The following is a 144,179-nucleotide window of genomic DNA, read 5'->3' as shown; positions in this document are numbered from 1 at the left end:
AGTGAGACTGGAACAGGCACGTGGGGGAGAATGGAATAAACTGCAACTGATCACCACACAGCCTGGTGGCCCTGTTCCCTCCTTCATGCGTCTGGTGGTGGTGGCGGCGACAGGCCAGGATGGGGAAGTAGCTCATGGCCACCGAACACAGGTGGGGAGGGAGCAGGGGATGAGGGGGAGGGGGGGGGGAGACCATGCCGCTGCTCATTTATTTATTTTGTGATTACACACTTTCTTTTTTCTCTCTCTTTCTTTCTCTTTCTTTTTTCTCTTTCTCATTCTTTTCTCTCTTTCATTCTTTCTCATTCTTTTCTCTCACATTTTCTCTCTTTCTCAGATGCTTCTTCCCAGTTCTATCCATATTTTTATATGATTCTTGAGCTTTTATCTCATTTATATATTCTAGATATATTACTGTGTACATTTTAAGACACACAGTATGACAATATTCTGAAATATTATAACTGAACCTCACCTGTAACACCTGTCCTCCCGTTTTTCATCGATTTGCTCGAGTGGGCCCAGTAACGTCTCCATTGTGAGACTTCTTGTTACTGTGTTTGGCATACTGAATACTCTTGGTAGCTTGCCAGGCTCTCTGGCAACTGAACCTCATGTTCCGTTAATATGACTTCTTTATATACATACAATTAAAAAAGAAAAGGAAGAAGAAAACAGTAAAAGATACTTTCATCTTGTGATGAGAAAGAAACATAAGAGCATGTTTCCTCTCTTAGCAACTTTCCTCTTTCTCACAAGGCAGCACAGTTATTGTCATTGAGTTGTTTGTTCTCCTCAGTCCTCATTTACTCATTATGTTCTAACTGGATCTTTGTCCCACCTTCCTTCAACCCCACCCACCCCACACACCTTTAGCATCTACAATCCACAGATCTGATCTTTTTCTATGTGTTCTGTTGTACTTAGATTGTATATTTGAGATATTTTTTAATATTTGTTTTTTTTCTTTAGTTAAGAAAAAGTTGGTTATAATCCTATATAGGTGTGTGTGTATATATATATATACATATATATATAATAACAATGTCCTCAGGGTCCATTTATATGATTGGAAATGGCAGGGAATTCCTTCTTTATTTTCAGGGCAAATACTATTCCATTACATATACATATATGTATATATATAATACACACACACATATACACACAGAATTCTCAATCATTACCCCATTCATTTGAGGGACACTTAAATTATTTCTATGTCTTCATTATAAATAATGCTGCTGTAAACAAAGGGGCACTTAGTGTTTTTGTTCCCTCCAAATATCCTGTCCTGGAAGTAAATTTTTTTTTTTTGCTTTTTGGGTCACACCCGGCGATGCTCAGGGGTTACTCCTGGCTCATGCACTCAGGAATTGCTCCTGGCGGTGTTTGGGGGACCATATGGGATGCTGGGAATCGAACCTGTGTTGGCCAAGTTGGCTACATGCAAGGCAAACGCCCTACCCGCTGTGCTATCGCTCCAGCCCCTGGAAGTACAGTTTTATGCTAATATATATATTTTTTTTTGGAGGACCCTCCATATTGTTTTCCCTAGTGGTGGTGCTGGCTTACACTCCCACCATAGTGCTCCAGGGCTGTCTTTGTTCCTCAGCCTGCTTCCTCCTCAATACTGTAACTGCCTTTTTGAGGCTGGCCATAAACACACATAAATTGTGTTTTTTGTTTGTATTTAATGAGTAGTAATGTTAAGCATCTTTTGAATTACCTATTGGTATTTTGTATGTTTCTTCTGGCTTTCTTCCTTTCTAAGAGGTATGGAACCATATGCTGAATCATTTACCTAAAAGAAATAACTGATGGGGACAAGATTCAGTCAGCCCCCTATCCCTGCTGAGCACTGCAGAGTGTGACCCTGGTGGCCTCTGCACACTTCCAGAGTGGCCTCCATAACACTGGTAGCAATGAACAACAACCCCAACTGTTCAGACTTCAATGGGGATAATTTTAAAGCTTGTAACAAATTTCCTCAAGATAAATTACATTCAATAAAACACACTAGTTCAAGTGTTAAGTTTTATGAATTTGGATAAATGTATACGTATAAACAGATGTAAGAAATAACTTAAAGTCACTATTATAAATATAAGTACAAAAAATAACTATATTATTTTTCAGGGGGCAGTCAACAGGATTTACTGTGAAGTTATATTGTCCAAACATCACAGCTATAACACCTCAGATATGACATCACATTAAAATTGTTTTACTATAAGACAGATATTATTCAGCATAGTTTTACTCAGAGTTTTATGGAAGAAACATTGCTTTAAAGAAAACAGAAACAATGGGGATGGAGAGATAGCACAGTGGGTAGGGCGTTTGCCTTGCACGCGGCCAACCCGGGTTCGATTCCCAGCATCCCATATGGTCCCCTGAGCACCGCGAGGAGTAACTCCTGAGTGCAGAGCCAGGAGTAACCCCTGTGCATTGTGGGGTGTGACCCAAAAAAAAGCAAAAAAAAGAAAGAAAGAAAGAAAGAAAGAAAGAAAGAAAGAAAGAAAACAGAAACAAAATTGAAGAGAAATGGAAAGAATTGCTAAATTTGCCATAAATTCTGCTTTATAAGACACTTTATAATTCTGTCGAAGAAGTCTGGAGGGACCCAATGTGGCACAGTGGTGACTCTCCTGCCTGGCTTGTGTGAGGTCCTGCAATAGCCCTCGGTGCCAGAGTGGTTCTGGGCAGTCAGTGACGCCAACTCTGTCAGGAACCCCAGGAGCTATTGGGGATCTCAGGGTTTGTTAGGGTAATTCCAGGCTCTACAACCGTGTGTCCACCTCCCCACCCCCAACACACATACATACACCACAGCAGCAGCAACAGTGATAAGAAAGGGAAGGACAGGGAAAAGATTTTGAAAGTCCTTAAGGGATTTTTGTTTGTTTTGTGGTGCCAGGGTCTCATGCATGGTGGGCATGTGCTGACTCCCATTCTGTACCCCAATCTGCTTTTTGTTTTTTGGATTTTTGAGGGGAGATGGCACATCTGGCAATGCTCAGGGATTTCCCCTGGCTCTGCACTTAGGAATTATTCCTGGCAGTGCTTAGGGGAACATATGGGGAACCTGGGATTGAAACAAGGTTGGTGGCATGCAAAGCAAGCACCCTACCTGCTGTGCCATCTCTCCTGCCCTTCATTCTGCATTTTGAATCTTGTTTCTATATTATGCGTTATTCTATTAAAAAACTGGAATAATAAAATTTAACATAGTATTCCCTTTGACCTAATGTTTATGCTATTTTATCATTTATTTATTTATTCATTCATTCATTCATTCATTGGTCTGGGGGCCATATCTTCAGGTGCTTAGGACTTACTCCTTGCTCTCTTCTCAGGTCACTCCTGGTAGTGCTGGGGATTGAATCTGGATTCTTGATTGTCCACATGCAAGACCATTGCATTAACCTTATTATATCTGATGAATCCCTATACTATTATTTTTGTATTGTTGGGCTTTCTACATAAACATTCTTTCCATGGACAGACAGTGCAACAATATGTACTTAAATGAATTTGGAAGTCACCAAAATCTTTTTCTTATGGCTTCATTGATCCTTTCCTTTTTCTAATTCCGTTAAGAGCCAGGATATTGTTATTAAGCAGTTTTTCTTGAAACTACTGTGATGTATTTTCTGGGTTTTTCATACTGTTTTTTCCTTGTGTTGCCTATTTTCTGAATGATGGCTTTCTTGAACTCTTTAGTCACTATTCTTTCTACTGCCATTGAATTCTGAGGTTGATCTGTCCTCTGCAGATCATTTGACTGCCTTTAGAAGTCATCCTATAGTTTTTTTTTCATCCTATAGTTTTGAATTTCAATAGGTGGGCTGACGTCATCTCAGTATTAAATATTCCATGTTGAGGTTTGCTGAAAAACAGTGTATATTTTTATTCTGTAAATTCACTTTTGTTTCAGGGGTAGTCTTAAATACTTTGTTTAATTTGATGGGTTTACTTTGTGAACACTTAATGTCATTCCATTAGAAAATTATAATTTTGTCTCCACTACCTGCTTCCTTTATTCTACTTACAGTAATTTCATTTTAGTTTCAAAAAATAGAACTTGTACTTACTGGAATTACTTCAAACTTTTGCTCTAACTGCTCTTGCATTTAAAATTTTCTTAGTTTTGTAATTATATTATTTTTTGCCCTCATTTTCTTTAGACAAGTCTGTTCTTTTTTCTTTTTAATCACAGGATATTGAGCACTTGTTCTATTTAATTTACATTCTTAAAATGTTGTTTTGTGGTGGAAAGCATTTGCATGTGATTTTCTTGTTCCTAGAGTTATTCTAAATAGACTCTCTTATTGTGTTTATTCCTTTCCCTTTCCTTTGAATTGTTTTAAAAGCAAGGATGTTTATAAAATTGCTGTGAATTTTTAACATTCTATCCACATTCTGTCTTTATTACCTACTTTAAATTTGCTTTGAATTAGGATTCTTTATCTTTAAAAAAAAATGTCCACATTTGAATCCAGCTCGTTCCAGTTGATTTTTTTTCTTCTCTATACCGTGATGTATTCGATATGCCAAAAACAGTAACAAGTCTCACAATTTGTTGTGAGACGTTACTGGTGCCCGCTTGAGCAAATTGATGAACAATGGGAGGACTGTGCAGTGCAGTGCTATACCACAGTGTGAGATCTGGAAATAAAATGACTTCATACTTTACTGCATGACCTGAAGTGCTGGCAGGGCATGGAGGGACAGACATCAGTTAAGGAATACAGTCCTGGAGAATCCAAGCTTTGCTTTTCTAAATTTTGCTAAATGTCCTGTACCAACTTTATTTCACTTAATTGGAGATTGTAGTCTATTCTTGGGGAAAGGAAACAAGTTTAGGATTATTTAACAATTAGTAGTAGTAATCTTAGCTGTATTTAAGAGTTAATAATGGATGTGGGTAGTTCTTACTACGTTAGTTCGCAATTAGTTACTGCAGTTCACAGCATTTTGTGAAGTTTCTTCTCCTAGTTTGATTACTGCAGGTAAATATTTGTTTACTATTAAAAATTATATGTTCATTTTACTTGACTTTGGGGAACCCTTCTAGACTGCATGTCTCAATAGTTTCTCCCATTTTTAAAATGTCAAAGCAAAGTTTTAGATTAATAATTTCAAACAAGGAGAAGAACTTCAAGAATAGCTCTATACCCCAAGGAAATCTTCAAATACATCTCTGATGTTGAGAATTGGAGTGTATCATCTAGGTTTTCTTCAGCGTATTTTATGGTTTTCTGTAAAAAAATAAATCCAGTCTGAGCTGATTTTTGTGTATGGCACTAATGATACAGTTTCATTTTTTTGCACATTCAGTTTTCCCCACAACATTTATTTAAGAGGTTTTTTTTCCTCATTGCATAGGTTGAACATCTTTGTCAACCTGTAGATTAGAAGCTCATAGTTGTGTGACTATACTATAAATATGTCATAGATGTGTGACTATACTTCTGGGCTCTCTATTCTACCCCTTCCATTGGCATGTGTACTTGTTTTTATTTTGATACCATGAGATTTCATTAACTACTGCTTCGTAATATCTTTGAAGTCAGGGAGTATGATGGTTCCATTTTTCTTCTTTTATATCAAAATTGCTTTAGCTATTGGGATCTTTTGTGGTTCCGCACAAATTTTGTTTCATGTTTACCCTGAGAACTCTATTATTACTCTGATCTAAGATAGTGTGTGTCATCTACACAATGGAGTACTATGTAGCTGTTAGAAAAGATGAAGTCATGAAATTTACATACAAGTGGTACAATATGGAAAGTATCATGCTAAGCGAAATGAGTCAGAAAGAGAGGGATAGACATAGAAAGATTGCATTCATCTGGGGGATATAAAGTAACAAAGTATGAGATTAATACCCAAGAATAGCTGAGATCAGCACCAGGAGGATTACTCCATAACTTAGAGGCCAGCCGGGTATCCTAGAGGAAAGGGCAGTTCAGATAGAGAAGGGAGCACCAAATAAAGGATGTTTGGAGGATCCTCCCAGGAGGGGAGATGCATGTCGAAAGTAGACTATGGACTGAACATGTTTGCCACTCAATGCCTCTTTTGCAGACCACAACACCCAAACGGAGAGAGAGAACACAGGGGATTGCCCTGCCACAGAGACGGGGGGGGGGGGGGGGATGGGGGAATGGGGGTGGGAGGGATATTATCCATGGTGGTGAAAAACGGGCACTGGTGGAGGGATGGGTATCTGATCATTGTATAATTGAAACCCAAGCACAAAAAATTGTAAATCTACACTGTAAAAAAATAAATAAATAAAATAAAAAAAAATTTGGTACAAAAAAAAAAGATAGTGTGTGTGTGTGTGTGTGTGTGTGTGTGTGTGTGTGTGTTGGTATTGATTTACTGTCTTTAGACTAAATAAACAGATTCTATCCTGTTTTCCTTCCCTTTGATGTTTTGTTGTTTCATTTTATTCCTGTTTATATTTCTGATTCCGCATTCTATTTATCCCCAGGCTCAAGGTTTAATATTCCTTTTCCCTTTTCTAGTAAAAGGAATCCTTCCAGCATTTCTGGTAGTCCTAAATTTCAACAGCTTCTTCTGTTTTTATTTCCCTGTCATATTTAAATGATAATTCTTGACTGGACGTTTTTATATTTTTGAATTGGGAACATGTCATTCCACTCTCCTAAACCAACAGGGTTTCTGCTGAGAAATCTGAAATTGGGGTGACTGTATGCTCCTTATATTTTTAGAGAACAGCCTTTAGTATTTCTGTTGCTATTTCTGTCTTTTTTTTGATACTTTAGTAAGGATTTGTCTTGTTCTGTCTTTCTGCTTTTAGAAATGTGGGTATTCTCTCTGTTTTCTAGTCTTCCATGGTTAGTTTTTTCCCCTAGGCCTTAGAAGTTCTGTTTTTATGCATTTAAACCTGCACTCAGTTCCCTTATATCCCCTTTTACCTTAGAAGATTCTCGCTATCCTAATAATGCCTCTTCTAGTAGAGTCTGATAATTTTGTAGGGTGATTTTCCCCTAAATCTTATTTTCATCTTCTCCCTCATTTAAGTCATTACTAGAATTTTATCTGCAATTTCACTTATTCATTCCTTTGCCAGCTTGAGTCTAAGAAGTTTTCCATGGAGGTTTTGATTTCATTCATTATTTTTCATATCCATTATGCTTGAAACGTTTTTCTAGCTTCAATTTCAATTTCTCTCTGCTCTTGAATTTCCTTTACTATTTAATTAATGTTTCATTTTATGTTGGTGGGAATTTGATGTCTTATTGATTTTTTCCATAAGCTCATCCTTTGTTAAACTCCCCATTTCTGCAACATTCAGGTTGATAACTGAAAAAATTTATTGACACCGAATTTAATCTTTATTTGGTATTTGCTCTATCTTTCCACTAGGAGGCGCTGTCTTTCAGGACCCCAGGTATGTGGGGTGGGGTCCATCTGCCCAGGTTTCGTGCATTGCTGCCCTGGCTGGGGAGAATTAGCCTTGGTAGAATTCTCTTAATGTTCCCTCTCTCTGGTGACCAGAGGCACACCAAGCTTAGTGGGCTCTTCCTCTAGGCCCGGTCAGGGGCTCTTGCTCTGGAGATAGACTTTACTGCATTTAGTGAAGAATGCTTCCTGCTTGATTGTCTCTGCAGGATCTGAACTATGGGATGGAGTCTTGCACCCTGTAAAAAGTAATAAGCTGCAGATGCTTATCACTGAAGCAAAGCTTAAGAAGTTTCTCCTGCCATACTGAAACAACTGGAACTTCTGTGTAGCCTCAGATCCCCAATCTTAGAGCTGTATAGATTTGTGAAGGAATCTGTTGGTGTCCCAGAGATCTGCACCGTTCCAATATCCATATACCTTCTCTTCTTGGATCACAGACCAACTCAGCCAAGAGGACCCCTTTTGCAGAGCAGGAAAATGCAGCCCTAGGTTCTCTCGGACTTGGAGGCTCAGCACTGGGGGTTTGGGGGGAGGCATCTCATGCAACAGGTGCCAGGTGTTGCTTTTAATTTAGAGTCCAGAAAGCACTGACATTTGAAGGGTCACCTGAGGTCCTGAATCCCCCACAGAACTGTCCCTTGCACTGCAAATTCTACCCTCCATAATTTCAACCTCCATTGTCTAGGGAGTAACAGGAGATTCACAACCTGTTCCATCAACACTGCAGATTACTAGTCACCCACATTCAAAAACGCTGATGTAAAGTGATAGCAAAGAATTGCCAGGTGGGACTTAGCTGAGGAATGCACATTGTCTGGACACTTCTAAAGCTAACAGTCTAAAGGGATCATTCCTGGGCTCAACAAGACTAGTAAATACTTTTCTCTTCAGGCCAGTTTTATTGCTGTATTTTGTTTTTTCAGCCACACCTGGCAGTGCTTGCTGTCTACTTTTGACTTGGTGCTGGGTGCTCCTGGGTGAGTGCTCAGAGCTTTTTCCGAGTGATGCTTAACCCAAGCATTGCATGTGTTAGGCCTTTTGGGCCTCCTCTCCAGCCCCTCTCTTGGGAGCTTTAAATCATAATAATTCTTCTTCATAGTATTCATAAGCTGACTAGTTCAGACACTCGAGATGATGTACCTTTTTCATTGTAGAAGCCCCAGATAAGATGCAAATTTACTAAATAAACAGAGATACAGTGCCACATTGACTTGCTTTCTAGTTTCTGATCTGTCAAATCTGCAAAAAGCTCTAAGCCCAGTTCTTTTCCTTGCAAGTTCATAACAAATCTAAGGCCATTTTCTTTATCTGAATATCCCTGAAGGTGGAATTTTTTTTGAATGCACAATTTCAATAATAATATCTGCATATTTCCTCTAACTTCTATGTGACATGTAATTTAGAGAATTGAAATAATTGAAGAGAATTTGCTTTTGTGGTAAAACCAAAAAAATCTCTTAAAGTGATTAAACTTCTTTCCTAGTTGTGTGTAAGTTTAGTTCTCTTATGCCCAGGCCCCACTTGACAGCCAGTGAGAACTGTGGGGGAATGGAGGCTGCCCACCTTTCTCTCTCCCTGCAGAGCACTTAGAACCAAGGCTTCTCACAGGGAAAACACAATCCAGGGACTTAATATTGGTGGGCGTCGAGAGTCAAACAAGAGCTTCATTCAGGATCCTAAGGGTTGCTCCCAGTTACACTGCTGTGAGGATCTCTCTGACTATGGAGCATGCATACTAACCAGTTTAACTTTTGTTCCTTGTCTCCACACTTATGGCAAATGATCTGGGCTAACCATCCCTCTTCTCCCAATTCTGTCTTGTGACACAGATTTCTGCCAAGTATGACTGAGGCTAGAAGCATATTCTGAATAATAAAACAGGCAGTAAGCTCCTTGGGGAGGAGGTGGGGTAGCTTGGCTTGCCAAATTTTCAGCTCTTAGCACCTAAGACAGTCCCATGGCACACAGTAAATGATTGTCCGGTTGAACTGAACTAAAAGGAAGGGACTAACTGATTCATAATATCAAAACCATACACAAACAGGAAAAACATAATAGGTATTTACACAACTAAATTAATAAAGCGATATCAAAAGATAAAGCAACTTTTGGGCATGGAGAGAAGCTGGTATATATTTTTCCTTGTTTCACAATATAGTAGATTGAAGATTTATTTATAAATATTTATTAAGAATCAGGGGAACAGGGGCTGGAGTGATAGCACAGCGGGTAGGGCGTTTGCCTTGCACGCAGCCCAGCCCGGGTTAGATTCCAGCATCCCATGTGGTCCCCCGAGCACCGCCAGGAATGAGTCCTGAGTGCGTGAACCAGAAGTAACCCCTGTGCATCGCTGGGTGTGACCAAAAAAAAAAAAAGAATTAGGGAAATAGGGGCTGGAGTGATAGCACAGCGGGTAGGGCATTTGCCTTGCATGTGGCTGACCACCAGGGTTCGATTCCCAGCATCCCAAATGATCCCCTGAGCATCTCCACGAGTAACGCCAGAGCATCTGGGTGTGACCCAAAAAGCAAAACAAAACAAAAAAAAAGAATTAGGGGAACAGAGGCCAAAGCACTAGTACAGCAGGTAGGGCATTTGATTTGCATGTGGCTGATTCCCAGCACCCCACAGGGTTCCCCCAAATCTGCCAGGAGAAATCCTTGAGCACAGAGCCAGGAGTAAACCCTGAGCACCATTGGGTGTGTGCTGAAGACAAAAAAAAAAGATTTAAAAGAAGAGAGGGAGGTCAGTTTATTTTTTTAAATTATTTTATTTTTTTAAATTGAATCACAGTGAGATATAGTTGCAAAGCTCTCATGATAGAGTCTCAGTTATAGAATGTTCTAACACCCATCTTTCCGCCAGTGTAAATTTTCCAACACCAATATTCCTTGAATCCCTCCTGCTACAACAGCCCCCCACCCCCACCTGCATCTATGGCAGGCACTTTTCTCCTCTCTCTCTCTCTCTCTCTCTCTCTCTCATCATTTTTAGCATTATGGTTTGCAATGCAGATACTGAGAAGCCATCATGTTTGGTCTTTTTCCCACTTTCAGCACATATCTCCCATACAAAGAGATAGAAGACTCAGTTTAAAGAAAGTTGAATAGTATGAGGAAAAACAATAGAAATGAGGGCCATGAGGACTGGTCCATATAAGGAAGCTTGCCACAAAGGAAGTGGAGTGCAGTTAGGAGAGAGACCACTACGACAATGACTTTGGTCAAGGACTAGGTGCCTGAAGGAGGTAAAGTGATATGCATATATGCATAATATCCATTCAGTAACAGTATTGCAAACCACAGTGCCTGAAAGGGAGGGAGGGGGAGGGAGAGAGAGGGAGGGAAGGAGGGAAGGAGGAGGGAGGGAGGGAGGGAGGGAGACAGAGAGAGAGAGAGAGAGAGAGAGAGAGAGAGAGAGGTCTGCCATAGAGGCAGGCTTTGGAAGGAGGGAGGCAGGAGGGAAACAGGGAACACTGGTGGCAGGAAATGTACACTGGTGAAAAAATGTATGACAGAAACTCAATCATGAACAACTTTGTAACTGTGTATCTCATGGGGATTCAACTGAAAAATAAAATATGTAAAAATTAAAAAAAGTTCATGAGCATTTACGCACCCTTCGCTGTTGCTGTGTTGATAATGGGGGTCGCCTTCACTCCGTGTGACTCACCATGGCTACCATTCTTTTAGCTGTGGTGCTTGCACACAAGCTCGCTGGGATCACAACCTTCTGGCCACGGTGCTCAGGCACATTCTGGTTGCAGTGCTCACTGGGGGGGGGGGTTGCCATAGTTCTCAAGCATGTTCTAATCACTTCCTGGCTGTGGTGCTCAACCATCTTTTGAACTGAGGTGTTTGCCAGGAGTTGTGCCGCTTTGGAGTGCTTGCACACACCTGGCTGTGGTGCTTGTAGCCAGGGAGCATCCAGGATCGCACTAGAACATAGGCCAACCCTGAGGACTGACCTTGGACCTCACATATACAAGGCGGGAGGTCTAAGCTGCAGGGCTCTTCTTCCAGGATCTGAAGTGGCACTGCTTAACAGTCAACAATACAATTTTATTCTATTTTTATGTCAACTTATTTTTTCAGCTTTATTGAGATATCATTAACATTGTATAAGGGGTTGGAGCGCTAGCACAGCGGTAGGGCATTTGCCTTGCAGTAAGCCGGCCCTGCGGAGCCGGGTTCAATTCCTCCGCCCCTCTCGAAGAGCCCGGCAAGCTACGATTCCTCCGTCCTTCTCGGGGAGCCTGGGAAGCCCAGCAAGAGTATCTTGCCCACAGGGCAAAGCCTGGCAAGCTACCCGTGACGTATTCAATATGCCAAACACAGTAACAACAAGTCTCACGACGGAGACATCAGGCCTGCTCAAGCAAATCGACGAACAATGGGAACACCGTGACCAAAGGTATACAACATAGTGATTTTATATAGGTACAGTGTAGAATGATTACAGGTTTAAGTTTAATTAACAAATCTATCACCTCACATCCTGGTGCTTTTGTTTGATTTTAATTTGGGCTTTGGGGCCCGACCTGCTAAGGGCTTACTCATGGCTCTGAGTTCAGGGATCACTCCTGGTGGGGCTGCGGGACCATATGTAGTACTGGGGTTTGAACTGGGTTTGGCTGTATGCAAGACCAGCTCCTTACTTGCTGTACTATCTCTTCAACCTAATTTCATTTTGCTCTATAGCAAAAGCCTAACAAAATAAAACGCAAGCACAGTCGTGCAGTGTATTTCTTGTGTGATGACCTGAGGCTGAGCAATGACGAATGCATTCTAACCGTGGAGTAACAATCTCAAAAGAATTTTGAAACCAGAGTTGGCCTGAATGTTGTACAATGAAACCCTGGCTCTTGGCCTCCTTCCCAGATCTTTCCTTTTTGGTTTTTGAGCAAGTTTGGTCATGCCTAGGAATTTGCTGAATATAGTACTTGGATCAGTGGCTTTCCAAATGTGACCTAGGAATCAATGACATTTGACTGGGTAGAGTTTTTTTTTTTTTGGGGTAGAGTTTTTAAGCTAAACACTTAAGGCATAAAATAGTTGTAAATATGTTCTTTATTAAATTGGTGCTGAAGAAGTTCTGGCAATGAGGATGTAAACAAGAAGGGCAACTTGTGAATTATGGATGGCAAGGATCTAGGGAGAGAAAGTAATTTTGTAAACACCTGAGCACACTAGAGGTCTGGTCAGAAGATCTTCATGTCTTTAAATAAATTACTAATGGAGTAAGAAGGTTATTTTTAATGCCCCACAAATGGCCCCTCACTAAAGGTCAGACAAGACTCTAAATACAGTTGATAATTTGTAGCAACCTGGGCATTTCCCACCATCCCCTAGTCCAGTTGTCACCAGGCAGCTAGGAGAGAGTTACATTAATTTCTTAATTTCTTAGGAAACAAATATGTGCTGACACACTTCAGAGTAAGTACATTTTTGGATCGTAATACAAATATTTTCATTATTCTGTTTCAGTCAACAATTTTTCCCTCATCAACTCTATAAGTAATTAAGAACTGACTTACATAAAATATTTTTAAAATGTAATATGATATGCATACCGAGGTAATGTCTGAGGCTTTTGGCCACATGCTAAATGAGAACATTCTTTAGCTCTTCACTCTGTAACAAAGACTACTGTGTTCTAAACAAGAATGTTATGTAAGAATCTGAATAGCATATAGTTTACTGAATACTGAGTCTATTTAGTTACACGCCAAAAAAGTAGGACAAAGGCTAAAAGCAAAAATGTGGGGCAAGTCTTAAGCAATGAAGTTAAAGGCTGATGAAATCTTTAATATTAAGGATGCGACCAGGCTTTAAAATCTAGTTAGTGAAAGGATAAAGATGAGTTGAGAATGAGGCTGCTGTTTAATTCCATTATCTTACCGATTTGTTGAAGACTTATCAAAATCTTCATCAGACCTTTCTGAATAGAGAATCGAATTGTATAATGGTTATTACCACTTGCTTTTTATTTCCAATATAATGACACTACCTTATGTGACAAAATCATGAAATAAAAAAATTATTTGAGGGTAATATGAATATGGCAACAAAAGTATTACTGAGCTGTGGAGTACACGCCTTGCATATGTGAGGCTCTGTATTTGATTCCCAGCATCAAAATAGTTAATACAGTAAATTTAGTATATGACATTACATTAGGAAAGCATTTTGAAGGCAAGAGATATAAGACTAATTTTGTAAATTTCTTATTGGAATTTGCCTCAGTTCTTATGAGAATGTTCTATAAAGCAACTTTGCTTTTGAACCTTGACACCTTTTTGAGTTACAATGGAATTCTGTGGTTAATAGATCTAACAAATTTCAGATAAATGGAAATCCATCTGACAAGCCTCTCAGAGAAATGTAAAACATACTTTATGCTCTAGGGCATCCTAGTTCCTTCTGATGTCAACATTTTCGATTTATAAACACCTTAGGGACTTCCAAAGAGCCAAGAACCTGAATTAAATATGAATATAAATATCTATATTTACATAAGCATATGTGAAATATATACACATAACTATACACATGTAGTTTTATGTATATATAACATATATAACTATGACTTCACTTTTATACAACCATATATATGCACATACATAAACCATAATTGCCTTACCTTTTATTAATTTATTTAGCTAAATTTTATATATAAATATGTATATAATACATATATATATATACACACACACACATAGAATACACACATTTACACCAGAGAACTATGTAATACAACTATTGAAAGCTTGCAGGGTTGGTCGAAATTCTGGAGAACACTTCACACCATTAAACATGTGTTTCAAGTCCCATGTTTTCAGTCCAAAATTGTAATTTCAAATACAATTTGAAATGATGTATGCACAACTACTTCAACTGCAGCACTTAGTATAATAGCCAAGTTATGGTAACAACAGAAATGTCCAATGACAGATGGATAAAGAAATGTGATATATATATACAACAGATTACTATGCAATACTATGCAAGAAGATGAGAATATGAGTGGTGCAATATGGATAGGACTGAAGGAGATCACTTAAGTGAAGTACGAGTGGGAAGACAAATACTGGATGTTCTCACTCACATGTGGAATACAGAGATATAAAAACAAAGGAATAGGGCCAGAGCAATAGCACAGTAGGTAGGGTGATTGCCTTGCAGGACTGACCTGGGTTAAAGCCCCCGGCATCCCTGAGCAATGCCATGAGTAATTCCTGAGTGCAGAACCAGGAGTAACCACTGAGCATCGCCACATCACTGGGGTGACCCAGAAAGACAAAAAAAATCCCCCAAAATGACAATATCAAATGATGATAAACCTTGAATCACAAAGTTGATTACCAAGTAGTGGGGAGACAGGTGGTAGGGAAATGTTCAAGTGGTCTAGAGGTGACATCGGGACAGTAGTGGAGGTTCTTGGGCACTTTGATGATGGAAGGTTTCAGGAACTTGTGCATCAGTACCATAAATGTTAACACTATTATATTTATTTTATCTAAATTATAATTTCAAAATGTGTCTATGATGATCATGCAGGATCACAAGCATATTTTCACTTTATTTTTTCTGGAATGGGGAGCATCCCAAGTGGTGCTCAGGGGCTTGAGGACCACTCTTTGTAATTCTTGGGCAAGATGGTTGAATGCATTGAGAATGTGGTGCTGCTTGGTCCCTGCACTGCTGGGGACAGGGACACCCCAGAAATGCTCAGGGACCACGTGGTGCTATGGATTGAACAGGGATTTGTCACATGCCAGGTATGTAAGATCTTCCCAGGCCCAATTTACAGCTTTACATGCAGTGGTACATGCACTGACAGAAAATTCCCAAGACTATTTTATTCAGGGAAAAGAAATACAGATTAAGGTAATACTCACTGAGCAAATAATTTGACAAGACATCAGACTTCTACTCAGAGCTGTGAAGACAAAACAGGATGTGCTCACCTAGATTTATTCTTCCTGGTGACACAAGCTAATTTATATCCATCTGCAAGCATTGTGGCTAATATTTTAATTAACCAATAATAAAGACAACAAGTAGCTGGAGTAGTAAGCCAGAATTCTGATTTCTGATCCAAAGATCTCTAAATACAGGTAGAATTTGGTCTGGAGGCTCAGCCTGAATGTTTTCTATATATTACCCCGAAAGAGGCAGTAGAGAATAGGGTTAAGCATATGCACTCTGGGGTTCCACCATCCTCCTGAAATGTGGATCCGGTTACCTAATTCTTTTTTTGGCTTCCTCATCGAAAAAGTATTTGAAGATCTGAAGAGCATTTCCCTTATAGGATTGTACTGAATATTAAATGAAGATGCACCTAAAGCACATTTTATTTAATTTGATTTTTTGAACACCCTAAGGGGTATTCCAAGCTGTGTGATCAGACCCCTTGAGGTGCTCAGGGAACCAGGTGTGGTGCAGGGGATTTGAACGAGGGTCATGATGAGTTCACAAGTACAGAAGTTAAGCATCATCCCTATTGTATTATTGTTCTGATCCTAACTAACTGTAAACAATGATTTAAATAAAAGTCACAGGATTCAGCAATTAATAAATTTGGCAAGAAAGTACTCAGTCCCATGTGTGCAATTAAATATTCTTAGTTGAGAAGGGGAAATGAGCATAGATTCCTTTCAAACAGGTGTTAGAAGCAGGTGCTCACAATCACAGAGAAAAATCCACAGACTTTGATGTGTCAGAAATGGGTATTCTTGGGGCTGGAGCTGGTACAGCTGGTAGGATGTTTGCCTTGCATGCGGCCAACCTGGGTTCGATTCCCAGCATCCCATATAGTCCCCCAAGCACCACCAGGAATAATTCCTGAGTGCAGAGTCAGGAGTAACCTCTGAGCAACATCAGCTGTGACCCAAAACAAACAAACAAAATGTTCTTCAGAATCTGAGGCTCAGTCTTAGTCCCATCAAAAACACAATTGTTCTCATCACCTAAGCAACTTTTCACTGTCAGTACCTGTGAGAATGGTTTCCCATTTGCTAGGGAATAGTATTTTTCACCCCACTGAAGCCATCTTTATTTATTCATTTTTAAATTAAATTAAATTTATTTTTAAAATAAATTTTATTATTTAATAGCTACCTGTGACAGATTTGATAGGCCAAGCACAGTAACAAGTCTCACAATGTTACTGGGCCCCCTCAGCAAATCGATGAACACCATGAACACCAGGAGAACAGTTACAGTTACAGTTACACTGTGAGATACAGTTACAAACTTGCATGACTACCTTTCAGTCATACAATGCTCGAGCACCCTCCACCAGTGCACATTTTCCATCACCATTGTTCTAGTGTCCCTCCTGCCACCCCCCACCCCATCCCACTTCCTGCCTCTGTGGCAGGTACAATCCTTCTTACTCTCTAATTTTTGGGTGTTATGATTTGCAATACAGATACTAAGAGGCCATTATGCTTGGTCCTTGGTCTACTTTAAGCACATATCTCCCATCCTGGGCGATCCTTCCAATCATCATTTACTTAGTGCTTCCTTCTCCATCCCAACTGCCTTGCCCCTCCCAGCACGTGGGGCCAGTTTCTGAACATTGGCATAATCCTCCTGACCCTTGTCTCTACTGTCCTTAAGTGTTAGTCTCATATTATACTTTATATTCCACAAATGAGTGCAGTCATTCTATGTCTGCCCCTCTCTTTCTGATTTCATTTAGCATGATACTCTTCTTGTCCATCCACTTATATGCAAATTTCATGATTTCATCTTGAAGCCATCTTTAGCACAACATGGGGTTAGCTGGCCATCATTGCAAACTTTTTATGTAGGAACTTACTTCAAAGTGCACTATATAGGTACAAACTATAATCCTCAGTTTCCAAACTATTTTTTGCAATACAAGAATATCTTAGTTTGGGATATAGCCATTATTTTAGAAACAAAACGCGACAAAATACTGTCACAAGAAAGCGAATTAACCAATATTTCCCACAAAAAACCTTTTCTCTATCTCTTTCCATTATGTTTCAGCAGTGGAGAGGGTAGATCATAAAATGACTGGTATTGGGAGAAAATAGTCTTCAGATAAAAGGCACTGGGAATTTCTTCTTTTTAATTATTGAATCACCATGAATCACTGTCACTGTCACTATCCTCCCGTTGTTCATCGATTTGCTTGAGCGGGCCCAGTAACGTCTTCATTGTGACTTTGTTGTTACTGTGTTTGGCATATCAAATACGTGACAGGTAACTTGCCAGGGTTTGCCCTGCAGGCGAGATACTCTTGGTAGCTTGCCGGGCTCTCCGAGAGGGGCGGAGGAATTGAACTCGGTCGCCCATGTTGGCCGCTTGCAAGGCAAACACCCTACCCGCTGTGCTATCGCTTCACCATGAATCCCCCCTCCCGTTGATCATCGATTTGCTCGAGTGGGCCCAGTAACGTCTCCATTGGAGACTTGGTTGTTACTGTGTCTGGCATATCGAATACTCTCGGTAGCTTGCCGGGCTCTCCGAGAGGGGCGGAGGAATCGAACTCGGGTTGGCCATGTTGGCCGCTTGTAAGGCGAACGCCCTACCCGCTGTGCTCACCATGAATCACAGTTACAAAAATATTTGACTGAGTTTCAGGCATATGTTGAAACAATACACTTCCCTTTACTAGTATCCCCAGTTTCCCCCCAACCCTACTCCAGCCTATCTCTCTGGCAGACATTTTTCCCCTCCCCCACTGCCCTTGTGTTCTTTCCCCAAACTTATCCCCCTTACCCCTGCCCCAGCACTGGGAATTTCTTTCCCCATTCAACGGTGATATTTTAAAATTTTATTTTTATAAAGTTGTTCACAATAATTTAATACATTCAATAATTCAACGCCAATCCCATCACCACTATGCCTTCCCACCACCATTATTTCAATTTTTCCACCACCACTCAAGTCTGCCCCAAAGGCAGATGCTAAATGATTTATTTTGTATTGATTGTTATCCACTAAAAATGATCCAGAAAGTTTTCCTTAGAGGAAAGTGTGTGAAAATTGTTATATCTTACCTTGGAGCCATTAAGCCTCTGTATAAGAGATCACTAACCTGTTGTTACATGTTGAGCTTTGTGTGCATATACATATATATATAATCAAATATATTATACATATAATCAAAATAGGTTATCTTCTACCTTACACCCCATCAAATGTGGTGTGCTACTACTGATCGGTACATCAGTGGCATAAAGTGTGAGATATCGCTCCAGGAATTCCAAAATTTTAAATAGGGTGCTAGAGATGGAGTTAAATTTTTAACTGGATGGTGGTTTTGGGGTCAGGAGTCATCTCTGCAGCGTGTTGCTTTTTTCTGAGATTTGTTTGTGAATCTCTGGATCATGGCCATTAATGTGCTTATAGGCCACCCAGAGGCAGTTGGAGGGCGTGACTGGCACCTGGAAGCACAGGGAGATGGAGAGAGGGCGCCCATTCCCAACTCTGTGCAAGCCTGGAGGTTTTGGTCACAAAGCCTGCATACCTGGGTTTTTCAGTGGATTCATTCTCATGCATAAGGAACTTGTCCCAAACCTGTGAAGATCAGCCATGAGAATGGCAGCTATTGGGTTTTGGACTTTGCAGCTACCAGGGTTCTGTTGGCGCAGGTAGAAGGACTCACCCCCCACCCCCGTACCTGCACACTCCAAGGTACCCTGGATGAAAACAGCCTGGTGCAAGGTGAGGAGGTATCTCTGAAACGTGTTGCTCTCTTCCAAGATTTATCTGTGAGTCCTCACTGGTGATTACTGACTTCAAAAGAAGTACCATTTTAATGAAGGAGAGGAGGTGGAACACATTCCAGGATAAAGGAATTGCAAGTGCATAGGTACAGAGAAATTACATGCTTAGGAGCAACATCAGACAAGAAGAAAACAATACATGTTCTTCATAGGAAACTGCCACTGAGTTAGTATTGGGCCCGGTTGGGGAAGGTCTGTAATTATAAACATCTAATTAGTTTGGAATATATAACAATTCATCTTTGAAAATAACACTCAGTTCTTTACTCAAGTTCACCCGAATATCTACTCTTTGATGGCACCGTAAGAACTTTGCTTTCTCTGGGTGTAGAAAAAGGCCCTTTTTCACTGAGTCTCTTGGCTCTAGGTAGTTTGTCTTCTCTCAACGTGTCTTCAAATTCTGCAATTCCTATGAATTCTGGTTACATAGTTTCCTTTTGGAATGCAAACTCCATGAAAGAATTTAATATTTCAAATTTAGGTTTATTTCTACCACACAAAGCTGCATTATTGCATTAGCCAGATGTAATTCAACAAGTTACAGCTACAATGTAGTGCCAGTGGAGAATCAACTGACAATTTATATTTATTGTCATTAAAAATTGCGAACAAACCACAGCACCCAAAAGGAGAGAGAGAACAAAAGGGAATGCCCTGCCACAGAGGCAGGGTTGGATGGGGGATTGGGGGGTAGGAGGGACACTGGGATCAGTGGTGGTGGAGAATGGGCACTGGTGGAGGGATGGGTACTCGATCATTGTATAACTGAAACTCAAGCAAAAAAATTTGTAAGTCTACAACTGTACCTCATGGTGTTTCACTAATAAACATTTTTTAAAAAATTGCAAACAAGGAGAAGAGATAGGTAATCAAATCCACTATTGAGGCCCACGTTGTTAAAAGGTGGTGTTAGGCACAATCTATGTCGCACCCAGATGATATTTTGTGAACAAATCTCCAACGTGCTAGTGTGTGAAGAAGCAGGTGATATAGTGATTACATTAATCACTTCATGTGCTTAAGTGTCCTTCATTACCACGTCCATAATTATGCACTTCCCAGTCTTCAGAACCCAGAAATGTTTACAAACTACCCAGTCTGTGGTACTTTTATTTTTTTTGCCAGAGCACCCTAATTGTCTAGAGACTAGGGGCTCATAAGTCATTAATATTAATCATAGTATTAGGGAAAGACTTCTGATGTTATCAAGAACAGAATTTTTTTGGAGATAGTGAGGTTATTTTTGATCACATTAATTTGAATTCTTCTGAATTTGAGACACAAACTTCTATCGAAATAGCTTAAGCAGGACTGGAGCAATAGCACAGCAGAGAGGGTGCTGGCCTTGCACCTGGCTGACTGGGGTTAGATCCAAGACAACACTTAATTGTCTCCAGAGCCCCCCCAGAGTGATCCCTCAGCAGAGAGCAAGGAGGAAGCCCTGAGCACTGATGGGTGTACTACCCCTCCTGCCAAAAAATAAGCTTAAGCGATAAAAAAGAATGTATAACTGGGAAATCTGGTGATAGCATTAGCTTTCTCCTGGAACTCTTGGCCCTGCCTAGGCAAATGTGTTTCCTCGGTTCCTACAGCGGGTGGACACACTTCATGCCACTGGAGGAAGGATGGGATTTGGCCATAGATGACTTATGCTCAATTTGTAACACATGTCGTGCTTATGTTAACAGCTGTCTTCACTTTGGGGTCAGCAAATAGAATTCTGTATAAGACCTCTGCTTGGTGTAATTTATGTCATGTGCCGATCTCAAGGTTAATCAGAAGCCCATGAGGAATGAGAGGGGAAAGCGTCTGACCTAACTCATGTATTCATCAGTCACAGGGCAGTGTTATAACTGACACATGTATTAACAGGGATTCACACAAAACAGACCATAATTTTAAGGGTGCAAGTAACAAGACTTTTATAGGACGGGTGCGTTTAGAAACGTATGAAGGGCAGGGTTAGGGAAGTATGTGGTAAGGATAAAGGACTGAAAAAAAGGGTAGTAGGATGTAGGGTATACAAAATGAGAGGTGATCTCTACATTAACTAAAATGTGTGCATTCCTAGATGTCTGTTGCAGTTTGTGCAACATAAATAGGTTTTTTTGTTTGGGGGCCATGCCCAGCAATGCTTAGGACTTACTTCTGGTGGTACTCAGGGGACCATTGGAGGTGCTGGGAATGAATCTGGGTGGACTGTATGTAAGGCAAGTGCTAATTCACAGTACTATCTCTCTGACCCCTGGAAATAGCTTAAGATAAGCAGTGGGACAACAGGCAGGAGTCAGGTTGACTAGATTTAAAGAATGTTGTAATTGGACCTATATGACCCCAGTCATCCTTTCTCAGAAACAGCCATGGGATACTTCCTGAAATGTTTAAGCATTCGACTACCATTACCATGTACCAATTGGCTGAGTACATGAGGAATTTCTTCCCTATTGGCTGCCTTTTCTACTCATTGTTCTCCCCCAGATATATTTCCTAAATACTGGCATGTACTACCCAGTTTATTGTCAATTCATCTTCAAGGAATTATTTTTGTCTAGCAGTAAAATTTCAAATTCTTACACACATGCCTAAACTTGGGCTGGAGCGATAGCACAGCGGGTAGGACATTTGCCTTGCACTCAGCCAACAAGGCCGACCCGAGCTCGATTCCTCCGCCCCTCTCGGAGAGCCTGGCAAGCTACTAGGAGTATCTCACCCGCACGACAAAGCCTGGCAAGCTACCCGTGACGTATTCAATATGCCAAACACAGTAACAAGTCTCACAATGTTATTGGGCCCGCTCAAGCAAATCGGTGGACAATGGAAGCACAGTGAGTGACAGTGATGCCTAAACTTCTTTCTCAGGTAAGAGAAGCAAGCCCTAAAGGGTGGAGAAGTGAGATATGTAGTAGTAATTGGCCTATTTGTATGTATTCTTGGGGTTATTTTCTGCTATCTCATATCTAAAATAGGCTGAAATCCTGTGAACTGCAATCATCTTTTGAACCCTGACTACTGTATCCTAATCTTCATGCACACTCATACATTCATACATATATATTATTCCTGGCAGTGCTTGGAGTACCATATGGGATACCAAGGATTGAGCTCAGGTTGATGGATTGCAAGACAAGTGCCCTACCTGCTTTACTACTGCTCAGGGCCCAGATAGAATCATTCTTATACTTTCTCTCATTGCTTTAATTCAGTGAGCAATCTTGTCACTTTGAAATTTTCATCCAAATGAGAGAAGTCTTCTGAGTTTGAGGTTTTTCTTGGGATCTTGTTGTTCATTAATGTAGCTGGATTCCTGTTTCCTTGTTTATTGTACCTTATTGTAGCTGCCTTCCTCAATGGGTGGAATTGTGCTCCCTCTGGGTAGTGTGAGGCTAGAAGCTGTGCAGGGTTTCACCTGGTTCACCTGGGATGGGTGGAGGTCCCTAGTATATTCTGAATGTTCTACTCTCTTGAGGTTGTTCAATATAGGACATAATGATTTATACCTGGTGAATGAGGCAATAAATGGGCCAACTCAGAAACACACACTGTACTCTAGTGCTTAAAAACACTTGCTCAAAATTATTACATGAACTTGGATTAGTTCCAGTTGAGAAAAACAGGATAATGTTAAAATTTCAGCCTTCTTTCCCTTCCTGGTCAAGCTGATCAATTCAGAGATAAAACAGGAATAGTTTTACAGTAAAACAAGGTTGAGTAAGTGAATTTGTTGTACTAAAAATCAGGTAACAAGCTGGAGATGTGGTTCAGGTGTGAGGCTACTGGGTTTGAACCTAACCCCACTCCCACCCATCTGAGCACTGTCTGGTGCCATCCTGGGAACAGCAAAGTGGGAGGAAATATAAAAAGGCCCTCCCGTTGATCGTTGATTTGCTCGAGCGGACCCAGTAACGTCTCCATTGGAGACTTTGTTGTTACTGTGTCTGGCATATCGAATACGTCACGGGAAGCTTGCCAGGCTCTGCCGTGCGGGAAAACAGGCACCTTTGAAAGCTGTTACTAGAGTCATTGCTATCAGTTTGCACCATGAGAACATGAGGTCATAGATGATAAAAAAGGAAACATTAAAGTCCGTCACAGCACAAGCAGTGACAAAGAGCAAAAAGCAACCTTCCCACCCCCATCTCATATTGGCAGGGTTTGAATTAATCATGACAGGTAGTAAGAAAACGCTTATACTTCTCTTCAAAAAAAAAATTGAATCACTGCGAAATAGGGAACAAAGCTATTCATGACTGGGTTTCAGTCACACAATGTTCCAACACCCAGCCCTCCACCAGTGTACATTTCCTACCATCAATGCCCCATTTCCCTCCCTCCACCCGTCTACCTCTGTGGCTGGCACACTTCTTTCATTTTGTGCATTATAGGTTGTAATACAGGTATCAAGAGATCATTGTTTAGGGTGTTCAGTACTTTTATCAGGAAGGTACAGCTGGAGTAGCTTTTTTTCGCCGGGTGGTAGCTTTGGGGTGTGGATGTGACTGCTGGGGATTATGAAGTACAGGGAGGTAGAGAGGAGCCCATCCTGACCCAGAGAAAGCCTGGAGGTTTCAATCAAAAGCCCCTTACATGAATTTTCAGCACATTAATATCTTGGTGAGGTCTGTCCCCAGACGATGGAGTTGGACAGGGGCATTGGTGGCAATTTGGGATTGTGGGAGCAAGTAGCTGCTGCGGGCTCTGTTTGGGTGGGCACTGGGCTAACCTGCCCACCTCCAATGTACCCTGGTCTGTTCAGCTTTGTGCAGATCTGAAACTTTTGGTGGTTTAATTTCTCAGGGTACTTGGTCCTGAGTTGTTAGAGTCCAGTCAAAGACACAGTGATTTGGGGGTATTAGGAGTGATACCTATGAGTCAAGGTTGACCTGCTGGCAGCACTGCACCCGAGACTGCTGCTGTTTGTGGCTTAGGCATTCTGAATGTCTGTAGCCACCAGTCCAGTAGATCCTGACCAGGGGCCACATGCCCCCATCCTGGATCTCCAGACAACTGGTACTCAGGTTTTCTTTCATAATATGCTATGGGCAGTGCGGGCTGGTCTGGGGAGGACATGACAGTGGAGCTGCCCCACTAGCAGTGAATCGCTGGGGCCTCATGGTTGGAACCCGCACTCTGCAGTGGCACCTGAGTTGGACCAAAGTCCTATTCAGATATCTTAAATCTCTGCTGCCACCCACAGCACTGAGAGCTGCAGTAGCTCCAACCAGTTGGCAGCCATGCCACCACCATCCTCATGAGTCCTACTCCAAGGTGGGCAACCAGTCAGTGTCGTTAAATGGCACTCTCCCTGAGACAGGATATCCAAGGGTCCACCCACATTCATTCATGCAGAAATCTTATGATCCCATCAGAGTCAGCTCTGGCACTTGCTGCTGTGCTGCCATCTTGAGTGGAACTCAGAAAACGCTGAAGCTTTTCTATCACAAAGTTTATAGGGAACTGATTGTTTTCAGAGACCAAGCAGGATGGTAATGGGTAATGGAGTCCAGGTGGTGTGAATGAAGCTCATATTCAGTTTATTCTAGGAGAAAGTATTAAAGGTGAAGAATTTATATACTGTTTTTGACCTTACTCCAACAGAAGACCAGATAATATTCTTAAAGAATACTTTCCCAACACATCTTTCAACCTGAGGGTCTGCAGTAAGCAAATTACAGTCACATACAGTCAAAAACTGTGAGGCAACAGACAATGCCAGGCATATTCCCACCCCTATTCGGACACAAAGGCAGAGGAAAAGCTTATGATAATTGTCAAGAAACCTGATTTTTGGAAACACACACACACACACACACACACACACACACTTTCTCTTAAAAACTTTTGTTCCCCAAAAGTATAACATTTTAAACTTTTTATCAGTTAATTTATGTTGGAACAATTTTTTAAGTTACTTGTTATAAATTGGTAAGGTCAAGGCTTTGGGTTAACCCTGATATGCCACTCCTCACTTTATTTTTACTTTTACTGCTGTTTAAAATTTTTACATAAAACCAAGTGTTGGATTTTATCTGGTAAAACCTCTACATACTTTGAAATTTTAGAACTCTTTGAAAACAACTACAAAAAGATTGAAAAGGATGCATGACCCAGACTGCTAACCAAGACAGCAATGGCAGTTTACTAAATGAGAACTTGGAGCTGTAATTCTATAACCTGCCATTCTCTAAACTGACAAATTCAACCCTATATTTTCTTGGCATCTTCCTTTCTCCTTGACTAATGCAAAGAGAGGATGTAGGGAGATAGTGTGGGTTGAATTGGCTCCCATCCACCCTAAAAGTAACACTGTTAAGAATTCAGTGGGGGTGCTGCTTGCCAAATCTGTTCTTCATAGGTATGGCATAGGTTTTTGTTTTTGTAGCACTGTGGCACAGCCCTCCCGTTGTTCATTGATTTGCTGGAGCAGGCAACAGTAACGTCTCCCATAGAAAGATTGCATTCTTCTGGGGAACATAAAGTAATAAAATCGGAGACTAACACCCAAGAATAGCCGAGATAAGTACCAGGAGGTTCATTTCATGGCTTGGAGGCCAGCCGCACAAGCTAGGGGAAAAGGCAGCTCAGATAGAGAAGGGAGCACCAAATAAAGGGTGTTGGGAGGATCCTCCCAGGATGGGAGATGCATGCTGAAAGTAGACTATAGACTGAACATGATTGCCACTCAATGCCTCTTTTGCAAACCACAGCACCCAAAAGGAGAGAGAGAACAAAAGGGAATGCCCTTCCACAGAGGCAGGGTGGGATGGGGGGAAGGAGGGTGGGAGGGATACTGGGATCAGTGGTGGTGGAAAATGGGCACTGGTGGAGGGATGGGTAATAACTGAAACCCAAGCACAAAAATTTGTAAGTCTACAACTGTACTTCGTGGTGTTTCACTAATAAAAATTAAAAAAAAAAAGTCACGTCTCCATTGTGAGACTTGTTGTTACTGTTTTTGAATATAGAATACGCCACAGGGAGCTTGCCAGGCTCTGTTTTTTTTTTTTTTGGTAATGTAGGTAAATTATAAAATTTTAGGATATTATAATCTTTACTCAAGACCTCAACAGAAAAATACTTAATGCCTTTGTTTCAAATTCAGTCAGTGTACTATCTGATGCTGGGTAAAAGAGGTCAGGTCCAAGTTGAAAATAGGAAAGTATTTTTTGGGGGGTGGGTTATACCCGGTGATGCTCAGGGGTTACTCCTAGCTCTGCACTCAATTACTCCTGGCAGTGCTTGGGGGACCATGTGGGAAGTCGGGGATTGAACACTGGCTGGCTGTGTGGAAGGAAAATAACCTACTTTCTGTACTACTGCTCTGGCACCAGATAAGTAACAACTTAAGAAAAACTATAGAAATGATTAGTTATTTCTCCAGTACAATACTGTATCCTCTTTTTAGCTATCTTGGCCCTTCTTTAATACCATATACTTTATTCACATTTCTACACTTCTATGCCAAAAAATTATCAAATAGTTTATTAGTTTTCTCAGTGAAGTCTTGTTATCTATCAGCTGAGAAGACAGAAATGTCAAGCAGTAAAATTAATCTGAAAAAATTAAATTATATGGCCAGAGTGAGGGTAAGGTGCTTGCCTTGCATGTGGCTGACCTGGGTTTGATCCCTGGCATTCCATATGGTCCCCAGAACACCACTAGGAGTGATCCCTGAGTCCAAAGCCAGAGCCAAGAGTAAGTTCTAAGCACTGGTGGGTATGACCCCCAAACCAACACACACACACACACACACACACACACACACACACACACACACAATCATTCTATAGTAGGCCTTATGGAGAAACTTCTAGGATCTAGGTTTGGCTTCTTTTTGAAAGGTGAAGGCTTTTCTTACCTTTCAGTTTTGGGAATGATGCATAGAGGACCACCCTGGGTCTCTATACAAATCATATGTGTCCACCCTTCTAGCTGTCTCCCCACTCCCTGGTCTGTCTCCATTTCAATTGGCTCAAGTGTCATCAGTGGAATAGTTTGTGTAACTGGGTGTGGCACACTGACCATTTCTTTTCCTCCTGCTTTTTGGGGAATGTGAAGCTGGGGGCATAGCGCATTCCAGGACACTCTTCCCCCGCCCCCCTCCACCCCCCGAGTGAGAACACAAGAGAAAAAGAGGATGAAGATGAATGTTTACAGGTACTGTCTGAGGGGTCAAAATATGTTCCATGTGACAATTTCAAAAAGCTGACAGATGTTGTTTAATATAAGTAAAACATAAGCTTTCTAAAACTTGCTTCACATATAAAGGAGTGGCTACTGGAAATTATGTTGTAAAATGGAACAGCACTGTATTATAACATAAGCACAGTTACTGGTAAAAGTAAACTTAAGAACTAACAAAAGGCCTTGAAAAGATTCATCTTAAATAATAAAGCAAGATTTAACTCCTAAAGTGTTTCACTAACCATTTGAGAATCTAATAAATTGGATTAAAATTAAATGATCTGATCAACACTCAGAAGAACCATCATAGCATGTACACAAAATAGAGAATAAAATTTTAATGGTATCAAAAACAACTTTTTGGCTAATTTAGTACTTGCTGGAATAAAGTTGCAAAATGTTACTCAGTAACTGACTTAGCTTCTAAATCAAGCCAGAATTACACATACTCTGTATATCACTTGAGTATATACAAGTACATTCCGTGATAACATGCAGAGACATGGAAATAAGAGTACTGTAAAATCAAAATCACCATCTCTACTGATGAAATAACAACTGAAAACAAAAAACACATGTTCAATAATCTAACATATCTAATTTAGAAAAGGGCATTCTGAATGTTATTCTTTTCAAGAATTCAAGTTTCAAATGGTTAAATTTGTTTTCTCAATGTGAAAAATGGGAAGCAGATATATATCAACAGCTATGATAATATATTTTAAACTCAAAATCAAATTAAAGGGTCTGATCAATTTTCGCTCTGCATGGGTACAAAAGGCTCTTTGCATTCTGGTAACTAAGGATTGTATTCCCTAAAGCTTAAGTCAATTTGAACGTCATACCACATACAGCAACATTTGCTCAAGTACCTTTAATGACACAGTCATATGAGACATGAATTTAGCTTGCCTGAGAACTAAATTAAACCAACGAAATAAACAGGGTGTGCAAATGACCTGAGTTCACAGGAGTCTAAATTTGAAAGTGATTACTTCAGCTTTGCTAAAAATCTCATCAAAAGCCTCTTATAGCAAGGGTTTCTTAGTGAGTTACTTATTTTGGTCATGAAGTCTTGAGATCTTTTTCTAAACACTAAAAAGAAGTGCTTTTTGATGTGCAAATTTAATAAAAGGCCAAAGGCCAAGAGGACATTGATGGTGCTGAGTAAAATCTGTAAGTCACAGATTCTACCTTCTTACAAAGAAAGGAGGAGGTGAGAAGTGCCACTGACCAACTCCTCTCCCAGTTTGACAACGGTGACTGGGAAGCTAAGAGAATCCTTGCAAGATAAGCAAAGACAGCACCTTAAGTGGAACCCAGTGGAAGCCACTCAGAAGTGAGGATTTGATGTGGCAGAGATGGCTACTGATGTCTGCTAAATCTCCTCCTCTGTATGTGAGAAACCAAGAATGTAGAGAGTGAAATACTGGTTTCACAGTTAATTCTCCAAATTATCGATTATAACTTGTGATTACTGCTTGCAAACTACCAAGAGGTTACAGGTAAATTATTAGTCATCGAACAAGAGCATATAAAACAACACAGTTTGCCTTCAATCTAAGTTCTTTTGATTTTCTCTGTCATCTAATTCAAGGCACTTCAAATGTTTTGGTGCCTTAGTTTATTAGCTAGCTTGTAACATGAGAGTAATATTTACTTACCTTAAGGAGCTACTACATAATTATTCAATCTGAAAGCACTTTGAGCTCCTCAGATGAAAAACACTGTGGAAACAATGATAGCTCAGGAAAATTCTTCCTATGCCTCAGAATCATGATCTATTGTGCCTTATGTCTCAACCATGTCTTCTTAAACACTTATTTAAAAGTAAAATTTGTTAGTGGCACGCCATATTTTTTATATACATTTGGCACACAGATGTTTATGTATTTAAAATAGTTATCATACTCCCCATCCCAAATAAGTCTACCAATTTTCCATTAAAGTTAATGAACCGTACTCATTACGGAGTACTGTCAAATTTAGAAAAGCTTAACTTTCTCTGAGGTACATGTGACAAAAACACCCCCCTCCCTCAAAGTAACTGACTAGTGTTATTTGAGTGAAACTGTAAGCCCCCACCCCCCGCCCCAGAGCACTTCTAACAGTGCTCAGGGCTTATTCCTGGCTCTATACTCAGGGATCACTCGTGGTGGGTTTGGGGGACCACTGAGGGTGGTGGGGATCAAACCCAGGTCAGCTGTGTGCAAGGTAAGTGCCCTTCCCCTTGTACTATCTCTCTGGCTCCCGAAACTGCAGGTTTTTAGTGGAAAAAAAAATTATAGGAGTATACCACAGTGTCTATATATTCATCTGAAGAGTACAAAGATTAATTTCTGAGAAAAGATCTGAGTATCATAGAAAATAAAGATGCTTCTAAATTGTTTAAAGGAAATATATAAAAATGTACTGTTTCATACAATGACATAAAGCAATTAGAGGTAATAAATTATACAGTAGCTCAAATATCTCTTTTTAGCATTAATCTTTCTAAACAAGTTAGAGTCAAAACACTTTAAATCCATTACTCTCTTCTTTCAAAGAAATTGTGGAAATGAAAGCTTTCATAGCAACCTAAAACAATAATACCACCTTGTAATCACAATACAGAGAATACACTGGATTGTGACCACTTGGGCTTTACAACATATTTGTGGCTAATAGATTCGAACTTGAAGATACCTTGATATTAGGGAGAAATTATATTTATAACCCTTAAGTTTTCCCAAAGCTTCCTCACTTCCAGGTCCTTGTGTGGCTCTCTGCAGGGGATTTACTGGACTCGCAACCAAAATGGTGGAAACGGTAAATAACTCCTTTTGACTGGAAAATTGTTTTGTTTTTAAATAAAGTGCTTTCAAATTCAAATATTTTCTTGCCCTAAGCAAAACTGAAACATACATAAACCTGAAATTTCTGTATCTCAAACACATACTTTAACAGAAAAAAAAATCAGTTTTGGGAAACTAATGTCCTTCAAGAGTTCAGATTGGATCTAAGTTGGGTTTTGCATCATTATCGTGCTCATGTTTATACATGAAAGTTAAAAGAAAGAGTGCAACATCCAAGGACGACCAGTAGGCAGTATGCGATGTGACAGCTGACCAATAGCGGCTCTCCACAAGGCCTTCTCTGAGTTCAAAATCAATTCTGTGATCCAGTTCCACTAGAAAGAAAAGAAGTCAGCAAATAATTAAAGATTATAAAACAGAATGTTGTACATAGGCTTACTAGAATTGAATAGAAAAATTTCGGTAATAGCAGTGATTCTTCTAACTACCATTTCTTCTTTCTTCCTATTGTTTAGAGGGACTTTCCATTCTAATCTTATGGGGAAAATGTTCAGTAGCTCAGGATTCTAATTTGGTAGATTCCTTTGTATGTACGATTAGGCCAATACTAAGAAAGAAAGAAAACAAAATGTTCAGTTTGTATCGCATGACTTGAGTTGATCCCCTTATCCATCCATGGGAAAAGATTGTTCAAATGGAATTCCCACTAGACACCAGAATTGATGTATAGTACCCATTTATGCTGTTTTTCCTACATACATTGCCAGAATAACCTATAACTTATAGATTAAGGATATTATGTTTAAAACAGTAATAAAATGTGACAATTGTAACAATATTTTGTAATGAAAGATATATAAAATGTGTTTTTCTCAAAATATCTTGAGATCACAGAAAGCAAAAGGGTGGATAAGGGTGGATAAGGGTACTCATCAAAAGTACTGGATTAAAGAAACAATATTGTACTGAATTAAAGAAACTAGGCTCAAATTCTGGCCTTCCCATTTAATCTTTCTGTCCAATCAAAAAAAGTAAGGAATAAAACCCTCTCGCAAAATCATGGGCCAGGACAACATGTCACAATGCTTGTGGGAGTACAAGAGGCCACTAAAAGTCTCCTTGGGTGGCCTTCTACATCAGTGGACACTGCGGCACATGTTAGAAGATAACCATTTATAGCTGTCTTCCCACTTGGCTGAACTCTTCAAGGGCAGCCCTACCACACTCTGGTCTCCATCCAGTCAGTACTAATGTGTGTCTGAGACATAAAAGTACTCATCAAATGTTTATTGAGTAAAACAATCTACTGCGTACTGGATAGGTTAAACTGGGAGGAACAGGGCAATGTTAACAACAATGCTATCCTCAAACAACTCAATGAACTCAACAGTCTTTTTAAAAATCAAACCCACAGACAGTCCTGGTAATTAATATCTGTCAGAAAAAAAAATTTCAATGAATCCTAACTATCAGAGAGGTGCAGTGGATTCATTTAACAAATCCTAAGAGATACATTACTTAGAAAATCAACCTTCTCATCTTTAAGAAATTCCATTGAAGCCTGGGAAGACAACTTAAGGGGCTGGAGTGCATGCCTGGGACTGTCCCTGGCATGAGTAGGCCTGAGCAGCGCCACATCTGAGTCCTCAGGCCTATACAGTCAGGCCAAATATTGCTGGGAGAGACATGTCTAATATCCCCAATATTAGGTTAATATATTAGAGTCACGGTCACGGTCCTCCTGTTGTTCATTGATTTGCTCGAGCGGGGCCAGTAATGTCTCCATCATGAGACTTGTTACGTGTTTGGCATATCGAATACGTCACGGGTAGCTTGCCAGGCTCTGCCGTGTGGGCGAGATACTCTCGGTAGCTGGCTGGGTTCTCCGAGAGGGGAGGAGGAACCGAACTCAGGTCGGCCATGTTGGCTACTTGTAAGGCAAACGCCCTACCGCTGTGCTATCGCTCCAGCCCAATATATTAGAGTAACATGCCTAATATCAGATCATACATGCTATTAATCTAATCATATTGATTTAACATTAAATCAAGGTTATAGTAATCTCATGCATATTAATTTGATTAATATATTACATTAACCTAATATTAAATTGATAATATGAAATATATTAGAGCAATGTATCTAATATCTCTAGGTGCTGGGACAGTGCTGAGAAGGTTCTCCTCTGCTCCTCCCTCTGCCATAAAATCAAACCAACAACAAAGAACAAAAATGTGAAAAACTTCAATAGAACCACAGAGTATTTGTAAGGATCTATTTTAAAGACAAAACAAAAATGACTAAATATTACCTCTTTGAAATTGGTCTAAACTGAGGAACTTGCATAAAAGGTTGGGTTGTTTTTTTTCCACAGGAATTCTGATGATCACTCATACATAGGAAATCACCTAGTTCTAAAGAATGATTTCATTTATATGCTTAGCAGACACCTAATTTGTATCAATGCGACTTGGGAACTTAGTTTTTATGATAAAAGATGTCCATGGAACTTACCAAACATTGTCATCTACAGTTTATGTATAGCCTAAGCAGTCAGCATGAATACCAATGAGGCAGGGGAAAAAAAAAGCCATACAAAATATTGACATAAGGTAAATATTTTTTTTCTCAGATTATAAACTAATCCATATGGACAGGAAGTAGCTGAAATCTGTAGTATAAGGATGGCAATGCTTTTTTTATCCTTTATCTTTTCTATTCCATGGGGCATTTGTGTTAGACCTCTTTAGGAGCATTCAGATGTAACAGGAAGATACAGATGAAAACTGCAATTTTCAAGTATGATGAAGAGGAAAGAGTCTGGGCAAAGTTAGTTATTTAAAAAAAAAAGAGAAGAAAAGGAGATTAAAAAACAGGCATTAATATTGGTGTAGATCAAGTTATAATTTCTAAGAATTTATTCTCAAATGCCACTATAGGGTGCTCTGTTTGATCAAGAGTCTTAGTTGTCATAATGTCAAAGAAAGGACTTTTTCTGTTTTAACATGTTATTTGGATTTAAAAAAGAAACTGTCTGGAATTTAATAATATGCTTTAACAGTTGTATAATACTGTCTTTTATCGCATACATAGACACTCAGGTGCTAAATTTGGTATTTTCCAGTTACAAACCATCGTTCTTATTGCCTAAAATGGCTTTAGTAAGAATCAGCAACTAGAGACTGGCCCTCCTTTTTCTATTTATTGGTAGATTTCCCTACCGAAGTGCACTTGTTGGTCACACAGTATGCTCAGAGTTTATTCATGGGCTCTGAGCTCAGATATCATTCCTGGCAGGACTCTGGGGACCACATGGGGTGCCAGGGATTGAACCTGGGAAGAATAGTACGAAGCAAGTGCCCTACCCTCTGTACTATCTTAGGACCCAATATGCACCTCTTTTATTTCTTATTGTCTTTAAAAGGTTACCCCAGGTAGTCTGACTGCCAGTTCAGTTGACCTCACTGTGTGTTGGTTTTGCAGGCAAATGGATGAAACTAGGAAGGCTAGTGGATATCTCTCTCTTTTTTTATGTAGAGCATGGAATTCCCAGGTAGTAATTTTATAAACAGCAGCATTTTATATATGCTTTTGGTTTGACCTTAACCAAATTAAGCACAAAACTAGATGGAGTAGCTTTCGACCTACTTTCTCATTATTACTGCATCAAGAATGGGTGGTACTATACAGGATGTCAATTTTCCCCCTAGTTCATCTCACAGTTAGATCGAAGAGAAAGGAAAACATAAAATTATCACTTTATCCTGCTTTCTTTCCTCAGGGTTAAAACTCCTTTGCTTACAAAGAAAGTAATGAGATTCCTGAACAACTGAAGCAAAACAGAGAAAAATTCTATTAGGTTTTTAAAAAAATCAGCAGTAATTTTCTATATTATTTTAAAAACATGTTCTCTTTTTTCCTGCAGAGTCATGCACACTGGCTTATTTTTTTTTCACTCTGCAAAGTGATTTTCTGCAATCTACAGCAACATGAAGGTAAAAATGTCCATCAGTATTGTGCTTTCATCAAAGAACTGTCTTGTACACAGGTCTAAAACTGAAGAAAAAAATTACACACATAAAAAAATTATGTACATCTTAGTAGTATAACATGTACTACTGGGACAAATTTCTCCTATTAAAAATATGGAGGGGCTGGAGCAATAGCACAGTGGGTAGGGCGTTTGCCTTGCACGCAGCTGAGCCTGGTTCGATTCCCAGCATCCCATATGGTACCCTGAGCACCACCAGGGGTAATTCCTGAGTGCAGAGCCAGGAGTAACCCCTATGCATTGCCGGGTGTGACCCAAAAAAGGGAAAAAAAAAAATCTTAACTTACCTGGAGAGAAATTTGCAAAAAGTCTTAAGAAATATGAAAAGTTATCTACTTTTATAGCAATAATTCAAGTCATAATTGTAAGTAAAATTGTTTTTGTTTTTAAGCAGCAGCTTTTTTTTTTCTATTGACCTAACTTACAGAGATATTCTCAAGAAGTGATCTTACATAACTGCTCTGTCTGGTCCCTGATCATATTATAGTCACTTTTTACAGAGATGAGCCTCTTTCTGCCTTTTTTAATATTTAAAGGAAAACTAGTTTACTCATAACATTTGTCCTATAACCAAGAAAACCATATGTAACTCTTAAGTAAAATGCATAGCAGAACATCAAGCAAATAAAAGTATTAGTAGAAAAAACTGTTTACAAATATTTGTGAAAGATTCATTTTTAATAAAGATTAAGCTCAGATTTCTGGTTGGTTGATGTCTTAATTTTGTGTTGCACAAAGCAACTACTTCATGTGGTTAGGTAGTCAGCATTCAAGAGTTATTTATATTTTGTGAATTAACACAGTTTCAAATACTAAATTTAATAAAGCTCCCCAAGTATGTGATTGAGTACACAGGGGGAACACAAGGTTGGATACTTGGCATCACTTGGTTCCCTTGGGAGGGGATGTGCCCCCTAGCACCATTGGCCCAGAAACAAAAACAAAAGAGACAAAATTCCCCATTTAATATTCGGAAAGAAAGAAAACTGCAACAAAATTAGTTTTATAATTAGCTGTCTTATTGGCTAAAAAAAAATTGTGTTCTCCAAAAATAACCAAATATAATGAAATAACAAACATTTAACAATAGGGGCTCTCTCTATATAGAAGTACACGTTAATCCTGAATAAAAAAATAAACCTCTAGATAAGGGTCAGATTCTCTGAACTCTCTCCCTGTGACATAAGGTTTTCCAGTGATATTCAGAACTACTCCCTTCTACTCATTTTCAGTATGTCTTAAGAAAATGAACTTGTGGATCTCTACGTCCTGTGAGTGCCGCTTCTGTCTGTTGCTTATTCTCTTCTCCCTGCAACGTCTTTTTATCTCTGCATGTCCAAACACTTCAACAAAATCTTATGCTTTTCCCAGGTAAAAAAATTTTATTACTTAAAATTGAAAGATTTCTTTATATGTATCTCTATGATGTGGTTCATCACAAAATTTAGACAATTATTTATGTGCTATCTACCATATTGGTATATGTTCTCTAGAAAACAATTACCACAGCACACATACACAAATATGTATTTTGGCAGTTCCCAGAATCAAATTCATGGGTCTCATACATGCATGTGTATGTGCATGGTAAGAGATCTACACCACTAAGCCACATCCCTGATCCTAGTATTTAAGATTGTTATGGGAAGTACTGATGTTTGTTTCATATAGTATCTTTTATAGTGATTACCAGTGCCATGGTAAACTTTCAGTAACTGTTGAAATAGTGAAAATAGGGGAAAAGTTTTCTATACCACTGGAGAGAGTCTGACATACTTTGGATTAGTAGTCCAATTGCTTAGGGAGTTGGGATGGTTTTAAGACACCATTATATACGGGTTTCTTGGTTATAGGACATATGTTATGAGTGGACTAGTTTTCCTTTAAATATGAAAAAGTACAAAGAGATTTATTTCTGTAGGAAGTGACTATGACAAGAGCAGGAACCAGACAGAGCAATTATGTAAGATCACTTCTTGAGAATATCTAAGTGAGATCAACAAAAAACTGCTGCTTAAAAAAAAAAAAAGATAAAATGGTCTGTTATACCAAGACACTATTTTGTTCCACAAGGTTTTAAAAAGGAAGGATGCCTACTTAAGTATTTTGATGATCTGTTTGGCATTATAGGTAGTTAGCTGATGCTTAGAATTTTTAAATGGTTATGTAAGCAAAGCTGACCTCTTCATTTCCACTAAAGAATATGTGAAGATTATGTAATGGGTGTTAAGGCTAATATTAGGTATGGCTAGATAGATCTTTTATGTTCTTAAGAGCTATCTGTTCCTTGTGAGCTTTTGGAGAAAAACATGCAAAGATCATTTTGTTGTATTTCCTCCATTCTAGATTCCCCCCTCCCTCCCCAGGAATATGGTGGTGGGGGTGGTAAGTGTGTGTGGGGGGGGAGGGGGGAGGGAGACTCACACCCAGTACTCAGGGCTTACTCCTGACTCTGAGCTTATAGATCACTCCTGGTGAACTTGAGTGATCATATATAGTGCTGGGCATTAAACCTGGGTCAGCCACATGCAAGGCAAGCACCTTACCTGCTGCACTATCTTCTCCAAACTTCAAGAAAATCTTTTTGGGGGGGAGTTTTGGCCTCACCTGTTGATGTTACTCCTGGCTCTGCCCTCAGGAATTATTCCTGGTGGTGCTCGGGGGACAATATGGGATGCTAGGGATTGAACCTGGTCAACCATGAGCAAGGCAAGTTTCTACCCACTACTTTCACTCTGGCCACCCATCCTAGTTTTTTAAGAGAAGAAGCTCCAAGTGCAACCAATGGTTTGTACTGAAATTTCACGTTTGAACTGAATATTGTCAAACATAAACACACATCCCCCCCTTCGCCACCCTCCCCTCCCCACATACACTATTTTGTGATTAGTATCAGGATTTTTTTTTTGAAAAAAATTTTAATTAAATAAATTGAAAACTTGGGTATGGTTAAAATGATCCAAAGAGGGAGAACCTCGACATTTTGTTAGACAAAAATCCAGTACTGAAGGACACAAAAGGAACAGCAGCAGAAAAAGGAATGACTGTAGTGAGAAAAATGATTTTTTTTTCTTTTTGGGTCACACTCGGCGAAGCTCAGGGATTACTCCTGGCTTTGCACTCAGGAATTACTCCTGGTGGTGCTCAGGGGACCATATGGGATGCTGGAAATCGAACCCGGGTCGGCCATGTGCAAGGAAAATGCCCTAACCGCTGTGCTATCGCTCCAGACCCCCCCCTTTTTTTTTTAGAAAAATGATTTTATACTCTGAGGATTAATGTTTTGTGATACTTATTTTTAGAATATGTTGAAAATTTAGACAGAAAAAAAATCTCTTGCATTTAATATTATTATTTTTAAAAAGTGAACTTATCCCTCTAACATGAATGTCCCTCCAAATGACATGAATAATTGTGTTGAAACCAGTTATAGTGATTGCATGCATATAGCTCTAAATAAGAATATTACTATAACTGAAATAACTAGGAATGATAAAATTCTTTGTACTCTGAAGCCCTTTAAATACTTATGCATATTGTATGAAAAGAATAATCAACCTCTTTGAAGCTTTGAGGATAACAGGAAAGAAAGAGAATGACTGAATGATTTTCTTCTTTCCCTAATAGAGTTTCTTCCTTGCAAGAGAGTAAGACATATATATTTTAGTCCTTTAAGGTAGATAATCAATATTTAAGCTTCAGGAATGCCACCATTTAAGATGAGAAAATATAGGAAGAAAATGTATATAATCTATAGTGATAACATTCAAGCTGATCTCTTAGAAGAATTGTTGTAGTTTTCAACAAGCAAAAGAACTCTGAGTAGATCATTTTTACAGTATTCTGAATGCTATTCCTGACATATACCATACCGAGGGCATTATCTTTATTCTGCATTACACTTTCCGGAAAAAGAAGTTGTGGGAGATTAAATAACGATTCCTGAAGTCTGAAATCTGTGAAAAGAAAACACAAGATGCTGTAAAGTGTTGGCTGATGGATACAAATGGCCTTCAATGATGCAGTGGCCAAAAGTTAGAACAATGCTCCCAAATAAGTTGATTAAACCTAGCATTCGTAAAGAAGTATACACTTTGGATTTTTATGAAGAGCTCTTCAATGGAAAATATAAGCACAATTAACTAAAATATATCACACAATCTCGTAACACCTAGATATCCCAAAATTTACAGCTCATTTCAGTTCTAACTTAAAGGCAAATAATGCTGAAAGAAACTGATCTCTTTTCATAATGTTACGAACACAGGGGAACAGAAGAAATGAAATAGCAAAAGCAGTAAAAAAAAAAAAACAAAAAAAACACTGAAAATGAGCCTAGACTGTTCAAAGGAAATGAATAGCAGCTACATAAGATGCTTCGACTTGATGACAAAGTGTTTCCATAGACAGCACTCTTCAAAGCAACCCTGTATGAATCATGAATTTGAAGTTCACATTCTTCTTATTCTCAAACAGCAAGGGAATCAAAGTTGGCGGTTTCAGAATAAAAGGTCACTGAGAAACACTGAGGCAATCAGTGTGAGCCGAAAGAGTGAGAGAAAGCCAGAATTCTCCTAATCACAGTAACTATATTTGAAAAAGACTTAAGATTTTATGATTTGCAAAATATAGCCAAGATAGGAATTATAATAGAGAAACAGTCTAAATCAGGAATACACAGAAGAGAATATTACTGAAGCAAGTTCAATAATTAGTAAGGCAAATCTTGGGGATTTGATCCTATTGCAGCAGCAGTCTAATTTTAATATTTTCATCTAAGTCTAGAGATGAATATATGTAATAATGAAGACTAAGTATTAGTTGAGTCTTTAGTCAACAATGAATTTACACTTGGGACCAAGAGAAACTTTATGTAAGGATGACAGAAAAAGTATTTGTTAAATTAGCAAGAACTAAGTTACAGTACAACTATATCAATACAAGTATCTCTATTGTCTAAAAGAATAGATTATCACTTTGAAATCACTGTTAAATAGTAAATGAACAAAAAAATTTTCCTTGAATAACCTATTTTCTCTGTCTTCTTTATCCTTATTTGGGTTATCCAGCTCTATTCTTGATCCCTGATTTTCCCTAATGTTTACTAGCATCACTTAATAAACTCATAAAAAATATATGTAAATCTTGTACAAGCAATAAAGTGAAAAATAATTTTCTAGGTAAGAATTTCCAAAAGAATCACAACTATAAAATTTTTACTACTGATGACTCTGATACCAGGGTATCAGAATAAAAGCTACTGGCTCAAATGGGAATATATAACTCAAGAATGTCTAGTATAGTCTACGTAGGCTGGAGATACTTCAACAAGGCTGGTGGGTCAACAAGGATGTGGAGCTGCTCGGATCCTATAGTGCTAGGAATACCTGGATCATCCCAGGATATTTGAGGTCTTCAAGGCCACATCCTGTGGTACTTGGGGATGCCTAGGCTTATACCAAGCAATATTTGGAGACCACATGTTGCCAGGAATTGAACCAGGATGGTTCGATTTCCTCTGGCCCCTGAAATCCCTTTTTCAGTAGGTTTTAAGGATGTCAGTAGATGCAGGTCATTTTAAAATTTAGAGCAGCAGACAGTAGAAAACAGAACAAAAATTAAACAAAAAACTTCAAGGTCTAAATATCTGAAATAAAACATTCAAAAGTTTTTAGAGAAATAAAGTAAAATTGTCCTCTTGCTAGAATTACAGAAGTCAAGCTATTTTGAGAATCTGTATTTCCTTAAGAAGTCAATGAAAAAGAGTATTTATAACTTAGTCTTATTTTCTCATTTATAAAACTAGATTCTTAGGTTCCAATTTAGGCCTTTGGAAGGGAATATATACCAGTTATAATAGTGTCTCACAACTATTTATGATCTTAAACATGATAAATCCATGGGAAAAATTAGTTGGATGTCCATTTTAATGCTAAGTCTAGCATAATGATACATTTATTCACTAACTTCTTGAGTATCTAACTAGGCATCTTGGATAGTAGTAAGAGAAAGCATACAGTGGATCCCATACTATATAACTCTAAGGTTTTAGAATTAGGTCAGATGAATGGGATTGTGAGATTAGGTGCAGTATGACTTTGTTATAGAAGCTTTGTTGTTGCTAGGTCTTATACATGCGAGATGAGACCTCTACCACTAAGTTACATTGTCTGACATAGCAGTTTTGAAAAAGCATCAATATGGGGGTGTAGGATATTATTTGGGGTCAGCCCCCCCAAATTTGAAATACTAGATAAGCATAGGTTTAAAGCAATTACATGTTTATATATATGTGTGTGTGTGTATATATATGTGTGTGTGTGTATATATATGTATGTGTGTGTGTGTATATATATATTAAGGCTGAGAAGCCTGTTATTAAAAGGTAAAGGTAAAGGCCCTCCCGTTGATCGTCGATTTGCTCGAGCGGGCCCAGTAACGTCTCCATTGGAGACTTTGTTGTTACTGTGTCTGGCATATCGAATACTCTCGGTAGCTTGCCGGGCTCTCCGAGAGGGGCAGAGGAATTGAACTCGGGTCGGCCATGTTGGCCGCTTGTAAGGCGAATGCCCTACCGCTGTGCTATCGCCTGTTATTAAAAAAAAACTATAAAAATGAGGGGGTGTTTACTCCATAGAAATTTGTTGTATGCCTGTTTGTTATTTAAGAACCCAAAACCAGGGCTGGAGAGACACTGCAGCAAGGAAGGTGTTTGTCTCACACACAGTCTGTCCAGAGTTGATCTTTGGCGTCCCATGGGGACCCTGAGAATGCCAGGGGTGATTCCAGAGTACAGACCCAGGAGCAAACCCTGAGCATTCAGGATGTGGCCGAAAAATATCCCAAAACAAAACAAGACTGATGATTAATCTTTTATGGTTTTGTTTTGGGGCTACACCCGGCCATGCTCAGGGCTTATTCCTGGCTCTGCACTCAGGAATTACTCCTGGTGGTGTTCGAGGGACTATATAGGATGCTGGGAATTGCACTTGGATCAATGGCATGCAAGGCAAGCGCCCTACCCACTATACTATCATTGTGGCCCCCTGATGACTAATCTTACTGATAAATTTACCAGGGAAGACAGTAAAGCTCCATTTACCTGGGTAGTATTCTAAAAATGCAAGCAAAGTAATAAAAGTTTTTTTTTTTGAAAATTATGACTTAGATTTCGAAGTTAATTAACCACTACTGTTAATATCTTAATCCTCTGTGTCCTTCTCAATTTTAAAGTTTCTATAAATTTAAGAAACAAACTAAGAACTAACATGCAGAATCAAGAAAGCCAGAACTGCTGTGTGGAAGAGTCTGTGTTGCCACAGTTGTAGTGGGAGGTGAACAAACTGGCTTCTTCTCCTCGTCTGTTGAGTCTTTTGCCGTCTCAGATGGCTGGGCTATACTTGTGCGTCCAAATCTTGAAAACAGCATTCCTCCAAGTCCTTTCCCAATGCTAGCAGCCCCTGTGTTTTCACAAAACAAGGCAGTTATTTTGTTGAATGACACCACATGCAACCCATAATTGCAGGCAACTGGCAGAGAGACCAAGTCAAGTCATGTTTTTCCAGGGTGGGAACATAAGCAAATTATAGTTTATACTGTAGGTTTCTAAATAAAAATGTTATTCAGCAGAATGAAAGCCATACAAAATTCTATTAATCTTACCAAGGAGTAAAGTTTCGGTAATATTCAAGTGATCACTCAAGGTTAAAAACTTCAATAACTATGCATGTGCCGACATGGGTGTGTGGTTACTTCTGATATGCTTATTAGTGAAGTTAAGTGAATATGGTGTAAAAGGTTATCAAACAATCCATGAGTAAGACTAACTGAAATATGAAACAGTTCAGTAGATAAGGTCCATTTATAGTGCCACCTTGTGGCATTTTTGTGTTAAGTCAACTTGTAACCAAAAACAGACAAATTCAAGAACTACAAAATGATAAGCTTCAGTGGGACACCAAACATTGTGGCTGCTAGTGGAAATCAGAGGTAAATATCCTTCTTTCTCAAAGGAAGGACAGGAAGGATTTAATTGATACTTCGAGAATAGAGATCAGAGAAGTGCCTGGTGAGGGCACTTTCAGAATGTTTCATTTCACAGATGAAGGAGATTATTAAAAACTATGACTGGGGCCCGAGTGATAGTACAGTGGGTAGGGTGCTTGCCTTGCTGGGGCTGACCCAGTTGGATCCCCAGTACTCCATATGGTCCCCTGAGCCTGCCAGGAGTGATCTCCAAATGCAGTTGGAGTCTGCACTCAATCCTGAGTAATGCTGGATGTGACCCCCAAACAAAAACATGATTTGCCAGCCCTTTCACAGAAAATTAGTAGGGCTATGACTGAAATGAGGGACTTATGGCTGTAGAGAGAGTACAGTGGGTATGGGACTTCTCTTGCACCTGGCCAACATGGGCTTGATCCCCAGCATTGCATAAAGTCCCCTGGGCAATGCCAGAAGTGATTCCTGAGTGCAGAGGCAGGAGTAACCACTGAGCATCACCAGGTGCGGTGCAAGAAACAAAATAAAAATAAGAGACTTGATCCTCAGACCTTTCTTGTCTATCTTATTTTCTGAAACTATAGAATCTGATCTAAACAGAGAATCTGATAGCTTTTGACCCTCTAAACATGAACAGGATAGTTAATTCTAATCTGGAGAGTAATTTGGTATTTCATAACAGATTATTTCCAGGTAAAATAAATATAATGCCTTTATTAAAAGTGCTTATATTGGGGCTGGAGAGATAATAAAGGGGTTAAGAAGCCTTGCCTGCATGTGGCTGACCCCAGTTCTGTCCTGGTACCACACATGGTCTCCTGAGCAATGCCAAGAGTGATCCCCAAACACAAGAGCCAGAAAAGACTCCTCAACACTGCCAGGTATGGGCACTCCCCACCCTCCAAGAAGTTTATATTTATTGATAAGTAGCACATAAGAGACAAATTACCTAGTATGCTTGCTTTGCCTATATTTGTTATAGATTCCCCATAGTGTCGGCGGGATAAGACTGGTGAGGTCACGGGGCTTGGTACTGTTGAAACGCCTTCATTCTCTGAAATTGAGGTAGTTTCTTTAGCTGGATGGAGAAAGCTTGGCTTCATATTTTCATAAGGTAGAGGATTTGAAGTATTATACCAGTGGATTTGGACAGGTGAGATGTTGCTGTAGTGTTTCAGTATTAACGGTTCTAATCTATAAGCCTTGATTAAAAAAAAAGTTCAAAGAAATATAACATTATTATACAGTACTTGGAATTTAGTAAACTTCATTTATTTGTATTCTTCTGCATTCTCATTAGATATAAAAGAGGTGATTTAAAAAAAAAATCCTGAGGCTGGAGCATAATACTGCAGGTTGCTGTCTAGCACGCAACCGACCCAGGTTCAATCCTAAGCACCCAAATGGCCAGTGGAGTCCTGCCAGGAGTGATCCCTGAGCACAGAAGTAGGAGTTAGTCTGAGCACCACAAGGTCAGGCCCAAAACCAATTTCTAAACATGCATTCCCTATTTGGTGATTATTAATATTATGTAGTTGGTTTAATTACATATGCTTAAAAGTGATAAAAATTATGGCTTTAAATCTAGGTTTATAGTTATCATTAATTGGTTTTCTGGAAAAATAAGACTGAATTTTTTTCCTGTTCTGTTGTTCTAATAACAACGAACATTATGCCACCTTCACAATACATTTGAAAACAGTAAACAGCAAAGAATATTTGCTGGAACACTGCAAATAAGATTAATTTTGGTATTTTAGGCGTCTTTGCCAAACTCTATTTTGTATAGTAATGCAGTAACATCACAGATTCCAACATGACCACTAATCATGTGAAATAGGAATGGACCTGGTGGCAGCTTCCCAAGTTCAGATTCTGGCCTCTATCACATATTAACTGTGTGGTTCTACTAATCAAGTTACAAGGTCTCAAAGTCACATGTTTCTGAGTTGTAGAAAGGAGATTAAGATTTCTTATCTCACAAGCATGCTGGGAAAAGATAACACTTAAAAAAAATATCCTAGGCAGTGTCTCACACAAACTGTGGGGAAAAAAATGGGGCCGGAGCGATGGTACAGTGGGTAGGGCGTTTGTCTTGCACATGGCTGACCTGGGTTCAATCCCCAACATCCCATATGGTCCACCAAGGAGTAATTCCTGAGTGCAGAGGAGGAACCCCTGAGCAGTAACTCAGAAAGCCAAAAAAAAAAAAAAGTGCCAGGGAGACAGCTCAAGTGACAGGCACATGTACAGCCATGAGTCCAACCTCTCCAACACGTGCTCCTGGGAGCACTGCTAGGGCCTAAGCAGCACAGATCAGATCATCAGGCCTGTTCCCACAAAACTGCCTCAACAGGAGCAGTCCTCACCTTGCTACATCCCCACTACATTGTGGCCCCCTCCCCCCAAAAAACAAAAAACAGGGAAATATAAACGAATAATAGCAATCACTTATAATTATCTTATGAATTTGGAACTCTCCTAAACCTCCTTTATAACAAAGTGTCAAATTACACAAAGTATAGGACACACTCAGAGAGCTTAGAGTGCAGCTGTACACTTAAATAGTTTCAAGTTACCAGAGAATGAGTAACATTGCATACTAATGAAATATTTAAAATCTAGTTGGGTTTCACAGATCTTTTAGCGATTCCTGACATCTCTAATGAGGTAATGAAATATCAGTATCTGCCTTAGATAATCCTAAATTGGTCAAGACTATCTAGCATGTATTCAACTTGTAACCCAATTCAACAAAATTCCAGTTCAGTGAGATTTCTTAAACTTAATTGTTCATTCTTTAACAGACTTTCTAAGATTCCAGTGTGCAGTCAATGATTTATTGCCTTGGCTAATGCCAAGGATTTCTGAAAAAGATTTTTCACACTTAAATAAAGCTGCTTTTCAGAGAAAAAAATGCTATTATTTAAAATGATTTAAGTTTGGTTATACATAGCCTTATCTCCAAAAGAATTAAGAAAGCATTTCTACCTCACCTAAAATTTTACTTGGATTAAAGTATTTTCTTTGATGCTTACATAAGTGAAATTGTTTATGATACAAGCATCATAGAAAATGCAAATTGAAGGGGTATGGTTCCGCCAGCAGGTCAATCTGTACCTCTGAGGCAAGTGCATTAGCAACCTGATGGTGCCTTCAGACTTCCAGATACCCCAAAATTGCTGCTGTGCCTTTGGCAAGATCCCAAAGACTTGGGGAAAAGTTTATCAAGAACGTAAATGGCCAAAAGTTAGGTATGTGGGAGACACACCCACAAACCACCTCTGGCTCAGCTATATAATTGGAGGCATGGCCTCTCTGGTCTCTGATCGAACTGCTTAATGGCCATGATCCCAGAGACTCAGAAACAAATCTCGAAACCCAATGGCTTTTGGCAGAAGTGCGTTCGGTCCCTGCAATAGGTTACCAGCGTTGGGCAACCCAGGTAGGAATAGGTTTCATGCCATGGCCTGTTCCCCCTGGCGGCCCAGTGGCCGTCATCCTCCAGAGGCCACTGGACAGTCAGGTTTGGGCCTGCAGTGACAAGACATGCGGGGCCTCACAGGATGGGGGTGGAGCCGGCCCTTTCCTCCCCACCCCAACAAAACCCCAAGTAGGCACTCACAAATAGCCTCTTTGGCTCCTGATCAAGCTACTTAACGACCATGATCCCAGAGACTCAGAAACAAATCTTGAAACCCAGCGGCTTTTATCAGAAATGCGTCTGGACTGCACAGTAGGTTACTGTAGCTGGGCCACACCCCAGGGGGGAAATGATGCTGCCCTCCACCTGTTCCCCCTTGGCGGCTCAGTGGCTGTCATCCGCCAGAGGCCACTGGACAGTCAAGTTTGGGCCCGCAGTTACGACACACGCGGGGTCTCACGGGATGGGGTTGGAGCCGGCCCTTTCCTCCCCACCCCCACGAGACCCCGAGTCGCTGCCCACGTATGGCCTCTCTGGCTCCGGATCAAGCTGCTTAAGGGCCATGACCCCAGAGGCTCAGAAACAAATCTCAGAACCCAGCGGCTTTTGGCAGAAATGCATCCGGTCCCTGTGAAAGGTTACTGTCGCTGGGCCACCCCAGAGGGGAAAGGGTACTGGCCCTCTGCCTGCTCTCCATTGGCGGCTTGGTGGCTGCCATCTTCCAGAGGCCATTGGACAGTCAGGTTTGGGCCCGCAGTAACGAGACACGTGGGGCCTCACGGGATGGGGGTGGAGCCAGCCCTTTCCTCCCTGTCCCAACAAGACCCCGAGTCACTGCCCACGAACGGCCTCTCTAGCTCCTGATCAAGCCACTTAATGGCCATCATCCCATAGACTCAGAAACAAATCTTGGAACCCAGCAGCTTTTGGCAAAAATGCGTCCGGTCCCTGCAGTAGATTACTGGTGATGGGCCACCCCAGGTTTCGTGCCTTGGCTTGTTTCCCCTGGTGGCCCGGTGGCCATCATCTTTCAGAGGCCATTGGACAGTCAGGTTTGGGTCCACAGTGATGAGACACGTGGGCCTCACAGGATGGGGGTGGAGCCGGCCCTTTCCTCCCTGTCCCAACGAGACCCCGAGTCACCATCCATGAATGACCTCTCTGGCTCCTGATCAAGCTGCTTAATGGCATGATCCCAGAGACTCAGAAACAAATTTCAGAACCCAACAGATTTTAGCAAGAACTCCCTCCAGTTTTGTTAAAATTTTGGAATTTCAAAATCATGTGGCCACTACTGCAGCCATGAGACATGAGACCAGCAACAGAAAACAAATTGTCTATTGTTGCCTTTTCAGCAGATCTGAGTGTTGGGGTAAAATTCCAAATATTCCAAAATTCCAAATGGTGGGTGTGTGTCAAAATAGTGAATGTAATCAAAGTAGAGAGAGAGAGTAATCTGGAAATCATCTGCCCCACAGGTAGGGGGAGGGTGTGGGATGGGGGGTATAGTGGGGTTTTTGGTGGTGGAGAACGGGCACTGGTGAAGGTATGGGTGTTTCATTGTATTACTGAGACTTAAACCCAAAAGCTTTTTAACTGCTCTCATGGTGATTCAATAAATAAAATTATAAAAAATGAAAAAAAAAAGGTGGAGTTCATGCCCAATTCAATCAGCCTAATCAGTGGCTGAATAGCAGTACTCCAACATAAAAAAATTTTTTAAAAAATTGAAAAAAATTAAAATTTTGTATTTAAAAAAAGAAAGAAAATGCAAATTAAAAAAATCTACTAGGCTATGGCCTTCACTTTTTCATGTTTCATATAAAATATTTAAATATTTTCATCTAAGAGGATCTACCAAACTTATGTCAACAGTTTGCTTTAGAGAAAAAAAATGTACAAAAGTGGGATTTAAAAATTCAGTTACTAAGTTACTGATTTTAAAACTCCAGACTCTTGTTGTCCCTTGTACTAACTGTCCAGGCATAATATTTTTGCAGTAGGCTCTTAGACTATAAGCACAACAAAACATATCATCTTTCAAGTGTTTTATTTCCTGATCCCTCAATAAACATTTAAATTAAGTTAAATTAACAGTTAAAACAAAAATATTATTAAAAATTATAATCCTATGTAAATATAATAATAAAAATGAACTCTTTTTCCATTAATTTAGATTATCTGAATCAGGACCAGAGGGACAGTACTTATGTTGCATGCAAACAACATGGGTTCAATCCTGGGAACCCCCCATTGTCCACTGAGCCTATGAGGAGTGATCTTTAAACACTAGCAGGTGTGTCCCCAAGCAAACAAACAAAAACCCAAAACAGATTATCTGAATTATCCTTCAAGACTTCTCACAAACTCCTAGGAACAGCTTTTTGTTAAGGAAAAATGTTCATATTTGTAACTCACCACTGGATCTGTAGGATGAAAAATATTTAGTAACCGGTTACAAATCTCTCTGGGCAAAATATGATCTTGACTTCCAGAGTGTCCTGGGCGGATGCCTCGCAATGCCAAAAACACTGCTAGAGGGGATCCCATGCAGAAGAAATTCTCAACCTAAAACGACCAATTCATCCTAAATCAAAAATGATAAAATGTTTTTCTTTTTTGTTTTACTTGAATTTTAGTTATAGGATTATCCAACACACTGATACATTTCATGGTTTTCTTGTACAAGGTCACCATATCTTCACCATCACCTAAGGGTCCGAGACCTTCCTCCTCTACCACAATCCTAATGTCACCTTTAGCCCACCTCTTTCTCTTTCTTTACCCCTTCACTGCTTGGAAATTTGTTTTGGGTTCAATGCCTCAGCCTTGTTCATCATTCAATAATTTCCACTCCCAGGTTTTTTGTTTCTCTATATACCATACACAATCATCTGGTATTTGTCGTTTTTACTCTTATTTACTTCACTTAACATAATGCTCTTCAGTTCTATCCAAGCTGCAGAAAATTGCAAGAATTCATCTTTTCTTACAGCTGTGTAATACTCCACTGTGAATAAGACAGCAACTTTATTCACTCATCTTTCACTGGGCATTGGGTTGTTTCCACATTCTGCTTCCCGTATAAAAATGCTGCCTTGGAAACAAAGGTGTGCATATGTGTTTTTGAGTTAATGTTTTTTATGTTCTTGGGATAGCTGCCAAGAAGTGGAATTATTGGGTAATATGAATGCTCTATTCTTGCTTTTGTTTAAAAACTCACCACATTGTTTTCTATAGTATTGAATGAACAAATGTTCCTTTCCACCATATCTCCTCGTCCTTGTCATCAATTTGTTTCTTTTTGACAAGTCATCCTCACATGTGTGAGATGGTATCTCATTATCATTTTTATTTGTACTTTCCTGACAGGAAGTGACAGTGAACACTTTCTTATATGCCTATTAGTCCTAACTATATCTTCAATAAAGTGTTTTTCAACAGAATTTGGGTACAACATAGTAATATAACAAAATAAAAATAAGGCAATTATTTCCACGCACATTTTCCTTTTTATGAACTTTATCTAGATGGTATCTGCATCATTTGTTAACTATATACTGATCATTATTCTAAAGTCTTTTCAGGGGAAATTTGGTTATCTTTACATCTAATAGAAAATGGAAAAGGATATGGGAATAGTTAGAGTAAGGAAGGTCTCTTCAATGCGTAAGCATTTCTATACTCTAATCAAAGAATTTTTAAGCTACTATTCTGTGTGAAGTACTGTATCAGGTGCTGTTAAGGATTATAAGGACCAGTAACTCAGAGTCTGTGAGAAGGCAGAATAAAATAAGATCTAAGAAAATAATACAAAGAGAGTACCATAAGAGGGGAGAGAAATGAATAATTATAAATCTAAGGGCTTACAAAGAAGGAAATGCTTCATGGTCATGCAAGATGCAACATGACAGTTAAGTGGGGGCATGAGGCTGGAAAGAAGGACGTTCAGGACTTGTTTCCAGAAAAGTGTTCTAGAGTCAAGTGGATCAGAGCAGAGGCAGGTAAGAAGTTGGATAGGGTTGAAAAACCGGGGAAATTCAGCTTCAAGTAAGAATGTAGAGAATCTTAACTTTTTAACACATCTGGACATCATTACTTGTGTATTTATTGTGGGGGTCACACTAGTCATGCTTGGGGCTGAGGCAGTACAAGAAGTGCACAGGACAGGGTGACTGCAATGCTGGGGATCAAATCCAGGACCTCAAACATGAAAAGGATGTAGTCTACCACTTGAGACACATCGCTGAGTCTTTTTTTTTTTTAAATAGGTAGTAAAGGAGAATAGAAAAAGCAGGTGAAAGAAAAGGGAGCCTGAAAGGAAAGAGAAATAAGATGATGCAGTGTCATGAAAGTCAAGGGAGGACATGACTCAAAAAAGCCATGGTGGTCATCATTTGATTAGATATAAAACATAGTACCCTTCCTCCTAAATTTGTATTGATGAGTGAGACACCCCAAACTCATCCTCTAACCCTCACATCACCAACATCTAACAGTCATTCCAAAAGACTCCAATTCTAATACTTCATCTAATCACCTTTTATTTACTTTTTAAAAGTTGGTAATAGTCTGCCAAACACCAATATTTCCTTTTTTGGGAGTCACATCCGGCAGTCCTCAGGAGTGAGTCCTGGCTCTGCACTCAGGAATTGCTCCTGATAGCGGTTGGGAGACCACATGGGATGTCAGGGATCAAACCTGGGCCAGTCATGTGCAAGGCAAGCACCCTACCCACTGTACTATTGCTCTGACCCTAATTTTAAACTCCTTAAATCCTTTCTCACAGCACATTTGGAGTAAAATTTTTTTCTCAAAATAAAAGTACATGAGTACCTTTTTATTAAAGAAGGTTTGAGCAAATTTTCATTGTTTGTTTTTAAAGGACTAGCTATATATTTGAAGGCTGAAGAAAATCTTAAAAAATTAAAAAAAAATTTTAAAATATTTAAAATTAACAGGACTACATGAAAACACCAATTTTTTCAAAGAGGAAGGCTTTTTTTATAAAATGGGAAAAGAACGTAAAGTTTTTCTCCAGTTAAAACCATGACATGAAAGAAGACTTTTCCCTACTGATCAACCATACACATGAAATACTGATAAAATATAATAGTGGTAGTAGAGATGGATTTAAAATTAATGGGGATACCCTTACCTGCTTCAAACTAACAATGGGCATCCCATACCTTTTGCTTTTGCTATATTTTTCTCATAAATGGAACTACAAGCTTTCCATTCTTGATACTTGCACATTTCTTTCTCTTACCATCCACAACTAGATGGTCACAGTCACTCGGTTTGTTAATTTCAAGTACCAAATATTTCCCAGATTTTTCTTTTCCCACTATTTGAGAATATTTGGTATTTTGTGCAAGTACTATGAATTTATAGCAATCCATACCTTTGTATACACAAAGGTAAAATTGTTTTCGTTAAATAGAAACATTATTCCTCTTTCTTCTCCTGGCAATATTTTGTTAGCAGAGATCAAGTACAAATGCCATTCTTTTGTAAGTTTTTCCAAGCAAGAAAAAAATCTCTCTCTTATCACTGTATCACTGTCTTCTGTTGTTCACTGATTGCCTCAAGCTGGCCCCAGTAACATCTCCTTTGTCCTATACTGAGATTTTAAAAAGTGCCACATTCAAGGTTCTTTCAGGGTCAGGAGAATGAGACCCATCATTGTTACTGGTTTTTGGCATATTGAATACACCACGGGGAGTTTGCCAGACTATGCCATGTGGGCAGGATACTCTTGGTAGCCTGCCAGGTTCTCCATAATAAGAACTAGATAGTAAGATGTCCAGGAGCTGGGTTTTATAGTCTCTGGGTCTTTGCCCTTGATGGGATTACACAGTGTCAGGGGCAGTTGGCAGGTGTAACGCCTACATTCTGGAAGATTGGGGATCTGGGTGGAGGAAGCCCCAGTCCAAATCCGAGCAGGCTTGGAGATCTATGCCCTGGGTCCTGCACACCTGGGTTCCTCTGCTGGTTCCTTCATGCATGAGGCTCATCTAAACATGTGGAGAGTGGTCTTAAGCATGGCTGTGGCTGGAACCAGTGGTCTTCAGCTGCCAGGGCTCTGCTTGGGGTGGGGAGGGAAACTCAACCCACCCTCCTCCAATGGGCCCCAGTGAGAACAGCAAGGCGCAGAAGCAGGAGACTCTGCACTGTTCTCTTATAATAAACCATATTTTATATGTTGCTGATGTAACACCATAACACTATATTAAATTATCTTGAAGATTGGGAGAACCATCTTATTTATATTTTGCAGAATGAGCATAATTTTAAATAAGTATTTTACTATTTATCGATGTTAGATTTAAATTGAATTTTTATTAGCATGCTTAAAATGATACTTGAAAAATGTATATACAGAGACAAATATCAGTAGTTAACAGAAAACCTATTTTTCTTACCTTAAATTTTAAGGCAGGGGTTTGCATTATAGATGATGAGGCCTTCAATCCATGTAGTCGTTCCTCTATTTCCCTTAGCCTAGGAAGCAGTATAAAATTATGTTTGAGTTCACACTTGTAATTATACTAAGGTATAAAGAAAATGATAACCCCTTTATCCAATCCCTCACACTAACCACTATATTATTTCATAAGTATACCTGTGGTACTGTAGAATGTCTATCAAAGTTTATTACATGATGAGTGAAATTAGAGTACCAACTGGTAACTGGGGATCCTTCAGTAAAATGTGAGGCATACCACGTAGAAATAATAATGACTTTATACCAATGTCAATACCACATATACTTCTGTATTTATATACATCAATCACAGTCAATCACAATCATCCTGTTATTCGTCGATTGCCTCGAGCAGGCCCCAGTAACGTCTCCTTTGTCTTAGCCCTGAGATTTTTTTAAAAAAATGCCATATTCAAGGCTCTTTCAGAGTTAGGAGAATGAGACCCTTCATTGTTACTGGTATTTGGCATATTGGGTACGCCACGGGGAGTTTGCCAGACTCTGCCGTGTGGGCAGGTTACATTCGGTAGCCTGCCAGTTTGTCCAAAGTAGGAATGAGATGATAAGATGTCACGCGGCCGCAAATGCGGCAGCACGCTTCCGGGAGCTGAGTGTGATAATCTCTGGATCCTGGCCATTGTTGGGGTTACACGGCAGTTGGTTGGTGTAACTGTCTAGCTACTGGCAGGTCCAGTCCCAAACCGTGCTATGTATTTATATACATAGCAATGAATAATAGCTACCTTTTTTATTTCACTTTTTCCTCACCAACCATTAAGATGTAATTGCCCATATAACGATGAACCATAGTTTAACCAACCAGTTTCTGATGAAAATTTGAATTATTTCTGTATTTTGATGTGAAAGGATTTCGTACTGACTTACATTTAAATTTAACTAAGAGTGATTAAATACTTTGAAAACTGGATTTTATATGTATACATTGCCCTGCAGCTTGCTAAACATGGCATTTCTTTTTGACACACATAAAACTTATATATCTGTGTATGACATTATATTAAATCCTTAAGACAACTTTTGTTTAACTAAAACAAATCCAAAGCCTCCCAAAGATTTTAGTCAATTCCATTTGTTCTTTTTTATATAATGCTATCAAATTAAACTGATAAGAACAGATACTACACTCAGCCAACCCAGGTTTGATTCCTCTGTCCCTCTTGAAGAGCCTGGCAAGCTACTGAGAGTATCTCGCATGCACGGCAGAGCCAGTGACGTATTGGACATGCTAAACACAGTAACAAGTCTCACAATGGAGACATTACTGGGCCCGCTAGAGCAAATCGATGAACAATGGGAGGACAGTGCTACAGTGCTATCAAATAAGAAAGATGCTTTACTGTTCTATTAAAACCAATCAGTTAACCATTAAAAGGATAAAAAGGTATTATAAACTATAACTACAAATTTGGATCGGAATGTAATAAAGTATTAAAATACAGTATTTAGGAAGGTCAGCGTGATCACACAGTTAGAAAACCTGTGAAAAATTTAATTTCCATAAAAAAAACTGAAATTATTTGAAAAATAAGAAAGGAAAGAACCAATTCTAAAGCTTAGAAGAAGTTTTCAGCAAGAATTCTACATGGTGATTCAGCTTATAATAAGTCTGAGATTTCACTTCCAGTAAATTACAAAGGTGGAGAGTGCGATGGGGGAGGGAAAGAGCAGAGAGGGAGGAAGAAAGGGAGGGGTAGGGTGATGGGGATAGGGAGGAGGAGGGAGCAGTGGGGAGGGCACTTGCTTTGGCATACACATGACCTGGGGTTGATCCCTCACACCCTGACTTCCACCCAGGACCAAGCTTTGAGAACTGCTAGGTGTGGCCCAACAAACAGACAACAAAACCCAGCAAAATCCACTGAATTGTGAAGACAAAAGGAAAAAGAGGAAGACTATAAAACTATTTGATGCAAAAGGAAAATGTATTCATTAACATGAGAATAAACAAGCAGTCTTATTTTTCTTGGGGTGGGGGGCATGCTTGTTAGGATGGAACTCAGGCAAGGCACTCACCCCACCTGCTGTACTATGGCTCTGACCCCTAAACTAGTAGCCTTTTTAATAGGCTTGTTATCCAGCAATCTTTATACTCTGAGTAATACTTTTTTTCTTTATCATAAAAATCTTAAAACCATAAAATTTCAGAGATAAGGCTTGGTAGTGTAGAGTGAATGCCTCATATGTGGGATTCTATGTTCAATTCCTAGTACCACAGGAACATGAAAAGAAACAAGAAAAAGTTTCGTTTTTGTTTTTTCGGTCACACCTGGAGATGCTTAGGGCTTAGTCCTGGCTCTGTGCTCAGGGAACAATATGGGATGCTGAGGACCTAGCCTAGTTCAGCTGCATGCAAAGCAAGTGCCGTAACCTCCAAAGGAAAGAAAGGGTTTTTTTTTCCATGAAGACATTTTAAATTCTTGTAAGAACTTGGGAATTTTACCGTCTTTTAGTTATATACAGTTCATCAAGAAGATGACGTTCTTCATAGCTCATCCATCTTTCATCAGGCAACTCTTCCTCCTTCTGCAGCAACTGTTCATAGAGTCGAACTGGATTCCAGCCAGTCATTATGTCATAAGTAATTACACATCCCAAGGAATGTGACACTATTGACACTTTACCCCCTTTTTCTTCAAAGTCTGGATTCCGAGAACAGAAAAGGGAATATAATCGATTCAGCTCTTGCTGAAGGCCTTTAACTAGCTGTTTGAAATTAAAAACAAAAAAACAAAAAATATTAATCACTGCTATAAACTTTTTTCTGAACTCAAATACATTGAGAAAGATATTCATTACTGAATAAATATATCCAATTTATTAAAATTAATGTTTCAAAATTATGAAGATATAACAGGATTAAAATTCATATTTTTAAAGAATAAAGGGGATTTTTTGTGCCCTGTAGTTTCTAAGTCATAATAAACCTTAGAAAAATAATTTCTGAGCTTATGAACTCATTATAAATAAAATATTATGCATTTAGAAAAGAATAATGTAACAAAGGAGCACATGATGTCCAAAAAAAAAAAATTCATCTGATATCCCAAAATCCCTACTGCACTGATGATACAAGCATACAATAAAATATCAATATACAAGATATTTTATATATCTAGAAATCAGGGCTTTAAATTTATTTTTATTATTTGAGTATTATTTTTGCAGTGACAGGGACTGACCCAGGGCGTCACACATGCAAGGCACATTTTTTTATCACCTAAGCCACATTCCTAGTCCCTAAAACTAATTTCTTGGAATTCCAAAAAGACAGAAGAATAACATTCTTTTCTTACTAAAGCCCATGTTGAGCCCTGCTCTGAATTTTAAAGTAGTCCTCTTCTTATCTTTGCTACTCCTATTTGATTATAGTTTATACTCAATTTCTCATTTCAGTACTTAATATATCAGTTGCTGCTTTAACGTACAAATATTAGTTATGTATTGTTTCTACGTAAAATTTTGTTATTTTTTTCTTAAGTGCCTGTATCTGATTTTACTGAATAATCTCTACCTGTTGTAATAAGTACATAATTAATGTAATGTAATAATCTCTACCTGTTGTAATGAGTACCACTCAAGCTTGACTGGATTAGTGTGACATAAATAAAGACAGGGTTTTTTCTATGTTGGTATCTGAGAGCTATACAATGCTGTTACATAATATAGCTGGTTAAAACTAACAAAACCATGTGTTGAGTCTGATGAATATTTCAGTCAATGACGAAAGAGAACAAGAGGAGATGGTAATTTAAGAAGTATGCTGTATGATTTGAAATGACATGGCTCCTTGCAATGAGAGCTATAATGAAATATTGGAATTTAGTTTTGCTAAGAATATCAAAAAAATCTTAGCCTCTATAGATATAAAAAACAGTATTGAGGTTTCTCGAGTGAAAACATCTTCCATATGACACCTGGGATTCCACTTCTTGGCATCTACTCTCACCCCCATGCCAGTCACAAAGTATTTATTTAAAGAGATATATGCTGATTGCAATCCTAATTACTGTAGCTTGGATATGGAGACAACGCAAGTATCGAATAACAGATGAATGGATCAAGAAGCTGTGGTAGGAGTACTCTACAGCTATAAAAAAAAAAGGTGGTATCTTGGACTTCACTGTAGTTTGGATGGAACTGGAAGATATCAGAGGGGGAAGTACAAATAACGGATGCTCTTATTTATGTACGGTACACAGAGAAACAGAACATGGGAATATACAGTAGTGAATGACAGCAAACCCTTGGCCTTGGATGGCAAAAGCAAGATTACCAGACAGCTGGGGAAAGGGGAGGAAGGAGAGGGAGGCGAGAATATAAGGACAGTAGTGGAGGGTCTTGGAACACTTTTATGGTGGTGAAGGTGGAGAATCTTTGTACATTAAAAGCACAACAGGGGGCTGGAGTGATAGTACAGCGGGTAGGGCATTTGCCTTGCAAGCGGGCCAACCTGGGTTCAATTCCTGGTATCCCATATAGCCCCCCGAGAACTGCTAGGAATAATTCCTGAGTGCAGAGCCAGGAGTAACCCCTGAGCACTGCTGTATGACCCCCCCCCAAATAAGCCAAAAAAAAAAAACACACCACTTTCGTAATCATGCTACCTAAACTAATAAAAATTAAAAACTGAGGGAAAAATTAAGTTTTCTGGCTTATAATGTATATATAAAGGGAGATATAGAAAAAATAATATGGTTAAATAAATTTCTTTAAAGGTAATCACTTAATAGCTTTTACCTTTGAAGCCTTTAAGACTAATACCATGCAAGTGCAGAAATACTAAAAGATATATACTGAAGTACTCTGGCAAAAGTACTTTTAAATACCAATTCCTCTCTCCAGTTAAAAATCTAAAAAGGGAAGGGAGGAATTAAAATAAAAAATTCAAGAGTCTGGAGTGATATATCATGGGTAGGGCACCTGCCTTGAACATAACCAACTCTTCTTTGATCCCCAGCATCCCATATGGTCCCCTGAGCACTGCTAGGAGTAAACTCTGAGCACTGTCAGGTGTGGTCCCTCAGGGGGAAAGTCTATCAGTAACTCTACAGTGACTTAATCTATTTCATACTAAAAAAATTTAAAGCATTACTCACATATCTAATTATATATGGATAACAAAATTATGGTAAATATACAAGTCTGAGAAAATTCATATGACTTAATCATTTTTTGGGTGGGCACAGGGTGGTGGTCTTTAGGCCACACCTGGTGTTGCTCAGGGCTTACTCCTGGCTCTGTGCTCAGGAATCACTCCTTGTTTGTCTCAGGTGACCCAAATGGGGTGCTGAGGATCAAACCCAGGTCAGCTGATGCAAGGCAAGCGCCCTATGAGCTATACTATCCCTCCAGTCCAACCCACGACTGAAAAACTACCAAGAGCAGCAAGATAATTATGGTACTTACCTCATCCCTATAAAGTGGGCTGGTATAATACATAATGTCCATCGCACTACTGTTCAACATATCCCTTAAACCTCGCACCTTGTCAGGAGTAATGGAATCAACAGTGTCTACAAACAAAACAAAAAACAAACTTGGAGAAAACTACTATTTTAGCAAAAACCAATGTTGGAAAATCACATTCCCTGAAATAACTTCTCCTTATATAAATATTTAATTTCTCTTTACCTAAACATAAAGAGAAACAGTTGGACACCCTGCCGAAGCAGCCACACTCATAACCTCACAGCAGCCGCCATGCTAACGGCCCACAATTCCACTGCCTCACAACTCATTTCTGCAGACGCCAAACTGCAGAAAATTCGAGGTACACTAGTTATCAGGTTGAGAATTCTGAGATCTTCTTGGAGCAAAGGTGGGGAGCTCCATCCCATCCCCTTGGACCTCTGGAAGCCCTAGCAGCCACACCAACATCTTACAACTGCTGCCATGTAAACTCATGGACCAGTTAAGTAGCTTGGAGTTTCTGGAACATGACACCTCCAAATTCTACAATACTGACAGCCCAGTAGGAGCACACTAAATTAGATGGAAAAACAACACAGATGCCAATGAAACTCAATACATAAGAACATTAATAAGAAAGGCTCAACTAGACATAAACAGCTTAGTAAATCTTCAAAGACTTAACCTGGTAGTGAGGTAAAAGAATTTACACAGCTTTTTTCACTTTTTTTTTTTATTAATTAAATCCATTAGCTATCTAGTTGTAGCAAGCACTGTAGCACTGTAGCACTGTCCTCCCTTTGTTCATTGATTTGCTTAGATTAGGTAGGCACCAGTAACGTCTCCATTGTGAGACTTGTTGTTACTGTGTTTGGCATATCGAATATGTCATGGGTAGCTTGCCAGGCTTTGCCATGTGGGCGGAATACTTTTGGTAGCTTGCCATATAAAGTAAATTATTTTGTGCCTGCTAAGGGAGCAGACTTGGGGAGATGGCTGGGAAAATGGGGACAATGGTGATGGGAAAGTCACATTAATGGTGGGAGTGGTGTTGGAATGTTGAAAGTAGCAAATGTATCATGAACAATTTTACAAATCACTGTTTGAATAAAGGGGGGGAGTAATTTTGAATCAAATTAACTGTTTCCTGGATATATTGCAAGTAGAAGAAAAAAAAACAGTGAAAGATGGCACATGAAAAGAAAAGGAACTAAAGAATAAAGGCCACTATAAAATCTATAAGGTCTCATCATTTATTTGTTTTCTGGGCCACATGTGGCTGCGCTCAGGGCTTACTCCTGGCTCTGCTCAGGGATCACTCATGGTGATCTATGCTGGGTGGAGGCAAAACCATACGCGATACCTCGGATTGAACACAGGGTCAGCGGTGTGGGAGCTTATCAGCTGTACTATCTCTAACTTTTTTCGACATTTTTAGCTTGCCGGGCTCTCTGAGAGGGGTGGAGGAATCGAACCTGGGTTGGCTGTGTGCAAGGCAAACGCACTACTGCTGTGCTATCGCTAAGGAGAGGCTGCTAAAATCTCACGGCTGAGACGAATAGGGACGTTACTGGTGCCTGCTAGCACAGCAGTAGGGCGTTTGCCTTGCACGCAGCCAACATGGCCGACCCGAGTTCGATTCTTCCGCCCCTCTCGTAGAGCCTGGCAAGCTACCCAGAGTATCTCGCTCGCATGGCAGAGCCTGGCAAGCTACCCGTGACGTATTCGATATGCCAAACACAGTAACAACAAAGTCTCCAATGGAGACGTTACTGGGCCCGCTCGAGCAAATCGATGAACAATGGGAGGACTGTGGACCGTGGACTGGTGCCTGCTGAGTAAATTGACGAACAACGTCGTTGTTGTTGTTCACAACGTTGTTGAACAACGGCAGTGGTACAGTGAACCAAAAAAACCCCAAAAGCCAGAAACAAAACCCGTTACATAAACTGCATTGCAAACAAGCTCAGCCTTCTGGAATTACATAAGCCATGAAAATTTAATTTTGGGAAATTTTAATAAACAAAATGGTAAAGATACATATGAATGACTTAGATGTACAAAGAACAATATCTGTTATTTGAAAGTACAAGAAGAGCAGGAGAAATACATTTTTAGTTAGCGCATTTTCTGGTTATTTTTTTTTTTTTCAGTTTCTCATTGCACCAGTTTAAATTTAAATTGTTTTATTTCCACTTTAGTACAATTGCAATGTCTGGGAGACAGTCATTCAAGTATTTTCAATGGGAAATAAAGGAAAAAGTTGTTACTACACATAAGTAGGACAATATATTTATTTAGCTTGTGCCCACCCACCTCCTTTTTTTCAGTAGTAGGGATTGAATCAAGGTCTCATACATGCAAGGCATGCACTTTACCAATGCCAAGTCATGTTCTTGTCTCGGCCTAGCTATGTCTATTTTAAAAGTGTAAAAGTCAAGAGTTTAAATATCATTTAAGTGTATTTTGACTTTTATGGTCTTTACTATAAAATATATATACTATACGAAGAATGATTTGTATAAAGGGAAACATGTCCTAACACTTAGCAAAACAATACTGCATAACTGGGTGGCTGGAAAGAGAGTGAAATGGCTTCCTTGTATGTGAGAGGCATGGGTTTGATCCTCAGCACTTCCTAATCATAGCCAGGAGGGACTTCTAGGACAGAGCTGGGAGTAGTCTGAGTACTGCCAGGTGTGACTCCAAAACCAAAATTGGAAAAAAAAGATGCACTTATTTGGGGCTAAGAGGTCTGGGGACAACTGTCAGTGCTCAGGTGCTGCTCCTGGCTCTACGCTCAGGGGTCACTTGGCAGTGCACAGAGGTTAAGGTAATAGGTGCTCCAGCTGTTTTGATTTCTGGCACCACTTATGTCTACTCCTGACTGGACTGGCACCTTAGAACTGATGGGTACATGGCCCAGCCCCCACACTGTCTACATCACAAAGTAGCTCATCTCCTATCCGTAAGAAAATAAAATGATACAACTCCAAGTAAAATGAAATGCTCAGAGTGTGAGCCATCTATTTCTCCAAAAGGAGAAATCTATTTCTTTAAAGTATCTGTGATGTCAAAAACTTTAGAAAGGTTCTGTTCCCTCTATGACACCTCCTCAATTCTTTTTTTTTTTTTAATGAACAATGGGAGGACACTGCTACATTTATTTATTTTAACTTTTTTTTTTTTTAGGTCACACCCGGCAATGCACAGGGGTTACTCCTGGCTCTACAAGAATTGCTCGGACCTCCTCAATTCTTTCCCCCAACCCTAATCCACAGAGGGCATGCAGTGTTACCTGTAAAATTTCTATACTGGTACAAAATAACAAAAGATGATTTCATTAAGAATGAATGAATTTTGTTTTTTAAAATAATTTACAACAAAGAAATAGTACAGTTCAATATAACTGAGATATACTGAAAATTTCTGAGATAGCTAAATGTGTTGGAGCAAGTGCTCTGCATGCGGGCGGCCCACATTCCCATATTCAATTCCTGGCATTGCTGAGTTCCTCAACCACCACCAGGAGGGACCTCTGAGCACCAAGCCAGGGAGTAGTCCCTGAGCACAGCTGGGGTGGCACCCAAACAAACAAAAGCTTAAGATAACTACCTTGAAGACATTTTGTCTGGTTACTAAATCAAACGATTTTTTAAAAAGTACCTCCATCAAGAGTAAGTTTTGAACGCCACTCAACAGGCAGAAATTCAACATGTGTTGCATGGTTGGAAAAGTGCCTTTCTTCTATTTTTCTGGCAGCCTCTCTCATCCTAGAAAACAAAACACAAATAACTATCAGAGTAACTTCTCATGTATAACATAAATGTTTTAATCTAAGTACTTTCACTTCTTTTGAACTTCACTTCTATATGTTTTAATTACCACTAGACTATATGGTACTTTATAATATCAGGAGACCTTCATTTCAAAGCTAGTTTCTTAAATAGGCCCCCGACAATTTATTCTTTCAAGATTTTACACTCTGGTCTAAATATCTTTACAGAGAAACTTATAGTTGAGTATCATGAATATGTTTGTCAACCAACTTCAATTATTAGCAAATGTGGTCTGTCTGATCTCTTCTTTCCTCCACTTATTTCTCCCATGATATGAATTAATTTCTTCCAGATGTCTCTGTTGCTTTTTGTTAAGTGAAAAGATTCATAGTTAGCACCATCACAATCAAGGTCCAGAATAATTTTTTTGCCCCAAAAGAAACTCTCGTATCTCTTTAGAGCTGCGCCATTTGCCCAAAATATTTTATAGCAAGTCCCAGACATCACATCACTTGATCTAAATTTAATAGTTCAATATTTCTAAAATGCAAATGAAGTAATTTATTTAACTCAATTTAACATACTTTATACTTCACTGTCACTGTCATCCCGTTGTTCATCGATTTTGCTTGAGTGGGCCCAGTAACGTCTCCATTGTGACAATTGTTACTGTGTTTGGCATATCAGATATGTCACGGGTAGTTTGTCAGGCTTCTCCATGAGGGCGAGATACTCTCAGTAGCTTCCTAGGCTCTCCGAGAGGGGTGGAAGAATTGAACTCAGGTCGACTATGTTGGCCACTTGCAAGGCAAACGCCCTACCCGCTGTGCTATCGCACCAGCCCACTTTATACTTAAAATTCCCAATAAATCTTTAATTTCACCAAATATGTAGTTCAGTGGTTCTATTTTCCTCAAAGTATTCTTCTTTCTCTTTCTTCCTTCTTTCCTTCTTTCTTTCTTTCTTTCTTTCTTTCTTTCTTTCTTTCTTTCTTTCTTTCTTCTTCCCTCCCTCCCTCCCTCCCTTCCTTCCCTTTCCTTTCCTTTCTTTCTCTCTCTCTCTTTTTTCTTTCTTTTTTTATACTATTCTTTTCTAATAATCTTAAAAATACTTTTACAAAATTTTCTTTGGGGCCTCCCCTGCAGTGCTTAGGGGATTCAGGGATTATACCTGGTGATAAAGATTCTTCGTCAACCAGCAGGCACACAATGTTTGGGCACAGTGATGTGACGCTGCCTGGGCCCAGCAGTGCTATAAGTCACCACAGCTACCCAAGCAATGTTTGGATAGTAACTGGTGCTAAGCATCAAACAAGGCAAATGCCAAAGACCCTTGAACTATCACCCTGGCCCCAACTATTTGCTTAAACTGGGCTCTAACTGTAGTTTTGTGCATTGTAATTGACATAGCTGTCTTGAGTCCACAAGCTCTACTATTTCTCTTTTCCATTGTAATTATTATTTTTTTTGGTCCTGTTTGTGATTAACTTCTATTTTCAGTGCATCATGGTCTGACTGTGAAGGTAGCTGGTATGATTTTGACTTTATGGAGGACCATTTCGTGGCTCAGCATGTGGTCTATCTTGGAGAATGTCCTATATGCACTGGAGAGAAAGTATATTTGACTTTTGGGGGGCTAAAAGACACACATAGTTGGATGCCTGTCTCATGAGCTGGGGGAGAAGGCAGCTGGAATAGAGAAGGGATCACTAAGACAATGATGGTAGATGGGAGATGTGTGCTGAAAAGAGATAAAGGACCAACCATGATAATTTCTCAGTATCTGTATTGCAAACCATAATGTCCGGAAGTAGAGAGAGTGTATGGGGGAAATTGTCTGCCTTTAAGGCAGGGGGTGGGTTGAAAAGGGGGGTCACACTGGTGGTGGAGAATGTGCATTGGTGGAGGGATGAGTGATTGATGATTGTATGACTGAAACGCAAACATAAAATCTTGTAACTGTATCTCACAGTGATTAAATAAAAAAGGAAAAAGAAAAAAAAAGACAAAAAAATAAAAGAAACACACACACACACACACAACCTTTAACTTTTCCATTTCATCCCTCAATGCCAGTATTTTCTCGCTGAGTTTTAGTCTAGTTGATCTACTGAGAGGTGACAGAACTGTGACATTTTTATATTTACTCTATCACATATTTTTAATTGTTCAGTTTTAACAAATGAATATATATAAGACAGATGTTTAACCCAATTCATTTTAATTCATATACAGTTCTTGGTTCCTAAATATTTTATTAAATATAATAACAGGGAACTGAGGTTGTGTTTCTGCCTGAATTTAGGAAAAAAAAAAAGTCCATTTAGACTATTGGTTCTTAACCGGTTCTTAAGGATTCCCTCTGCCCCCCAGGAGAAATACTTGGCAATATGGCAATATCAAGAGATTTTCTTCGTTGCAACTAGAATTTTATATGAATCTAGAATTACATGAATCTATAGATACTGCTAACTTTTTGTTATAGTTAAACAGAAAATGTAATTTTCCATAATAGTTAATTTAAAAAATTAGAGGAACTCTACTTTTAAGTTTTAAACTTAAACACTATATTTGCTTAAAACTGTCCTCTTTTATGGTAAACTTAAGACAATCCATTGCACAGGATCACTACTATAGTTTTCTTAAGCCACCTATGTAAATATTAAACAGGCTATCAGTTATATCTACTGAATCACTTGGTTGTAATTAACTGAAGTGACTTTTAATTGTTTGCTTTTGGTTTGGGGGCCACACCCAGCAGTGTTCAGGGCTTTACTCCTGGCTCTGTGCTCAGGGATCACTCCTGGTGGTGATTATGGGATGCTGGGGCTCTAATGAGGGTCAGCCATTGCAAGGCAAATGCTCTATCAGCTATACTATTGCTCCAGCCCCTGGAATGACTTTTTAAAGAAATTGTTTCTTTTGGGCCATACCCAACTGTGCTCAAAGCTTACTCCTGTCACTGAGCTCAGGATCTCTCCAGAAGGGGCTCAAGGGACCACATGTGGTGCCGGACAAGTGCCAGAAAGTGCCCTACTATCATCCTAGCCCCTACTTGAGTCTTGGATATTTCACTAATGAATCAGGCATAATTAGACTTCACTTATAGGCATACTGAATGACATAAAAAGTGTATTAATACTGCAAAGTTCTTTATTCCAGTGAATAGCTCCCCTTTCTGTTGCAAGTCCAAACAACTTTTAAAAGAGCCGCATTTGAAGTCACAATTTATTTTTAGTATTATCTCTCACACTACAAAAGACACCAAAGAAAATTACCATTCTAAAAAATTAAGTACTTTCTCAGTCATTATCCATATTACAGAAGTCATATCCTTTATATATGTTTTCTGTTACACTCAATACAGATATGTAATTTTTAATTAATTTGAAATATTTAATACATTTGATGCTTGTAATCTGCTTAGTCAATCCCATATTGATAAATATTTCTCCTGATGTGCAGTGGAGAAGAAAACATTGAAAAGAGAAACGCTTCAGATCCCATGTGAACCTCTTTCTAACAAACCTTGGGCAAGTTATTTCACACTTCCGAAATTCTTCAACTGCTTTAAAGAAGGTGGGTATTAGAGGCCAGAGAGAGAATTACAGGGCTGACTAGGATTAGATCTCCAGCACTCTATATGGTCCGCTAATCCTGCCAGGAGTCTGAAGAGACTTTTTAAAAGGGAAAAAAAGGAAAGCATGGGAAGTAAAGATGAAAGTTAATAGGGAGGGACAAAAGAGGAAGGAGAGGTGAGAGACTGTTACAGAATTGGCAGAAACTTTTGAGTAAGTATGTGTCTTGACTACACAAGAAATGAGTCCAATGGAGATTAAACATGAAAAAGTAATAATCCAATAAACTACAGTTCAGGTTACAATACTGTGAGGTTGTGATACCATGCATGAAGTTTATGATTTCAAGCCTTGTTAGAAGTTTATTAAACTTTCAAGTTCCACCAGGAAATGTAGAAGTTAAAAGTGCTTCAGAACTGCCGTCTATTTAAGGATCACAAAGTAGTTCTAAAAAAGAAGTCTTTAAAACTCTTCACAATCAGGGGCTGGAGCGATAGTACAGCGGGTAGGGTATTTGCCTTGCATGCAGCCGACCTGGGTTTGATTCCCAGCACCCCATATGGTTTCCCGAGCACCACCAGGAGTACTTCCTGAGTCCAATGCCAGAAGTAACCCTTGTGCAGTGCCAGGTGTAACCCAAGAAGAAAAAAAAAATTCTTCACAATTAAAAAAATGAATTGATAAATGATATTAAAAATGTACCTGTGGAGGGTGTGACCAAAATGGTAAAAAATATCTGAGATTACACCCATTATAACACAGCAAACCTGGATTAAATACAGAATCATGTAAAGGGGTCCACTGAGAAAATGGGAGGCTTGTCTTTAAGAAACAAGACACTTTCTCCTCAATTTATATAAATAAAAAGCATGTTATACTGGGACAAAACTGATTAAAAGCAGTTTAAATCCATTAGCACAATCACTAAAAAGTGAGGGGGGGGGTAAAAATTCTATTTTCAAGAAGAAGCAATTTCAAGAGCTCTTCAGAGACCAAAGGGTTGCCAATGAAGTGGGACGTGAGGTTTATTACACTTGGTTCATTTCAATTGTGATCTTCCCAATCAAATAACAAATATAAACAAACTTCAGAAAGGCTATGACAAGCATCAAGTAAATTTTATAGTATTTTCGTTATAAATGATAAAACAGCTAGAGCTTGTATAGCTATATATATATATATATATGACTGTAATCAGTCACTGAAATAAACTAATTAATTATAAAAAAATTTGTTTTTTTTTTGAAGTTGAATATATGATTAAAAAATAAACCCACATTAGGAACCACAGTAAATATTGGAGAACAGCTCAAACACAAAGGAGGGTAAAATAGTGAATTCAGGATGCTGACAACTTGTGTTTGGCAATCTTAGATCTAGACTTCTTAGTTGTATGTATTTTATGAAATCATTCATTTGGCTAAACCCATTTGAGTTAGATATTTTCCTCTATTGCATGCAAAGACGTCAAGCCGACATCTTCGCATTTATCAACAATTCTATAAAGAACATGACATCCATAACCCACTTCTCAGATTCCTATTTATCCAAGCAAAGGATCTGCACTTTGGCATAACATTAAAATATTACTGGAAGTCATGTGCAGCTCATTAAAAAAAAATCAGAATGAAAGGGAAGAAATTTCTATTGGTTGAATTTTATTTTAAGATTATTAGTTGGCATAAAGAAATGTTGGAACAAAGTTAAACAAAACAAGATTCAAAACTTTATTATTATAAAGATGTTGCTGAGGACCTGGTTCCTGGTACATACATAGCATTTATTAAAGACCTTCTATAAAAAATACCTAAAGTTTCAGAACCAGTTAAAACTTTTTCACACTCCTTGATGCTGTAGAAAACTTAGGATCCTAAGTTTACTATGTATTTTCACCAACTGATTTGTTCTCATGGTATTTTAAGTCTGAGCAAATTTTTCTTATACTAGCTGCAAGTTCAGAGCCAAATATGTGGTGGGACCTTTAATCCTAAACAAATCCTTTAAATGTTAAAAAAACTAGAACCACAAATAATACAATCCCACCCCCATAACAACTAAAGAATTTTTAGAATAAAGCTGAATAAAAATAAATTACTAAGGCAAATAACCTGCCTGGTATGTTGGCACAGCACCCACTGTTCTCTGTATAAAATTTAGACTTCAGCTTCCTCTGGTAGCAATTAACTGGACAGGTTAAGCTGCTAACTGGCAATTTAAACAAGTATTAGCCTTTTCAGAATTACACAACTTCGTGGTATTCCCAGTTGCTGCAGCTCAGAGTAAGATAAAAAGAGAAAACTAAATCTTTTTTTTTTCTTCAACCGAGTTGAATGTAAATTATTGCATTAAATTAAAAAAGTTCCTTATTCCTTCTCTTTTTTTTGATACAGGAAAAAAAAAGTCAAGGGGCCCAAGCAATAGCACAGTGGATAGGGTGCTTGACTTACATGTAGCCAACCTGGGTTGGCTCTCTGGCACCCCATCTGGTTCCCTGAGCTTGCAAGGAGTGAGTCCTGAGTGCAGAACCAAAAGGAACCCCTGAATACTTGCCAGGTCTGGTCTAGAATCCCAAAACCAAAACCATAACCAAAATGCCAAAAAAAAAAACTCAAAGCAGAAAAAAGTCAAATATTGATATTAAAATCTACTCATAATCACTCAGAAAATCTGGTCAAGAAATTTCATCTATAACCGTAAGACAAATGGCATTGGAAAGATGTGGCAGAATGACTAATCCCAGGATAAAAATCCCTGTACAAAGTTTGGATTCTGGGTTTAAATAAAGAACTCACATGGCTGTATTTTTGATAATTCTTCCTTGGTCCATTTTCTGCCCAATGCCATGAACAACAAATACAATATGTGTCGTCTGGGATGGCTTGTCTTCTAATGAGGCTTCTTCTACATAACCTCTATGAAGTCTGGTCCCACTGCTTGATGCTGTACAAAAATTAGGATTAAAAATTAAGTTTACAATTTATTACAGAAATCAGTGTAACTGTCCTCCTGTTGTTCATTGCTTTGCTCGAGCGGGCCCAGTAATATCTCCATTGTGACACTTGTTACTGTGTTTGGTATACAGAATACGTCAGGGGTAGCTGTGTCCTGCAGGTGAGACACTCTCGATAGCTTGCCGGGCTCTCCGAGAGAGAGGAGTTGGAGGAATCAAACCTGGGTTGGCCGGGTCTGCCACGTGCAAATCACATTTTTTTTTTAGATTCAGCATTTAACTTTTTAAAAAAATTTTATTAGTGAAACACCATGTTGAAGAAAATGAAGTAAAAGAAATATTAAGAAAAAAATGGCTAGTCTGGAGGAGGAATAAAATTTTTAAAAATGATACATATTGATTGACTCCTACAGAAAGTGCTGAACTGCACATAACACTAAAGTCAGAAATCAAGGAAAAAGAAAAGGACAAACAGAATGAACAGAATTTATCTACAAAAAAAAATAGCATAAAACACAAATACATGGAAATTTGAAAATTTTAATAAAATGTATGTTTAATAACTTAGTAGTACTGTAGCACTGTCCTCCCGTTGTTCATCGATTTGCTTGAGCGGACCCAGTAACGTCTCCATCGTGAGACTTCTTGTTACTGTGTTTGGCATATTGAATACGTCACGGGTAGCTTGCCAGGCTTTGCCATGCGGGCGAGATACTCTGGGTAGCTTGCCGGGCTCTCCAAGAGGGGCAGAGGGAACGAATCCAGCTCGGCCAGGCCAGCTTGCACGCAAGGCAAACACCCTACCGTTGTGCTATCCCTTCAGCCCAATAACTCAGTATATAGTTTAAAAAGTGAAAAGATACACATTGTTTTATAGCAAAAATGAACTAGAGATATAAAGTAATTCACAAAACAAATACAACAAAGTATATAAGATATTCAAGTGCCTGCTATAAAATAAATTAAAAAGTCAAATTTTATTGGACTTTAAATATTTTGAAAAATTTGTAATGCTCTCATACTCCCTTAGGTTTTACTCCCTTTTCTTTTAGTCAAACTTCTTTCCTCACCTTCTATTTAAGCGTTAACCTAAGCCAATTTGGCTTTTGTGCTTTTAATCTATCAAAGTCCCCAAGGCTGAATATCACTGAATCTAAACTAAGATTTTTAAGTTGTTTCCTACAATGTTTCAACTGCAATGTTTAATTTTCACATGTGTGACTGCCTTGGGTCTGACGAGTTTTGTACTTTTAGAAGCAGAAAAGATTCTTGTTCACTGTATCACTGTCATCCTGTTGTCGATTTACTCGAGCGGGCGCCAGTAACGTCTCTATTCGTCTCAGCCTTGAGATTTCAGCAGCCTCTCCTTACTTGTCTTTCCCAACGATTGGAGGCTGATCTTTCAGGGTCAGGGGAATGAGACCTGTTATAGTTACTGGTTTTGGCATATCGAATACACCCTGGGGAGCTTACCAGGCTCTGCACGTCCTTATACTTGTTAGATCAATAATTATCTATGTAAAGCCAATCACCTTAATAAGAGTTTTACTTAAAAGCAGATCAGTGTTACTAAATATACACTGAAAGTACACTAACAATTAATTTAAAGTCTCCTGTGAATGAGACAAATCATCATATTACCAAAATTTTGACAAACTAATAGTAACAACAATTACCTTTAGAAAATCCCAGTTTCTGAGTAACAGTTCTTGCAATTTTTGATGTTGTTGCATCACTATAAAGATAGACTTCATCCACACTGTGCCAGTCCACATGGTTTCGACTCAACTTGAAACTATGAATAGCTGTTGCACAAAGATAAAACTCATTTGAAAGTAAACAAGACAAACTTCATTTGTGTAAAAACCGAATTTTTGATTAAAAAATTTTAAGTTTCTAGTAACTCAAATATATGTCTGTTCAGCAACAATGAAACATACTGCTGTGAGATAATGCATAAAGACTTCAGTGTCTACTCCTGGCTCTGAATTCAGAGCTGACTCCTGGCAGGTTTAGGAAACCATATGGGATTACAGGAATCTGAACTGGGTGGGCTGAATGTAAGGCAAAGGACCTACCTGCTATACTATCACTCTGGCCCTGTCTCATTATTACTAATTTATACAGAGTCAATAAAAGGGCTGGAGCAATAGCACAGCGGGTAGGGCGTTCGCCTTACAAGCGGCCAACATGGCCGACCCGAGTTCGATTCCTCTGCCCCTCTCGGAGAGCCCGGCAAGCTACCGAGAGTATTCGATATGCCAGACACAGTAACAACAAAGTCTCCAATGGAGACATTACTGGGCCCGCTCGAGCAAATCGAAGCTCAACGGGAGGGCCTTTATTCAAATTTTTTTCCAGGTGACTATTCCTTAGGTTTAAAGGATGTATATACTTCATGAAAGTCTTTAATAGTTTTGACATGAAAGTTAAATTTCATTTCTTTTATTGGTTTTATTTTTGGACTTCTAAATATTTCTCTCAGTGCAAGACAAAGCAATATTAGAGGTGGGGGATAACTTTTGAGCTGGGTGTAAATACTAACTTAATAGAGTAGATTTTTGGAATTATATATTATATATTATGATTATAATATATTATAAAAGGTAAAGGTAAAGGCCCTCCCGTTGATCGTCGATGTGCTCGAGCGGGCCCAGTAACGTCTCCATTGGAGACTTTATTGTTACTGTGTCTGGCATATCAAATACTCTCGGTAGCTTGCCGGGCTCTCCGATTATTATATAATTAATAATTGTATTATATATTATATTATATTTTTTCATTTATATTATGGTGAACAATATCTAGTGATAATTAATTTTTTGTAGTCATTCCCAAAATGACTACAAGGACAAGGTGTAATTGTGCTAGAAATGTAATTTCAAAAGTTAAGAAAATCCAATTTATATTTTATTTACACACAAGACCAGATCCAAGTTCTACAAACTCAGCTTTTAAACTAAAACAACTATAAATTTTATTTTTATTTATTTTTTGGGGTCACATCCGGCAATGCATAGGGGTTACTCCTGGCTCTGCACTCAGGAATTACTCCTAGCAGTGCTCAGGGGTCCATATGGGATGCTGGGAATCTAACCCGGGTTGACCACACGCAAGTTGTGCTAACAACAACTATAAATTTTTTAAAGATCTCTTAAAGGAGTTTAGTAAAATGTAAGTTTCTAATTTTCTGCTTACTCCAAGTAACTATTTTAATAGGCTTTTAAAATCTAATGTTTCTAAACCACATTTTTATAGAAATATAGTTTTGAGTACTATATGCTTAAATGGAAACTACAAAAGATCTAGATATTAAGAGATTAGTGTTAGGCCAACGACATCTTAATGATTCATATACTGTGTGAAAGTATCTCAATATTGGGAGATAGCGAGAAATAGCCCATTCCTGGGCTACATACATCACTTACAAATATTTCTACCACTTAAAATTAAGTAACACTAAGCATAGCATAATAGATGCATTTCTAAAAAACTAGTAGTTTCTATACTTTAAATACAACTGAAAGCTCTAAACAAAACTAATGCTGTAAGCCAGGAATAGAGCTACAGGGAGAAATAAAGCTACAATTACTGTACCTTGGGAACGCTTTCGTTTAAGACCTGCCGCATCTGTACTCTCCTTATATCCTCTCCATTTGAACAGAGAAGGGAGGGAGAAGGGAGGGAGGTGGTGGACAACTAAGAAAGCAAAAAAACTGAGCTTCAAAGCAAATTTTAAATGAGATTTGCCTTTTTGTTGAATTAATTTAAAAAATGAGTTGTATTTGACAAACATTATCCTAAATTATTTCTTTATAAAATTTCTAATTAAAAAACCCAGCAGAGTAAAACAGTAGTTTAATAATGTTTATCAAATATACATTCTTTTACCAAAAGAAAAAGGCAAATTATATAAAAATTTTGAGTTAAAAACAACTATGTGATCATTACCTTTCATGCCTACACAGAAAAAAAAATACTATGACATTTTGTATGTGTAAGAAATTTATAACCTTCATCCTTTAAAATATTAAGGTTATTCACTTTCACTAAACTTGTGCTTAGGACACAGCCATCAACAGTTTGATGTAAAAATTCTGAATACAATTAATAACAGTTTAAATATCTAATGCAGTTTTTCTGGAAAACACCACAGTATAAAAGACAAATCCACTAAATACTTTCCATTACTGAAGTATAATAGAGCCTTTTCACAAAAACCAAATATTCTCTTTAGAACTCAGTTCACTAAAATTTTCACCAAAAAACTACTTTTAACTGATTTAATACCAATACTATTAAAAAGATACTAGTAAAAAAATGTATGCTTGACACAAAAATGGAATACACAATGTAAAGAGATCAAATAGATGTAATATTAGGCAAATTGGTAGATGTAACCTTAAAAACAGTGCTTTCTCTGTTAAATACTGTCTAGTTATACATTAAATTCTTTATATTTTATTTTATTTTTGCTTTTTGGGTCACACCTGGTGATGCACAGGGGTTACTCCTGGTTCTGCACTCAGGAGTTACTCCAGGCGGTGCTCAGGGTACCATATGGGATGCTGGGAATCGAACCCAGGTTGGCTGCGTGCAAGGCAAACACCCTACCCACTGTGCTATCTCTCCAGCCCCAAAATTCTTTATATTTTAAACAAGCAATTAAAAACCTATTTGAACTTAAACCTAAATCAACATTTCAGTTAATGAATCACAAAACCTTTATTACTTAACTTCAAACGTACATTATAATCATTTTTATTTTCATCCTCACTCCCTTAGACATTAAAGTGACATTTAAAGGTTAAATTTCACTCAATAGGAATATACTTAATTTTTGTTATATATCATTACAAATATAAATAATGTGCTTAAACAAAATATATTAAATATTTGTGCAAAAAGGTAATAAAATCTGTATAAGGCACTTAGCAACTACATGTACATTTACCTAGGTGGTTATAAAAACTATGGGATAGGATTAAATGCTGAGTAGCAACATCAGGATTATATAAAAGTTTCAGTGTCACAGAAGAGTAGAAATGACAAGGCAATCTTCACTGAAAATGTTTCTTCATTCATGTGTCTATTGGTAAGTTATTGAGAAAAAGATGTACCACTTGTAAGAAGCACTTTTAAACAAAAAATTCAGTAAGAAAAAGACAACAAAGTAAATCAAATGGGCATAAATTTGATACTTCTCAAAGACCACAGATTTTATAAAACCACTATTGAAACTAAAATGACCAATTATATATTTACTAAAAAGAGTCAGAAAAATATGAACCATCTGACTTCACTTTAAAATTATGTAAAACTCCAAGAGAGCTAGTCACAATACACAAAATACTATTCTAGGAGAATAGTATTCCAATATACTAAAATTTGAGAAGCATCTATTTGAAAATTTTACAAAGTTAAATATGATTCTTTATCCTATACAACTTAATTCTTACTTTGTCTTGAAAGTCATTTGCTCTGTCACAAAATCCTATAGCATTGAAAGTTTAACTTTTTCAACCTAAAGCACAGAAGTAGGGGCACCATTATAGACACTATAGAGATAAAGGGGTTTATTACCAATTCAGATATTATCCACTAAAGTATCTATTAAAGGAAATTGAAGTGCCAGAAAATCTAACTTAATATTTTATTAAAAATGAGCTTTTAGAGTTAGAATTCTACATACTGTTGGCAAAAGTATGATAAAATCAATACATTTAAAAATCCTTATTAAAGGCTAATAGTTAGATATTTTAAAATATTAGTCTTAACAGCAAAAGATTTACTAATCTCTTATATTTTATTCAATATACTGATGGAAGCAAGAGAGTATCAAAAAAAGAGGGTGACTAATGACTTGCTAATTCCTAAAATAGCACAACTCCGTAAATTTCTGTATAAAAACCGGAAACCTTTGGCTGGGGATGCATCTCAGCATTACAGTGCTTGCCTTTGCTTTGTGTATGTGAGGCCCTAAATCTGATGCCCAGAAACACAAAAATAAAACAAGTGAAACTCACAATTAGGAGTCAAGGAGATGGTTCATAGTAATAAAGTACATGCTTTGCATATTAGAATCTAAGTTTGATCCCCAGTACACTGCATGGTCCCTGGCTGTAGCACTCCCCAAAACAAAAACCTACAAGCAGAACAAAAACCTGACAATCTATACAATCTCTACTTCAGGGATAGGAGGCATATAAATCTGAAACCAGACATATATGATCATCTATCCTGAGATGGAATTCTTAGATATCAGAGAACTCAGGTTAGATAATGTTTATAAAAAATTAAATTAATAAAAGGCAGGTGGGAATCCTCTTAGGGATGAAATGAAAGCTGGCTAAAAAGGGTGAGCACATTTCTCCCTTTCTTTTTTACTTCTGAAACACTATATTTACAGGTCTCATTCAGCAATAATGATACAAATTTTGAACAAACAGTGACAGCAATTTTCACATCACTGTCACTGTCACTGTCTTCCTTTTGTTCATCGATTTGCTCAAGTAGGCCCAGTAACATCTCCATTGTGAGACTTGTTGTTACTGTGTTTGGCATATCGAATACATCACGGGTAGCTTGCCAGGCTTTGCTGTGCGGGTAAGATACTCTCGATAGCTTGCAGGGCTCTCAGAGAGGGGCGGAGGAATCGAACTCGGGTCGGCCATGCAAGCCAAACGCCCTACCCACTGTGCTATTTCACATATGAAATTTAAATTCCAAATTGTTAAAAATTCTGAGAACACAAAATTAACCAGCAATAAAATTTCCATTTCAAAAAATTTTGAAATATATGTAGTCTTACGTTCTTAACAAATCTGTCAATCTCTGTCTTTCAAGTCAAGTATTAATTCATTTGTATTTACTGTAGTTGTTGATGTGGGGTAAATTTTGTTTTCTTTTTGATTCTTCCATATTTATTTGTTGTTTCTTATTTCTTAATTTGTTGTTTCGTTTGTTCTTATTTCTTTTGGGTTAATACTTTTACTTTTAAATTACTCTAATAGCCTTTAAGAAAAAAACTTTTTTTGTTTTTAAATCAAAGCTATACGGGTCATCAGTGGTGCTACTGGGGAATGAGGTTACTCTTGATGGTGCTTGGAAGCCACTCAAAGTTAACTCCAGGGCCACAGTGATAGTACAGCAGGTAGGGTGTTTGCCTTGCACGCGGCCGACCTGGGTTCGATCTCCCGGTATCCCATATGGTCCCCCAGGCACCGCCAGGAGTAATTCCTGAGTGCAGGACCAGGAGTAACCCCTGAGCATCGTTGGGTGTGACTCCAAAAGAAAAATAGATAAATAAAAAGATCATCTTTCAAAAAAAAAAAACCAAAACCACCAGGGGTCATTTGGTACCAGAGACTGAATTCACTGTATGCTAGGTATGTTCTCCAGTTCTTGAGCCATAGACCTGACCCCAATAATAATCTTAAAACACACCTTATTATTATGTAGTAACTACAGTTGGTTTGGAGAAAAGTTGCAAAAATAGCACAAAAAGCTATCATATCTTATTCATTCAGCCTACCCTAATATTAGCACGATCATCAAAACTAAGAAATTAACACTGGCACAACATGTTAAAATATAATATTTTATTCATATTTTTCTAATTTTCTTTCTGTTGTAGGTACCAACCCAGTGCACCACACTGCATTATTTTGCTGCCATAATTCCTTAGTTCCACTAATCTATGACAAATTCCTCAATATTTCCTTATCTTTTATAAATAACCCTGATGTTTAAAACAAATTTTTAGCTTTCCTGAAATAGTGACAAAACTGTAACACACATAAAAAGTTAATGATTTGATAACTGATAGCAAATAAAGGGATTCCTCACCAGCCCCTTTATTTCTCAGTTATGATTATAAAATTCTGAAGAATAGTGGTCCAGTTATTTTATAAAATATTCCTCAATCTGAGTTCATGTTTTATGATGACTGGATTAAGGTTATGTAACTTTGTGATCAGAGACTAAATCAACCCATTTCTTTTATTTTTCTAATTTACTAAGCATGGATAAACTAATTTTGAGTTAAACACAAATCTAGTACTAGGACTAAGTATTTATAAAAAATACTTATTTGAACACCCAATTTGCATAACCTATTCCCATTTAAGCTCTGGGTTTTTATTTGCTTAGCTACTAAATATTTAGGAAGTGGATTGGGAAAGAGAGCCAGTTTTCATTCTAACTCTCAAAACTACATTTAAAATATCTAAATCACAAAAAGTGATTGTATTTTCATGAGTTATCTTTATTTTCAAGCCGAAAAGCTGTACCATACTTTCATCACTCTGATGTTTACTTTGATATGCTGGAAAATTCATCAGGAGAAAATATTAACCAGATCCTACTTATGTGACACACCAGCCATCCTAACCAAAAGGCAGATAAGGTCAGAAGAAGGGAATTCATGAATTCTTCAAGGGACAAAACATTTTTGGGTATTCCTTTAGAAAACTAGTAGGTCCCCAATACAACCTTTTTCATTTTTAAAGGGGTATTTTCCCAGAAAGTCTTATTTTAATAACTCCATTATAGGTAGTATTTTAATAACTCCATTATAGGTAGTGTTTAGCTACTTTTATTCTAGGTATCTTTTCAGATTTATAGCATTCATTTCTTCTGCGTTAATCGTGTACGCACACTTAACCATTCTCCTCTGTGGGTTTTGTCTTCATATATATATATGTATACACACACACACACACACACACACACATATATTTATATATAATGCCTTAAGGGAATCTGCACATGGACGCATTACAATCTAACAATATGAAGTCACGGCTTTATCACAGAAACAGAAAAATTTTAGGTGGGAAAGGGATTTTCCTTTCAAATGAAATATAAAATTTTAGTAACCTGGAAACTAGAAGCAAATAATCAAAATACTCTAAAATTTTAATCCTTGTAAATGTGGTAAATTTGGGTTATTTTTCCAATACATGTTTTCCTTAGAGTAGTAACAATAAATTTCAAATGTAGTACATAATCTTCAATGTGGAAATATCCCATAATATACATTAAATGTTTTATATAATACTGAAAAACAATTGGAAACTTATTACAATAGTATATATCTTTGTTAAATAATAAAAGTCAATGGTGCTTTACCTATATACCACAATATATTTTTTAATGATTTTTCTAATGCACCCCAAGTCTATTTTGAAAGATTGAAATGCAAGTGTTTGTAATAATTTAACAATTTTATGTTATTAGTTATAAGAATTTACCATTCAGTGTTTATCCTGAAAGTAAGCAAAAACATTATATACCCCAGGATAAATATTCTAGAATTGACAAATATACATAAAGTGATGCTAAAAATTTACTAAAAGATTAAACATGCTTATCTCATTTATTTTACTTTATATTTTGTGGTGCTGGGGACTGAACCTAGGTTTCATGCATGCAAAACAAGCACTTTGCACTGAGCTACATCCCCAGCTCTCTTCTTAGGCATTTAAATAATTGACCCATAAAATTAAGATACTTTGGGAAAAAAATGAAAATGTCCTGCTAGAGTAAACTTTTAGGTAACAAGTAGAAGTAAAAAAGATAAAATTCTAATCTTTATTGTAATAGGAATAAGATTCTAAGTACATGGGATCTAGATATGAAAATGGAACTTTAACTAATTTCCATATAATGAATCACTAAGTAGAAAATGTTTTGAACACAGCATGAGAAAGGGGGAATAATCTACTTTTATTTTATATTTAGATTATTTTGCTCCTTCAAGCCAGATTTTTTTTTCACTCATTAGTAATAAGGAACTTGAATTATATCTAGGTTTGTTAAAGGTAAGGTAAAGGTAAAGGCCCTCCCGTTGATCGTCGATTTGCTCGAGCGGGCCCAGTAACGTCTCCATTGGAGACTTTGTTGTTACTGTGTCTGGCATATCGAATACTCTCGGTAGCTTGCCGGGCTCTCCGAGAGGGGCGGAGGAATCGAACTCGGGTCGGCCGTGTTGGCCGCTTGTAAGGCGAACGCCCTACCCGCTGTGCTATCGCTCCAGCCCGTCTAGGTTTGTTAAAGTGAAATACTATTTTTAAGGCATGACTTCAAAACATTCCAAATATAGAACTCAGTTTTCTTAATAGGAATGAAATAGTTTTATGACTAAGAAGTTCAGTCTTCTATGCAGTAGGCTCTTTTGATTACTTTGGAGTGATGATGAAGCTACAAAATAATCATTAACAAAAGATCACAAAAACAAAAAAATTGCTATTTCCAGACAAACTACTATTTCAATGACAATCTGACAGCTCTGTAGTTCTTTAAAATTTTTTTGTGGGTAGGGGGGTTCCCAAAATATTGTATATTGTATATTGGGTCTAGGCCCCTTTCCTGGTGATACTCAGCCAATCTGAAGCTGCTGGTTCAGGGTTAGTATCTGACCATATGGTTGATGTCATTGAGGCAGGATCTGGAAACCACTAGGGCTACTCTAGCGGAACACTGCGGCATCCAGGGCCACAGCCAATGATGTTCAGGGGTCTCCAGGACCACAACCTGCTGTACTGAAGGGCCCTCTAAGGCTCCGACTGGAGAATCTTGGGAGGCCAGTGTTCCAACAATCTGGGCACATGCTAGGCATACATCCTAACCACTGTACTCTCCTGGCTCTGAACTTGCTCCTTAACATTCTGATGTATATGAAGATTGATTTTAGTGAAGTAAGAATATATTTGACTCTAGGAAAATAAGACATTTCTAGAGTACTGTAGCTGCCATATAGTAACTATTAATATATAAATGCATTAAGTTATCTATTGTAGTTACAAAAACTTTTAATCACAACACAAAACATTTTAATGTGGCATAAGCTACACCATAGAGTTCTTTTGCTCATGACAAATGTGTTTAAATCTATATTCAGAGAAAGACTAAAGAAAGTAAAGAATATGACACAGGGTAGGAGAGATAGCTCAATGGGATGCTGTGAGCCCAGGTTTTGATTTAAGCATCTCCCATTAGACTGCTGGAAGCAGTCTCTGAGCACTAATCCTAGGGTAGCCCCTGGGCATTGCCGGGTTGTGACCCAAGCAAAAGCAGTAAAATACTATTTGAGATGCTACTAACAATAAGAAAAATTTTAAAAAGCCAAGTTAAAGCTTACTGTTTTGCCACCAATTGTTATGGAAATAATTTCAACTAAATAATTTTTTCCAAGTTGCATTGACCAACATTTGATCAATATCAAATATGTGGTGCTTTATAGATGTTTAGAGGGGAAGAAAAATAAATGTATAACTTCTATTTTAATAGATTCAGTAGGTCCTGTCAAGGAATACCTCACATAAAAGCAAGCGTGGATGGAGGCCAGAGCAGTAATATATCCTAAGTGATCCAGGTTGTATCCCCAACACCCCATATGGTCCCCTGAACCCCACACCCCAGGATTGATCCCTGATTATCACCAGGTATGGCCCTCGCCAAAAAACCCCTCCAAAACATAACAAGACAAAATGAAAGGCAAGAATAGATGAAGAAATACTTTTAGAAAAAAAATTAAAGGAATCTATAAATTCTAAACCACCTGTACAGTAATTAATACTCACCAGAATAGTTGATCCCACTGCCTGCAGTAAATGGAACAATAGAAGTATTTTTAACTTTACTACACATTTGGAATTTTCTCAAGATTAGATATACATAAAAAAATATAGTGTTTATGACTTTGATAAATATTTCTAATTACTACAAACATCTTAATGATAAATATATAGAGCAGATTGTCTCAAATTTAAAGTTCAAAAGATTATCAATCTTATCAGATAGCTAAGAGGTGCTTACACAGATGTAATTAAATATTTTTAAACTTCAGGAAGTGAGCCAATATTAAAATAAAATTTATCAAACATTAAAACGGCTTTTTGTTATAATGACAAGAAAATTTTGGTAAATTATATATTCTTGGAACATGTCATTATTTTAAAACAAAATTATAACAGTTTAGGAATTCATAGAAGCTTTAAATTATAAAATAATTAATGTTTAAAATGCAAATCTTAATACAACTTAGAAACTAAACTTATAACAACTTACTTGGTTTATAGAATGTATGAAATACATTAGCTGATCTTACCATCTTTTCCATCTATGGATTTTGGCACTTCAATATCAAAATTTTCCTGTGTCTGATAACCTCTAAAACAGTTGAGATGTTCTTGCTCAATTAAATTACTCTCCTCTTCTTCAAGAGGCTGCCAAGTACCATCAATAAACCATTGCCCCCGCATTACTGGTATTTTATCAGACTCTGAAAAAAGAGACCACAGAATTGTATATTTACATCCAATCTTACAGAAAGAGACATAGTAACTATATATAGTTTTATATTTTGCTATGGATGTGTCAAAATGGACTTTTATGATCTAAGTGTATCATTTGCAGTTTAAAATTTCAGATTTCAAGCCTTGGCATGCAATTTCACTTGTTTTAAATATTACATATATGTAATTACTTTGGTATTAGAAAGTTAGATGGACAGTTCCCTAGTAGGCCTGAGTAACCAAAATTCCAAAATTAATAGTAGAGGAGCTAAAACAAGTTCCATGCAAGACTATGGTGATAAAATATCTTAGAAAATACTGATATTAACTCCCAGAAGTAGCTTAGAAAGTGTGCAGTGTTTCAAACTTTGTTATTATTTTTGTTGGTTTGGGGCCACCACTGGTGGTGCTAAGGGCTTACTCCTGGCTCTGTGCTCAGGGATCACTCCTGTTAGTAGGCTTGGGGTTAACCTATGTGGTGCCGGGGAATAAACCCAGGTCAGTTATGTGAAAGGCAAGAGCCTTACCCGCTGTCCCATCTCTCTGGCCTTATATTTATTTTTAATAGCTTCAGTGGAATCCTTAAGAGTTTCTGCATATATTGTCATTTCATCGGCAATAGTAAATGGTTTCACTTTTTTTAAAATTCACCCTTTTTGGGGGTTTTATTTATTTTTATAAAGTTGTTCATGATTTATATTACTTTCACTATTTCAACACCAATCCAATCACCAGTGCACCTTCCCACCACCATTATGGTTTTCCTTTTTTCTTTTCTATTTGGATACTTTTGCTTAATTGCCTAGCTAGAATTTCCAATATTCTGCTTGATAACGATGAGTAGAATTTCCCTCCTCTTGATTTTAGCTTTGTTTTTTGCTGTTGACTATGGTATTAGTTGGGGCGATCTTCAATACACTGAGATATGTTTCTTTTATACCTATTTTGGAGGGGGGACATGATAGAAGGAACTTAGGAGTCACTTCTAGCAGGGTTTGAGGTGCCAGAGGTTGAGCCCAGGTCAGCAGCCTGCAAGGCAAACACACTACCTGCTGCACTATTGCCCAGTGATTATTTTACTGTATATCTATTTTACTGAATCTGGTCTGAAGCTTTTGGTTGTTGGGAGATTTTTGATTACTACTTCATTTTGTTACTCATGATTCATCTGTTCAAATTGTCTCTGATTCAATCATGGAAGGTTATACAATTCTAAGAATTTATCTATTTCTTCTAGATTTGTTTTGTACATAGATATTCCTCTATTTATTGGCATATAAATATTCACTAGTAATCTGTTATAGTCCTATTTCTTTGCTAACCGTTGCAGCTTCTCTTTCGAGTCTAAAGGCCTTCACCTTTTCATAGCACCAGATCTTAGTTTCAGTGATCTCTTGTATTTCCAGGGATTATTTTATTTACTTCATCTTTTTTTGAATACTTTCTTCCTTCTAGTGACTTTTGGCTTCATTCGTTCTTCTGAGCTCCTTGTTTCTTGAGGCAGTCCACATAGCTCTATACTTCCCTCTTCGAACAATTTTTTTTTTATGTATTCCTAAGTTCTGATAGCTTGTGTCATCATTTTCATTTGTTCCCAGGTAGTGTCTTATATTTTGTCGATCCAATCACTGTTCAGTAGCATGTTGTAAGTACTACATTTTCATCTTCTAATGGCTAATTTCTAGTTCCATATTATGATCAGAAAAGATATGATTTCAATCTTTACTAAATTCTTTGACACAGGTTTTTCATTCCTACATGGCATGAGGCCTACCCTTGGAAATGTTCTATGTGCTCTTGAGAATAATACACAGTTATTTTGGAATTAAAATGTTCTATATAAATCCATTAATACACTCTGGTACAATGTGTCATTTAAGGCGGTTTTCTTGTTTATATTTGGTCTGATAATACCAATAATGGTAGACTACTGATAGTGGCTGTTTCCTTGTTTATCTTTGGTCTGATAATACTGATAATGGTACAATACTGATAACAGTAGGATTTCAAGCATTTGAACTCCACACCTCCACCAGTGTCTTGCTATTCTGGGGGTTTTATTACTCTATATAAAGCTCAAGAATATTTCTGGTCAATGTTTTTAAAAAATGTATGGGTATATAGGTTTTAGGGACTGCATTGAATCGTACATCTCTAGGCAAGATTTGTAATTTTGACAATAATAATCCACCCAAACCATGAACAGGGATGTGTTTCCATTTTCTTGTCTCTTTTGTTTTAGTAGTGATTTATAATTTTCCACCTCTTTTTCTAAGCCAATTTCTAGTACTTGATTTTCTAAGGCTCAATTATAAATAGGATTGCTTATAAAAATTTCTCTCTTCTATTTGCATATAGAAAAGTCATGGAATTATACACATTGACTTTGTAGCCTGTCATTTTACTGAACTAATCTATGATTTCTAGTAGCTTTTTCATATTCATTTTAGGCTCTCCTAGGTACAGAATAATGTGATTGGCAAATGGAGTTTAACTTCATTTTTTTCAGTCTGGGTGCCTTAATATTTCTCTCTTGCCTCACTACTATGGCAAGGACTTCCAATACTATATTAATTTGTAGTGTGAGAGTGGGCAGCCTTGTTTTGTGTCTGATCTTAGAAGGAAGGCTCTTAGCTTTTCACCACTGAGTATGCCGCCTTCTCTGTATTTATTGATAAGATCATGATTTAATTTTTTTATTGTATTGATTTGGTATATTATATTGTTCTGCATACACACTTGCATCCCAGGGATAAATCCTACTTGGTCCTAGTGTAAACTCTTAATGTATTGTTGGATTTGATTTGTCAATAGCTGTTTTCATTCCTGAGAGCTCTCTTAGTTGTATTTCTTAATTTTCTTGTGTATGAGTTTTTTAAAAATGACAAATGTTTTCGATTCTCTGTAAGATCACAATCTTGTATGTCTTAGTTTTTGGAGATCTGTTATTCACTTGCTCTCTGTATCAAACTCATGACTTTATACATGTAAAACATACTCTCTTCTACAGCGCCACATCCATTTCCTTGTCATTATCTTTGTGGTGCCATGTTTCACACCTTGAAGTTTCATGCTCCTTTCTGTTATATTCCTGTCAGTGTGTCTAATACCTTTCCAAATTTTTATCATGCTTTATTTTAAATTTCCTAATAATTAGATGCCCCTCCTCTTTTTCAGCCAGCAGGTGGCACTATAGTTTCAATTTTGGGGGGTTGCTGTTTTTTGAGGGCTGACAACCCTGACTTGGTGGTGAGCACAGATGCTCTGCCTGTTGCACCAAGGAAGAGGGTGGTAGCTTCTACTGATGAGTTAGGAAGGAAGCTTTGTTTGCACCCTTCTTTGGGCCCTGCATCTGAGTCTTGGCTACTGGTACTTGTTGGAGGCACTCATATTGTTTGTTACAGGGGAGGTGAGCTACAGCTGTGCTGGCCTTTTCTCTGCAATGTTCCAGCCTACAGTCTGCATTCAGAGATATGTGGCATATCTCACCACTTTCTTGGGACCCATCTGTTTACTTCTCTGCAATCTCTGCCACCTCTTGCTGGTTCCATGGAGGTGCTGAGGCTGAGCCATCTCTGCTTCTCACATGACCTTGGTTTTGTTGCCTCTCTTAGACTCAATCTACCCAACCTTTAGTCACAGAGATGCCTGCACTTCTGGTGTGATAAACTGTTGAGATTCTGTGTGTGATAGATTCAACATAAAAGAAGTACCTACCACCTTTTAGTACTATGCTTGAGGAAAAAAAATTTGAAATATTTGCTTCACATTGTAGCTTTGTATGACATTGGATTTGTCTTTACTTAGGCAAATTTTCTGGTTAGAGTTATTAGTTTAAGGGTACCACTGTAGCACTGTCCTCCTGTTGTTCACTGATTTGCTCGAGCAGGCACCAGTAACGTCTCCATTGTGAGACTTGTTACAGATTTTGGCTTATCGAATACATCATGGGTTGCTTGCCAACTTTGCCGTGCAGGCGGGATACTCTCATAGCTTGCCAGGCTCTCCGAGAGGGATGAAGGAATCGAACCCAGGTTGGCCGCATGCAAGTCCAATGCCCTACCCGCTGTGCTATCGCTCCAACTTGGCTCTGTGGTGCAATGGATAGCACGTTGGACTTCTAGTTTAAGGGTATCTTCTGTATATTAGGAAGAAAAACCTCTACGAATGATGGATGTCACAGTGGTAGTGATGGTGTGGGACTGGTGTCCAGGGTTTGGTTCTCTTTCATTTCTCTGAGACCCTTAATTCTATTCTTCCCCCTCCCCCCCCCCCCCCCGTGTCACTCCCATAGCTTTAAACAACATCATCCTTTATGTCCCCTTCCCCAAGATCTGCTATTTCTTCCCTCCACACTTTCTCATATACCTTCATCCCTTAGTTATGATTTAAGTTCCAAGTCTGTGTCTGTATTTTGTCAGATGTGTGTGGGGAATATAGTTTCTTCCTGAAGCTGATTTCATTGTGCTTCATTTTAACCTCTGATCTCTCATTACTTCACTTCCTTAGGTCTCTCCTCTACCCATTCTTTAGTTTAAATTTGCTATTTCTTTACACATAGTAATTTAAAGTTCACAGTATTTATTTTGTAGCAATATTGAAGGTGTTATGTATGTTCTGTATACCTATGGTGGGGTCCTGTTTGGTCAAGATGCTTTGGGAAGGATGTAAGGAGAGACACAGATTTAAACTGCTGTGATTATTCTCTAGTCTTAAAAGCTCATCTCATTTAATCTTAACAGTAATAAAAAAACCTATAATATGACTGGGATATAAGCTGGAGCACATGATTTGCATACAAGAGACAAGGTTTAATCCCTGGCACTACATAGTCTCCTAAGCATTACCAGGCAATGGCCCTCAAGCAAGAAAATTAATAATCCTAATTTTACAAACGAGTAAGTATTAATGAAATTAGGTAACTTGTCCAAAGGGTCATAACTAGTAATATGGGAACCAAAATTGTAACCAAAGTTTGCTTTCAAAGTTTATTCAAACTTTCTACTACATCACAAAATACATATTCTCAAATAGAGAATCCCCTTTCTAGTTCTTTCCCCAAGAAATATGGTCTTTTATGAAACTAGTAATTTTTAAATAAAAGAAAATCAGAAATTTTATACTCTGGTGTGAGACTTACCAATGAGAGTCAACAATACCTGACCATAAAGCTCAGTTAAAACAGTAAAACAAGTTTATAGTAAACACAGAACTTTCTTCTGCTCTTGAACCAAATACACTTAAAGATATACTCATTTGATGGCCATTTTGGGGAGTTTTATTTAGGCTTAAACCTCATTAGTATGTTCTCCAGTACTATTTCCTGTTCAGGTCTCTGCCTTGAACTCCAGATCCAAATATTCACCTGTCACCTAAATATCTCTTACTTATATATCAGCAGTTAGAAGAATTACAACTGGCAAAGGAACACAAGTTCCGTGGGGGAAAAAAAAATCTGAACACAAACCTGTTACTATATGTATTCCCTACCACAGTGAACAATGAACTGATAATATTCAATTCAATAGGTCAACTAAGAAACCTGGAAGCAACCCAATATGCCTAACTCCTCAAATGCCTAAAACTATAAATGAATACAAAGTATACTCTATCTTTTAACTCATCCTCAATTCATACCTTAGGCATCAGGACTACAATTAACACTTAAATTCATAATCATCCTTTTTACTTGTTCTACTTCAGCAATAAAATCTAAACCTAGTGTCATTAGCTTCAGTTCTATAACACTCACCACTGACAACACTACCAATAGCAAATGTTTACTTGAAATATGTCTTTGTATGAATAATGAACATACATGCACATAGAGTCCCCTAAGCTACTCCCTACTCTTTAGAAAATTCAATCCATCATTTACAAGCAGCCAGAGAACTTTTTAAAATTAGCTTAAAATGTGCTATTTTAATATTGACATTTTTTATGGCTCAGATAAACTTTGAGCTTAAGAGCTTTTATATTATGAATCAGACACTATTGTTGATATTAGGAACGGGCCTCCGGTTGTTCATTGATTTGCTCGAGCAGGCCCAGTAACAAGTCTCATCATGAGACTTGTTGTTACTGTGTTTGGCATATTGAATACGTCATGGGTAGCTTGCCAGGCTTTGCCGTGCAGGCGAGATACTCTTGGTAGCTTGCCGGGCTCTCCGAGAGGGGTGGAGGAATCGAACCTGGCTCAGCCAAGCTGGCTGCGCACAAGGCAAATGCCTTACTGCTGTGCTATTGCTCCAGCCCCGTATTAGGAACACAGGAAGATAATGTTGATGAACCCCAGACTGTCCATATCAACAAGGGTAATTTGTTAAATGTGTTGTCTTGAGTCTTACTTCTATATCCTGCATGTTCTGTTCCTTCAAAAGGGGGCCCCTTCCTCATTTTCTTCATTTAACTAACTTTGATACTTTTAGTAGACTTTCACTCTGTGTTTTTCTGTGAATTATTAAATTATTCTGCACAGATATTATCACTCTTATTTAACTGTATCTAGACTTCCTCAAGTCCATGTGTATCGTTAAAATCTAAATGTCTTTCCTAAATGGCCAACTCTTTTCCCTATCCTGTTGTACCAACTCCTTATGCTGTCTCCCAGAAGTATACAGAAGGACAGTTTCTGCCTGCAATGTAACTGAGGAGCCCTGTGTTCATCTAAAGAAGGTAGGTTCTAGGGGGTAGGGAGTAATTTTTCCAAAAAGGGACTGTAGGCCAAATAAGTCTGGAAACTTTCACCTAAATGATAGGACTACTGGGGCAGATAAATATTAAAGGAAGGAAGGAATATGCTTTCTATCTAGCCCACCCAGATTCTTCCACCATAATAAACACTGCCCAGCAACAATGAGTTATCTATCCTAAAATGTCAGCAGTCCAGAGAATTCTGGACTAAATGTATCTTTTAAAACCTAAAATACAGGGCTGGAGCAATGGTATGCAGTGGGTAGGACATTTGCCTTTCACCTGGCCAACACGGGTTCAAGCTCCAGCATCCCATATGGTTCCCTGTGCATCGCCAGGAGTAATTCCTGAGTGCAGAGCCAGGAGGAACCTCTGAGTATCACCGGATGTGACCCCAAAAGCCAGCCCCTCAAAAACCTATAATACTTATGTTTTAGAGAAATTCTAGAAATCTACTGTTAAAGTCTTACATACATGTCTAAAGATATGGCACAACTATGTTTATTTTAGCACTGTTAAAACAAAAAAACCCCCATCTTATTTCTAGTAACTGATAAATGCTGCTTGGCAATTAGAGGTAAAATATTCTTTAGATCAAAACAAAGAAATGTACAATACATCTCTGGTTAATAATGTTCAGGAAAAGTACATTCATATTTAGCTAACATGGGAATAATATCTAAAATAAAAATAAAAATTTGATCATGCTACTAACATGTATGTCTGTATGCATGTATATGTAAATAGAATAGTTGTGCTGAAAACAAGCAGAGTAAACAGTTATTAACAGGTATCTTTGTAAGGTGGGAACACATGAAACTTTCTGTCTATAATATTTGGCATTTTTATCATTCAAAGCTTTATATTCAGTGTGATGGTTAATCTTATATTTCAGTTTGACTGAGCTACATGATCCCTAGATGTCTGGCCGAACTTTCTGACAGTTGGGGCTGGAGGGAGTACAGCGGGTAGGGAGGGCATTTGCCCTGCATTCAACAGAGCCATGTTTGACTTCTGGCATCTCATATGGTCCCCCGAAAACTGCCAGGAATACTTCCTCAGTGTAGAGCCAGGAGTAAACTCTGAGCATCTTTGAGTGTGGCCCAAAAAACAAAACAAAAACAAAAATCATTCTGGGAATGTTCATGAAGGTGTTTTGCATGAGATTAACATTTAAATTAAGAGAATAATATAGCACACTGCTATCCACAATGGTGGAGGGGCCTCATCCAATCAGTTAAGAAGTTTGAACAGAGCAAAAGGGCACTTTCCCCAACACACACACACACACACACACACACACTTAAAATCAGAATGATTCTATACCTAAATATACCTAATAACTTTATTCTTAAACCTTAAACTATTCCTGCTGATAGTCTTAGAAAAGGTATATTCTACAAAGATTTCACAGTAGCCTACTTCTGACTCAAATTGAGGTTATTTCCTCCACAGAATTTGAATTTGCTATCCACCACTCTGTGAGTTAATTCCTTATGATTTTACCTATTCTCTTTTGTTCAGGAATAAGTATTATATAATTTGGAAGAAACTGATCCAAGTTAATCATATGTGTGTGTGTGTGTGTGTGTGTGTGTGTGTGTGTGTGTATACACATTACCACATCATTCAGGGTACCAGTATGTTCAGTTGAAAAACTAATTTTAGGTGTTGGCACAATAGTGACAGTGGGTAAAGCAATTGCCTTGAACATGACTGACCCAGGTTCAATCCCTAATCCCAACACCACATAAGGTCCCCCATAGCCTCATCAGGAGTCCCGGAGCAAAGAACCCAGAGCACTGCTGGGTGTGGACTGAAAAACAAAACAAAAGAAAAACAAGTTTCATTTCCTTGTACAACTAGATTAAGTCATGTGACTGAATATGGGTAAAAGGGTATCTGCTGGTGATGGTATAGCACCTTGACCTTTTCCTTTTTCTTTTTTGGCCAACCATTTGTCTTATGCTCCTGAATCAAGTCACTTACAAAGAATGGAAAACTGAATGGGAAGAAGCTATTGTATCTGATTATAGCAGAGCAGCTTCATAGTTCTAATTTCAAACATCCCCCACTTCCTTTAGGTTGAGAAAAATGTGCCATTCTGTGTTTATTGTTATTCTGAAATTTTTATTAAATGCAGCAAAATATCATGCTAAAAGGAACTTATATATTAACCCTAGTAGTTATAAATGGTGTAATTAAGATGCATTCAATACAAGACTATAAAGATAGGAACTAGAGAAAATGTCTCACAGGATAAATGGATGAACAGAGTATGTTGGAAGTGGATTAATGAAGTAATTTTTATTTCTAACAACATAAGAAAAGCACTTATCATTATCTATCAAAACTGACAGGTCTTTTTTTTTTTTTTGCTTTTTGGGGTCACACCTGGCGATGCACAGGGGTTACTCCTGGCTCTCTCTGCACTCAGGAATTACTCCTGTCAGTGCATTGGAGGACCATATGAGATGCTGAGGATCAACCTCTGGCCCAACTTAGGCCATTATACCGTTAGACAAACCATGACAAAAGAAGGACCTTTATAGTAACCAAAATGAAAATATAGGCTCTTTTTATTGTAATTTTAAGGTCTATTTTTTTAATATGAAAAATTCCTTCATTTAAGCAAAAACTGAGTGGATGTCTCGTGTGGGAAGGAAAATTTTGGCAATTAAATATTTTTTAAGGGGACAAAGTAGTTTTATTACACCTATGATGTTGAATTACTTAGGCTAAGAGAGTAAAATGTTACCCAGACCCACTGAAGTATACTTCCGATAAATCATAGTATCAGTAATTAAAATAACAAATGACATCTCTAGATGGCAATATAACTTATAAGTATAAATCCACAATAATTTTACTGGTAAATGGAATGAAAAATATCAAATTAGAATCCAGATGATCTGATTTTTACCTTCCATTTAACCTAAATGTTTACCTTTTTTACTAGGTAAGAACCACAGTCAATAATAATAATATTGGACACAAAGGTAAATAACCAGCATCCTGATCATCATTTAGTTTAGCCATAATGTTAGAAAACATTGACTTGTATGTAGCAATCACATAAAATTATTCTAAAAAATTAAAATATATCGAGGATCACACTAATAATAATTCAACAAAGAGGGCCAGAGGAATAGTACAGTGGTTAGGATGCTTGCCTTGCATGTGGCTGATGCTGGCATCTTATATAATTAAAATGCCTTCATTAATTCCTAGTTCAAAGACAGAAGCCCTGAGCACCACTCAAAATGCACCCCCACCCCAGAAAAACAAAACAAATCAAACTTCTCAACAAAGAAACCTAAGTGCTCAGGCTAAATGATCAGTCAAGAGTTACTGTCAACAGAATCTATCATTTAGCAATTTGAAAAGAATTCTATACATAAAACTAATAACATTTAATACCACCTATATACATATATTATACTATAGCCAATACCATTACATATGAACCAACTGGTAAGTATAACTATACTATGAAATTATTTATTTTACATGATTCAGTAGACACAGCTGCAAGGCTTTAAAACTTTTACACATTTCTTAATTTTAAATAGTGCAACTGTAAAAATCCAGTGGTTTGCTGTACTCATGTTTGTTAGGGCTGCCATAACAATACATATTCTGAGGGGGTTTAAACAGGAGAAACTTATAATTGAAGCCATCCAAGTTCAGTATACTGGCAGTCTGGGTTTCTCCTGAGACCCATCTCCTTGGTATGAAGATGACAACTTTTCTCTGTAGCCTCGCAAGGTCTTTTCTTTGTGTACTGGCATCTGTGATGTCTGTGTGCACATATTTCCTATTACAAGAACACAGTCAGGTTGGATTAGGGTCCACCCTACTGCTTCATTTTAGCTTACTCATGTTTTTAAAAGGTCTTATCTCCAAATACAGTCACAGTCTGTAGTGGCAGTTAGGGTTTTGATATCAGCTGGGGAAGTTGGGGGGACACAATTCAGCCTATAACAATCTTTTTTACATGATCCTTTCAGATATCTACATATGTTTCTATCATTTCTAAACTTGAATCCACAAAAGACTGATTTTAGATGTTTTCAGTAGTTTTACCATTTAAAACGAACTAACTTAAAAAAAAGTATAGTGCTTTCTGTCTTTAACCTTAGAAGTTTTTTAGGGTAGATCTAGGCACTGTAAAATAAAAAAAGGTATTGGGACTGGAGAGATAATACAGAGGGTAGGGTGCTTGCCTTTCATGTGGCTAACCCAGGTTCTATCCCTGGCATCCCATACGGTCCTCTGAACACTGCCTGGAATAATTTGTTACCATCGAAAAGTGTGGCCTCAAACGAACATCAACAAAAAGAAGCATGATACATTATTAAAATAAACTTAAATTTTTAATGTCAACTTTCTTAGTGGAGATAATCAACTCAATATTGTTTATGGCCATCTATCAGATTAACAGCAAAAGAAAATTAAATTATCTAATCCGAACTTTTTGAATCAGAAGAGTGCCATAAAAAGTTTTTTTGGGCACACCTTACTGTGCTCAGGACTTACTTCTGGCTTTGTGCACAGGAATCACTTCTGGTAGCCTTAGGGAACCAAATGGGGTATTGGGAATAGAACCCAGGTCAGCTGTATGCAAGACAAGCACCCTACTTGCTGTGCTATCTCTCATTTTTTTGTATTTATATATTTATACTTTTTGGTATTCATGTATTTATACTTTTTGTATTTGTTATACATTTGTATCATAGTCTAAACCATTTTAAATTATTTTATTACTTATTGATAGTTTAGATCATGTTTACAATATGTTAATGTTTACAGTTTAAGGCTATACAACTTTTCTCACATCAGCAAAGTGTCCAAGACCATCACCCCCAATGTGTGTTATTTCCAGTTCACATCATCATTCTCTCTTACTCACTATCTCCCCGTACTTGGTATTCTCAGATCTGGAATCAGAGTCAAAGGTTGTCATTGTTTGACCTGGTCTATTCCCTTGTTTTTATTTCTCTAGGTATGACAATGGGCTGGAGGGACAGCACAGCGGGCAAGGCGTTTGCTTTGCAAGCGGTCAACATAGCTCACCCGAGTTCGATTCCTCCGCCTCTCTCGAAGAGCCTGGCAAGCTACTGAGAGTATCTCACCCGCATGGCAAAGCCTGGCAAACTACTTGTGACATATTTGATATGCCAAACACAGTAACAATTGTCACAATGGAGACGTTACTGGGCCCGCTCGAGCAAATCAATGAACAACAGGAGGACAGTGACAGTGACAGGTATGACAATATGCTATGTGTGAGATCAATGTCCTTCTCCCTAACTTCCTTCATTGAACATGATACTCTCCAGTTCTATTCATATTGTACTGAACTACTACATATTTTCTTATGTCTGAATAGTATCCCACTGTATTTACACACATGTTCTTTTAGCCATTCATCTGTAATCAGACATTTGGGTTTTCATATTCCCAAATTTTGGCCATTATTATAAGTATTGTAACAAACATAGGTATGCATATATCTTTTGGAAACAATGTTTTTGTACTGGGGGTAGATGTCAAGAAGTAGAATTGCTAGGTCACATGGAAGTTTAATTATTATCTTTTGTAAAATCTTCATACTGTTTTCTACAGAGGCTGAACTAGAGAATTTTCACCAGTTGTGGATGAAAGTTTCTTTTTCACCACATCCTTACCCAAACTGTTTCCAGTCTTTTTGATATATTCCATTATCACTGGTGTGAGATCACCGTATTACTGTTATCACGTTGTTAGTCGATTTACTTGAGCAGGCGCCAGTAATGTGTCTATTCGTCCCAGCCCCAGATTTTAGCAGCCTCTCCTTACTTGTCTTTCCCACTGATTGGAGGCTCTTTCAGGGTCAGGAGAACGAGACCTGTTGTTGTTACTGCTTTTGGCATATCGAATACGCCACAGGGAGCTTGCCAGGCTCTGCCTATGCGGGCAGGATACTCTCAGTAGCTTGCCAGGCTCTCTGAGAGGCATCCATCTATCTACCTATTTCTCTCTATATATGTATATTTATATACATATATCTATATATAAATAAATATATATGTATTTATATTACATATAAATTACATATAAATATACATACATATATATGTATGTATATTTATATATGTGTATTTCTCTCTATGATTTGTTGCCTAGTGCCTGAACCTCATCAAACATGGTGTGGTAATTATGGAAATGTGTTCGCAGCCCTGCAGGCCGGAAAGTGGCTTAGAGTGTGGTGGCAGTTAGGGAGTGGAGGTCGGTTGGCTGCCGGGGCTGGGTCCCCTGGGGTGAGGAGGGCTCTCATCTGCCCCCATCTGTGGTGCCCCCAAGTGAAAACAGCCTGGTGTGAGAGATCTCACTGTATTTTGATTTGCACTTCTCTAATAATAAGTGATGACAAATAATTCAATATATGTCTATCAGCTCTCCATGTTCTTTTTTTAAATGGGTTATTTGTTTTTTTGTTGTTGTTGTTGCTGAGCTTTGTGAGTGCTTATAAATTGCGGATGTCACCCTTTTCTGATGTATCATGTCTAATATTTCCCCCCATTCAGAAGGGTACCCTTAAATTTTAGACTGAATTTCTTTTGCCATGTAAAAATGTCTCAATATGATGTAGTCCCATTTGTTCATTTCTGTTACTTTGCCAACTGAAAACACCTTTGAGATCAATATCCTCAAGAACTCTACCTGTATTTTCCTCAATGTATTTTATGGATTCTAGTCTAATTTCAACGTCTTTAATCTACTTTGAACAAACTTTTGTATATGGTGTGAGAGACAGATTTTTTTTTTTTTTTGGCAAGTTGCTATCCAGTTTTCTGAACATCATTGTGTAGAGGCTTTTCTTGCTTCATTTTATGCCTTCAGTGCTCCTTTGTCATAGATTAACTGACTAAATCTGAGGGTTTTTTCTGGGTTCTCTATTCCACTGGTTTGAGAGTATCTTTATTCCATTATCACAGTTTTGATTACCGTGGAGTACAAGTATATACAGTATATAAAGTCAGGAAATGCAATACCTCCCCATCAATTTTTTTCTCAGAATGGTCTTGGCTATTCTGTGAGTGTCATGATTTCATACAAATTTTAGTAGAACTTTTTAAAGTTCTTGAAGAAAGTCATCAGAATTTTGATGGTTATTGTGTTAAATCTGTATAATGCTTTGGTTAGGATGATTATTTTGAGAATACTGATTCTTCCGATCCATGAACATGAACTATTTTTCCACCTTTTGGTATCCTTTTCTTCCCCCGTTAAGAGACTTAGCAGTTTTCAGTATTTAAATTTTTCACACATTTTTAAAAGTTGATTACTAGGCATTTAATGTTTTTGAACACTTTTAAATGGAGCTGTCCTGGTAATTTTTTTTCTCTTCTAGTTCATTTACTGGATATACAAATGTAATGTATTTCTGTATATTGATTTTGCAAACTGCTACTTTGTTGAACTGTTTGAGTCTTTAGTTTCTACCATGCATATTATTATGACATTTGCAAATAGTAATAGTTGAACTTCCTCTTTTCCCCAATTCAGATCTCTTGATTTCTTTTTCTTGCTTAACTGTTACAGTGAGAACTTCCAGACTATGCTGAATAATAGCGGACATCATGTCTTATGCCTGCTCTCAGACAGAAGGCTTTCTTTAGTATTTCACGATTGAGTATGATGTTGGCTCTGGGGTGTGCTGTAAACGGCACTTACTATCTTGAGAAACATTCCTTCTATCCTCCTATTTCTATTTTTTTGTGGTAGTTTGATCAGGAATACATACTGAATTTTGCCCAAAAGTTTCTCTGCATCAACTAAAATGTTTAAATGATCTCATCTGTCTATTAATATGGTATACTACATGAACTCTTTTGCATATAGTGAACCTTCTCTTCCTCCCTAGAATGAATCCCTCTGACCATGGTGGATGTTCTTTTTAAATATACTGTTGGATTCAGCCTGCTAAGATTCTGTTGAGGATGAAAACATTTTTGACACAAATATATAGAAACAGAATTTCTTTTATTTTTGGCTTTGGTGCCACATTTGGTGATGTTCAGGGGTTACTTTTGGCTCTGTGCTCAGAAATCACTCCTGGTGGGGCTCAGGAAACAATACATGGTGCTGGTGCTTGAATTTGGGTCAGTTGCATGCAAAGCAAACATCCTACACACTGTGTACCATCATTCCTGGCCTCCAAAACAGAAAATTTTAAAGAATGAAATAGCATAAATTCAAATATTTTCATTTTTAAAGTCCCCAAATAATATTTCTATATGCTACTTGAGAAACCACTTATTTAAATTCTGAGTATTTTATAAATCTTTAATTACAGCACTGTTTTATTCTAAGTTCTATAGATACATAATAGAATACTGGACACCTCTACCTGGGTGTGCAATAAGCACTTTAAATCCAACATATAAAAATAGTTTTGTCTTCCATTTGCTACACCAATATAAATTTGGGTGGGTAAGTTGCTCTTTCTCCACAATCATCAGTTTAAGTTAAACATATTAAATATAACCTGCATTAATCTTCTTGATCATAATGCACTTATCATTTATATTCTACCTCCTCCTTCAGCCCTATAAAAACTATTTTGTATCTGTATACACCAGAGATTCTCAACTTATTTGGCCTACCACACCCCTTTTTTAGAAAAAGTCATTCAATCCCCTTTCCCCCAAATCTACTTTCTTTAGGTAAACGGAAAGCGTCTCCACCCCCAAATGTACCTGGACTATAATGCCCCCCAGAAGGGGAACAGTACTGCCTACTTTAGGAGATACTGATCTAAATGCTTTCTTTCTCTCACTTCAGTACAATTACTCCCTAACTAATCTTGCTGATTGTGAGCTCACTTTTCCAATATTCCATTTGTCTTCCACACTGCTGACAGACTAATAATTTTTAAATGCAAATCTTCAAGTGATGTCTCCATTTTAATGCTTCTGTCTCCAAGCATAACAGAACACATTTAAGAACATAACACACCATCCAAAATAATAAAATAGGTAGAAAAAAAGGAAAAGAAAATTTACAGATTAACTAGACAATAACTTCTGACTATATATACATATAGTAGGATTCTGAAGAGGGTATAGATAGGCAAACTAAAAAACAAAAAAAATTAACAACTAAACACTTTCTAAAGTTGATGGAAACTGAAAACTCACTGTTCCAAAATGTGGACAAATCACATTAAAAAATATGGGAAAATGCACCAAGAATTGGGGAGATAGCTCAGAGGTCAGTTAGAGTTAGAATCCTAGCACTGCATGGCCAACAAAGCACTACCAGGTATAGTCCTGGTCCCCTGGTCCCCGCTGCAAAGCAGCACTGTGTCACTGGGCCCTAGCATCGAAGTGTTCTTGTTGACAAGTATCTCTGTAAGCGTCTCCTGCTGAGCCCCCTGCGCATTGCTTGGGAAGCACCCTAAGCTCACCTCCCCCAAAACTAAAAAAAAAAAAAAACAATAATATGTGAAAAACTATCCATAAAAATGGGAAAGTTGTCAAAATATATTCTATAAGATAAATGCAAACATCTTACCAAAAACAACACAAATGAAAGATAATAGAATTACATGTTAAAATTCTAAGGGTGGGGGGGTAGGGAATCAACCTAGAATTATATAAATCCAGCAAAAAAATCCTTCAAAATGAGACAGAAATAAACGTTTGAAGACAAAAGCTTGGAGGATTTATCACCAGATCTGCAAAATGAGGAAGAGAAAAGAATCTTTAAGAAGAATAACTGAGTTAATTTTCATAAAAGGTAGAAATCTGACACTATAATATACTATAAAGCACAGAAATGACAGAAGTACTTAACATAATATTCCAAATTTAATCTCTTTGAAACTGCTTAAAACAAAGAACTTAAGAGTCCTATAAAATGTATTAGTAATTGGTATAATAAAACCTAAAAGGATGTGGGGATAAATGTAAGGGAAGTACTTGCTAATACAAGTCTTCCACTGTACATAAAATAATTCCTAAAGCTAGACAGTGACAAATTAAAGATATAAACGAAGCTTCTACAGCATTAGTATCAAGAACAAAGTAAATGAATTTCAGCAATTGCTTAGGATGTGGATGTTAAGGGTATCATTCCTATCTTAAAAGAACACACAATTTATAAAATTTTAATTAAAAAAAATCCTATGGAGCCCTCAGGCCACAGGGTAACAGAAAGAAAGAGAGGAATGTGATCAGAGTATTTGCTTATGGGGGTAAATACCAGAAGTCATACAAGACTGCAAAAATATCCAATTAAAATAACTGTTAGCAGAGTCTGTACTACAGTAAGAGTTAAGAACCTCTAATAGCTCAAACACAAGTGTGAAACTACATCTCTCTGAGCACTCTACTTAAAGAATTCATCAAGAGCTCATAAGAAAGACTATGGAAAGGATAAGAAACCCAGTGAAGTATCCCTTCATACTATAGGCCTGGGGGTTGAATTTCTAACACTAAAATAATGAACAAGTAAAGGATCAGGCTATAAAATTAATGCACAAAATCTGTTGTATTTCTATATGCAACAAATAATGAAATAGAAAGGAAACATTCCCACTTAAAACTACTTCAAAAAGAAGCATTTAGGAACAGAACATGAAGGCAAAGAGAAAGCACAAGTGCTAAGGTGCTTATCCTGCGCAAGTCTAACGTGGTTCTATCCCTGGAATCCAAGTATGAAGCTAATCACCACCAGGAGGGATCTCTGATTAGGAAATGAGGAGTAAGTCCTGAACACAGGGTTTTTGTATGGCCCACTCCCCACCCCTCAAAAAAAGAAAAAAAAGGTGGTGAAAGACCTGTATAATGAAAATATTTAAATATGACACTTTAAAAATGAAAAGATGTTCTATGCTCTTAAGTTGAAAACTGAACAGTGCTAAAACAGCCTACCAAAAACAATGTTGGATTTAGTAATACTTGTTCAAAATCCCAATGATATTCTTCAAGAAAACAGAGCATTACTGAAAGATGTGTGAAACCACAAAAAGCCCATAGTAATCAAGAAAAAAGAAGACTGTAGACACCATGATGCCCAGATTCAAACTATATTACAAAGTCATAACAATCTAAACAGTATGGTTTTGCAACAAAATAGACACACAGCTCAGAGGTATAGAACTGAGAGCCCAGACATAAAACCCACTCATGACAAAAGGGCCAAGGAAATACAGTGCAGAAGGAGAAAAAAAATCTCTTCAAAAAATGGTTTTGGGAAAACTGAACAGCCACATGCCAGAAGAATAAAATAAGACCAATACCTCACATCTTACACACACACACACACACACACACACACACACACACACACACAAAATAATTCAAAATGAAAGGACTTTTTAAGTCCTGAAACTCTATAAAGTATAGAAAACATGTCAAATCACACTGGCTTCAGTGACATCTTTGTGGACTGAACTTCAACAGCAAAGCAAACACAAGGAAAAACATTGGGACTAAATATCAAACTAAAAATGAAGATCTTACAAAACTCAAAGAAAATATCTGACATCATATATCTGAAAAATATAAAGAATAAAATTAATCAAAAAAATATCAAAAAGTGGGCAGAAATAACACCTTTTAAAAGATATACAGAGGACATACAACACACACAACAATGATCATCATCTATTACCAGGGAAATGTAATGAGATACTACTTCATACATGTGAAAATAGCCTATATCAATGTTTCTCACCCAGGGACCATATAGCACCTGTGGTAATCAAAATATTCCAAGAAGACCATAGGTGAAAACTGTAAATGGGGACCCATAGCACAAGATCAGGAGGTCAAGTAGTAGGATGGGGGTGGGGGGGGCACAGAAAGGAAAATTGTCATGGTCAAAAAAAAAAAAAACCACTTGATAAACACTGGCCTATATCATAATGATCATAAACAAGTGACAGGGCCATGGATGAGGCTCAAGTTGAGTGTGTGCCTTGCAAGCAGCTGGGTTCAATCCCCGGCACACCATTATAGTTCCTGGAACCCTGCCATGAGTGATCCTTGAGTGCAGAGCCAGGAGTAAACCCTGAGTACTGCTGAGTGTGGCACAAAACAAACCATTAAAAAAATAAAGCTAAAACAGACTTACCATGTGATCTAGCAATTAAACTCCTAGATAACCATGCAAATAATATATAGACACTAATTTTAGGGCTGAGGGTTATAGTAAAGGGTTAAGTGCATGTCCTGCATGTGGTCAAATTTGTCAGATCCTTAGCACCATGCATTCTTTGAAGCTGCCCTAGAGGCTCCTGCCCTAGAGGCTCCTGCATACGTTTGGGGGTGAGGGGTGGACCAGTCAACTTCCAGGGCTGCAGGGCCCAAGAGGCACTACAACCTCAGGCCCTTGCATTGAATCAATCACAGGACCAGTCAACTATCACCATGAGTTGAGAATCATTAGGAGTCACCAGACAGAGACTATCACCATTGAGAATCACCAGGAGTGGCCCCCAGATTCCCTTAGGATCCTCCCCGCAAGACCTCCACCAATTTGAAAAGATATATGTACACATTTTCTTTCCAGCTCCATTTTTAATAACTAAGATGGGCACAGCACGGATGAGCAGATATAGTATACATAATACACATATACATCATACACATATATGCATACACAAGACTTAATAGCATTCAACTATTAGAGAAGACAAAATCTTGCCACCTGCAACAACTTTGGTGAAAAGTTGGGTGGAGGTTATTATACTAAACAAAGTCAGAAGGGAAAAATAGCGGATTGGCCTATGTTCAATGCCTAGAACCTCTAGAAAAAGAAACAAAGCTAGGGAACAGACAAGTCCAAGCTGATAATCTGAATTTGAACCATGTAACTGAGGAAAAGGGAATAACTAAGAGTGTAGAAGGTTCAGTAAGAGTGGTAGGTGGCATATTAGTAGTGGATGAGGCAGAACAATTTTTTTTTAAAAAAATAGGGGCCATACCTAGCGGTACCGTGGGGGCATAGTGCTACTCTCAGTGGTAGGTACTCAGAGGGCCATGCAGGCTCTACCTCAAAAGAGAACAGTGTATGATGGAGAAAAGAATATTTGCATATATGGACCATGAGCATATATATATATATACCATATTTGAAGCAATTTTGATAAAGCCAAATCTTCTCATATTTCCCCCTAGAAATGAAAAAGGTCAATGGTCACTTCTTAATTCCTAGAAGCTAGACTTCCTGTTCAAGGACCAACACAGACCAAACTTAAAAACAATAGTTAACATTTATTGAAGCAAACACGGTACACTAAGTGCTCAACATATACATTATTTTTCCTTTTAGGGGAGGAGTTCCAGGTACACATATGTATTTCAACAGAGTAATTACAATAAACCTTTCAAAACCTATCTCCATTCACAAAGGAGAAACTGTGCCAAAGATGGTAAGCTGCCCGAATAATACAACTATATCAAGGATCCAAACTAGAGCAACTTAAAACAAATATCTTTTCTGAGCTCATTCTGCTTTTACTCACAAAGCTGGATGAGGCATGACTACTTCAAATTCATGGATTAAGGTAAATTCTACATGTGAAGTTACATCTTGAATTAGGTGCCCAAACCCAGCTTGCCATCCCTACCACTGTTGGTTCAACTGGAGATCAATTAAGAATCATCCCTCAAAGTTTTTATACTGAGGTCTTCACTCTAGAGGAATTATGGTCTATTTCTTTCTTGCCAACATGGCAGAAAACCAAGAACACTACTGGCTCTGCCTCAATAGAAAACTGGGCTGTCTTTTAGGAAGCTATAAAGTTCTCTATTGTATCAAAAATCCTGGTAGTTTGTATAGATGTTCCAAATGATTTTTTGGAATAGCCAGTGCCTCCCACATCTGGAGATGAGATCTGCTAGCAAAAAAATTTTAAAAGGTTTAAAAAAGAGATGCTCAAGAATTTATGAACGTTTTTATAGCAAAGGATTCCTCCTTTCCACGGGCAAATCTGTAAAAAGTGAATGACTGATACACTCTCTGGGGCCCAAGCTGGGAAAACACAAGATAGCACCACTTTTTCTAGAAATTTCAAGTTATCACAAGTAACAGAAAATGGGGAAATGGTACAGAGTTGTTAAAGCTCATGGCTGGCATGCAGCTGATCCCAGTTCCATTTCTGGCACTACATGGTTCCCTGGGTGTGATCCTGGGGGCTCTTGAGCAACACTGGAGACCCAGGTAATCTGTGTAACAGGGCCCAAGCAGCATTGCATCCTCTAATCTTTGTACTGAACCTCAGATTCAGTGAGCTGAGAACTGCTCAGAGGCCTCCAGGCCTCCACAGCATTGCTTGGAGACAGTCTCCCACCACCCATGAAATTAAAATAGAAGGTAACCTTTACAGGGGCCCTAGGGCTATGCCTAATTGAGAACTAAGAAGCCAAGAAAATTCTGTCAGCAAAGAGACTGCAAAACAAAATAGGAGAATTGAAAGCCAAGAATGTTAAGAAGGCTGCAAATATGAAAGAATAAATCAGGCAGGAAAAATAGCTGTTCTTAAGATTTACTAGTCATGATGGACTATTTTAAGATCTTTAAAATATTTTATTACAACAATCCTAAGTGGTGAGAGTAAACATTTTACAAAACAAACAACCGAGGTACTGAAAATTTAAGTTGCCAAAGCCACACAATACAATGGCAGAGCTGTCTTTTGGGACCAGACAGCTTCCAGTGGTCATTTACATTCACAAACACTACACAATGCCGCCTCTTTAGAAAAACCAGTAGGAACTGAAAGTGACAGAAGAGTGGTTGGCTAAGAGTAGAGTCGAAAACAAATGTAAATCAGCTCTCCCTTATATGTGTGACTAATCATACATTTTGATGGTTTCTAGATTAATATGAATCTTGCCAGGAAATCAAAATTCCAAGCAATTCAATCCAGTATTCCAAGATTAGAGACATTTACTCTATCTGAAGTAGTTACAGATTGCTCCTCTGCTAAAAACCATGTAATAGATAATGTACTTTACACAAAATACAACTAGCTAAATAGAAAATAAGATATAGACGTTCTAAGATATAGAGTCCCAATTTTTTCCAAAGAAAGGCAAAGAACCAAGGGTAGTACTGGTATTAGTCCCAAATAAGAGTTGTTGATTACATAATGACAATGCCAAGCAAAGACATAAACCTGCTAATAAACCTTGTCGACATGGACACCTCTTCTCATTTAGTGCTAGTCATACAGGTAAAGTTCATTTCAACTCACAGGAAAGAAAAACTTAAAGTGTTTGAGAAGCCACTTGGTGTTTTCTTGAGTTTTAATGGTCTTCAACCAATCTCTCTCTGTAGGAGACTCTTTCCAATGACTATCTTTTTTTTTGACTCAAAGAAAAGATTTTGTTTTCCAAAGCATAAATACCCTTAATATTGAAACATGTTTTACTGAAAGTCCAACTATGTGAATCAGATAGATGTGCAATATTCTGGAACTACCATGAAGTAATAAAATGGTGGACTCAGTAAATAAAATTCAAAACTGATCTTAATAATAAAATACAAGGTTGGGATTATATCTATGTATCAACACTTGAAGTGAATATAACTGACTGATATGTATCATCTGAGCACCATATTCTACCACACAATTTAGAAATCTAATGTTTCAGGGGTCACAGAGATAGTACAGCAGGTCAGATGCTTGCCTTGCATGCAGCCAACCCAAGTTCAATCCCTGATATCCCATACGGTCCCTGAGCCTGCCAGGAGTGATTACTGAGTGTAGAGCCAGGACTTATCCCTGAATCGGGTGTGGTCCCAAATCAAGAACAAAGAAGTCTAATGTTGTAAGCAGTTCATTTATTTCTCTGCCCCATATCATATGTCTCAAGGTTATGTTGTGCATCAATATCAAAAAGCAGCCAAAACATTCACTCTGAAGCAAAGGGAGAATTTTTAGTTAGCCTGGTTAAAAGCTTAACTTTAAACTATTTCAAAAAGCAATCCACTTAGATGAAATTTTTATTTGTTATCTGAAAGTCCTTTTTATAAAAATATCACTAACAATGCAATTTCCAATGGTTGATCTGTTTCTCAATCATCAGTCAACAAATTTTATTTGAACAGTGCAATGATTATAAAGATTATCTAGACATAGCTTGATACATATTAAGTCACAAGCATGAGAATATTAATGTTAATGCCACACAGAATTTACTCTCGTGTGGCAATATGATGATAAAATTAGAAAGCAATATGTAAATAGAACTACATTTATACTATTATTTCTGCAGACTTTTAGTTTTCTGATTCCTACCTTTTACCATCTTCAATTTCACTTGTCCCCTAATCCAGAGATATCAAAAAGTATTACACCTTTAATCCTATCAATCTACTCACTAATCAGAAATTAAACGTCATTTGTTGGAAACAATTTCCCTTTGTTGATGAGGACTTAAATGAGCAGAACTATAGGGCATATGTACGTAGAGATTTAAAAAAATAATTCCCGGGCTGGAGCAATAGCACAGGGGGTAGGGGGTTTGCTTTGCACACGGCCAACCCGGGTTCGATTTCCAGCATCCCATTTGGTCCCCTGAGTACCGCCAGGGGTGATTCCTGAGTGCAGAGCCAGGAGTAACCACTGTGCGTCACTGGGTGTGACCCAAAAAGCAAAAAATAATAATAATTCCCTGGTTTTATTTAAATTGAGCTTTTGGAAATGTATTTGGCAAAATAAAAGATTATCTATACTTATACCCTGTCAGTGGTGTTGAAATTTGTCTTGAAAGTTTAAATTCTATCAGATGATGAAATGATAGAAGTCTTAGGGTCAGATTCCCCCCTAATCAGGGATCCTATAACTCCATACTTCCCCTTATCTCTTGCCAGTAATCATCATGTGAGCATATTACCCATTTCCTTCTTCCTTTCAATCTTCTTGCCTCATTCAGTATCCACAATTCTCAGAGGATTCTGAGACTATCACATAAGGTCTTTTATTCTTTTATTGTTCTTTACCAAAAAAAAAAAAAACCCAGTTCTTTGGTTCCAAAAAGATCATAGCAAAAAAAACATAATAAAACAACAGTAACAAGTTATGGTGTAGACATACTTGAAGTATTTGTATAAGCATGCATTATGGCATTTAAGCCATAAATAAAGTAGCTAAAAAAAATTTTAGATAATTTTTCAAACTAATATTACAATGCCCAAGGAAAGAATATTCCTGAACACTTTCATCAAGTGGTATCATGCCCTGCCTTCCATCTACTTCACTCACTAGTCATTCAAATCCTTGTGCTTTTCAATAGGTCATTGAAAAAGTCAGCCTAAAGCCAGCCTGACCTGGAATGGTTTCTCAAAAGACTCCTGCCAAGATTCTGCAGTTGTCAGGGATTCCAAAAGCAAGCCATGGCTGCTTTTCAGTCTGGGCAGTGCAAGATAGCGAAGTCATAAAGAGTTAAGAGACAGAAGTTAACACATGTTCAGAGTTTGGCAGGCATGTCAACCCCTGTTCTTTATTCCCTATAAATCGGCTTTATTAGGGGCAGATTCTTATCAAGTAAGAGTCTCTACCAGCTTGGATCTTGAGGACTGATTAATTTTCTAAAGTATTCAAAACTGAAAAGGGGCTAGTTATCATAATGCAAATAAGCCTCATAAGCCTTATAAGTATGCCAGAAAATGACAGGAGAGGAAGAAAATTAAAACTTACTATTAATGACTTCTGCAAACTACCTTCATATGAATAATTAGTAAATTAAATAATTTTATTAGCTATATACTCCTTAGAACACAATGGACAAATCACTACCATCAGAATTGCGATGCGACTATTCTACATTCATCAGATATCTCTATGTGCCATACGCCTTCCCATCACTATAACTAGCTGGTTTGCTATCTTACACATTTTCACCTCTGATGAGGTATATTCCTAATTAATCTTCACATAAGCTTCTACATTATACTGTTTTCTGAAATCTACATAGAAATAGTACTTTGGCCAACCACTGTCCTAAACATGATCTATATAATAATCCTTAAAACAAGTATATTAAGTTGCTACAAGCAATTTTGGAAGAACACTGGAGAAGGGAGTTCACTTAGCCATTACTCAGCAATGATCAAGTTTTTATCTAAAATGTCCACATGCAGTAGGAAAAATATCTAAACAGACAATAAAATTATATCCTATAACAGTTCTTTTTGAATATACAATATTGGCTTCCCATCGACAGAAAACAAATTGTACTCTTTTGATTCATGTAGCCTAAAATGATTCAAATCTTACCTGCTAATAAGGATTCAAAAGGAAGAAGAGTAAATATAAATTAACACCTTTCTTTTTAGACTATGCATACTCTCTTGGCCTATTGCCCAGATGCAGAGGACTCAATTAGGTCACAAAGTCTTAATGGACACTGGAACCTTACCATCATTCTAAGCAGGACTTTATTGGATTTTTTTAGTCTTTTATCTAAAAGACCCCTTAGTCTTTTATCATTACTATTCAAAAAGTTTCTAGGAATGTTAAAAGAGAATAACGGAAGAAAGGTCAAAAGCGGCAAAGTATCACATGAGCCCTCACATATGAAGAAAAGTTGAAGAACTGAAAAGACCGTGCTAGGATGAGATGAGAAAACTTATATAACACACGGGGACTTTAGGAACCAAAGGGAGCAAAGTGACATAGCATTTTGCAAGTGGCAGTAATTATGGACCAAAAAGTACTGCATCATTTTCATTGTAGCTCATACATGAAGGCTTTTGATGTACCTTGAATTCTCTCAAGAACTGTCATTTGCAGAAAACTATTTGAAAAATGCAAAATGGATGCTGCGGTTATGCTAGTTAAAAATTAAGTTATAAGTGGTCCATTCACTCTGCATTAAGACAGAAGATATGATACTAAATTCATGTTTCTCTTTAGGTTAATTTTTAGATAATCTTGATTTAAGACACTAACATTTGGTTTCTTGATTTGATACATTCTAATGATATTTTCCAATTCTCTGTACCTTTGTCTTGTCACTATGTTTGGTTCTACGTTGTTTGGTTCTCCGTTACTCAAGGACAAAGTCCAAACTCCTTCTACAGTGCATATCCACCCTGCCTTGTTCCCTTTCCGGTTTACTCTCCAAGGTGTGTCATTTGAGGCAGGTGTCCCCTTCTTAGTGTTCTCCAGTCCTTGACCAACCATCACTGTGGCTGGTGGTCAAAACCCAAACATACAATCTGTTTTAATCCTGCAGGTACAGCCCTCATTTCCCAAAGTAACCCATGGTTCAATGTTTCTCTGTCCTTGTACATATTCTGCATTAGTCTAAATGCCCCACCTCTTGCCACGGTGCCTTGCTCTTTTGCCTGAATTCAATTTATCCTTTGGAACTCAGTCTTATAACAATATTCCTAAAAAGCTTTCCTAATTCCCTTACCCATAAATTGGTCAGATGCTCTTTGGACACTGCAGAGTATTCTATCATTAGACTACAAACTACTTTAATACATTCTGCAAGAACTTGGGACAAGTTCATTAATTTCACTAAGCCTATTAGTTTATTCCTTATTCTTTAAATCCTTTCTTCTTTAAAGCCCAATTTCCACAAAGTGTTAATTTAGTTCGACTATAGAATAGTAGATGTGAAAATTCACTTTGTAAACAGCTAAACTATTTTACCACAAACCAAAAGAAAACATTATTCCAGGTGAAAGTATTTCAGTTGGCTTAATGGTTAAGAGTAATGTCTTGATTTCTAGTTCCCTATCTTAAAATGCCTGATTTTATCCAACTTCTTGGCTACAATAGTCCTTAGTGCTTCTAAAGAAAAAAAAAGTTTATATAGTAATGCCTAGCTGATTTGAAGAAAAGAGAAGGTCTTACTAATACTTATTAAAAAGCAAAAGCTAGATAAATTAGTGAATACAAACATACCTGATACTTAAAACCAAAAGGATGTGAACAAATTCCATAGTTTTGAAAAATGACAGGAAATGGCTTAAATGCTACTGTGAAGTACAGTAAGAAATTAAAATTTGGCCTATGTTTATTTTATTTGGAGACTTAATACACAGTATATTGCTATCTTAGTGACTCATGCTTCATGGGAATGTTTTAACTATCAGAATCACAGATGTAATTCAATATCCATTTATTAGGTTTATTTTGATTTATTTGATTAATTTTATCTACTGCACTAGGTCCATTGAGAGTACAAAGATAAAAAGTGATGGACTCTGCCCATAAGATGCTAATATACAGAAAGAAAGCTAAGTCATCAATACTTACAATTAATACCAATCAGTATGTTGTAGTACTAAGGACCTAAGGCTGGGAGTCAGTTGGCAAAGACATTTGAGTTAGGGCACCTGGCTCATAAAAAGCACCTCCCAACGATTATTACAAAGTATCGGTGATCAATAACTTGTTATTCTAAAGTATCATATATGACATCTAACATCTGCTACACGGAATGGCAGACATTTATGACTGCCTTCCTCCTTCCTCTAATTTAATTACAAACCCAACTGTGGGGTTGCCTAGTAGGGCTCACTGTAAACACTTCTCTCACGTTTTTGTGACGAGCAAGAGTTTCCAAGCCCTTGAGGCACATCTGTCACCTCATTTAGCCTCCACCATCAGTCGTGAGAGGTGTACAACTGCCTCAGTTTCACAGATGGGGAGCGCAAGGCCCTGCCATGGTTTTTTTTTTTTTTTCAAGGTTACAGGACCCAACTCGGTAGGTGTAAACAAGGACCTCGGGGACGAAAACGCTTATTCCGCAGAGAGGGGGGCCAGCGGCCCTGCGCAGGACGCACCCGGCGGGCCCCCAACGCGCTCCTCTCTCTGCCATTCCCGCCTGGGACTCATTTTCTTTTCTCGACTCCATAAGCGAACTGTTGATTCTCGCTCAGAACCACGAGCAAAAAAAAAAAAAAAAAAAAAGAAAGAAAAAGAAAGAAAAGAAAAGAAAAAAACATGAAATTTATTCCCACTCCCGAGGCCCGGCCGCTCTTGAAATCCTGCGGCAGCATCGGCAGCATCGGGCTGGAGGAGACCGAATCCGAGACTTGCCCAGGCAGAGGACCAAGACGCGGGTGGGAGCCCACGAGGAAACCGTTCGGGGCTGGACTTCCGCGGCGAGGTCCCCCGGGCTCCCGACCCCCTGGCCCTCCGCGCTGCTCACCAACCCTCTTCACCTGCAGGCGCCCCCTCCCCGCCGCCCCGCCCCCTTCCCCCCCCCCCCCCCCCCACCATCCCGGGCCGGCGGCTACTCACGGTTCCAGTACACCGGGTAGCACTCCTCTTGGGTCACATCCACCTCGTAGAGTCCGCCACGCACGCACACCCGCTCCACGCTCCCCGGCAGCTCCGTCTCGGGCGCCGGCCCCGCCGCGCTCCGGCACCCGCCGCGGACGCGGTCCTCGCCAGCGACCTCGGCGGTGGGCACCGCGTCGTTGCCATGCTCGCTGTCGGCGGCGGCGGCGGCGTCCTCGGCCCCCCGGGGCTGGCCGCCCGGGGCCTGCGGCAGGCTGCGGAAGGCGAGCTCGATGCGGAGGGAGTCGTAGCCGATGAACGGCTTCCAGGTCTTCTTGTCCTCCTTGTAGAACCAGCGCACCTCCTCCGGGCCCAGCTCCGTCACTACCTCGTAGCGGTGCCGGGCGGGCGCGCCGGCCGGCCGCGTGCGCTTCCTCTCGCCCGAGCCCCCGCCCGCGCCCCCGCCGCCCCCCGAGTTCGACGGGTCCAGCGGCGGCTGCGGCTGCTGCAGCAGCGACGAGGAGCTGCTGCCACCGCCGCCGCCGCCGCCGCCGCCGCTCTCGCCCTCGCTGTAATAGCGCAGTGACGAGCCCGACTCGGCCGAGCTGAAGTCATAGTTCTCGTCGCTAAGACACGGGTCCAGGGTCAGGTGGTGGTGGTCCTCGGCGCCCGGCGGCAAGTGCAGCCCGGGCTCCCCGCGCAGCAGCGCCAGCGTCAGGAGCTGCTCTTCGTCCGGCTCGTCGTCGGGCAAGTGCTCGAAGGAGCAGACGCTGGTGCCGCCGTACCCCGGCTCCGCCTCGGAATCGAGCTCCCAGGCGGCAGCGCCGCGGCCGTTACGCTCCGGGCTCCGCGGAGAGCCCAGGCCCGGGTAATTCATGATCTGAAGATGCAGCCGCCGGCTGCCCGGCCCAGCGCCGAGCCGTGGCCCCCGGCGCTTCCGCCACACATTCAACGCCGCCGCCCTTTTTTTCCCCAGCCGGAGTTTTTAATCTTTCAAATCCCGACCTGGGTTGCGGCGGCGAGTGGCGGCGGCTCCGCCTCCCCCGAGGCTCGCGGCCGCCGCAGCGGCGTCCCGCGACCCGCCCATTGTCACGCAGTCCCACGTAGGCGGCGCTCGGCCTCCAGGCCCCGCCCCCTCCGCCTGTAGGCCCCGCCCCAAAGCCCGGGCGCCCCGCCCCGGAAGCGCCGTCTCCGCAGGCGCCGCGCGCGCACGCTCGCGCTCCCAGCTGCAGCCGCGGGGTCCCAGGGCAGCTCGGAACATGCGACCACGTTCTTCGTTGTTGTTCTGCACTGCGGTTCAGAACCCAGAGAAAAAGAAGCATCGTTTTACTCGTCCGTGAAATTTAGATCTTTAGCTGCAAAGGCTTAAACCACATCGTTAGCGGGCTGACATTGATTATGTAGCGTTAGCCCTGCCTGTCCTGCCGCATGGCTCGCCTGAACCTTCTATGCCATCTGCTTTCTAGCGCGTCAACTTCCTTCTTATTACCCCTCTTAATTATGGCTTGTTTTTCAGTACTTCATTCCTGTTTTTGCACCCTCGTGGGCAGGCTCTTGTGGGAGACTAGTCCGTGTCCCACCATCTCCCACAATGGGGCACACAGCCAATTTTTATTATGGTGGTGGCACGTGGTAGTTGTGACAGTTAAGACGGAAAACCAGAAAACAGGTCCGAATTCAGTTTTGCCACTAACCTTAGGCAAATCACTTCTCCATTTGGTTTCAGCTGTAAAACTCCTGGGCCACAGGCCTCTCAAGTGCTTTTCATCAATGGAATCCCACGTCAAATTTTCTGCTTGTTCCTCATGCATCTCCAGTTCTGTAAATTCACTTTGAGGGTTTAGATTAAATTCTTTTACACCACACAATTGTAATTTTATATGGCCATTACCCTACATTATCACTACACAGAAAAAGTCTCCCTTCCTGAGTGTTCTTGAATTCAAGACCAGATTTTATTATTTTAATCCGCCTGTGGTGAAATCAAATCAGTAAGTTAATTTTCATGCTCCTCTAACCTTTCAGATATTAAGTCATTATTTAAAGCAGAACCATCTCTAGTTTGCATAATGCTTTTATAGGTATTGGGAGTGGGGAGCATTTGAAAAAGCATTTCTTCCTGTGGGTAGATATAGAGCAATGCTGTATTCAAAGCTTGGTAAGCAGATCTCTGTCTGAATTCCTGTTCCTTTGTGGCTAGAGAGTCTCCTGCAGTGAACAGCCTTCGAAACAGCACACCAAAGCATTGACTCAAAGTAGCTAAGTTCAGAGCCCTCATTCCCATTTCATAGCTTTCTGAGTTACTGCTTTTCAGTTTCTTCTCCAGTCTTTCTGTGACAATGTAAAGGATATTAAATTGGTTGTGAACTTTGATTCCATTTGCTAACTTTAAGGTCATACTTTCTTGGTTGCTTTGATCATTCACCTGTATGCTAGCTCTTATAACAGCAGAGAATGGGAAAAATTAAGTTCCTTCTTCAAGGACCTTAACGTTTAGTGAGCTTTACAGATGAGTAGATACATCATAATGCAACATGGGAAGAACTAAGTAAGTTAATAGATTTTTAAATGAAAAGTAACATAGGATTGGGGCTGGAGCGATAGTACAGCAGTAGGGCATTTGCCTTACAAGCAGCCAACATGGCCGACCCGAGTTCGATTCCTCCGCCCCTCTCGGAGAGCCCTGCAAGCTACCGAGACTATCTCGCCCTCAGGGCAGAACCTGGCAAGCTACCCATGACATATTCGATATGCCAAACACAGTAACAACAAGTCTCATGATGGAGACGATGGAGACGTTACTGGGCCCACTCGAAAAAATCGGTGAACAATGGGAGGACCGTGAACATAGTATTTACAGTATCTTGGGGACTGGGTAAGTCCTACGGGGTATAGGGCACATGCCTTGCACAACCTGGTCCTGGTTCTATATTCTGTTCCACATACTCCCCCAAACCTCACTGGAGCTCTTAGCCCATAGGACTGAGTAGCACCACAGCCTTAAACATCAGCTGAATGGCATGGTCAACAGCTGCTGCAAGTGACCCCTCAGATATCCAAAGCACTGATAAGAGGCCCAAAATAAAGTGAAATAAAAAAATCTTGATCCCTTTAGATATCAGTTGTTTGTTGTTGTTGTTGATGTTGTTGTTGTTTATTTTCTCACTGCCACACCCAGCTCTGCAGGAATTACTCCTGGCAGTGCTGGGAGACTGTATGGGATGCCAGGTATTGAACTCTGGTCAGCCGCCTGCAAGGCAAACGCCATACCCACTCTACTATCTCTTTGCTCCTCACCCCTTTTCTTGGTGATTCAAGACCTTATAGACAGCAGGGTTGCCAGGCACAAATAGCAGACTGAATGACACCTGACACATAAAGGACACTCAGGATTTGAACTCCTGACCACATATTTGCAAGATAGATACTCTCCCCCCTCCCCCGCCCTTTTTGGGTTGCAGTAGGGTGTTTGCCTTGTGCACAGCCAGCCCGGCTGAGCCAGGTTTGATTCCTCCACCTCTCGCAGAGAGCCCTGCAAGCTACTGAGAGTGTCTCACCGCACGGCAAAGCCTGGCAAGCTACCCGTGACGTATTCAATATGCCAAATACAGTAACAAGTCTCAAAATGGAGATGTTACTGGGCCCGCTTGAGCAAATCAATGAACAACAGGAGGACAGTGTTCCTAGTGTTTTGGGTTGGGCTGGAGTGATAGCACAGTGGGTAGGACGTTTGCCTTGCATGCAGTGACTCGGCTGACCCAGGTTCAATTCCTCTGCCCCTCTCCGAGAGCCTGGCAAGCTACAGAGAGTATCTCGACTGCACGACAAAGCCATGCCAAACACAGTAACAAGAAGTCTCACAATGGAGATGTTACTGGGCCTGCTCGAGCAAATTGATGAACTACAGGAGGACAGTGCTACAGTGCTACAGTGCTTTTTGGGCCACACCCAGCAATGCACAGGGGTTACTCCTGGCTTTGCACTCAGGAATTACTCCTGGAGGTGCTCGGGGGACCATATGGGATGCTGGGAATCAAACCTGGGTCGACCGCGTGCAAGGCAAACACCCTACCTGCTGTGCTATTGCTCCAGCCAGATACTCCTAAGTCATTACAGTTTTCCGTCAGGCCCTCCTTTTTGTTTCTTGATGGCTTACATGTGTAGCAGTCTGATCAGTCAATTTTTAACTATTAAGCACAGTACAATTCTCATTAATATTAATTCCCTATATAAAACTCACTTCCAGTCCTGTATTGAAATAATATTTTCATTGTTTAAATGTTGCTTATCAGATTATATTGAAAAGGCTATTACCCTCTTGGAAACTTGGATAAGGCCACACTCTTAAGTAACATGCTTGTAAAATGTTTATCCCTAAGGATTTATCCCTTCCAGAAGGGCAATGGAGATTATTCATGACTTCTACTCAGATCTCTTTAATAGCCACGTCCACTTGCCCACATACCACATACCACATGATGGATATGTCTTTCCCAATGTTCTCCCTTCCGAAATCCAACATGCCATCTCGTCGGTAAAGAAACAAAGAGCACCTGGCCCAGACAAGATCAGACCTGAACACCTGAAGAACTTACCATCAGTACTCATCAATACATTGGCTTGGCTCTTCACACGCTACCTGTCTGAATGCAAGTTTCCATCCCAATGGAAAACCAGCAGGACTATACTACTATACAAGAAGGGAGACATCCACAACATTGGCAACTATCGCCCAATCTGTCTATTGTCTGTCATCTACAAACTGTTCACTCGAGTCATCCTGAATAGGATTAGCAGAACACTAGATGAAGGACAACCATGTGAACAAGGCGGATTCCGAAAAGGATTCAGTACCATCGACCATATCCACACGATTACTAAGCTCATTGAGGTTTCTTGGGAGTTCAAGATGCCGCTCTGTCTAACGTTCATTGATTTAAAGAAGGCCTTTGATTCTGTTGAGACGGAAGCGGTCATGGAAGCCCTAGCCAATCAGGGCGTACAAACTCAATACATCAGGATCCTTCGTGAGCTCTATTGCGGATTCACTACCAAGATCTCACCATTCTACAAAGAAATAATCATCCATATCAAGAGAGGGGTTCGGCAGGGTGATACCATTTCATCAAAACTCTTCAGTGCCACCCTCGAGAACATCATGCGACGACTGGAATGGGAAAGCATGGGAGTGAAGATAGATGGTTGGCAACTACATCACCTCCGCTTTGCTGATGACATTGTTTTAATAACACCAAACATCAGCCAAGCGGCACAAATGCTGAACGACTTTGACCGCGAATGTGGAAAGGTCGGACTACAGCTGAATCTTACGAAGACAATGTTTATGAGAAACAGCCTTGTTCCTGAAGCTCCATTCGCTCTCAATGGAACCACCATCTCGGAATGCAACAGTTATATATATCTAGGTCGAGAAATCAACATGATGAATGACCTGGCACCTGAGTTGCGCAGGAGGAAGAGAGCGGCTTGGAATGCCTTCAAGAGCCTTGAAGAAATAATTAAAAGGACAAAGAACCTCCAGCTACGAGCACATCTCTTTGATTCCACTGTTCTTCCTGCATTAACATATGCCTCAGAGACCTGGACCCTACAAAAACAGGATGAGAATGCTATTCGGGTCTCTCAAAGAGGAATCGAAAGAGCTATGCTTGGAATATCACGATTCACTCAAATGAGAGATAGAATCCGGAGTTCTGATCTTCGTCAACGCTCAAGAATCAGGGACGCTGTCTCATTTGCCAAGACATCAAAAATCAGATGGGCTGGACACGTAATGAGGTTTAAAGACAACCACTGGACTAGAGCCATTACTGATTGGATTCCACAGGACATCAAAAGATCACATGGACGCCCACCTACAAGATGGTCAGACTTCTTCGTCAAGACCCTGAATGATCGGTTTGAGGCTCTGCATGTTCCTAGAATGAACAGATACCATTGGGCTATGTTAGCACGCAACCGGGATGAATGGAGACGTTACTGGCACCCGCTCGAGTAAATGGATGTATAACGGGGATTAAGTGATTAAGCGATTAAGTGATTAAGGATGAAAAAGAATCCGCAAACCAGTTGGAAGAAGGGAGCCTCAGATTGTTTCTAACCTTGCTCTCTATTTATCTGAAGTCTAGACCTTGCTGAGGGGAAATACTAATCTGTACTTGTGGGAGCTGAGATTCATTCTGACTCTTTGGAGTGGACTGAGGCTAGAAGACAATCAACATAGTTAGACCCAAACTGAGGGTGAAAGATATTTGAATGTACGATGCTTACTTGATTGTATGTACTTATTTCCTTGTTATTCATTTTTATATGTTTTGGGGCCATACTCAGCGAGTCTCAGGGTTTACACATGGCTCTGAGCTCAAAGATTACTCCTGGCAATACATGTAGTGCCAGAGATCAAACCCATGCCAGCTGTGTGAAAGTCATGTGCTTACCTGCTATATTCCAGCTCTTTATTATTATTTAGTTTTATCACAGCAGAAGCTATGAAGTCACTCTCTCTGTGTGCTTTGAAAAAACTATCACTAGGACCAGGGTTATGGTTCAAGTGGCGTATATGTCTAACATAAACAAGGCCTTCCTTTGCACCCAACCCTGGGTCCATGAGCCCCACTAAATAAAGTCCATATTTATTTAATAGGCATTCTTATCTAATTATTCTTCCTGTACTGTGTTCATTTTGCTTTCTAGAGCATCTATTTAGGTTATCTAATTCTGATTCAAGGGGGGGAAAGTTCCTCTGTTCCAATCCCTTACTTGTAGGAATAGTTCCTAGGTAACTCCTCACCTCTCTACATCATTATTGTTTTCATTTGACCACTGAGCTTTCTTGGTTGTAAGTTAGATACTCTGTTGCATGTGAATTACCCAAGACTGAACCTTCTTTACATAAGCTATATAAGTATGATTGCTTCAAAACTTATGGCATTTGTGGACCTGTGTTGCTTCAAGAACTAGGTGCGTGAAATAATGCCTGAGGAAACTATAATTGGAGTGAGAGGGATAAAGATATGAAGCCAGATATTTTTTTCCGTGAAAGACTGAACTATTCCTACAGGTAAGGGATTGGAACAGAGGAACTTTTCCCGCCTTGAATCAGAATTAGATAACCGAAATAGATGCTCTAGAAAGCAAAATGAACACAGTACAGGAAGAATAATCAGATAAGAATGCCTATTAAATAAATATGGACTTTATTTAGTGGGGCTCATGGACCCAGGGGTTGGGTTGGGTAAACCATTCACCAGCATCCTTTCCACACTTGACTTGTGGAAGGGACTATCTAACAAGAATAGCCATCTACCCTCTTGACGTCTCCAAAGTTACATGATGCTCTTTTGGATGTGGGCCAGTCTCTGTGATGTGAAATGGTATATCATTGTTGTTTTGATCTGCATCTCCCTGATGATTAATGATGTAGAGCATTTTCATGTGCCTTTTAGCCATTCAGATTTCTTCTTTGAGAAAGTTTCTGTTCATTTCATCGCCCCATTTTTTTATGGGGTCGGGTGTTTTCTTCTTGTGGAGTTCAACCAGTACTTTTTGTGGAGTTCAACCAGTACTTTGTATATCCTTGATATCAAATCCTCATCGGATGTGTATTCGGCGAATATCCTTTCCCATTCTGTAGACTGTCTTTGTATTTTGGTCACTGTTTCTTTTGAGGTGCAGAAGCTTCTTAGTTTAAGATAGTCCCTTTTATTTATCTCTGTTTTCACTTGCTTGCCAGTGGCATAACATCTTTGAAGATACCATTCAATGCGATCCCTATTATGATACCCATAACATTCTTCAAAGAAATGGAGCAAACACTCCTGAAATTTATATGAAACAATAAGCCCCCACGAATAGCTAAAGCAATACTTGGGAAAAAGAAAATGGGAGGAATCAACCTCCCTAACTTCAAACTCTACTACAAAGCAGTAATAATTAAAACAGCATGGTACTGGAACAAAGGCAGAGCTGTAGACCAATGGAACAGGGTTGAAAATACTGACATATCCCCTCAAGCATATGATCATCTAATCTTCGATAAGGGGGCAAGAAAAGTGAAGTGGAGCAAGGAAAGCCTCTTTAACAAATTGTGCTGGCAAAATTGGGACTATCTTAAACTAAGAAGCTTCTGCAAAGAAACAGAGATAAGCAAGCAAGATACATGTTCAAGGGAGAACACGGGCTTGAAGAGCAGCTTTCTCTTTACCCTTTAAAGACAGTCCTTGTTCATTTTTACCTTTTAAGACTGTTCTTACTCATTTTCACTTGTATTTATTATATGAAAATATTAGGAGTTGCCTATCACTTGTGATTTATTTTGAGTCTATATCCCATGTCTGCATTTAAAATTACTTTGTCCAAATTATAATTGGTTATCTGATGTATCTATCATATGATAAACCGGATACTACATTTCAAGTTTCACTTTTATTTTTTTTTTGAAAAACATTTATCCAGTTTCATGAAAGTAGAATTTCATTGTGTGGGCTGCTACCACAAATTAGATGTATGTTAGCCACAAACATTCCCACATTTATTTTTTTTCACATTTCTAAGGCTGGGAAGTTCAAGATCATGCCAGCATGTTTGGTGTTTAGTGAGAGATTCCTAGTACAGTAAGAGATTCCCAGTACATTAGTCATCTTTTCATTGGGTCTTCATATGTAGGAAGGGGCAACGGAATTTTTTGAAGTCTCTTTTGTAAGGATCCTCATAGTCCAATACCTCCCAAAGGTGGTTATTATCACAAAAACACTATCGTTTGGTGATTACAATTTCAGTGTATGAATTGGAGGACAGGGACACAAATAAGACTGTAGCAGGTGCTTTTGGTGTAGGGATTGAAAAATAAGCCAAAGCAGGGAACATTCAATTGAACATTCATTAGATATCTACTGAATTCAAGACACTATATATTGGAGGCCCTGTAATGAAACATTTAGAGGCTAAAGGTATTTTAAACCTACAGAAAAAAAAAACACAGAAAACCTACTTTTGAGTTTCTATGAGGAATAGAATTATAAAGTCAGAATGAAAGACTGTTAAGTATTCTAAAGACTACCTAAAGACAGATCAATAGAGGATGCCAAATTACAATCAAACTGGGAGAGCATAAATAAAATAGAAATATGTAATAAATTTATTCATACTTCTGATTACTCAAAATGCATTTATTGTTTGGTGATATTTTGAAGATGGTTTATTATTATTATATTATTATTATTATTGCTCTTTGGGTCACACCCATAATACTCAGGGATTACTCCTCGCTCTGCTCTCAGGAATCACTCCTGGCAGTGCTTGGGAGACCATATGGGATGCTGGGGATTGAATCTGGGTTGGCAGCATGCCAGGAAAATGCCCTGCTGTATTATCACTCTGACCCCTTATTTTTGTTTTTACGTTTGAAATCACTTAAATGTGGAATTCTCAAATGTGTTTACACTATTTTGTAAGGCATTTACCCAGAAAAGTATTCTTGTAAAAATCTTATTAAGATTTTTTCATTTCTGAAAATAAAGGTCAGTGGTACTGAAGGTATACATTTAAATGAAAGAAAGTATATATCAATACAATGTTGATGCTACACTGTGAAGTCACAAAATTCTTATTGTTGGATAATATTGGATTGTCTTTGCTCCTCCCACAGAGAGTTTATGTTTATTGAACCACTCCTACAACAGTGCCCCTGAGGCACACCCAATTCCATCAAGCACTGTCACTGTATCACTGTCATCCTGTTGTTCTTCGATTTTCTGATTGCTCAAGCGGGCACCAGTAATGTCTCCATTTGTTTCAGCCCTGAGATTTTAGCCTCCTTTCACTTGTTCTTCCCAATGGTGCTGGTGCCGTATTGGAGGCTCTTTCAGTGGAATGAGACCTGTTATTGTTACTGTTTTTGGCATACAAATACACCACGGGAAGCTTGCCAGTCTCTGCTGTGGCATCAAGCACTAATAATCCTATATTGCTTTTTCTCTTTCCTTTATGTCATTTTGCATGGCTTAGCATGACTTTTTGTATAGATACAGGAAGACAGCTGATGCTATGCTTTATAACATGGGAATTAATTGACCCCAATTAATATTTACTCCTGGACATCCATCATTTACCTGACTTAAGCCTCAATTGCCTTTACTTTCTAACACTCCCAAAGGAGGGTTCTGACGAAGGGACTGGATGGACCCAGAACAAGCTGTAAGCTACCCTGGCATCCAAAGGGAACAAGCTAAGCACCAGAAGTATAATAAGTTAGGAGCATGGTCATGGAACAAACTGCCGTGATCCAAAAGAAGTAATTGAATAAGAACCCTGCTGGGGTTAGACTAACCTGACCTGAGGACTATAGTTTGGGATATACAGTGAGATGTCCCCAGGAAGAGCCAACCTTTAAGCTTAATATATATCTCTTAATGTGTTCATACAAAATCACCGTCACTGTCACTGTCCTCCCGTTGTTCATTGATTTGCTCAAGCGGACCCAGTAACATTGTGAGACTTGTTACTGTGTTTGGAATATCGAATACGTCACGGGTAGCTTGCCAGCTTTGCCATGCGGGTGAGATACTCTCGGTAGCTTGCCGGGCTCTCCAAGGGGCAGAGGAATCAAACCCGGGTCGGCCATGTTGGCTGCATGCAGGGCAAATGCCCTACCCGCTATGCTATTCATACAAAATGACTAGAAATATTATTAGAAGTAAATTTACTATGATTGTTTAAATGGATTACTAGCTGAGATTGGGCTGGAGCAATAGCATCCGGAAAGCATCCTAGAGTGTGGCAGCGGCTGGGTAGTGGAGGTAGTGTTGGTAGTGGAGGCTTGCCAATGGGGTATTCATCTGGTTCCGGTAGGGGTAGGGTGGGTCTTCTGTGCGCAATTCGATACCTGGGTCTCTGGTGGTTGGTGGAAGCCGACAGGGCAGGGTAGGGTGGGGCTCCTGATTATAATCCCTTTGTCACCTGTGGTTGGTGGGAGCAAGCAGAGAATCTCTGTTCCTGGGTCTGATGAGCCTGGAGTCCAAGGTCTCAGAGAGTTCCGCTTATCTTGTTCTGTTTCAATGCACGTATGCTAGCATCAGATGCATCCATCGAGGACCTGATGGTACAAGCGCAAAAGATCAAGTATGACATCATTGGTCTGACTGAGACAAGAAGGCACTAATCTCATCATGCTGTTTTCGACACTGGAGAAGAATTGATCCTCGGAACCTGCGATAAAAGAGGTGTCGGAGGCATCGGTGTCCTTGTCAACACAAACTTGGCCATGAACATTGATTCATTCGAATGCCTAACAACCTGAATCGGACGTTTACATTTGAATAGATGTGGCTCACTGCCGGCAGTTTCTATCTTCGTTGTCTACGCACCAACATCTAATTATGATGGAGAAATTGAGAAGTTCTACATGGAGCTGGAGAAGTTCTATAAAGAAGACCACACCTTCTACAAGATCATTGTGGGTGATTTTAATGCCAAGATAGGACCGAGAAGATCAGCTGAAGAACATCACATTGGGACCCATGACCTTGAATGGAACGAACAGGGTGAGAGACTGTCTGAGTTCATCATGTCGATCAAGACCATCCATGGTAACTCACAGTTTCAGAAGGCTGAATCTAAACGTTGGACATGGGAGTCTCCCGGTGGACGATTCCACAATGAAATAGACCACATCATATTCAATCTACAGTTTTGCCTGACCGATGTCGCTGTTGTCCCAAAATTCTGAACGGGATCGGACCACCGTCTCCTTCGTGCAAAACTCTACTTCACAGAGCGGGGAGAAAGGGCTGCAAAGTTTAAAAAGAGAACTCCCAGAACGACCACCAACTGGGAGCTCTTTGACACTATTGCAGCAACATGGCAAGATGCCACTGTTGACAACATTGACGAGGAATATGATCGACTGGTTCAGCACCTCCATGATTGTGCAAGGAACGCCAAGAGAGAGATAGCCACAAAAAACCACCTGTCTTCAAAAACTCTTGAGCTTATTTGCCAACGTGGTTTGGCACATGCCTCAGGCAACCGCAAGCTAACGTCCGAGCTCGCAAAGCAGTGCAGAGATGTGATCAAGGAAGACCTCAAAGAGAGAAGAGCAGAAGTGCTGGTAGATGCGGCAGAAGCTGGGAAAAACATTCGTAACGCCCGCCTGTCCTTCGCCAACTACAAGACCAAGATGACTGCCCTCCGATGTCCTGATGGATCTATCACATCCTCCAGAACGGCAATGGAGAAGACTATCCATGACTTCTACTCAAATCTCTTCAATAGCCACGTCCACTTGCCGACATATCAAATTCCACAGGATGGATATGTCGTTCCCAATGTTCTCCCTTCTGAAATCCGACACGCCATTTCATCAGTAGAGAAATGAACAGCATCCGGCCCAGACAAGGTCAGACCTGAAGAACCTGCCCAGACCTGAACACCTGAAGAACCTGCCATCAGTATTCATCAATATACTGGCTCGGCTCTTCACACGCTACCTGTCTGAATGCAAGGTTCCATCCCAATGGAAAACCAGCAGGACTGTACTACTGTTCAAGAAGGGAGACATCCATGATATTGGCAACTATTGCCTGATCTGCCTATTGTCTGTCATCTACAAGTTGTTCACTCAAGTCATCCTAAATGGGATTGGCAGAACACTAGATGAAGGACAACCATGCGAGCAAGCCGGGTTCCGCAAAGGATTCAGCACCATCGACCATATCCACACGATAACTAAGCTTATTGAGGTTTCTCGGGAGTTCAAGATGCCGCTCTGTCTAACGTTCATTGATTTAAAGAAGGCCTTTGATTCTGTTGAGACGGAAGCGGTCATGGAAGCCCTAGCCAATCAGGGCGTACAAACTCAATACATCAGGATCCTTCGTGAGCTCTATTGCGGATTCACTACCAAGATCTCACCATTCTACAAAGAAGTAATCATCCATATCAAGAGAGGGGTTCGGCAGGGTGATACCATTTCACCAAAACTCTTCAGTGCCACCCTCGAGAACATCATGCGACAACTAGAATGGGAAAACATGGGAGTGAAGATAGATGGTCGGCAACTGCACCACCTCCGCTTTGCTGATGACATAGTTCTAATAACACCAAACATCAGCCAAGCAGCACAAATGCTTGCGGACTTTGACCGTGAGTGTGGAAAGGTTGGACTACAGCTGAATCTTACGAAGACAATGTTTATGAGAAACAGCCTTGTTCCTGACGCTCCATTCGCTCTCAACGGAACCACCATCTCCGAATGCAACAGTTATATATACTTAGGTCGAGAAATCAACATGATGAATGACCTGGCACCTGAGTTACGCAGGAGGAAGAGAGCGGCTTGGAATGCCTTCAAGAGCATTGAAGAAATAACTAAAAGGACAAAGAACCTCCAACTACGAGCACATCTCTTTGATTCCACTATTCTTCCTGCATTAACATATGCCTCAGAGACCTGGACCCTACGAAAACAGGATGAGAACACTATTCGGGTCTCTCAAAGAGGAATCGAAAGAACTATGCTTGGAATATCACGATTCACTCAAATGAGAGATAGAATCCGGAGTTCTGATCTTCGTCAACGCTCAAGAATCAGAGACGCTGTCTCATTTGCCAAGACATCAAAAATCAGATGGGCTGGACATGTAATGAGGTTTACAGACAACCGCTGGACTAGAGCCATTACTGATTGGATTCCACGAGACATCAAAAGATCACGTGGACGCCCACCTATAAGATGGTCAGACTTCTTCGTCAAGACCCTAAATGATCGGTTTGAGGCTCTACATGTTCCTAAAACGAACAGATACCATTGGGCTACGCTAGCACGCAACCGTAAGGAATGGAGACGTTACTGGCACCCGCTCGAATAAATCGATGAATAACGGGGATTAAGTGATTAAGTGATAGATAATATATAACAATAGATAAAGATATAGACAGTGTATTAGTTATTTATGGCTACCATAATATATTTCTACAAGAGTGTTAAAATCTATAGAAACTTATTCTTTCACATTGAATGCTGCAAGTCTAAAATCAAAGTGTCATCAAGGTTGGTTCCTTGTAGAGGCTCTGAGGGAAAAACCTCCATGTCTCCATACTGACTTTTGATGGCAAATGTTTCTGGTATTCTTTGATTTATAGTCTCATCACTCTACTCTGTTGCTTTATTATCACCTAGTCTTTTTCCTTGTGTATCTGAATCTTTGTGTCTTCTATTCTTGTAAGGACAAAGTTATTGGGTTCCAGTTCCATTTTAATTCAGAATGACCTCATTCCACAAATATCTTAGGACTCCCAAAGTTTTCAAGTGAATGTGAATTAGGAGAAATACTATTCAGTACATTATAGGCAGTCACTTGATCACTTGACTTCCCGTTAATGGTATCACCCTGCCGAACCCCTCTCTTGACATCAATGATTACTTCTTTGTAGAATGATGATATCCTGGTAGTGAATCTGTAATACAGCTCACGGAGGATCTTGATGTATTGAGTTTGAATGCCCTGATTGGCTAGGGCTTCAATGACTGCTCCCGTCTCAACAGAATCAAAGGCCTTCTTTAAATCAATGAACGTTAGACAGAGCGGCATCTTGAACTCCCGAGAAACCTCAATGAGCTTGGTTATCATGTGGATATGGTCGATGGTGCTGAATCCTTTGCGGAACCTGGCTTGCTCGCATGGTTGTCCTTCATCTAGTGTTCTGCCAATCCTATTCAGGATGACTTGAGTGAAAAACTTGTAGATGACAGACAATAGGCAGATCGGGCGATAGTTGCCAATATCATGGATGCCTCCCTTCTTGTACAGTAGGACAATCCTGCTGGTTTTCCATTGGGACGGAACCTTGAATTCAGACAGGTAGTGTGTGAAGAGCCGAGCCAGTGTATTGATGAGTACTGACGGCAGGTTCTTCAGGTGTTTAGATTCGGCCTTCTGAAATCTTGGGTTACCATGGATGGTCTTTGTCGACATGATGAACTCAGACAGTCTCTCACCCTGTTCGTTCCATTCTAGGCCATGGGTCCCGATGTGAAGTTCTTCGGCTGATCTTCTCCGTCCTATCTTGGCATTAAAATCACCCACAATAACCTTTTCAATGCTAGGGTCACATGGTCCGCGTGGCACCCAGCACTACTGCACAGCTACACCCAAGCATTCCAAGCCAAGCAATGCAGGAAGTAGATCCTGGGTACCCTGGCACACAGCTGTGTGGCTTGGAGATGGCCATGAGTCTGACCCTCCGTGTCTTCCACATACACTGAATGCAATCTCCATAGCCCTGCTATCTCTGCCTCACAGCTCTGCTGCCTATGGTTCCCGATGCTACAAGTGTCATTTCTAGCTGCACCAGAGCTCAGTATGTTGTGAGCCCTGCAAACCCTGGTGAGAGCTGCCACTTATAAAAAGTCCATGTACAAGTACCACAGCTTGATATCGGAGGACACCTGAGCCACCAAAGCAAGCACTATGGCTGAGTGTGTAAGCACCACAGCAAAGTGTGCATGCAACCACCAGTCATCACAGCACCAGCAGAGGGAAGGGAAGGTGGGGAAAGGGGGGAAAATGGCTAAAAGTAAAGTATCATAGAAGTAGATATGTGTTTCAAGACAATTAATACCTTTAGTATATACTGTCAAACAAACACAAACACTGTCCTCCCATTGTTCATCGATTTGCTCGAGCGGGCCCACAGCGGTAGGGCGTTTGCCTTGCATGCAGCCAACGTGGCCAACCTGAGTTCGATTCCTCTGCCCCTCTCGGAGAGCCCGGGCAAGCTACCGAGAGTATCTTGCCCACACGGCAGAGCCTGGCAAGCTCCCCGTGACGTATTCGATATGCCAAACACAGTAACAACAAAGTCTCCAATGAAGACGTTACTGCGCCCGCTCGAGCAAATCGATGATCAACGGGAGGGCCTTTACCCTTTACCTTTTTACAATAATCTTTTAATGCCAAGATTATAGGCAGTAAATGTGAATATACAAGCTCAAGATTTTAAACAATTTGTTAAACACAAAAAAGATGATTAGTCTTTCCTTGCTGAGCTTTTGTGTGTTTAAATGATAAAATTAAAGATTGTAGACATAGGTGCAAGAGTCCTACTTTCCAAATACATAAAAGGATTACAGAAGAGATTTCGAAATATGTTTACTACAGTAAAGGCATTGAATCATTGCAAAACAAAATATTTGATATAGGTTATACAGAAAAAATACTATACTTTTGACTCACTGACACCATTTATATTAAAAAATTCACCCAGTTATCTATTCTTCTTATAACCTATTCAAAGAAATTAAGTGATTTCTAGAAATACATTCCAGACTGCAAATATAAGTGAGAAAAAATTGAAGAAGGGAAATTGAGGTTAGAAAAATAAGTCTGGCAATAAAACATGCTGAGTTAAGTTCTGTATATATGTGAAATAGAAATGTATCACAATTTGCTCACAATTTTTTTGTTTTTTTATGTTTTTGCTTTTGGGACCACAATTTGTTACTCAGGGCTTATTCCCGGCTTTGGTTTTTTTTTTTTTTAACATTCAGTGGTGCTCAGGGGTTACCCCGGCTCTGTGCTCAGGTATCACTCTTGGTGGGGCTTTGGGGGACATACATAGTGCCAGGGATCAAACCTGCACCAGCTGTGTACAAGACAAGCACCAAACTTGCTGTACTATCACTCCATCCTTCAATATATTTTTAAGTGAACCAGTTTTTTCAATATATTTTTAAGTGAAGCAGTTTTTTTGAAAGAAATTTAATGAGATGTGAGAGGAGAGAGAGAGAGAGAGAGAGAGAGAAAGAGAGAGAGAGAGAGAGAGAGAGATGTTCAACAGAGAACATGGCTTTCTCCAAAGGGGAAAAAGTCAGCTCTCAATTTTCTAGCAGATTCTTTATGTGATCCATAGTCTGGATAAACTAAAGTTGGTTATGGCTATTTCTTTTTTTGTATGTAAACAGGGAAATAAAGCATTATTTAGCAAAGTGAATTACTTTAATCTTTATAATTTTAGCTATAAAAATATTTTTTTATAGACATTCCTTTCTGAAATTTCCCAGATAAGTCACAGATGTCCCTATAAAATATATTTGAGAAGGGAAAAAGGAAGAGGAACTGTATTTTATAAACTCTTATTGACATAGACATAGAAAACACAAGATAATTCCAAGTGTGTTATCTCTGTTTTAAAAACAAAACAACAAACAAAACAGTCCATAGTAGGAAATAGCTTGACATTGGAATCAAAATAGCAGAAGAGTTAAACAACATATTGTAGATTTATGATAATGGAGCTCTATGCAAATAGCAGTCAAAACAGAGTATACTGTTAGATAAAGATATCTAAATCATATGGTTAAGTAAAATAGCAAGTTACAGAAAAATTATCTGTGGTTTGGTATTTTTAACTTTCAAAACAAATTAACTTGCTGTTCATTTGTGCATATATACATAGTTGAATGGAGTCATCTATTATTACTATAAAACAAATTTTATGTATTGGAAAAATTTGAAATTGGAAATCACAATTTGAAAAATTGTTAATCACACATATAGTTCCAGATGGTGGAGAGGATAAAGTTATACTGTAATGTCTGTATTATTTGAACTTCACATGATAAGCATACATTTGCATGTTGCTTTAATAAAAACAAGGCAAGAAAAATCAAGTAAAGAATATTTAGTATTGACTACTTCCACCTGTATTAGATCCTCCCACCTCCTTTAAGTAGTTTTCTGTTGAGCAATACTAATCTAGTTAATTCACTTGCATAATGTGAATAAAACCATGGCCTGTAGATGTCATAGAAATTACACACAGATTACCAACAGACTTATGTCCAGTCCTTATGTTCTCCAGACACACGCAATGTAAGCTTTGAGTCTAGGTTTATCATCACTTACATAAGAATAGGGACAATGCTTGCCTCATTTCCTTAGAAATAGCCAGAACTATTTAAGACCAAATGAAATAATGTGCATGAAAGTACATGTGGTGCCTCTCATCATTGTCACCTGCCATAGCTGGCAGAACACACATTAAGCAACAAAAAACTTTCTGGTAGCTAAAATATTTCTCTTACCCTGGCTCCCTTGCTTTCTTTTTGCTTCTAAGTCTTAAGTAGAATCAGTGTCAGTCAGCATCTTAAGTGCTGGATTTATTAGCATTTTAGCTGTGTGATTCCTGTTACTTTACCTTGCACTGACTTGTTAGAACTCTTCCTCAAGTCACACAGAGGTCAGGGAGTAGCTGTATTTACCCAGACCTTCTTTTCTGGATCGATTCTTAAACCCTTTCTGGCTCCGCCACCTTATGCAACTCCATGGACAGGCCACAGATTTGAATTTTAGGTCACATGGAGACCTTGTTGTAGTTTTGCCCTCTCCCCTACTTAATACTACTCACTGCCTTAATACCAGTGGCACAGCCAGGGTTAAGAACTAAATTTAAATGCTAGTTCTTATCAGGGTTATGAACTAAAATTAAATATTAGTTCTTATTTGGGATAAGTACTAAATTTAAACTACACTTAATTGTACTTCAAAAATCTCTTGAGGAGCCCGGGGACACATGAGATCCTTTGCACTCTACAAATTTCTGATCTTCTCATAGATTGAGAATGCCATTAGAACTAAATGAAATTTTCTTGGCATGTCTTGATTTGAAGACTTAGTAGTCTGAATCAGAGTTGAAAACACAGAATTTAATATTTTAATCTTAGGGAGGAAAAAGAGGATGTTGTTATTTTTCATTTTTCGGCTCTTATAAATAATGATCAGGCAATATTTCCTACTTATAAAATGAGAAACAATTGAAATGACTTCAAGAGGTACCCCTCCAGAACGATCCCTTATTACTATTAATGATGAGTTTTTACTATAATATAATTATTATACCATTATTACAGTCACAATGCTACTAATTATTATAGTATTAGTTACTATACTAGTAAATATTATAATCACTATTAACAGAAAATTATTACTGTACTATTACTATATACTGATCATTACTATAATCGATGATATGTATTTGGATGTCTTAATAATTATAGTAAATTATAGTCATAGAAATTTAAATGGGCACAGGGAAGACTCTGGCAAAAGCACCTGTCTTGTGAGCATGATGCCACAAGTTTGAGATCTAGTGTTGCCTACATGCTCCAAGCATGGTGCTAGTGACTCTCCTAGTTGGCACTTTCAGCTCCACAGCAGAATGTGTGACCTCTGGCAGGCTGTAGTCACATGTGTGGGGCACAGCCACTAAAGTGTGTGAACTCAGGCAAGCACCAAGACTAAGAGTATGTGAGTGTGTGAATAGTAAGCAAGCCTGAATATGACAGTGCCCCCAACCCCAATCCATCACAATAATATCGGAAAGGGGATAAAAACAGGGAAGTCTGACAAAGATGAACTGAAATGAAGAAATATATGTCAGTTTCCTACAAATCATGAGCTAAACAGGGTATTAGAGAAGGAACTTAAAATCTAGTCAGAGGAAATGGTAAATGAAAAATGGAGTAAAAGGCCACAAAAGGTGTTGGTGCAGCACTTTTGATAGATGCTCAATCAATCTGTGAGATTAACAATAGGGTCTGTGAATCACAGAAACCTTCCCAGAATGAGAGAAACCTAAACCAGAACTCAGAAATAAAAAAAGGTAGCTAAAAAGGAACTTTTTAAAGGTGTTGGAATATAGGAAACAATTCAGGTAGAAAGAATCTTGAACACTCTTACCTAGAGTCAATACAGGGTTTGAAAAACTGAATAATAGAAAGCGGGACTGGAGATATGAGTTAAATATCCATTGTTAGAAAATTCAAACTATACAGTAAAAAGTTATTTTAATATGAATTTTTTGAGAGGCTCTTATCACTGGGTTTTAAAGGTCAGAGAGTTGGGGATTTTCTCAAAGAACTCCTGGGAGCATTTTGATAGCTCCTTCATCATCTTAGTCTGGGACCTTGCTTGTAACTGCTACTCAGTCTCTATTAGTGAACTAAGGCATTTCCAAGTTTTTGCTTCATCCATTATCTGAACTGATATTATTAGTATTCTTAGATGCTCCCACAAGCTCCACCTGTGCAAGTCGTTGTTCCTATTCTAATGAGAAAAATCATAATTTAACCAACTTCAATAGGGCTGCCAAATTGGGTCTTGGTTTCCTACCTTGGTCTGGCTTCTATCCATAAATTGAGATATTTGTTGAGTTATATAATAATGGAATAACACTGCCCTCATAAAGGTCTGCAACTGGTATGGCCAGATTTTAAGTAGTTAAAAATGAGGTCATATGAACATTTTAATTACAAAATTATAACTTGAGCCTTCATTGATTTGTGAAATATTTTCTAGTTACTTCCTGTTCTCCTTACAGGATGGCTAAAGTATGCTCAAAATCTGTTCTGTCCACTATAATAATCACAATCTCTTCTGTCCACTATATCCTCACCCACCATGTTCCTTTTCTTCTGCTCTTGTATCACTGTGTCAATCCATGCCAGCTTTGCCTCCAGTTAGTTTAAAGTAATATTAATATTGCCTTGCTAATTTGCTTCCCACTCTTGATATCAGCAGCGGCTTTGTCAAGATGCTGTGTTTTGACAATGCTAGTCAAAACACAGCATTCAAGTGTCAGAGCAGTGGCCTGGTGAGGGACTATTAATGCTCTTGTCAACTCAAGACCCCACCTTTGTAGATGGGAAAATCAAATAATTCCTCATCAGAAAACTAGGCATAAGTTATGAACAGAAATTAGAAAAAGAGAAATAAAAACTTTTAAAAATGCTTCAAGGAATATGATTCAATATTCACATGTCAACAAAAATGAGATAAAGTAAAATAATATTTCAGCCACTTTATACCATGCAAAGTTATTTGCTTCACATCACAGGGGATCCAGGAAGGCATGCCCAGGAGGCTAGACTTTATTCTGTACAAAATAGGAAGACATTGACAGATTATTTGAACAGGAGAGTAACATCATCTCACCCCCTCCTTTTAATAAAAATAGGAAAATTAATTAGTTAGCAGGGTAGAGGACAACTTAAAAAAGAAGAGATTGCCTACAGTAATTGTAAAGATGAGGGAACAGCTTCAAAAATGATCAATTGAAGGCATGTTTTGGGGGAGAAATCTCACATTGGAAAAACCCAGGAGAAAGGACTAAATCATGTACTGACTGCATCCATTCATTATCCTGTCTTTCAGTAGACATTGCTGCCTGGTAAGTACCACAGATGCTATACAAAATGACATCATAGAACTAGAGCTCAGGACTCATTTTTCAAATTGGACAGAGGGACTTTTTAAAAGACACATTGTTTCTACAAAAATTAGGATGTGTCAGCATTAGGAATGAGGGAATTTCCATTTTCAGAAAGTGCTTTGTTTTCTTAATGTCCATAACACATTAGTACCAATTTTCTCAGCTTCCTTAAAATGGGTAAGCCATCCATTTCTAATGCCCCTGGTTTATTGCAAAGATAGCCTACTGTCATGAAGCTTCCTCAAGGTTGGTTTTACTGCAAGGACAAAGAGTTTTCTGGTACATATTTTTAAAATATTGTAATCTATGAAGATTCCTTTCCCCAAATGACTACAAATAATGTTTCTTCTTTCAAAGAAATAACTGAACAGTGATTCTCTTTAATTGGCAATAATATTAAGCAAAACCCCACTTTCCTGCCCAGATTTCTGCTGTTTACTTCCTAGGATCCTTAACACTCACTAGGGGCAGGGTGATGCAATGAGGTTTTGCCCTTTACCCAGATAGTGTCTGTTGTCATCCAAATCATTAGCTATATTCAGTGACTAGAGAGTTAATGAAGTGATTTTTAAAAATGATCTATTACTATTGCATGGAAGAATTTTTCAGGACTTTTCTAGGAAGAGCCCTAGATACGAAAGAAAAAAAAAAAGGAGGGTGATATTTATGGTATAGTTTTTTTTAAAAATCTTTTTGTTTGTGTGTGTCATCTTGCTTTGTAAAGTCTCGCTGATCTCACATTTCCTTAGAAATAGAAATAGAAAAGGAAATAGAAATAGAAAAGGAAAAAGTTAGCACTACTGTTGGGGATTTGGAAAAAAACAGTGGGTTTCAAATTGCACAGCAGATAGCACGTGGAAAGAAGGTGCCAAATAAACATGGAGGAGGAAATTAGGAGTCCTTGATTCTATACTGAGATTTATCATTAACTAAACATTTGACCTCTGGCTAATCTTTCCTCCTCACAAGAACAGACTTTTCTCCTTTGAAATATAAAATAGACTTAAGGTTTTTTCTACCTATGATGTTTTATGGTGGTTTCAATTTCAAAACTCATTGTCTATAACTAATAAGATTTTTGCTCCTTTTGCCAAGTAAGGTCATGCCACTATTGATATCCACCAAGATGTAAGCTGTTGAATTGCTATGTCAGTCATACTGACCAAGAGGAAAGTAAAGCTATTGAAAAATGTCACCGTGTTGTGGAGGTGGCTGCTAGAGGATGTGGCTTAGAGACTGCTTACATGGGTTTATGCATTGAGTCTTTCCTATACTTCTCTAACTTTTGCACTCTCTGTTACTTTATATTCCTTTTCCAATGCTGACCTTCACAGTACTCTTGGAATTTTCAGAGTTCAGGATCTGAAAGAAAGATATTGTAACTTTTGTGAATTGAAATCTAGTTCTAGCCAACTTCCTGCACCAGTTGACCACTGGACAAGGTCTCTGGAAAATGAGTATGTCTTGAGTTGCCTCTGAAGGAGTTCCTGGCACTGGGGCACCTGGGGAGCAGATCTTATGTCTGTCCTTCAAGGTAAGAGCCATGTGACTTATATGAAATGAAAAAAAGACTCTTGATTTGTTTCCTCCATGCTCACCTTCTGCCCTCTTGTTCCTAAAAATGCCTTTTTCTTTGGTTAAAATGTAATTTATCCCATTTGTTAAGATTGATGACTTTTAGGTTCCTATACATCCATACAAGAACCATACCATTTTAGTCTGCATATACATATATGCAAGAAACATACCCTCTTTTACTTTCTCTTCTACTAATAGTGAGAGATTAACTAGGTGAAAGAAGATTAATTGGGTGAGTTCTGGGTTACCTACCTGTGCCAAATTAGGAGCATCTGTTTATGCCATCATTAGTTATTTATCCTGCCAAAATTACCCTGCCAAACTTCTCAGCATTCCTATAGATCTTCTGTGGTTTATTAGTAGGTCACTGTTTAGTTTTCCTGTTCCAACATTAAGATCTTTTCAGGATTTTCAATTTTCTTTTAGCTGTATGTTGAGTTGTTGTTCTGTTTGGGTCCCACAGTAGCATATGGAAAACACCATGATATTGTCTCAGGCTTTCTGGGCAAGGAAGTATATTGTATGGCTATCTCTATCCTCTCATATTAGGTTGAATGTTGAGAAAGATAAAGAACTGAGCTGTCTCCTAGGCTCTGCTTGAGACAATGAATATAGGATATCCAAACTATAGGACCCAGATAAAGGCCTAGAGGTTCTCAGAACACTGGATGGATGAAATGGAGAGAAGAGAAAGGAGTTGGAGTAAGGAGGAGAATTCTAGGTTAATATCTCATAATACAAATCCCCTACATTAAATATAGTCACACCTTAGAGGTATTTCTGACAAATGGTGCTATTGCTTCTTTGACTTCATTAGACATTCTCAACAAGGTGTCACTGAAGTCACTCTGTGAGAGTATACATAACTGGTTGGAACTGGTAGAGTCTTCTATGTTATCATTTTCATTCACTGAATTTGGTGAGCTTTATGCTTTGCCCCCGTTGTGTTTGTTCTATTCCTACTGTGCTGAAGATGAGTCTTTGTAATCCACCCTCTGGACACCTCTGAGGGATTAGGTTGGGTGTTTCATTTTTTCTTCTCTCCCTGTCTTCACCTAATGACAATAAGTTCAGGTATGAGCTGCATGGGGTGTGATCTGTCCAGAGCTGCACAGTTAAGGAGCTGTGGAAGTAGGTCTGGAGGGTTGGAAGAACCATCAGTACCTTAGGAGATGTGGAAGTGGGCACACTGAGCTAGTTTGACATTTCAGTCTAAAGATGTTGCTTTTAAAAGACCAATCTTGTGCATATTAATAAGTGAAACTGGAAAGGAGTATTGCTACTTTTCTTTCCCTCTTTCCTTTCTTTCCTTTTATTTATTTATTTGTTTATTTTTTGGATTTTGGGCCACACTTGGTGATGGGGTTACTCTACTTCTACACTGAGGAATTACTCCTGGCAGTGATTTAGGGACGTTATGGGATGCCAGGGATTAAACCCTGGTTGGCCTCATGCAGGGCAATATCATACTTACCTCTCCAGCCCTTGTTTTCTTTCTTGAAGTGCTTTTTCTTCCTTAAGCTTGTAATTATCCTGTTTTTTTTTTTTCTGAGCCAGGAGGAAAAATAAGATAAATTCATTGACAATAAAATTATTTGACCCAACAGACTGTTTACATTCCAAAAGAATATAGCAGGAGCAGAGCATAGATTCATAGTATACAAAGAAATGCATTACTTGGGGGAAATTTGAGATCTTTGTTGGGGGAATATTTTACTGTTATCCTTTTCAGAATTTTTTTATTTTATAAAGTAGTTCACAATATTTGATTATATTTAATTTTCAAACACCAATACCACCACCATTACACATTCCCACCACCATATTTCAGATGTTTCCATCCTGAACCCCAATCCCTAACCCAAAGCAGAACCAAAATAATATATTTTGTATTGTTTCTTATGAAAACCCGCTGAAAATGCTACAAAAAATTATTCTTAGAGGAAAGAGAGGAAAGAGTGAAGCTTGTTGTATTTCATCCATTAAGCCCTTCTGTAAGAGATCACTAACATGTTGTTAAAGGTTGAGCCTTGTGTGCGTATAAATATCTTTAAAAAAAATTCCCCCTAAGATTGGTTGCCTCCTACTTTGAACCCCATCAAATGTGGTGCAGTACTCTTGGAGTATGGGTAAGGTGTGTGGTATGAAGTGTCCAGGAATAGGTTCACTCATGGGTGAGACTTGGTCCGAGCAAGTAGAGAACAGCCAGGAGAATGGTGGCGGTTGAGTTTCGGAGGTTTTCGGCTACCAGGGCAGGATCCCTTGGGGTGGGGATATTTCTCTGTTTTCTTACTGCAGGAGTTATCCACTCTGTGGTTCAGGGGAAAGTAAGTGGTGAACAACTCAGATAAATGGGCAGCCTCCAGAGATGATCTAAGAATATCTTCACGGATGTGAAAGACAGAACTATAGAATCACTGTCAGAAGGAGACAAGTAGAGACAGGCATGGGTGCTGAAGGTACCATGGAATGTTAGACAGGTGGCTTCTCAGCAGACTAAGGGTTTCTCAGGTGAGGTCTGAAACTAAGAATGGAAAATATATTTACTTTATACAGTATCCAGTGTGTTCTGGGAAGCTTAAATATTCAGAGTGAGGCCGACTCAGATTCTTTTTGATGCTCAGATGTTCTGATGAGGTCTGAGGACTCTATTTAGTATTTTTAAAAAATTCCCATTGTGCAAGGATGTTGGTTTTTGCTTTTTGAAGTAGAATTTGTTGTCAAGAGTAATTAATTCCCATGCTCCTTAAGTACCATGCAAGTTTATTTTAAAATAATGACTTTTTGATGTACCTTCTACTTGCTTATTTTCTCTGCAACAAAAGTCATAAATTGTTTTTGTCAGTTTGAACTGCTTTAACAAAATAGCTGCCTTAGACTCAGTGAATGATCAATAACAAAATTATTTCTCATAGTTCTGGTGTCTGAAAATCCAAAAGCTGCTGACAGAGTCAGTGGCTGAGAACCCAGTTCAAGCACTTCCTATAGTTTCCTTTGGCTTCACATAGATGGGGTGAGGGTGCTCTCTGGGCTCCAACCCCATTCATTAATGCTTTACCTTCACCACATAAAAATTAACAAAAGCCCCACTATCACTTTGGGGATTCAGATCTTAATCCTTGAATTTTAAGCAAACACAAACATAACAATCTCACTTCTAAGATCTTCAAATATATTTCAAACTTTTAATTCCACCTTTGATCCAGAAAAGCGGGCCCAGGTATGGGCAAATGAATGACCCTAAGTGTTCTCAGGCTCCCATTATCATGCTTGACTAGCCCACACTTGACTGGTTCACTGTCTCCTTCACTTTATTTTATTGACTCATCATGATTCTGGACTTGAGAACTATTCTCTTCTCTTCCTGATTGTAGATTGCCAGTCTTGTCCAGATTTTGGATATATCTGCAAAGCCCAAGATGTGTGTATTTGTTCTGTTGCCTAGGCAGAAGGATGTTGTTTAGGATCTTAGAGTCATGATGATTAGAAGTGGGAGGAGGACCCAATAAAGACATGTCAGAACCCTCACAGCTTGTTTATAGTCCCATAAGGACTATAGATAATTGAAATAAAGCAAATAGAAGCTTTCTATGTTTTTATTAATCACTTAATCACTTAATCCCCGTTATTCATCGATTTATTCGAGTGGGTGCCAGTAACGTCTCCATTCCTCACGGTTGCGTGCTAGCGTAGCCCAATGGTATCTGTTCGTTTTAGGAACATGTAGAGCCTCAAACCGATCATTTAGGGTCTTGACGAAGAAGTCTGACCATCTTATAGGTGGGCGTCCACGTGATCTTTTGATGTCTCGTGGAATCCAATCAGTAATGGCTCTAGTCCAGCGGTTGTCTGTAAACCTCATTACATGTCCAGCCCATCTGATTTTTGATGTCTTGGCAAATGAGACAGCGTCTCTGATTCTTGAGCGTTGACGAAGATCAGAACTCCGGATTCTATCTCTCATTTGAGTGAATCGTGATATTCCAAGCATAGTTCTTTCGATTCCTCTTTGAGAGACCCGAATAGTGTTCTCATCCTGTTTTCGTAGGGTCCAGGTCTCTGAGGCATATGTTAATGCAGGAAGAATAGTGGAATCAAAGAGATGTGCTCGTAGTTGGAGGTTCTTTGTCCTTTTAGTTATTTCTTCAATGCTCTTGAAGGCATTCCAAGCCGCTCTCTTCCTCCTGCGTAACTCAGGTGCCAGGTCATTCATCATGTTGATTTCTCGACCTAAGTATATATAACTGTTGCATTCGGAGATGGTGGTTCCGTTGAGAGCGAATGGAGCGTCAGGAACAAGGCTGTTTCTCATAAACATTGTCTTCGTAAGATTCAGCTGTAGTCCAATCTTTCCACACTCACGGTCAAAGTCCGCAAGCATTTGTGCTGCTTGGCTGATGTTTGGTGTTATTAGAACGATGTCATCAGCAAAGCAGAGGTGGTGTAGTTGCCGACCATCTATCTTCACTCCCATGTTTTCCCATTCTAGTCGTCGCATGATGTTCTCGAGGGTGGCACTGAAGAGTTTTGGTGAAATGGTATCACCCTGCCGAACCCCTCTCTTGATATGGATGATTACTTCTTTGTAGAATGGTGAGATCTTGGTAGTGAATCCGCAATAGAGCTCACGAAGGATCCTGATGTATTGAGTTTGTACGCCCTGATTGGCTAGGGCTTCCATGACCGCTTCCGTCTCAACAGAATCAAAGGCCTTCTTTAAATCAATGAACGTTAGACAGAGCGGCATCTTGAACTCCCGAGATACCTCAATGAGCTTGGTTATTGTGTGGATATGGTCGATGGTACTGAATCCTTTTCGGAATCCAGCTTGTTCACATGGTTGTCCTTCATCTAGTGTTCTGCTAATCCTATTCAGGATGACTCGAGTGAATAGTTTGTAGATGACAGACAATAGGCAGATTGGGCGATAGTTGCCAATGTCGTGGATGTCTCCTTTCTTGTATAGTAGTACAGTCTTGCTGGTTTTCCATTGGGATGGAACCTTGCATTCAGACAGGTAGCGTGTGAAGAGTCGAGCTAATGTATTGATGAGTACTGATGGTAAGTTCTTCAGGTGTTCAGGTCTGATCTTGTCTGGGCCAGGTGCTTTTTGTTTCTTTACCGACGAGATGGCATGTTGGATTTCGGAAGGGAGAACATTGGGAACGACATATCCATCATGTGGTATGTGGTATGTGGGCAAGTGGATGTGGCTATTAAAGAGATCTGAGTAGAATTCATGAATAATCTTCTCCATTGCCCTTCTGGAAGATGTGATAGATCCATCATGATGTCGGAGGGCAGTCATCTTGGTTTTGTAGTTGGTGAAGGACAGGCGGGCATTACGAATGTTTTTCCCAGCTTCTGCTGCATCTACCAGTACTGCTGCTCTCCTGTTTTTGAGGTCATCCTTGATGGCTTTTCTGCACTGTTTTGCCAGTTCGGACGTTTGCTTGTGGTTGCCTGAGGCACGTGCCACGCCACGTTGGCGAATAAGTTCAAGAGTGTTCGAAGAAAGACGGTTTTTTGTGGTTATCTCTCTCTTGGCATTCCTTGCACAATCATGGAGGTGCTGAATCATTCGATCGTATTCCTCATCAATGTTGTCAATGACGGCATCTTCCCATGTTGCTGCAACAGAGCCAAAGAGTTCCCAGTTGGTGGTTGTTCTGGGAGTCTTCTTCTTAAACCTTGCATTCTTTTCTCCTCATTCTGTGAGGTAGAATTTTGCACGAAGAAGACGGTGGTCTGATCCCGTTTGGAATTTTATTACTTTTTATTACTTTTTATTACTTTTTAAAAAATGTATCCATTTATTTTTTCCCCAAGAATGTTTATTGAGAGACCATGATTTTTTGAGTTGTTCATAATAGAGTTGTTTCAGGCATACATTGTTTCAAACTCAATCCCACCACCGATGGCCCCTTTCTTCCACCAGTATTTCCAAGTTTCCATTCACCCTGTAGCCTGCCTCCTTGCCAGGCATATAAAAATTTTATTTCACATTACTTAGTTCAATAAAATGTAAAGGAATGTAAAGTAGAATTATCTTTCCTACCTGTGTCTATTTGCACTGGGACTCTTCAGACCTCTTGTATATCAATGCCTGTAATCCTCAACTCTGGAAAGTTCTTATCAGTAATTTATTTAACTATTGTCTTTTCATCATGTTTTCCTTCCTGTTCTTTAAGGACTTCAATGATTCTTATAGTGTTCCTCTTGAACTCATTTTATACTTCTCTAGTATACTGTTCATTTCTTTTCATACTATTTTCCATCTTCTGCTGTTTCCTAGCAGTTTCCTCCTCATCTTGAAGCTTCTTGATCTTCTGCTCAAATTCTACTGTTCAGAGCTTTTATTGACTTTTTGTTTTATATCACCTACCATGTTATTCATTTCTATCTTTTCTGACTGTACTAATTTTTTCATTTTGACTCATACTTTCTTCTGTTTTGCTAACTACCTGTGATATCATTGTTTGAACTTATAGGACATCCTTATAGTGTCATTAAAGATACTATCTGAGGATCTACTGTTGCTTTTTTTATCTTCGGTGATATTTTTGCTCACTGAGCTTGGTGGACTTCTATGTGTTTTCCTTATTGGTTTTCTAGTGCTCTTGCTCTGCTGGGTGTGAGTCTTTAAAGTTAACCCCCTGCCCCCACCATAGAAGATGCTGAGAGATAAGTTGGAGGTTGGTCTCTGTCTACTCTGCCAGTCCTCACAAAATGACAGGAAGAATGACTGTGAGCAGCATGTAATTTTTTGAGTAGAACTGTCACATGGCCTCATTATGCAAAATGACCATATATTTTATTTTTTCTCAGCTGCTCTATTTTTCAACTATAAGACAGGGATAGTAATAATCACCAGAAGTTAGGGCAAACCATGCATATGAATAAAAATAGAAAGTAATGCATATGAATCTCTTGGTCATTAAATGATTGCTCTTGTTTCAGGATGTTCAAATTCCAGTCATTGTCACAGTTGGCAGGCTGCTAATCTGCTTCTGTTCCTGAATTCAAAGGATAGTTCAGGATGGTCTGTGATTGCCGACTTGTTTTCAGTCTTTCCTCATTTTTTTGCCAAGTAGAGATAAATGCTGATGGAAAGTGTCACTTATCACATTCCCAGAAGCTAGACATCTCTCTTATCTTTTGTTCCCCTCCAAGCAGGGCTGTCAGGGAAGGCAAATCAAGCATTCAGACAATAAGAGACTGAGGCCTCTTTGGAGTCACGCCTATGGCCGCTCAGAAATATGCCAGACAATCAGAATGAGGCTGGAGGAACTTCTGGAGGAGTCTAGATATTTTCATCAAAAGATACTTTTGTGTATTAGTTTGAAATGAGGAATTACTTGTTTGCATGATGAATATTTCCACTAAGTGTGGTTATGACCAGAATTACATATTTTACTGGTACTATTGCAGTATAAACTTTCGAGGGTCATGGGAAATGCTGTTTAATTATCAAATTTATCTTAATAGACTTTGTAAAAGCTTCTGGGTGTTGTTGCTGACACAGAGCCTCACTTCCTTATGACTTATGCTCTCATTTCCTTATTCACTAAATTATTTAAAAATATATTTCCCTCCCACTGTAACCATCACAAAATGATAGAAATTCCACAAGGTCATGCCTTGAGAAAGATATAAATTGTTCTTTCATGCGTAATATTTCACTGACTTTTAGCTAATCTTGTATGAATTGTTTGCTCAATCAGTGCCTCTACACTGTCAAGTGACAGAGTATTAGAATCATTGTCACCATCTTAAAATATCATCTTCAGGTAGAATTCTCATAAATTTAACAATTCATAATATTAATTGTATGCCTAGATGCAGAAAACTTGCCTGTGAGTAAAGATTGTTCAATACGGAGGTAATTTTATAGTGCTTTTCCAACCCTGAGATTAGTATCTTTAAAACGATATAAGACTTAAGTAGGTAATCTTATTAAACACTTAATGCCTTACTGAAACAATAGTTTTATGAACTAATTTTCTATTTTTGACATCAATGTGTGAGTGTGGTCATGGACCTGACCTCTGAAAATCAGTTTTCTCTATTGAAAGAAGGAGCAAGATTGTAGCTGGGGCCTGGAGAGGCCTGAGAAGGGATGGGTTTCAGATTCATGAAGTAACTCCCACATAAATGTTATGTTGCCAAACATCGTATATATAAACACAAAGATATGCCAACTTGTTTAAAAGACAACTACAAGAAGTTCAGCAGACTTTCTGCTTACATTCAGTTTTCACACATAGAACCTACAGGCACTTGGAATTGATACTTCTTTTTTTTTGCTTTTTGGGTCACACCCAGCAATGCTCAGGGGTGAGTCCTGGCTTTGCACTCAGGAATCACTCCTGGCCGTGCTTGGGGGACCATATGGGATGCTGGGAATTGAACTTGGGTTGGCCCGCGTGCAAGGCAAACGCCCTACCCACTGTGCTATTGCTCCAGCCCCAGGAATTGATACTTTTTGAGATAAATTTTGTTATTAACTCATTTTACTGGCATTATAGCTATGTGATATAGAGAAAATTGTTTTTAGAGGGCATGGATGATCCATCTCTTTTTCACAAGGGACAGGTCACCCAGGACCACTGTTTTCTTCTCTCACTTCTTTCTTCACTGAGGAAGATGCAAAAGTTTACCTTATCCACAGAACTGGATTGGTTCTGTGCCTTTTGGTTTCATCTCTCAGAACAAGTTTGTCTCAGGATGCCTATACGTCCTGTTCTTCCGGTGGCTGCTCTGCCTCTGGGATGAGGCCGGCTGTTTGGGAGCTGGATGAATTCACTTTGGGGATGGTGTCAGAAATCACTTTGGCTTTATATCTAAATCTACATCCACTGGTGTCATTTGCTATGAAGTTCACAATTGTGAACTCAGTATGTGAACTTTTAAATGAATTCTCAAAATTCTCAAAAGTTTATGTGAACTTTTGAATGAATGAAACACAATTCTCCTATGTTTCATTTCTTATTTGGTTGCAAGTTTGGAAGAGTATAAAGAACTATTATTTATTCTTTCCCTAAAGTTCAAAGATTTGGAATTTGGAATGGACCCTGCAAAGTCTTCTGGAACCATATCAAAGATAAAGACTTCTAAGGGACTGGAGCACTAGCATAGCAGGTAGGGTGTTTGCTTTGCATGCGGCCAATCCGGGTTCGATTCCCACCATCCCATATTGTCCCCCGAGCACTGTGAGGAATGACTCCTGAGTGCAGAACCAGGAGTAACTCATGGTGATTCAATAAATACATTTCTTTAAAAAAATAAATATAAAAGACTTCTAGAGAAAAATCATCCTGACCATCTTTCTTAGTATGGGCTGGAGCGATAGCACAGCGGCAGGGCGTTCGCCTTACAAGTGGCCAACATGGCCGACCCGAGTTCGATTCCTCCGCCCCTCTCGGAGAGCCCGGCAAGCTACCGAGAGTATTTGATATGCCAGACACAGTAACAACAAAGTCTCCAATGGAGACGTTACTGGGCCCGCTGGAGCAAATCGATGATCAACGGGAGGGCCTTTACTATGTGATAGGAATCTGCATCCTAAAACCATTCTGCATAAATGATCTTTAATTCTTATGGTAATCCTATGAGGTAAGCACTATTGATAACCACATTTTACTAATTAGAAACTTAAAGCTTGGACGGGATAAATAAGCCTGAAGTTTCAGAATGATTCAGCAACAGATCCCTCTTCAAAGGGGGCACAGGATAAATTCCATCTGAGTACTGAATAAAGGAGATAGACATTAAACAACCAAATAAATAATGGATGGCCACAGTGATGAGTGCCATTCCAGGCACTGAGAACACACACCCTCCAGTCTTAAGGGTCAAAGAAATTTACTTCCCTGACTAAGTGGCTTTTAACAGTATAAAGAAGTGAACAAGGCAAAGGGATTGACAGGATTGGAGTTGGATGAGTGAGCAGTGTTCTTGGAAGAAGGGACAATAGCTGGGTCATTCTGAAGGAAAAGGGCTGAAAGAAGGCTGCTTTGCAGATGAGGGAATTGTTGGTTGGTAATAGAAAGCTAGACTGGGCTCATGGTAGATGCTTTGCCGGGGCATACTAAGAATTTACCTGAGGATTAATGAATGCCAATGAAAGGTGTAAATAAGGAGGTGGTTATTGTGTCCATTTTTCTGTGTAGCATACCATTTCTGACCTTGAAATTCTGCCTACATTGGAGAGAAAATTCCTTAAGAGCTTTTGATGAAATATTCTCCTCCCTCTTCATAAGGGGCAGGTAGGGTGATGTTTATTTCTAATTCTCAGCCTTGAAAGTATCTTAAAAGCACATGAACATTTGCAAACATTTTGAGTCAAAGCCACACTCAAGACCAATTAAATCAGAATCTCTAGGCACTGGAGCTAAGCTTCTGTATTTTGAAAGGCACAGCAGCCTCTTAAATTCAGTTCAAAATTAATGGCAAATCCCTATTGTTCCTAACCCAAATTTTGTGTTAGATGCATCTATACAAAAATGAGTAACAATAAACAGCTCTTAGTATTTGTGAAATACTCAGAAATGGTAGCTTCTGCAGCTGTTATTAAAGGCAAACAAGACTTGGGCAGTCCCTGGGATAGAGAGACTTGAAAAGAATCCTTGAAGTCAAGGAAAATTATAAACCATACATATGCATATCTATAGTGCCTTCTCTGATCTCTCCACCATAGAACTACTTGAAAGGACACATTATTATTATTATTATTGTATTATTCAAAAGTCATGAATGACAATGGTCCTAGTCCTGCCTTTCTTCAGAAAGGCTCCAAGCAGTCAAAATATTCTCCTCCTTAATGACTCTAACTTTGCCCCAGAGGAAGGAAGCAGCACACAGTCTATTAATTTATCTTTATTTATTGACCATCTATTTGTGCCAGGCAGTGTGGTAGCTCTTGAGTCTATAAAGATCATCTACACTTATTGAAAGCAAGTTGCTTTCAGAAAACAAGTAATTTAATATAATTTATTGAATTAGGATAAAAATGCCTTCTGAATGTATTTCCAAAGGTTGATCTATAAATAAAAATAGATCATGAACCATTCAAGTGCTTTGAAAAGTTAAGAATTCATGATGAGTTAAAAGAAACTTCTATATTTTGACTCATGAAACCACAAAAATATCTTCAAGATTTGTTATTATTGCTTTTGAGCTGGGAATATATTTTCAGAAAGCATTGTTGATTTCTTTTTCACTTATTTTACATATATTTTTGCATTAGGCACGGAAGACTATTTAACAAATGTTATTTTGACTATGATGAAATGTCCAATCTACAAAGGAAACATTTTTCTCCCTAAGAAGCTTTAAAAACATCCAGAATACCAAAAGACATTTACTGTATAAAAACAAGCCAAGTGTTAAAACCAGTGAAATTTTGAAAGAACATATAATAATATTTCACTTTTAAAGTTGTGGGATAATTTATGTTTATGATGATCTCTGGAGAAATTATAACAGTTCAACTAGAATAAGAGAGGAGAGCATCTTTGTTTAATAAATATCCAAGTTGTAACTGAAGTCCTTTAAGTGCTTCTCGTAGCTCTAATTGGGATACAATGAGAGAAAATATAGATAAGTTGGTATAGGAAGCCTCATTCAAAAGAACCAGTGCCTCATGTTATCATCATTATCACTAACATTATTGATATTATTGTTGTTTAACACTCCTTGCCATATATCAAGGGCTGGTGAACACTTGGTGACTTGATAGGTCATGTCAGATGAAAAATGTACTTGCAAAGACATTTCAGGGTAAGACAGGAACTTCTGCTATCATCCTAGCACCAGGTTGCAACAAGATTGAGGTCACAGGCAGGAAAACTAACAAAGTCTTTCTAATTCTGTTCCTCTTTCCCAGATTCCTCGTTCCTCTGAGGGTTTGGATAGATTTTACCCTGTAAGGACAAGGTATGAAACAGAGTCCAATATCACAGCCAGGACACCAAACTAGAAAGATATAAAATCCTGTAACAACATGACACCTGCCATGCCACTGGGTCCTGCGCCAGGCTATTTCACTCAGGGCACCCCAGAGGGGGGAGAGTGAGAGTCCTTGCCGCCCCCAAGGGACCCAGCCCCAGCAGTCAAAAACCTCCAGAACCCAACCACCGCCATGCTCACAGATGCTTCCCACATGCTCGGCCGAGCCTCACGCATGAGTGAACACATTCCTGGACCGTCGCGAGTGAGGCCATGCGACACATCATAAGACACTCCCTACCCATTCTCCAAGAGTACCAAAACACATTTGACAGGGTTTAAATATTAGTCAACCAATCATAGAGGGAAATATAAATATGCATATATACATATTTTCAGATATACATATATATATATGAAAGCTCACATCACTTAACCTTTAACAACATGTTAGTGATATCCTAAAGAATAACTTAATGGCACCTGCCAAAATAGAACAATCTTCACACTGTTTCCTCTATGGATACTTTTTTGTAGCATTTTCAGTGGTTTTTCATAACAGAATACAAAATATATTATTTCAGTTGTGCTTTGGGACAGGACTTGGGGCTTGGGATGGAGACATTCAAAATATGGTGGTGGGAAGGTGTAATGGTGGTGGGATTGGTGTTTGAGTATTAAATGTAATCAAATATTGTGAACTATCTTATAAATTTTTTTTTGTAATAAATAAAATAAATTCCTGTAACAGGACCACTAATTTGAGAACCTACATTTGCTGCCACTCTTTGTTTCTCCATACTGGTGTTCCTTCTTGGCTTGAAGGGGAAAAAAACTGTTCGCATGTGCCCCAGACCTTCTTATGATTCTTCTCAAGCCAGTGTGAAAGAACTTGCTAGTCCTAGAGATTAATTTTCCTGCTGACAGATGTATTGGGTAGCCCTTGAGACTCAGAGTTGATGGGAAGGGGAGAATCCAGAAGACCATCTGGAATAGCAAATATTTTTTACAGAAACTTGTGTGTTGGGTCTTGGATAGTTTGGGGTGTTGAAACTGGGTGTAAAGGACATGGGCACATATTCTTCAGAGAATCTCTTCAGATGATTCCATGGCCCTTGCCATGAAGAACCACCATCAAGTCCAAACACTTGAAATGAAGACCCAATTATTAAAGTGAACTATGACTTAAGGGCAGTGGGGAAGGGTAATGGGCATGTTGGTGGTGGTGGGGTGCACTATATTT

At 38.9% G+C, this 144,179-nt stretch overlaps 1 protein-coding gene across 7 annotated transcripts; it reads right to left on the bottom strand.

The window, feature by feature from the left end:
- Window positions 1-27,714: 27,714 nt before the first annotated feature.
- On the bottom strand, window positions 27,715-109,192 carry DDHD1 (DDHD domain containing 1). 7 transcript variants are annotated; one of them, XM_056133425.1, is made up of 15 exons: window positions 108,143-109,192; window positions 79,998-80,171; window positions 79,471-79,491; window positions 71,483-71,584; window positions 69,562-69,690; window positions 67,728-67,875; window positions 61,246-61,352; window positions 57,577-57,683; window positions 54,611-54,873; window positions 52,088-52,166; window positions 48,081-48,230; window positions 43,188-43,440; window positions 41,506-41,697; window positions 38,110-38,193; window positions 27,715-30,560 (listed from the first exon to the last, which is right to left on the bottom strand). In XM_056133425.1, the coding sequence occupies exons 1-15, from the start codon at window positions 108,996-108,998 to the stop codon at window positions 30,379-30,381; spliced, it is 2,847 nt and encodes a 948-aa protein (XP_055989400.1). In that variant the 5' UTR covers window positions 108,999-109,192; the 3' UTR covers window positions 27,715-30,378. The 7 variants fall into 7 exon arrangements, with proteins under 7 accessions (XP_055989400.1, XP_055989403.1, XP_055989404.1 ...); XM_056133428.1 differs by lacking the exon at window positions 38,110-38,193; XM_056133429.1 differs by lacking the exon at window positions 71,483-71,584.
- Window positions 109,193-144,179: the final 34,987 nt, after the last annotated feature.

This window comes from Sorex fumeus, unplaced genomic scaffold (genome assembly GCF_029834395.1).
Source record: "Sorex fumeus unplaced genomic scaffold, SorFum_2.1 ptg000098l, whole genome shotgun sequence".
Lineage (NCBI taxonomy): Eukaryota > Metazoa > Chordata > Mammalia > Eulipotyphla > Soricidae > Sorex > Sorex fumeus.
Note: the sequence above shows the minus strand (reverse complement) of the source record. Positions and strands in the feature narration are given on the sequence as shown.

What these genes read in the sequence shown, in the direction of transcription:
- DDHD1 (XM_056133425.1), bottom strand. Translation starts at nt 108,998, where the DNA reads ATGAATTACCCGGGCCTGGGCTCTCCGCGGAGCCCGGAGCGTAACGGC. An exon ending in GCCCACTTTATAGGGATGAG is followed by an intron (nt 54,874 to 57,576) that starts GTAAGTACCATA and finishes AATTTCAAACAG; the next exon opens with CTAGTTAAAGGCCTTCAGCA. An exon ending in GAATAAAGATAATGCCCTCG is followed by an intron (nt 30,561 to 38,109) that starts GTATGGTATATG and finishes TTTTCTTTCTAG; the next exon opens with TGGAACTGGATCACAGAATT.